General features: G+C 48.2%; 3 protein-coding genes across 10 annotated transcripts; 2 read left to right on the plus strand and 1 right to left on the minus strand.

Moving 5' to 3' along the window:
• Positions 1-18,903: 18,903 nt before the first annotated feature.
• ADCY3 (adenylate cyclase 3) lies at positions 18,904-91,009 on the plus strand. 2 transcript variants are annotated; one of them, XM_081068991.1, is made up of 21 exons: positions 18,904-19,743; positions 49,358-49,507; positions 71,036-71,166; positions 71,688-71,799; positions 71,971-72,098; positions 73,213-73,371; positions 74,255-74,432; positions 77,027-77,155; positions 78,764-78,906; positions 79,048-79,209; positions 80,551-80,638; positions 81,463-81,579; positions 83,341-83,597; positions 83,871-83,939; positions 85,226-85,307; positions 86,090-86,248; positions 86,711-86,857; positions 87,428-87,547; positions 88,489-88,612; positions 89,260-89,384; positions 90,012-91,009. In XM_081068991.1, exons 1-21 carry the CDS (start codon positions 19,069-19,071, stop codon positions 90,192-90,194), a joined length of 3,438 nt encoding a protein of 1,145 aa, XP_080925117.1. In that variant the 5' UTR covers positions 18,904-19,068; the 3' UTR covers positions 90,195-91,009. The 2 variants fall into 2 exon arrangements, with proteins under 2 accessions (XP_080925117.1, XP_080925118.1); XM_081068992.1 differs by having other exon boundaries at positions 83,874-83,939.
• Positions 74,393-103,659, minus strand: CENPO (centromere protein O). 7 transcript variants are annotated; one of them, XM_081068996.1, is made up of 8 exons: positions 103,297-103,427; positions 102,864-102,972; positions 101,103-101,272; positions 95,086-95,203; positions 94,064-94,323; positions 93,024-93,195; positions 92,108-92,264; positions 79,025-80,950 (listed from the first exon to the last, which is right to left on the minus strand). In XM_081068996.1, the coding sequence occupies exons 2-7, from the start codon at positions 102,904-102,906 to the stop codon at positions 92,131-92,133; spliced, it is 897 nt and encodes a 298-aa protein (XP_080925122.1). In that variant the 5' UTR covers positions 102,907-102,972; positions 103,297-103,427; the 3' UTR covers positions 79,025-80,950; positions 92,108-92,130. The 7 variants fall into 7 exon arrangements, with proteins under 7 accessions (XP_080925123.1, XP_080925122.1, XP_080925125.1 ...); XM_081068994.1 differs by lacking the exon at positions 79,025-80,950 and adding an exon at positions 84,684-86,224 and having other exon boundaries at positions 103,297-103,430; XM_081068993.1 differs by lacking the exon at positions 79,025-80,950 and adding an exon at positions 90,965-91,085 and having other exon boundaries at positions 103,297-103,659.
• Positions 103,431-106,431, plus strand: PTRHD1 (peptidyl-tRNA hydrolase domain containing 1; the record flags this gene model as incomplete). The annotated part of the gene is made up of 2 exons (XM_081069000.1): positions 103,431-103,682; positions 105,527-106,431. 2 exons carry the CDS (start codon positions 103,431-103,433, stop codon positions 105,695-105,697), a joined length of 423 nt encoding a protein of 140 aa, XP_080925126.1. The 3' UTR covers positions 105,698-106,431.
• Positions 106,432-107,317: the final 886 nt, after the last annotated feature.

Consider the following 107,317-nt stretch of genomic DNA (forward strand, 5'->3'; position numbering starts at 1 on the left):
AGAAATGAAAGACATCCAAATAGGAAAGGAAGAAGTAAAACTCACTATTTGCAGATGATGTGTTTAGGGGATTTTTTTTTTTTTTTTTTTTTTTTTAGAAAACCCTAAAGACCACCAAGCAATTGTTAGTACTAATAAATGAATTCAGTAAAGCCATTATTTATATACATATATATGTATGTATGTATATATATATATGTGTGTGTGTGTATCTGTGGCATTTCTATACACTAATAATGAACTCTCACAGAAATTAATAAAATTAAGAAAATCCCATTTACAATTGCATCAAAAATAATACGATACCGAGGAATAAATTTAACCAAGAAGGTAAAAGACCTGTGCACTGAAAACTGTAAGACACTGATGAAAAAAATTGAGGAAGACACAAATAAATGGAAAGATATTCCAAGCTCATGGATTGGAAGAATATTGTTAAAATGTGAATACTCCCAAAGCAATCTACAGATTCAATTTAATCCCTGTCGAAATTCCAATGGCTTATTTCACAGAGCTAGAACAAATAATTCTCAAATCGGCAGGGAACTACAAAAGATCCTGAATAGCCAAAGCAATCTTGAGAAAGAACAAAAGTGGAGGTTCATACTCCGTGATTTCAAACTACACGGTAAAGCTACAGTAATCAAAACAATATGGTATTGGCACAAAAACAGACACCCAGACAAATGGAATAGAATTGAGAGCCCAGAAATAAATCCACACATATATGAGCAATTAATTTACAACAAAGGAGCCAAGAAAGTACAATCTTGGAGAAAGAACAGTCTCTTCAGTAAATGGTAGGAACTTGTACTTTAGTTCCTATGAATGGTGAGATCATTTTGCATTAGGGTACGCCCTAACTTCAATGACAAGTCCTTAGAAGGACTTTCTTTGTGTCCTCAGTGCCTAATACAAGCATAGTAAGTATTTGATAAATGAATGAATGAATGAATAACCTCTGTGGCTGACCTGTGAAATAGATTGTAGATCCTTTCCAGCAGATTATGAAAAATGTCACAGAATACAACTGAATGTTGATAAAAGGGTCCTGAGAGTAAGAAAATAAGAAAAGTGTGGGTGTCCTTAGCACCTAAATATGTTGTTCATTAACCAATTAAATCTCGGTGTAATTTTCTCAATGAAATTTGTCAAAGTTTTTCCCTGATTAATAGAAATTCCTTGGAAAAATTACAAGAGTTGGTTTTGCTGGGAATCAGGCCTGGCCCTTGGGGGCACCAGAGAGCCAACACTATTGATGGCCTAGCCAGTAGCCATTCCTCCCTTCTTCCTCGCTGGCAGAGTCCCAATGTTGTCCAGGTGTCTGTCCCTCCGCTATATGGCTCAGTGGGAAATGGTGAGCAATGTAAAAGCCATTCACGGTGGTACCATTCTATTGCCAGTGATTGTTTTGGAAGTTGGCATGTGATCCTGTTCTATCCCAAAATACGTAACGGGTATTCTTCTAGGGAGCTTCTGGGAAAGAGTTTTGTACTCTGGAAAGTGAGGCATGGACGGAAACGCTTCCTCTTCTTCTGTGGGACAATGTCATATCTGCGTATGATGCTGGATTGTGGCATGATCTTGCAGCATGGGGGAGAGGTGGCCTGTGATGGCAAAGCTGATACCCTAAGGGTGGCAGGGCAGAAGATGGAAAGTAACGTGGACCTTAAAGATAGTTTTTAGCCACTAAATAACTAACCTTAGACCTGTTCTATCCAAAGACTGGGTAGAGGTCCTATCCAAAGGTTTGTTGTAGAGGTAATACATTTTCTATACTGTTTAAGCCATTTTGAGTTGAGTTTGGAGTTACTTAAGACAGAAGTCATCCCAACTGCTAAAAACATCTCTGGCCCCACCCCAGGAGAGATGCCCGAGAACTCTATCATTTGCAATTTATTAAAGTTGTGTGCGTTAAATGACAAGTTTTACCCTTGAGAGGGATAAATCACTGAGCTTTTAACACCTTAGAATTTATTCCTATCCATTCCTTCCTTCATCAAGCATTTATTAAGTGCCTTTTCTATGCCAATCACTCTGCTATACTCTGGGATTGCAAATGAACAATGAGTATCAATTTATAACTAACATTTAAACCCTCGTTTATATCATTCACTCTGAAGTTATTTAAATGTTTTCATTTAAAGGCATATTTGAACTTAGACTTAATTAAAAAAATAAATCTCCCCTTATAGCTATATTAATGCTAACTTGTGAATAAGATGAAAAGCCGCCAGCTCCATCCAGGTTAATGTACGTGACTTGTGGGGGAGGCTTTTATAAAGAGAAGCAAAGAAATACAGACCCTTAACCTGCCCCTGCCCGATGAAAGGGTTGAAGAGGGAGACGCAGGTGAAAGTTGAGTGGGCAAGGGAGACAAGGGACGTGCTCACTGCCTTTGAGATGTAAGACTATGACAACATGAGAAAGAAGGAGCAGAGGGCTCCAAGCCAGCAGAAAGCCTGACTCAATGCCAGCAGTTGTTAAAAATAGCAGAGCAGGGTTCTAAGCTTTCCTGTCCAAACGTATTTAAAGCTGGCAGGTAGTGTGGGCTCTGTGGGGCTATTCATGAATGGAAGGGTCAGAGCCATCTTGACCAGAGAATCTTACATTGAGGGTCTGGGTCCTTGTTCAGCTATGAGTCAAGCCGTCACTTGCTTCCCACTTGGCAGGGCTGGTGCATGTAAAGTCTCCCATCTTGAAGTAAACATTACGAAAGCTGTTTAGGAAACTTTTGCGAGAAGCTTGACTTGGAAGGAGGAGGACATAGCTGACAGCTGGAGGGCATGAAGGGCCTAAAAGGGTTGTCGTTTGTGATTCAAGATGGAAGAAGCTTTATTTGTTGAGAGGAAAGTGCCAGGAGAGAAAGGGAAAGACCAGAGGGGGAAACAGAGGGTGGGCTCCAGCGCTGGGGGAGGGGTCAGCCCTGCCCAGGAGGCAGGGACCTCTTCTCTATTTTCTCTGCTGTACTTTTGGGATCATATACGCTCTCATATAAGGGACGGTACATGGTAGGCCGCCCTGCCTACAAAATACCTTCTTCCTTTACCTACTTAGCGAAATCTGAAATGCTACCATTCTGACTCATTCCTTGGACCCGTGGCTTTGACTGTTCATCAAGGGAGTGTGCATGTGTGTGCAGTGTGTGTGCAAGCACATGTGTGCATGCATGTGCATGTGTGTATATGTGCAGAGATTACTATTAGTGGAGACCCTCTCTCCCCCTTGGTCCTCTGTTTCTACAGAGCCCCCCTCAAATGCTTCCCTGGCCTCACTAACTTTTCTGTTAGTGAAATGGGGAGCAGGAACTGAACCCCATCTGCTTGGCCCTCTCATTTACATTTGTTGACTGGGAGAGGAGATAGGGTGCATTTTGTCCTCTCACGTCTATATTCTCCAGGGCAGGCTTCACCCGTCCAGGGGGGCTACAATTACCCCACATGCCTGGCATTGAGGGAAGAAAGGGTCCAAATTCCAGTGAAGTGTTATCCCAGACTGTGACCATACTTCCGACTCCACTGACATCCCTAATGAAGCTGATCTGAGTACTCCATTTGCCTGATTCCTGGGTCCACTTTCTAAGTGGTTCAGAAGCAGGAGCAGGCAGAGGCAGAATTGATGATTGTCCCAAGACCTTAGCTTAGAAGTAACATTCAAATCACTCCATCCCCAGTGGATCTGGTCCTGACACCACGTTTTGAGGAGGGAAAGATGGAAAAAAGAGAGAAAGGGAGAGGGCTGGACACTGGAGAGGGGGATGGGAGGGCACCCTAAAAGACCAAGGTGAGCAGATAAACCTCAGCTTCACAAACCTGGACTCACTCGGCTCTGACTTGATAAATATAATTGCCAGAGCTTATCATCAGTGTCTCTTATTTTAAGATATGAAAATGGGTCAGCAGAATGCAAATCAGGCTGGCCTGAGTCCTTCCTGGCCAGGCTACAGGCCTCCCCTTGGGTGTTGCCCTATTGTGGATCTGCTGTCTTGTTCTCCACCCCTCAACCCTTTCCACTTCCCAGGCTGGAGAGGATGACTCTGGATTAAACAGACATACCCTTAAGACAGGCCCAGCCTCCCTCTGTTACTGCTCACTCCTGCTTTGCGTTCCTCTGACCCACCGACACCTGTGGTCCAGTGCTAACTAGACACCTATGTAAGCAGAGGGGCAAGCTATCCAGTCTGTCATTCCTCCAGCAATGAGACTGGGCAGGTCGAGTCGCACAGTGTCTAGGTATCAAGCCCTGGGGTCAGGTGTATGGGTATACACTTGGGCAGTGCTCTTCACTGCAGCTCTAAAACCTTGGGCAAGTTATGAACCTAGTCTCAGTTTTCTCATCTGCGAAATGGACATAAAGATTGTATTTACACCATAGGACTATTGTGAAAGATTATCTAAGATAAGTAAGTTGGCTAACCAAGGAATATTCTGGACACTAAGAATTTTAGAATTGAATCTGAAGGAGGTAGAAAACCATAGACATTTTTGAGGAAGTAAAACAGTTTGAATTATGCTTCTCAGAGGTAATGCCAATGGCAGCAAAAAAGGGGGTTTGGAGGAGAGTCTTGGAATGAACCCTGTGAACCTCAGGCAAACATTCTTGTGCTAACTCCACGTGTCCTCTTGTTCCCAACCAGCCTTGCTGGAACAATGGGCCTCTCCCGTTAATGAGGATTAGGTAACATGGAAGGGGGAGGGAAAGTGCCGGAGGGAATGATCCTTCTACAGCTTTCTCGCATATGAGATTTCAAGAGCCTCTTTCCTCTCAGAAAAGCACCTTTTCACAGACTTTTAAGAAGCTTACAATCTCTGGGTTTAACCTGCTAGTGCCATTTAGTGCAGCATTGAGATTTAGAAACATCTAGGAAAGATGTGTATGGGAGGAGTTAACTAACATGTGTCCTGGCTCTAATCAGCTCTGCCTGGATATCATATCAGGAACCCACTGTGTTAGGCAGAACAATGCACCTCCAAATTGTCCTCATCCTATTCTCCAGAAACTGTGAATTTGTTGCCTTACATGGCAAAAGGGATTTTGCAAATGTGATTAAGGACCTTGAGTTGGGGAGATTATCCATGTGGGTCCAATCTAATCACATGGGTCTTTAAAATTAGAAAACCTTTCCTGGCTGTGGTCAGAGGGAGACATGGTTATGGATGAATGGCCAGAAATATAACATTGCTGTTTTGAAGATGGAGGCAGTGGGCCCTGAACCAAGGGATGAGGGTGGCCTCTAAAAGCTGGAGAAGGTAAGGAAATAGATTCTCCCCAAGAATCTTCAAAAAAGAACGAGCCCTACCAATGCTGTGGTTTTTTAGCCCAGTGAGACCTATTTTGGATTTCTGATCTCCAGAACTGTAAGATGATGAATTTGTAGTTTAGACACTATGTCTGTGGTAATTTGTTATGCCAGCTATAGAAAGGAATACACTTATTGTAGGCCAACTTGGTGCTAATAACAGGGGAATCAGCAGTTGAAAAAACAAAGACAGGGTCCTTTCTCCAAAGAAACTCACATTCTGTGGGGGAAGAAACAAGATTTATAAAACAAATAAGTATGCACTATCATTTCAGGCAGAACACACTATGAAGAAATATAAAGCAGGGTGAGGGGATGGACTAGAAGACAATGTCCATCTTGGAGGGTCTCATCCAGGTGGGAGACAGATAGGCTGTCCTCACAGCAAGTTCCCAAGAGGCCGCCCCTGCCTGGGGATCAGAGAGGATCTCAGAGAGCAGGTGACATGGGAAGGGGGACTCTGAGGATCAGTAGTAGGTTGTCAGGTCGACGAAGGAGGGATAGGCAGAGGAAATAGCATAGCAAAGTGACCAGGGCAGAGAGATCCAAAATGGCGGAGTAAATAAACACTGTGCCTGCATCCTTCTGTGAACACATTAAAATTACAACTAAATTTCCCCTTTTCCTGCCTCCACCCCCCCACTCCAGTTCAAGCTGTTGTTTCTCAGTCTAGTTGTGTAGGACACAGCTCCCTGGCCCATGCTGGTATTATGAGCCTTGCACACACACCTCCCCCCAAGGCAGTCTGTCGCCGGTCGAGTGTCAGCTGCTCACAGCAGCTCACGGCAGCTCTCACTGGCTGCTGGCCACTCGCGCTGCCCGCTGGCCACTCACACTGGCCGCCGGCCACTCACGGCAGCACAGGGTAGCCCACAGCAGCACTCAGCAGCCCATGGCTGCTCACACTGGCTGCCAGCCACTGGTCGCTTCTGGTAGCACATGGCAGCACACAGCAGCCCGCAGCAGCACACAGCAGCACACGGCAGCTGTCGTGCAGGGTGTCTGGCAGGGCGGCCTGCGGGGGTCTCTGGTCCCGCTCCCCACATAAGAACGCAGGACACGGTAAGGCCAAAAAGGAACACCCATGGAGCCATAACTAGGGGAGTCAAACCAATATATTCTCGCTGGAGGCTGGGCTGGAGACACAGGAAGCAGGATCTACATAATCTGCCTAACAGCAGTCCGCGCTTGCCAGCCACCATCTTCTTGCTAGCCCCCATTCCTTTCTGCTAGCATAGCCACAGCTGTTATATTAGTGGCCAATGGCTTACGGGTTACAGCTGACAGCCAACTAGCAACAGCTGCTGGCCATCTGATCACAGTTGATGGCCATTTACTACCCGAGCCAGCACCTTTCTATGTGAGGTCGAGAGCCTGGAAACTGTTTTTTTGGGGCTTTGTCCCCACAGCAGCCCACGGCAGCCCAGCGCCAGGGAGAGCTGTTGTTCACAGTCTTAGCTGTAGAGGATGCAGCTCACTGGCCTATGTGGGAATCTAACCTCAGTGTTAGGAGCACAGCATTCCAACCACCTGAGCCACCGGGCCAGCCCTGAATTACAACTAAATTATAGAACAATCAACCTGGAGATTAGCTGAACAGAGGTCCTCTGACTGAAAATATAAAGAAGCCATGTCGAGACTGGTAGGAGGGGTGGAGACACGGAACAGGCCCCAAATCTCTATGCAGCAGTTCAGAATTAGGAGAGCGATCTCAGCTGTGGAAATTCCTCCCCCCCAACCCAGCCTCCCACTCCAGGCTCCCCAGCCTGGAGTATTGGTGCTGGGAAGAGGAGTTCCTACAACATCTGGCTGTGAAAAACAGTGGGGATTCCAACCTTCCAAGTGGGATGAAAGTCTACGGGAAACCCAGACGTCCTTTTAAATGGCCTGTGCACAGACTCACTCGCATGCACTCACCTTGGGCTCTGGCAGAAGGATGATGACTCAGGAGGTGTTGGAGACAAGCGGGGGTGCAGACTGAGGTGTGTGACTTGGTAGGGAGGAAGGCTGAAGGACAGTCGGCATTTTCCCTGTGTGAGGAGGTCCTGCTCCCGTGCAGCCAGCAGGCAGGCACGATATTTCCTGTGTTAAGCCCACCCCCACTACAGCCAAATCTTAATCTGATTGGCCTGGTGAGCTCAGGGGCTCTGCCCTGCTGACTTATTGGGACCCTGCTCCACCCAGCTCCCTCCATGTGCCCCCCCCCCCATGCCAGAGGCACTTTCTCTGTGAGCACATAAGTTTTCTTGGAAAACTATCGAAGTCCGACAAATCCCAGGTGGCCTCAGTGTGCTCTGAGACTTTTGTTAAGTAGCTCCAGGCTCAGAACTGGCAGCAAACCAGAATTTACATTAACCTGGTGACCACAACTCTTCTACTCTAGTGACTCCCTGCCTCACCCAACTCGCATACCCATGGAGACTATATTAGCAGCTGAACCTTAAGGGAGCCAGCAGGTGGCAGCAGGGCTTGGGGTGTCCTGGCTTTTTGCAGAGCTACACCAGGCCTGTTATTGGTGGCAGACATGCTTGATGAGTAGTGTAGCCTCTCCCATGGGCCTCCAGGTTTAGCACAGGCAGTGAACAACCACAGATCGTTTTGCAGCTCCTAGCCGGTAGTCCCTGAACAGTCACAGGCAGTGAGTCTGCACCAGAGCCCCTCCCAAGAGACCCCAGAATCAACATACTTGGAGGTTGGCTTCAGACCACATCAGTAACACCACCCAATTAGCCTCACAAGTGGCACACAAAAGGGTGGTCTCATTAGGCACCAAGCCTACTGGGGCAAATCCCACTCAGAGGGGTAATTCCCCCGCACAGCAACCTGTAAGCTATGGATGTGGCCAAACCCCACAACCAGTCAGCCTAAGGGTAATCTCACCTACTGACATGCCAACAGCAATCAAGGCTCAACTATAACAGGAGGGCACACACAACCCACACAAAGAACACTCCTGGAGCACTGAGAGCAGAGGACAAGGGAGACTCTGCCACTGGGCCCCACAGGGCACGTACTACATAAGGCCACCCAACTAAGACTGGGATACATAGCAGATCTACCTAATACATAGAAACAAACACAGAGAGGCAGTCAAAATGAGGAAACAAAGAAATGTGTCCCAAATGAAAGAACAGGAGAAAAATCCAGTAAAAGAACTAAACAAAATGGAGGTAAGCAACATGCCAGAGACAGAGTTCAAAACAATGGTTATAAGGATGCTCAAAGAACTTAGTGAAAACTTCAACAAAGCGATAGCAAGCATAAAAAGGACATAGAAACCATAAAAAAAGAACCAGTCAGAAGTGAAGAAGACAGTAACTGAAATGAAAAACATACTAGAAGGAATCATCAGCAGACTAGATGAAACAGAGGATTGAATCAGCGATTTTGAAGACAGCAATTTTGGAAGACAAGCAGAAAACACCCAATTGAAACAGGAAAACAAACAAACAATCCAAAAAAATGAGGAGAGTTTAAGAGACCGCTGGAACAACATCAAGTGTAATAACATTTGCATCATAGGGATCCCAGAAGGAGAAGAGAGAAAGCAAGAGATTGAGATTGTATTCGAAGAAATAATGACTGAAAACGTTCCTAACCTGGCAAAGGAAATAGACGTACAAGTCCAGGAAGAGCAAAGAGCCCCAAACAAGATGAACCCAAACAGGCCCATACCTAGACACATTATAATTAAAATGGCAAAGGTTAAAGATAATGAGAGAATCCTAAAAGCAGAAAGAGAAAGGCAACTTGTAACTTATAAGGGAGCTCTCAAAAAACTGTCAGCTGATTTCTCCACAGAAACTTTGCAGGCCAGGAGGGATTGGCACAAAATATTTGACATGATGAAAAGGAAGGACATACAACCTTGACTACTCTACCCAGCAAGGCTGTCATTTAAAATTGAAGGACAAATAGAGAGTTTCCCAGATGAAAAAAAGCTAAAGGAATTCATCACCACCAAACCAACATTACAAGGAATGTTAGGGGGACTTCTTTGAGATGAAAAAAGAAAATAAAAATTATGAATAATAAAATGGTAATAGCTACATATCTATATACAATTACTTTCAATGTAAATGAATTAAATGCTACAATCAAAAGACATAGGCGAGCTGAATGGATAAGAAAACAAAGCCCTTACATATGCTGCCTGCAAGAGACTCACTTCAGATTGAAAGTAAAAGGATGGAAAAAGATATTTCATGAAAATGGAAGCAAAAAAAAAAAAAAAAAAAAGCTGGGGTAGCAAAACTTATACCAGACAACATAGACTTTAAAACAAAGGCTATAAGAAGAGACAATGAAGGACCCAGTATTCCCACTTCAGGATACTTAGCCAAAGAAATCCAAAATACTACTTTGTGGGTATATGTGCATTCATATGTTCATTGCAGCACTGTTTACAATGGCCAAGATGTGGAGGCAGCCTGGGTGTCCTTCGATGGATGAATGGATAAAGAGGAGGCGGTACATATATACAATAGAATATTGCTCAGCCATCTGTAGCAGCATGGATGGACCTGGAGGGAACTGTGCTGAGTGGAGTGTCAGACAGAGAAAGACAGATGCAATGAGATTTCACTTATATGTGGAATCTAAAGAACAAAATACATAAACAAAACAGAAACAAACTCATAGATACAGAGAATATTTTGATGGTTGTCAGATGGGAGGGGGTTTGGGGATGAGTGAAAAAGCTGAAGGGATTAAGGAGTACAAATTGGTTGTTACAAAGCAGTCATGGGGATGTCTGGTATGGCATAAAGAGTATCGTCAGTAATATTGCAATAACTATGTATGGTGTCAGATGGATATTAGATTTGTTGGGGTGAGAGATGGGAGGGTGTTGGGGGCAGGGTGAAAAAGGTGAAGGGATTAAGAAGTACAAATTGGTAGTTACAAAATAGTCATGGGGATGTATAGCATCGGGAATATAGTCAATGATGTGGTAATAACTATGTATAGTGCCAGGTGGGTAGTAGTCAGGGGGATCACTTCCTAAATTATATAAATGTCTAACCACTGTGCTGTACACCTAAAATTAATATAAAACAATATTGAATGTCAACTGTAATTGAAAAATTTTAAAAGAGGGAAAAGGTGAAGGGAAATAAGAGGTCCAAATTTCCAGATATAAAACAAATAACACAGGAGGATGTAATGCACAGCATGGGGAATATAGTCAATAACATTGTGATAGCGTGGCACGGTGTCAGATGGTTGCTGGACTTATCACTGTGGTCACTTCTTTAGGTGTATAAATGTTGAAGAACTATGGTGTACCCCTGACGCTAATATAATATTGCATGTTAGCTATATTTTTAATAAAAATCTTTTAAAAAATAAAAATAAATGCCTATTTTGACAAAAAAAAAAGTAACCAGGGCATGAAAAGTGTGCCAGAACTGTGTGGAGTTTGGCATGGCTTGGGGAGAAGGGGGCAGGGGCAGCAGCAAGGCAGATCGGAGTGTGGGCGTGGAACTGGGGCATCTCCAGCATCCTGCAGATGTGGAGAAGGAGCCCTTCAGGAGACCTGGAGGTATGATCCACAGAGATCACCACTGTGTCGTATTCTTGCAGTCTTGTCTTGTACCTTAAAACAGACAGAAATTTGTGCTTTCACACCACGATCAATCCTCTATGGTTTCACAATAAAAACAGCGGTTGGTGACTTACCACTTAAATCAGTCAACTTGATTCCAAGGGTGGGGGAATCACTTCAAGTGAAATTGAAGTCTGTGAATAACTAGAAGGTGCGTTCTGTGGTTTTTGCCTTCTGCTGCCATATCTTGGGGTACCCTGGGGGTATGTGATCCTAACTGAAGAAGATCCATGGTTGGAGAAGAGGGCCCCATAGATTTGTATTTTAATTCAATGAAGTTTATTGAGAATGTATCGGGGACTGGCATTTCAGGTATGTAGGTGAATAAAGGTCTTGACTCTGGGCTCAAAGTCTAGCAGGTGGGACAGCCATGTAAAATTACAACAAATCCTAGCAAGTGTTAAATATAAGTATAGAAAAAGTGCATTTGGATCCTGTCTCAGGTTCCTACGGCTAGCATAACAAATTACCACAAACTGCGTGGCTGAAAGCAACAGAAATGTATTCTCTCACAGTTCTGGAGACCTAAAGTTCAGAATCAAGATGGTCAGCAGGGCCATTCCCCCTCTGGAGGTTCAAGAGGAGAATCTCTCCTCGCTTCTTCCAGCTTTTGGTGGCTCCAGGTGTTCCCTGGCTTGTGGCCACATCCTTCCAACCTTTGCCTGCATCTTCACATCACATTCTCCTCTGTGTCTGTTTCTCCTAAGGATGCTTGTCATTGGATTGAGGGCCACCCAGGTTTTCCAGGATGATCTCATCTCAAGATCCATAACTTTATTACATCTGCAAAGACTCTTTTTCCAAATAAAATCAACTTACAGGTTCCAGGGGATTTAGACATGGATCTATTTTTTTGGGGGGGCCACCATTCAACCCACTACATACCTCTAAGTAAAAAATGACTAACGTTCCTTGAGGACTCCTTCGGAGGGAAGGTGACATCTGAGCACTTTACAAGTATTATCTTATTTAATCCCTTAGCACATGGGGAGGTAGGCAGTCCTCTTACTCTGGGGCAGGGACAGCTAGTGACCAGATTTTTAAAGAAGCTCTTGTTGGGGGGGGGGCGTAGATAATGGGCTGGGGGAGGTGAGAGGAAGGGCAGGTTCCAGGGTGATTCCTGATTCCTGAGATGGAGGGAGGTGGAGAGGAGCAGCTACTGGGATCGTAGCTTGTTCTTCGGCATTGAGGGCTTTGCTCTGCCCTTTTCTAAGCTCCTCCAGCCTGACACCCCCAGGGGTCTCTTAGCCTCGCTCTTCTGGGTATTGGTGACTTTCCACCAGCGAGAGGGACTGTGGAGGTGGAGGCTCCCATCTCTTCCTGGCCTGGGCCTTCTCTAGCCATCTCTTGTTGTTCTAAAATCTTTTCCTGCTCCTTCTCATCCCCAGCAGGCTGGGGAGAGGCTTGTTTGCACATATTTCTATGGTGCCTCTTCCCGGAGGGGCCCTGGCTTGAGTGCTTTTGGAAATGTGACATTTCCATAGAGGCCTCAGGATTACTCAGCATTCACAAGTTGCTTCATGCTCATGGGTATGTGTCTTTCCCTCCCCAACTGTGATCTGTCTGGGCCACAACTTCCCCATCTGGGCGGCAGCAGAATAAGGTTTAGAGTCTCTTTCAGCTCTGAAATCCCGGGAGCCACTGTTCTCCAGGCTTCCTCTGGCTACAGATTAGGCCTCGAGCCTGAGACTGCAGTGTCCGCTTGGTTTGAGAAAGAGTAACTGACCAGAGGAAGTTTCCTGAGGATTCCTGCTCGAGCTGGACTTGTGTGTGGTCAGAGCCCTCCTTCTGGAAGAGTCCTAGCCATGGGGTCGGGAGCCCATTTTTTCCCTTACCTGTAAAACTGGGACATTAATAGTACTTACCGCATAGAACTAAAGGAGAGAACACAACCCACGGTGCCTGGAAGGCAGGATCCCACAGGAAGTGAGCGCTGCTGGCACTGTCTTTACCATCCCTCAGGAGGCTCAGACCCAGTGCATGAAAACTGACATGTGGTTAGCTTTAATTGACATTAGTCCAATGGCAGGTTGTGGAATAGTTCGTCTGTTTTAAACGCTGGGCTGCAGGGACCAGGAGACCTGCTCCTGCTCTGCAGGAGATTGGCTGGAGAAGGGGACAGATGGAGAAACCCACCCAGCCCAGGTCTTCCCTGTGCTGTCTTAGCTCCACCTGCTGGAGGCACTGAAAGTGCCTGAGGGCAGTGGGCAGGGCACGTGGCTGTGCAGACGGGCGGAACAGCTGGAGATGGGGAGGCGGAGGGGAGGCAGGAGCCAGGGAGGGCCCTGAGGCTGTGCTGTGTGTGTGCACAGGCTCACTAACACTCATCACACATGCTCACACACTGCACACATGATTACTCACAAGCACTCTGATCATACGCATTGCACAAATGCTCAGTCACACACAGATCACACACTCACATGTACTCTCACACATACACACACATGCCCCTCCTCACACTCACATGCTTACACACACACAAACGCACAGTGGTCCAACAAATGACAGAGGCAGAGGCAGTATCAGGAAGACCCTAACATGAAGGCAGAAACACCAAGAGGCACAGAGATGGACAGAGATAGACAAAGAAGTCACAGGCTGATGCCATCAGACAGGAAAGTGGCAGGGGAATTGAGAGGTTCCCAGATGTGACCACAGAGAGGGCCCGAGGGAGATGGCACCCCAGCCTGGCCCTGTGCAGGTCACACTAGAACAGAAGTGGCCAGAGCTGCTCAGGGATCCAGCTGTGAGATGGACAGTAACTCCCACTTGAATTATTGTGTGGAGACTTGCCAACCATTTGGGTTCCCATTAATCCGTTCTTCTTCCCAATGAACCCTATCTGAGGGCTAGTGCCACATCACACCGCAAGGACACTGAGTTTTGGAGAGGTTGAATAATTTGTCTGAGGTCCCATGGTACATCAAGGTCAGGGCACAAAACTGAGCCTTTGACTAGTGAGACCCAGCTCCTTCTCTGGTACCACATGCCTCCCTCCTCCAGGTGACATGAGCTGGCTGGAGTTGATGAAGGCTCTGGGCCTTGTATAGGACATGTGCCACATCCTTTTGGCCTACCTGTCTACTCTATCATCGCTGCAGGCACACCTGGGAAGCAGCTTGCCTCTCTGCACTGTGTCTCTTGTTTCCTGCCCAGGCACCCACCGCTCCGCCTCCCTGAGGCTTGCATAGCCCTGGAAGTACTTGGGAGTGAAATTCCCAACAGCTAAACCTTAACCAATGGGGGAGGGAAACAGGTGGAGGAATGCTCCCTTCTATCCCCTAGTGGGACATTCTGAGGTGCCTTCTGCACAGCTCCTCAGACCGTCTCAGAGAAATGGAACCCCACTGCCCACGGCAGTGACTGCTTCCTCACGCACTCATATCTATCCTCTTTCCGGCCTTCCCCCAGGAACCAGTTGCCCAATTAAACCACCTGCACTCGGGTCCCTGTCTCAGGTTCTGCTTTCAGCCAAGGCCCCAAAGTGGGCTCTTCTGGCCCTCCCCACCCCTGCACCAGGGGAGATAATGATCTTCCTTCTCTCCTCCCACTTCTCTTTCCCTAGGACACCGGGGTTCAGCTCTGGTCTATTGTTTGCTGGATTCATGAGCCACCACATTTCCCCAGGGGGCCAAACCACTCTTGTTTATCCAATTACAGTTCATGCTCAGCGATCATCTCTAGTCTCAAACCACACAAACAAAAGATGCCTTCAGCGAAGAAGTATCCTATCCAGGTGGGTCCTGGGATAGGGTGGGCTTCGTACACCCTTCCAGCTTCTAACCAAGCCTGTGATTCTGTCCTCACCATGGGACACATGTCACAGGCAAGTCACCCACGAAGCACCTTCATGCTCTTGGGTTGCACGGGTGTGTGCATGTGTTTTAAACACAGGTTGACTGTATCTTTTGATAACAAAAACAATGTATGGCAGTGATGCACAATACAATACAAACTCTACAGCTTGGAAGCTGAAGGCACCTCCCACCCTTTTCACTTGAGTGTGGTCCTTTTTAATTGTCCCCAGACCAGGACATTTTCAGCATCAATTAGTAAGGCCTCTTGGTTCCATTAGGGACAGACAATGAGCTTACAGAGTGCCATTTCTTCTAAGGGAAGTCATCCATTCATTCAATGGCGGTGTGGAGTACCCAGTAAGTGGCAGGTACTAGGGAAGCAGCTGTGAGGGAGACCTGTGAGGCTTTCAAGCTTAGCTGCCTGTCTCTGACTAGTTGTGTTTTCCCTGATCTCCTCCGTGGGCAGGCCCTTGAGCAGCTCTCTTGCTCTGGAATATTCACTCTGCAGCCTCTGGTTCCCAGGGAGGTTTGCAACTGTCCCTTGAGGTTTCTCACATCCACGGGGAAGTGCTGTGCCCACAACCCAGAACGCAGAGTAGGGATGGGCATGTGCTGTGGGTGCTTTCCTGCTGTTGAGATGTTGTGAGGTGTCACGTCCTGCATGACAAAAGTGGTGGGAAGCGAGGAAGGCAGCACAGGGTTAAGAAATACAGTAGCCAAGAATAGAGTGCAATCGGGGCCAAGGGCCTCCAGCTTCAAGGACTGAGCCCTGAATCGGGCAAGCACATAGCTTTTATTAGTTAGGTGAGGAAGTTTGTTAATCTCAAGATCTGTGAATCTCACACATTATACTAGGAAACTGATTCAAACCAATCACTCTTGCCTGCAGGTAGCCAGAACCATAAGTCTCAGGATATATGTACCTCCCCACGGGACAAAACCTTTGTGCATATGAATAGATGGAGAGCACATCACTGAGTCACTTCCCCTGCAGGCTGTGGGAAGGAATGCAGCCACAGAGGCAGAGGCTCTCAGACAGGGGAAGATGGGTTCCTCCTCTATTAGGGCTGTGCCCACCTCTATTGACCCCTCGAGTTCTCCAGATGGTCCCCACGTGATTGTGTCTGGCTTAGGTCATTCCCCCCATGGAGAATCTTACCCGTCATTCACTAACCAGCCATCCTTTGGGGCTAAACAGGGAGACATAAGGTGTAAGCACAAAGGTGAAGCAAAGTCCCTGAAAAGTCCCGTCTCACAGACTCTCCTTTCTTTAGGGGCAGGTACGAAGGGACAGACGGGTAGGCTGCTGCGTGGCCACAGTGAGGAGGATCCAGGAGGATCAGATCTTTCCCTCCAGTTCTGAAAGGCCCTATTTCAGGTACCCTCTTACTGCCACCTGTGCACAGCTGAGGGTCTGTCTTGTTGGTGGCCCTGGTGCCCTGGCAGAGCTGGCAGGTGTGCTGAGGGCAGACATTGGGTGGTCTTCCCTGATGCCTGGCCAGGCTGGGTATCCACTGTGTGCTCTCAGTGCATGTTTGCTGCACGGGTGCCCATAGCAGAGAGGAGGATTGGGGAAGGGCAGAGAGTGAAGTAGTGACGCCAGCCGTCAGGGCAGGAAGGGCAGGGAATTGGCATTTTTACCAGGGGTATCTTTGTGTGGGACCCTTTCCTTCACAGGGTGGGTAGGGAGGAGAGACTAGGGCATGGGTGGTGGCAGAAGACCCAGCAGGGAACCCACAGAGCCCAGGAGCTGGGCAGGCCTGACCAAGTGGGGAGCCCCACAGAACTCTAAGGGTTGACGTGTGTGCCAAGACAGGGAGGATGGCTCACAACATAGGGTACAAAGTGGATGTCCCTTGTGCCAAAGCAGGCCCAAACATATTTATCCGCTTTTGTCCTTTCATTAACAAATGCCCCTTTGTTAAGCATAAAAGTCATGTCTCCTTTAACATCATGGAACAATTCAAAATAAACGTTTGGACCAAACAAATTATAACAATGGGGAAAAGTGCTGTTTAATTCAAATTACCCTCCTTCTAGGCCTGACATTTAGATCCCCACCTTTGGAATCAAAGCCATGACAGTTTGGGCTGAGGTTGGCAGCTTTTCAAAATCAGTATGAGGGACTGAAAGAAACATCTGCGATAGGATCAATTCTCCAATGAATCTATTCATTCCCTGTGGGATGTGAGTTGACACCTGAGGTTCTGGAAAGGATTGTCATGGATGACACTCAGGAGCTCCAGGAGGCATCTCCACCCAGGACTTGGGTGGTGGAATTTCTCTCTTCTCTTGACCCATTTCTTCTGCTCTCCCCAGGGAAGCCCATCCCCTATTGTGGCTAGCTGTCCTCAGCAATCCCGTACCCCTCCTACATGCTTTTGTTCCAAAACAACCCATCTATTTCCTCCCCCTTTATGTAAATTCCTAAAACCAGTGGTTGATCTGGTGTTCTGTCAAATCCAGAGAAAGTAATTTATACTAAGGGGTAAGAGACTGATAGGCTTATCCATGCAATGGAGCATTTGCGTTTTTAAGGAGAGTTTGTAACTGCAAACACATCTCAGGCAGTTGGATTGTGCACCGGAGATCTTTTTAAAGTCACTTTCAGTTACACGTGCCTACGGGGCCACTCCTACCTGGTGCTTCAGGAACAGGGTTCAACTGCTGGCTCCTCTGCGGAAACCTCAGGCCCCGCGCTCGGGCGTTAGGGCTGCCAGGGTGGGCGGGGACACAGGTCCCGCGCGCCCCGCCCGGGAGAGGTCCCGAAACCTCTGCCCGGGCCTCTACGCGCCCGGAAGGAAGCCGCAGCGGAGGAGGGGACGACAGGGTGGCCCCAAGTGCGCCTCACCTGCGGGAGGGCGCGCACCCGGCTTTTCTCCTCCCAGAGCGGGCCTGCCGGGAGAAGGCGCTGATTTGCCCATCCTCTGCGCCCGCCGCCCACCACGCAGCAGTCGCCTCCAACCAGCCGCGGGGTGCCGGAGCGCAGGCCCACCGGGGCCCCTCCAACTCTCGCCCTGCGCGGCTCCTCGCCCTTCTCCCCCTTCCGCGCGCGGGTCCGGGGCCTGGAGCGGGGTGCCTCGCCCCCAACCCTCCCCAACTCCGGGACGCGCTCGCCGAGAGGGCGGCGACTGCGGGGAGGGAGGGAGGGAGGGGGGGAGGGAGGGGAGGAGGGGCGCCGCCCGCCTCCCGGGGCCTGGAGCGCGCGTGGCCCCCGAGCCGCCGGCGCCGCGAAGGGACTCACAGTGCGGCGCGCCGCGCACGGACTCGGTCGGCTCCGCTCGGCGCGCGGGCATCGGAGGATGCTGGCGGGCTTCCCCGGTCTCGGCCCGCGCCCCCGCCGGGGAGGGCCCCGGGTGCGCCTGTAGCCCGGACGCCGCCCCGGAGACCACTGCGGGGGCGAGAGGGAGGGGTCGGCCGCGCCGCGCACACCGGCCGGCGAGCCGCGCTCCCCAGGGGCGGGCACCCCGAATTTTCCGGTCCCTGTCGCCTCCTCCTTCCTCCTGCGGCCGGGCGCTGTGGCTACGGAGAGGCAGCCCTGCGCCTCCCCCGGCCGCATCCCGGCCTGACGGCGGGGGAGTCGCTGCGGCCGGGGGCCCTGGCGCTGGCGGGGCGGCGCGGCTTCGCGGGGAGCAGCCGCCGGGCGCGCTGAGCCTCCTGCCCCGCAGCCGAGCGGGGACCGGCCCGCACCACGAGGCTCCCGAGTTCCCTCCCAGGTAAGCGCGGGGGCCGGCCTTCCGGAGGGCGCACAATGCCCCGAGGTGGGGGGCCCGAGTCTCCACGGGCTGGGTGGGAGGAGGAAGTAAACAGAAGGAAGATTCAGGAATCCCCGGGAGGACTCCGGCTTCTCTCGGGCACGTTGTGTCCTCAGCTTCTCAGGCGTCGGCCTGGAGGAGGGTTGGGTGAGGGTCAGGGACTGGGAGAGAAGAGACGGTGCCGGGCGAGGCCGGGGTGCGAAGGATGGAAAGCGGCCAGGCCCTTCGGCGAGCCAGAGACAGGACACAGCGTTTGGGTGGACAAGACCAAGTGTGTGTGGTCAGTGTGTGTGGTCAGTGGCGGCGGGAGCACGCACACGGCCGGGGAAGGCCCTGGTTCGCGAGCCTCTGGCCGCAGTGGCTCTTCTGTGAGGGGTAGGTGGAGGTGATGGGGAAAGCACAGGCCGGCAGGGAGGGGTGCTTCTACTCACCGTGCCCTTTAAGTTCCAGATGGCCTGCCTGCGCCCCGGAGACCCGCGCTGCGTTGCTGCCCGCGGCGGCCGGCCCCCCGCCCGCCCCCGGCCCCAGAGAGCCCGGTAGGTGGTCCGTTCCAGAGCCCCTCCTGTTCCGGGTTCACTGGGCCAGGAGTAGAAGCAGACGCCCGTCAGAATGCGGAGGAACCAGGGCTTCTCCGACCCCGAGTACTCCGCCGAGTACTCCGCCGAGTACTCCGTCAGCCTGCCCTCGGACCCCGACCGCGGGGTGGGCCGGACCCATGAAATCTCCGTGCGGAACTCGGGGTCCTGCCTCTGCCTGCCTCGCTTCATGCGGCTGACCTTTGTGCCCGAGTCCTTGGAGAACCTGTACCAGACCTACTTCAAGAGGCAGCGCCACGAGACCCTGCTGGTGCTGGTGATATTCGCGGCCCTCTTCGACTGCTATGGGGTGGTCATGTGCGCCGTGGTCTTCTCCAGCGACAAGCTGGCTGCCCTCGTGGTGGCCGGCGTCGGGCTGCTGTTGGATGTCCTCCTCTTCCTGCTCTGCAAAAAGGGGCTGCTCCCGAACCGGGTCACCCGGAAAGTGGTGCCCTACCTGCTGTGGCTGCTGATAACGGCCCAGGTCTTCTCCTACTTGGGACTGAACTTTGCCCACGCCCACGCGGCCAGCGACACAGTGGGTTGGCAGACCTTCTTTGTCTTCTCCTTCTTCATCACGCTGCCCCTCGGCCTCAGTCCCATTGTCGTCATCTCTGTGGTCTCCTGTGTTGTGCACACGCTGGTCTTGGGGGTCACCGTGGCCCAGCAGCAGCAGGACGGGCCGAAAGGGGTGCAGTTGCTGAGAGAGGTGAGTCCGCCTTGGGTTTCACCCTGTGGCTTCCCCTCCCACCAGCTCACAGACAAAGGTGGTTTGGCACCTGTTTTGAAAGTGGGGGCCTTGGCGTCATTTTCTCTGCCCTGGAATCAGAATGTGTCCCCGGGGGCCTCGTGGGCTGTCAGTTGCCTGTGCAGGAAGGACCAGCTCTCCCTCAACCCCTGGGTTTTCACTAGAGTTTGTCTGCTTGGTTCTAGTGACTGAAGGATGTCAGGACCTTGGGCCTCAGGGCCACCCTGTCACCTGTGCGCAGTCCAAGTGGGTGGCAGGAAGGCCCACGTAGGCCTGGCGTGGAGGTAGCATTGTCCTGGCCATTCCCTTTTGTTGACCTCTGCCTCTTGTGGGGAAAGAGGCTCCCTTGGCTTCTGGTCTCTACTCTGTCCTAGGCTGGCTTCGGCAAGTGGCTGACTTGTGTGGACTCAGTGCCCCTCTGTCAAATGGGGTCGTGTCTGCCTGCCTTCGTGGTGTGGTTGTTGTCAAGATGAAAGGAAATGTGAGGGAAAGTGCCCTGGGAAAACGTGAAGGGCTGTAGAAAGGGAAGGTGCTATTGCTGGGAGCTCAGGGTGCCCTGAGCCACAGGAGGGTGCTTCTCCCTGCAGAAGGCATGGTGTGGGGACACAGATGGAACCAGTGGTGCCGACCGTGGTGACAGAGGGTCCGCTAGTTCTGGAGGATGCCTTCTGCTGGAGGGGTGGAAATTTATCCTCACCTTAACCAAGGGACAGTATTGTGTTCCACTGGGTGCCAAGACCCCGCTAGGTGCTGAGAGGCCACAGATGCGGCAGATGTGATTCTCAGGCCTTCTGAGTTGCTTTGATAACCTATCTGGGAGACTCCGCAGTCTTAGAGTCAATGAACTCCAGTCATGCCTCCTGCCTGCTTCCTCCTTATTTGTGCATGAGATGGAAAGTGACCTGCTCAAGGCCACACAGCTAGTCATGGCAGTCATGTGGCTGGAGTGTCCATTTCTCAATTCCAGTTCTAGTACACGTTCTACTACGTCACACTGCTGCCTCCATCTCAGCCAAAGCCATTATTGTTGTCTCCGGGGATTGGGAGCTGAGTCTCTAGGTGCCCAGCGATGCCATTGGTGGTTGATGCAAGAACCCTGTGGGGCCAGATTTCCTATTGCCTCCTACTTGGTTAGAAGAAAACACAGGTGTTTTTTTTTCTCTCTTTCTCTCTCTTTTTTTTAAAAAAACTTTTTCCTGGTTCTTAGACCGGGATTCTTCCTATTTCTCATTATGGCTCATGCAGTGTCCTCTCATGGAAGCTCTGTGTCTCTCGATTCTGCAGATACATATGCGTTCATGCAGGCACAGCAACAGATCTCTTTATTTTTCGCCCAGTGCTCTGTTCATGTAAGGTGACAACCTGCCATTACTGTCATAACTTCCGGGGTGGTGACTTAAGCTTGTGCCTCTGCCTGTTGAGGCCCCTGCTGGAAGCTGTCTGGGGAAGAATGGAGAGAATCATTCCTATTAGGAATCAATAGGAAGCACAGCTTGGGGGCAAATAGGCAGGTGGGCCTGGCAGGATCTGGGGCCCGTGATCAAACTCTGAACAGTTACCTTCTACCAAAGTCTCTTCTGGTTCTTTCCTCTCCTCCGGAGCCCCTGGACTGCATGAGTTTCCCACATGCTTTGCTGTCCATCAGGGGAGCAAAACAGAAATTTTCCCCTTTGGAGCCCATAGGTTGAACCCATGATTGCTGCTGTCCTTTGGGCGTTGCTAAGAAACAAACACCCAAACAGATGAGGAAACAGAAAAAAGATCGAAAAATAAATAAATCAAGAAAAGAAAGGATAACAATGTTAGCATCCCAAGAGAGCACGGCCTTGACATGGAAGCATTGCCCTGGATGTGGCTTTGGGAGTGAAGGGGCTTTCGGTGGGCTGTGTTCTAGAAGTTTCTCAGTCACTAGTTTGGGACTAGTGTGACTTTTAAAGATGCCTGAGTTCCCAGGCCCACCCACCAAAGTCTTCCTTAAGTCACGATGTCCCCGCTTTGCTCTCTATGAGTACAGTGGAAAGTGGGGGTGGGTGGCATTGTTTTCTTTGCCCTTGAATCAAAATGTGTCCTGGGGACCTCTGGGGCCCTCAGACACTTGTGCAGGAAGGACCAGCTCTCCCTCAACCCCTGGCTTTTCACTAGAGTTTGTCTACTTGGCCCTAGGAACTGAAGGCTGTTGGACATCGGCTGTGTGGCCCTGCGTTGCTGTGGGGAGGACCCCGTGATACAGCTCCCGCAGCCATAGAGTGTCACTCACCTGCCCGCTGCTCTTCTGGGCCCATGTTACCCCATGGAATGGGGGCTCTATCAAAGACACGAGGGGGTAGGGGCTGCAGGACAGGGATGTGGGAACTGGGGAGCCAGGTCCTCCCCCAATCTGGGTAATACCAGGAACTTTCTCCAGACCACAGCTCCTCCTTTCTTTTCTTTCTCCTGCCTGTAGACTCCCCTTTTCCTTCTCTTCTAACAACACCTGTTAGCTCCAGTCAGGGCCTCCCTTCTGGCTCAGTAGGGGATGCAGTCAGTTCCACAGTTAGAAGCAGACGCTGGACTTAGGGGCTTGTGAGTGCTTTTGTTGGCACTGTCACCAGCAGCACTGAAGAAGCCCAACATTTCCAGTCCTGCTCTGTACCTTTCACCTCCTTGCACCCCCCGCAACCCATGCTTGGCTCCGTGTGGGAAAGGCAGAAGGGGTACAGGCCTCAGGACAGCCTGACATGTCAGAAAGCCGTACAGCCTTTCCCGGGCTTTTCTCATGGGAGGCAGGCAGGTGGGTGCCCACAGGTAGAGCAGCTGGAGTCAAGGGATGTAGGCTTGGGGTGTTGCTGGGGCTTCGTTTGTTAGTGAATGAGTAAATATTACTGAGCAACAGGTTTGGGCCTCGCGGCCTGCGGGGTCTGGGAATGAAGGGGTTAGACGATGCTAGTAGGAGGCTGGTGTGGAAGACAGCGTGGCATGGGGCTGGGGTACTGGGGAAATGGGGGGCAGGAGGAGCAAGCGGCAGCTTGCAGGGTTTTCTCACCTCCCTCGCCTTGCCTGAGCCCTGGCACCACCAGACCTGTTAGGGCACAACTTGTCCTTTACTACCCCAGATTGATGAAGCAGAGGGGATTGAGAGCAGGACGAAGCTACTGCTGGCTAAGGGTGAAGGGTAAGGTGGGGTGGGGAGAAAATGCAGCTGAGGTGGTGCGGGACGTTCCTGTGGCTCCCGGCTGTTCCTGAGACACTCACGGGTGCCCACATACACCTGTTAGCTTCTGACAGGGTCCTTAAGGAGTGAGTCTGTGGCAAGTTAGGGGTAAGGAACCCATGAAAAATATAGCTTCATTTCATAGCAGAAAGGCTACTTGGGAGCAAAATTCTCTCATGGAATTAATAGCCTGTTTAGACCTTTATTCACAAATTAGAATGTGCTAGAGCTGTGGCTATGTAACTCCTTTCCCACCTACAAATTACATAGCAGACCGTTCGCCCAGTGAATGGACATTCGACTCTGAGGGGCTGGTGGCAGCTGCAGTAGGGAGGGTGTGAGAGGGAGCCAATGCTGCAGACCCCCCATGTGCAGGCTGGAGTTAAGGGTTCTATACCCACTGTCCAAATTAAGCCTGGGTGTTACTGGTTCCATTGTGTAGATGGGAAACTGAGGAGGAGGTAGAGCGGCTAGATAACTGGGGAGGGTCACTGGTGAGTGAGAAGTGAGATGGTAGGAGGGGACACGGTGGGGCTTCCCCAAAAGCCTCCCTTTGTCTGGAACCCAGGCTGCTAGGCTCCCTCCTGCTTCTCTGGCGCCTACAAATGTCTTTGCTAAGCAGTGTCGAGACTGTGTCAAGAGGTGGGGGGGTGTGCCCAAAGTATCCTAGGACTCACCCCTCTCTCTCCTCCTGGGGATTGGACGCAAGGAGAGGGACGTCCGTGACAGAATGTTCCTTGTGGGAACATGGCCGGGAGTTCATGAGACACGAAGTGGGGTGAATTGGAATAGGAGCTGGAGGGGTGGGCAGGAAGACAGCAGCCAGGGGCTCTGAGCAGCAAGAGGCAGTTGAGGTGGGAGAGGTGTGCAGGCCTCAGGATGGGAGGAGGCATATCCAGCCCGGTCTTGGCTGAATGGTCTTGGGCTCTGCCATTGTCCCAGGGAGGGACAGAAGGGGTCATCCTTCCATGATCAGTGTGCAGAGGGGCTTGTTAAGGACGGGAATAATAAGGAAATGCATAGGAGGGCCTTTCAAATCCAGCTGCCCAGGAGGAAGAATAGTCGATTATCGAACATGTAAACAGCTTTGCAGAAAGTCACCCCCAGTCCTTACCCCTGTCGCATTTCTCTGTGGCCGTTTCTGATCCTTATCTATGTGTAAACAGGTTTCTCAGTTCGTCATCACTGTGCATATGCAGTTTAGGTCCCACCTTTCCACCCACATTATTTCACTGACATTTTGCTGTGAGCCTCAGTCTTCGTGTTTATTACGTTAAATCAGCACTTTATCATCAGCTGGGTTTTTCTGGAGAGGAAACCGAAGCCCAGGGCTGGGCCAGTGGGGCCAGGTCCAGACACCAGTCTCCATTGGGGGGGGGTGTCCCCTTGCCCCTTCAAGCCTGCCTCCTGAGCTCCAAGGTATGCTTTGTGGTTACATGTATGTACATACACACACACACACACACACAGCCTTGCATTGTCTGCCCAGAAGCCCTGGTAAATTCTCCATGAGACAAAATTGCTAGGACTGCAAGGTTATTCTTGTTCTGCCGTTTCTTCACAAACGTCCAGTGAATCCCACCTGCTCGGATGCTCCAATCCTGAATAAACATTCATGACCCCCCGTCCTCAGGTCTCCTCTCAGGAACATGCACACTTCTTTTTTTTTTAAAGAAATTTTCATTTTTTTAAAAGATTTTATTGGGGAAGGGAAACAGGACTTTATTGGGGAACAGTGTGTACTTCCAGGCCTTTTTTCCAAGTCAAGTTGTTGTCCTTTCAATCTTAGTTGTGGAGGGCACAGCTCAGCTCCAGGTCCAGTTGCCGTTCCTAGTTGCAGGGGGCACAGCCCACCATCCCCTGCAGGAGTCGAACCGGCAACCTTGTGGTAGAGAGGACGCGCTCCAACCAGCTGAGCCATCCGGGAGCTCCGCAGCAGCTCAGCTCAAGGTGCCCTGTTCAATCTTAGTTTCAGGGGGCGGAGCCCACCATCCCTTGCGGGAGTCAAGGAAGTGAACTGGCAGCCTTGTGGTGGAGAGCCCACTGGCCCATGTGGGAATCGAACCGGCAGCCTTCGGAGTTAGGAGCACGGAGCTCCATCCGCCTGAGCCACCGGGCCGGCCCAGGAACATGCACACTCTTGATGATAGACTTCCATGGGTACAATCCTCCCAGCATTCGGATGTGTGCTCAGAGGTAACACCCAACACACGTGGAGTGTAGACAGGGTGCCCGCATTTACTGAGCTCTTGCTGTGTTTCAGCCGAGTATCTCCCAGCCAGAGGTAGACATAATTTTTATTTTACAGGTGGGGGAAACTGAAATGTGTGATGAGTGCAGTGACGCGTCCAGAGCCATACATCTAAGAGCTGGTGGCGCGAGATTGGCACCTAGGTCACTGGGATCCCAGAGTTCCTTCTCTTCTGCAGTCATGAAAGAACACCTTCGATCTTCCCTCAGAGACCATTGAGATACAGTTCCAACCAGATTGGGTCTTTGGTCTCTGAGCGCATAACTATTAGAAAGAGCAGCTTGGGGGATGCGGTAGTGTCTCTAGGGGCAGACCTGTTGCCGTTGCTCAAGGAGCACAGCTGTGTAGGGGTTTAGTGTTGCAACCCACGGCCCCTATACATCTTCTGTGGCTATTGGAGGCATCATTACAGGACGCTGTAGGAACTGATGTCCGTAATGATGACCCACTCATCAAAAAAAGTGTTAGGTTACATTTGGTATAAAGTGGGACATAGTGTTGCATTCTAAAAGCGTTTTTATCTGAAAGGGATGAAAACAACTTTGGGCAGATAAGGACTGTATTTTGGCTCCTGAGGAAACTCACGCATGGGGACGGCTCGTTTCTCAATGGCCTTACTTGCATATGTATCCAGTCATTCACCGTGTGTTTCAGTTGTGCATTGTTGTGTAACAACCTAAAAACTTAGTGGCTTAAAACAATAACAAATATCTTGTGATTCTGTGGGCTGACTGTGCTCAGCTGGGCAGGTTTTCTGCTTCACGTGACCCTGGCTGGGGTCACTCACTTGGCTGCCTGGACTATTTCATTCAGCCTCCAGTGTTCAGCTGACAGCTGTGCTGGCAAGTTCTAAGAAGGCCTTACATGTCTGGAGCCTCGGCCTTACATGACTTTTCCAAGTGGCTAGCTTGGGCTCACAGCATGGTGGTGTCTGGGGACCCATCAGAGTTGGGCAAAGCAAGTCACAAGGCTAACCCAGGTGCACGAAAAGGGGACATTGCTTCTACCCTGATATGAGAGTGATGTGTACATACAGGGAGGGAGGGAATGGAAGGCAGCCATCTACTAAACCAGGGACACATAAGGGAGGCGCGGGAGAAGGGACTGAAGAAAGCCAAGAGTCTGGTGGGGTTCAAAATAACTCGATGACCACAGGATGCTTCAGAAGTTAGAAGTGTGGTCCAGAGCAGGTGTATATAACTTCCTGAGGGTACTGATTTTCTACGAGAACCAGTACATCATTTCTAAGATTTTTGGAATGTTTCAGAAACTGCGCTGCATAAAAAGGCGATGGCTTGCCGTTCATCTTTGGGGCCATTGCCTTGCGTTCATGAGAATTCCTTCTCAGCTTTTCAAACATGCATACCCCCTTGGTCCAGGGCACTGTACCAGGGTATGGGGAAGCTGTCCTGCTTCTGATTACAACCCCGGCACCCATCCTGGCCCTTTCTCTCCACACATCAGCTGGACAGACAGCTTGGCTCTGACATTTGTATTCCTTTCCCAGGTGGGTATTTACTCCTGTATGTCTTTCAAAGATGTTGAATTTGTCTTCCTTAGCAGGTTGTCATTTGCCTCGAGGAGAGATTGAGACCCATAGTGGAATTCCTTTGCAGCCCCTGGCAGTGCCTTGGTGGTGGCCATCGTTCTATAAATGTTTGTTGAATATTTACATCCCTGCTCTTCTTTTACCTTTGTTTCCTTCCTCATCAACACTCATTGAGAGCTTGATACATTTTGGCTAGACCCAGGCTATGGGAACTGTTCTGGTGTTAATCCAAGTAATTTAAGAATGATTTTTTAAAGCAAGATTTATATGACTCTTCAAGGATGCTAATCAATACTCCTTCACCACTTTCTGGTCTAGGTATAAATCAGCAACAGAAAGTGAGTCACTGATATCTTGTTGGCCAAATTCTAATCTCCTCCTTGGGCAAAAAATGATTTGCATAAGATTACACAGAAGAATGGCTGAGCAGAGCAGAGTTGGAGTTTTCACCGTCCCACCTGCCCACTTGTTCCTCTAGTCTAAGGAGACGACACTTCATTCCCTCCATTGCCTATCAGGCATTTCGTCAGGGCTGCCAGCATTGTTCTAGGCAAGGTATAAAAGGATGAGTAAAACTCAGCCCTTGCCTTCGAGGAACTCACAGATTGTGGTGCATGTCTTGCTAATGAGAGAGGGTCTGCCTTTGGAAACAGAGGAAGGCTTCCAAAGAGCTGGCCCTTGAGTTGGGCTTTGAAGGATGAGTAGGAGTTGGCCAGCAGTGAGAACGGGCCTTTCTGGTTAGAGTCATAGGAGGGTCTCACTTACTTGGGACTGGTGAGAATTACTGTGTAACAGGAGCATGAATGGGTGGCAGGAGCTGGAGAGTGAAGGTGTAGAGAAGCCAGATAGCAGAAGGGCTAAGAAATTTGGGCTTTATTCCTATGATGATGAAATTTGGGCTCCATTGAAAGAATATAAGCAGGGGACAGAGAAGATCTGATTTGCATTTAGAAGAATCATTCTAGGGGACTTGAGTGAGGCCAAGACTGATTGACAAGCTACTGAAGTTGTCCAAGCACGACCCCAGGAGAGCTGTCCACCAAGATGGAAACGGAGAATGGAGAAGATGAGTTCAGTCTGAGGTGCCCGTGGGACATCCAAGTGGAGCTATCAGATTATTCAGTGGATAATTATTGAACGCCTTCTCTATGCCAGGCCCTGTGCTCAAGATCCAGAGCTTAGAAGAGAAGTCTCAAGTTCAGATTTGGGAATCATTAGCGTTTAAGTGGCACCCAAACCATAGCAAGGATGAAGGGTTGCCCAGGGAGAATGCATAGAATCAAGAGGGAAGAGGGCTCAGGACCCAGCAGCAAAGAGTAGGCTGGTGGTGGTAGAGTCTCTAGCTTGGAGTGTCCATGCCCGATCCCTGTGTCTACTTCCTGCCCGGGCTCCTGCTTGTCCCAAGTGGCCTGTGATGGGTGGACAGAGCAAGAGAGAGCCCCTGTCTGATGGTGTTTGCACCACTGTTTGGTTCTCTTGCATTTGGGAAACTTGACAAGTGGAAGTGAGGTGGGGCCAGGGCGTTAGGCGGGAGGCTGGCTTCTCACTGTTGTACCAGGCAAACAAGGGTACAGACGTGTTACTTTGTTAGCTGGTGGGAGAGGGGTGGATAGAGAGGCACTTTACAAACTATAAAACACCGTGCAAATGCTAGTTATCTTTATTGCGCTTAATCTTGACAAACCATCTCTGATCTTTGATCTGTGAATGAATCAGACCGGCGTTATTATTCTTTCGTTCATTTCTTTTCTGTGTAACCAACTGGCTCTTTTCTTCTCACTGTGAAAGCATTATTTTAAAGAAAGTTTTTAATTATAAAGTGCTTTATAATACTGCAGAAACTTTGGAAACAAGATAAAAGAAATTTATTGTAATCCTATCTTAACAATTTTTTTTTGCTGTTCCTTTCTAGCTTTTCATATGGAAATTTTTACATAGCTATGCACATGTTACCCCTGCTTTTCTTAATTAGCTTTGTAGCACAGACTTTTTTGTATTTTAAATTAATTTTTACAAGAATCGATTTTAATGGCTGTATATTATGATGTTGGCTAAATGTACCATAATTAACTCAACTGTCCCTTTTCTGTAGGGCATTTGGTTACTCTTAATCTATCATTATATTTTATTTACTGATTTACATATAATACCAGCAGGCCCATTGCCTCTCTCCTTTCCCCTCCTGACCATTTTATGTCTGATGCTTCTTCTTTTTTCTGCTCATGTTTTCTTTCATCTGTTTCTTCCAGAGAAAATCCTTCTTGTGGTTCCTAAGAAATTTGCTTTGATTAGTAATGAAACCTTATCTTGCCTTTTCCCTTTTCTGTCTTTGAGAACATTTTCTTTGTTGTAAACAGAAAAGAAAATGACATGTTTCAAAACAAATCCCACCCCGTTATCCCTTTTACCCCCATTCAAAGCCCCAATGTAAGTAGACTGGATTTGAACTTGGCAAGAGTCCTGTGATTGTGGTTTGTTGTTCACATGTCATTTCAAGACGAGCCCCCATGAATGTAACTTGGTGCCAGCTGAGTCAAATCTGGCAACGTGAGCTCTTTGGTGGATTCCTCGGCTGCCCAGGGAAGGCTGAATTTTTCACCCAAGGGGACTGGGCTCTGGAGAATTGATCCCCATGAGTCAATTCTTAAGAGACTGACCCATAAACCCAAGGCTCGGTCTCCACCTAATGATGGTAGGTGGACCTTCGCCCTCCCAGGGAAGGGAATATTAGCTCTGTTATTGGGTATAAATTTGCTACAAATTCCTAAGAAATGAAATCAGTAATTTTCTGAAGGGGAGCCAAGCTCATTGCATGGTATTGAGGGTGGGTCATCACCCCAGGCTGGGGCTGGGAGCCACCCCCACGGCCCCACAGCCCACGTTCTCACTTCCTTGTGTTGGACGACTCTTGTCAGCTAGACACAGCCTCCCTCACATTGCTAGAAAAGTGGCACAAATTCTCACTCTCCAGCTCTCTTTTTTTTAAACGCCTACACTTGATTACAGTTTATCTTTCATTGGTGCAGGATTAAGCACTCTGGAAGACAGTATTAATCCCCCACCTCCACCAGTTGGCATTGTAGTTAATACTATGTTGCCATCTCTGGGGACAAATTTGGGACATTGCCTCTTAATTTTAGTAAAAGTCTCAATGTAGGGTGTTCAGGGAGAATTTCTTATCACTTCCATCATATCTTGGCTTAGACCCACTGACCTCTACAGTTATAAACTTAGGGTCCTCGGGAGCCTGACCCACAGGTGGGCTTTCTGCTTTGGGAATCTGTGATTTGATGTGGATTCTCTTGGTTCCTCATTTAGCAGCTGTGAGATCTTTGGGATGTTATTTAATCTCTCAGTCTAGTTTCCTCCTCTGTGAAATGACCAGTGATACATTCGTCACTGGGTTAATGCAGTGATGAAACGTACCAGCGGATATGCATGGCCTTGTCGTGCAGGGCCCGATATGCAGCTGGCACTAGAAATGCCTGTTGCTCTGGCGGGCATGGTCATTGTCATTCTTATTGGCTGTGATGCAGAGGAGTTTTAGGAAAGCCTGGGTCAACTCCTGGGAGGGAAGAGCAGCTCCAGGTTCCAGGTGGTCGGAGTGCACCTTGATTGGGTTGTCTCAGGCTCATCCCGCCACCCCTTTTTTTTGTTGGACCATCATTTTTTTGTTATTGTTGCCCGATAAATGTTAGAGAGATGAAGTTTTCCTTATGAGGACAAAGAATACTGTACTTTTGATGCAGGTTTCTTTTTGTTTGTTTGTTTTTGTTTTCATCATGGCATTGGCTTTTCACTTAATCTTTTTCTTTATTCCCTATTTTTGGGAGGAGTGAATTACGAGTAGATGGCAGGTGGAGTGACAGACACAGTGAGGGAATCTCGGGCATGACTGGACTGGAGGACTGCCAAATGTCTCTTCCCGTCCGTCAAAGCCCAGAGCTGTGTGGAACGTGTTTCTTTATTGCAAATCCAGAGGACCACGGGTTCGTGACGTACCCCTCCTGATTCATGACTGGTTTTAGGGGGGGAAAGACACGGAACTCACAGTCCACCTTGCAGGCAGGGCCAGAGCCCTTCGGTGGGACCCCGCACATCCTCTAGCCTTTGTCTCCATTTCCCTAGGGATGGGGAACTCACTTTCCTTCAGAACAACCTAACTGGTCTGAAGACTGTCCAAACTAGTTACAAATAACATTGACATAGGTCTTTACAGTACTTCTTATCTAGGTCACGTCATTTAGTCCCCATGCCTCTGCTGTGAATGGACATTTCTGTGTGGCATTTTATAGATGAGAAAGCAGAGGAGGGACACGGGGCAGGTAATAAAGTGGCGGGTTCACATAGTGAAAATGCAGGCGGGCGGGTCTCAAGTCCAGGTCTCCCAGAGCCACACGCAGTGAAAGTCCTTTTATCTGATGAGATTGCGACAGGTAGTTGGTCAGGGAATGCAAACAGTTGAATGATTGTGACAGTGGTCATGGGACAGTCTGTCAAAACATGCAGAACAATATACCAAAAAGAATGAATTTTACTGGATGTGAAAAGGAATTAAAAAAACAAATGCTGGATGATGGTCAACAGATGGCCTCAACAAGTGTGGCAAGAGCTATGATATCTTAGACACTCTGTGGCGCGGGGGTGTGTGGGGGAGTTAGGAGCATGGAGCTCTAATCCCCTGAGCCACCCTGCCAGCCCAGGAGTGCCTTTTCTGATTTACATACATTTCCCCCTTCTGCTCTAGGAACTCTTGCCATCCTACTTTGTCGCAGACACAAATACGTGAGGTATAAATTCTATAGCTCTAATTTAAGATTTGGTAGGGTTGGTGGCTTCCACTCCTGGAAAGTTGAGATATCCTTCATGAAAGAATTAGAGTCAGCATAAAAACTCAAGTTAATATGGAGAAACCCATTGCCACCTAGGTGGCAGGTGGAGACTGATGGAGTGTTCCCTGACCTGGCAGGATGTGCTATTTAAGGCAGTGGGGTGAAGCAGAAGAGCCTTTCTCGGGGACCGTTTAGCCAGAAACTGCTGCTCGTGGCTGGAGGTTGTGTTTGCCTCCCTGAGCTGTCTGCTGACCACGCTGTGTTCTCCCACAGCCTGCACACCCCATGTCGTCTCCCTTCCCCTTTGCTTCTCTGTTCGTGTCGCCCTGCCAGAGCAGCTGAGATCAACACGGTTATCAAGTTAACTGGAGTCTGACACATCCCCTTCTTTGTCTGTTATCTTCTTTACTTGCAGGGGTGCTGTATTTGTTGTTGATTACTTAAAATGTGTAGTTTCATTTGTATGCCTTTTGATGGACATCTATTTTCCATTCATTTATTAATGTATCTTTTCATTCAGTCAAACTCGAATGGCCCTGGACTCATGTTTGCACAAGTTGTTGGGTGCTGGGGATACAGAGATGAGTACCTGGGGTCCTGCCTACAAGGGAGGCCCAACTTGGTTTATGTCCTTTCTTAACAAACAAACAAACAAAAGAATTATTATCTAGATACGGGCCACACACAGATGATTTCCTCCATAAATATTTGTTGAATGTTGATGCATGAATTATCGTTAGGCTGAATCATTAAATCACCAGTATTCAACCACTTTCAATTTGCCAAAAATGGCCATTTCATTTTATGTGGTTCAATCTAATATAAAATAACAAATGTGTTTATTATTGAAAGACTTTAAAATACTAAATAATATGGAGATATATTATCCATAATATTAGCCCTTGAGGATACCTACTGTTAACATTGGGCCCCTTTCTGCAGATAGATAAGAAAGTTGGTTTTTCTTCATGCAATTGCTTGTTGTAAGATATTCAACCTAGGCAGGAGTATAAGGAATGAAAATGAAAGCCCCCCTCCCACCTTCCCTCTACTGCTTCCCTTCCCCCAAGTAACCCTTGCCAAGTGTTTGGTGTGTATACTTTTAGAGAACTTTCAATGAATTTGCATACATATGTGAATATGTGCACATTTAGGTTTGAAAGATGATTTATGTAACTTGACGCAAATCCGTGAAACAAACCTCTCAAGGCGAACGTCTGCACATTCCTTTGGTAACCAGTTTCCCTCTCGGTGGTGAAGTGCACCTGCAGCCCTTTCCTCCTTCAGCTAGGAGGTCCCACTCGAGGTCTGTGTGGTGGCCTCTCATGTGCGGCTGAGCAAGAGCCAGATGGAGGCCAGCTGCTCCTGCCAGCCTCCAAAAGGACTCTTTCACGTACCATTGAGCAGGAAGCACAGGCACAGCCCCACCCAGCAGTCTGATGGTAGAGGCAGCAGCGTGGACAGCAGCATTCGACCCAGAGTGGAGTGCTGCCATTAGATCTGGTCCCAAGTGAGTGGTTTATTCACCGGGAGTCTCAAAGGCATCCGAATCACACACGTCAGCTCGCAGGGCAGAAGAGAGAGGGTGGTAGTTGTGGAGAAGGAGGCCGAGAGTCAGGAGATGGAGGGAAGCCAGGCCAGGGGCTGGATGCCCAGGGCTCTGGGTGGTGCAGTGAACCCCACTGGGCCTCTGTTGGAGGGCTGGGGCTTCATTTATTCACATCCCTGTCAAGTGCTGACATTCTTTGCGTTTCTGATTTTACTTGTTTTGTCGGTTTTTTTGGTCAGTGAATAGGACCAAAGTTGACTCCCTGAGTTGAGTTCAAACTCAGCCCTTCTGTGGGTGCTGGGCAAACCATTTGATCTCGCCGAATTTGGTTTCGTCCTCCATAGGCGCGGAGGATAGAGGGCATGTCACCCAGAGAGTAAGAGTCAGATGCAGGAACAGGTGCTGGGTTCCGAGGCTGGATCTGCCATTCGCCAGCTCTGTAATCTTGGTCCAGGTGCTTAGCCCTCTCTGTCCTTCTTAACTAAGCTTCTAAATAGAATAGTGCTTGCCACCTAGGTTTGCTATGATGATGATGGTGCCAGCTCTTACAGGGTTGTGGTAATGAATGAGACAATGAGTGAAAACACCTTTGTAAACCTCAAAGCCCCATTTATGTGCAAGTGTTACTATTATTATATATTTATCTTTAACTACGTAACCCCCCAAAATGTAACTATTTGCTGGTGCTATGGTGTTTCCCCAAAAATAAGACCTAACCGGAAAATAACAAAAAGCATGATTTTTCAGGATGACATTCCCTGAACATAAGCTCTAATGCATCTTTTGGAGCAAAAATTAATATAAGACCTGGTGTTATTTCGGGGAAACACAGTAAACTGCATTTTGCTTGAGTGGGATTTACAAATTGGGATGAGTTGGAGTTTGTACCTGAGAGGATCTTGCTCCTGCTGCCTACTGTCCCCTACTGCCCATATCTCTTCTGCCAAGAGGGACGCCTTGTAGATCTTACTGAGTGTTTCCATAGAGGACACTGAGGCCAAGAGGGGAAGTGCCTTACCCAAGGTCACAGAGTGAGGCAGTTCAGAGCCTTCGTCTCCTGGCCCCCAGGCCAGTGCTCTTCCAACCCCTTAGAGAGCTGATGAACTGTGATGAATGCTGCGTGTGTGGTGGGGCAGGGGTCTGCCACAGGTACAGGAAATGGAAAGGAGACAGAGGGTCTGTTCACAAGTATACTGGGTGTTTCTGCTTTGGGAACTTATGTGAAGATGAGGGAGCTTCAGAAGGATGTGGGAGGGGCTGGTGGGCATTGGAGGCAATTGACATTGGGATATGGGATCACAAGTGTGAGTGAGGGGCCAGTGGGGTGTTAGGAGGAATTTGCTCAAGCAGGAGGCTATTGAGTATGTGGTTGTGTAGAAAGAATGACAAGACGGAGAGGGAGACGTAAAGGGAGGGCAGGTGACCTGGTGTGGAAGTGTTTGAAGGGGATGGTCTGGAGTTCCGTGCTATTGAAAGAGTTTCCAGTGTAAAATTGAGATGGCCTCAGGCTTTGCATCTTCTGCTGGTGAGCTGCTCTTGGTTGCATGGTTAATTTTGCTTTTTTTCTCCCCACATTGGGAATTCTGTTTGCTTCCCTGAGGCCTCTCAGGCCTTAACAGGCCAGGATTCTCTGCCCCAAGATCTGGAACCGGGAGCTTTGTGGTTTCTTGGAACAGGATTGCCTGCTGCTGCTCCCTGGCTTTAGAAGAAGGAAGTCAGAGGCTGGAATGGATTTTTCCCCAAACTATTGAGAGGCTACATTGATAGACTGGTCTGAAAGTGCAGATACTTAGAGGGTAGTTCCTCTGGCCCAGAATAATTGACTTAATCTCTTATGTGGCTCATTTTTCCCTTTGGAAAAAAGGAGAAATGCTGTCTGATTCACTCCTTCATAAAATACTGTTTGCTCAGCTTCTCCCTCAGGGAAGTGTTGCAAAGACACATTTTGATATAATCATTACTGTTATTCCCATCACAGAGACAGCAGGGTCCAATACCTAGCTTCTGGGTCTGAAGGTGGGGTTTATGCCAACATGATGGAAAGGACATCCTCAAGCCCTCAAGGGGTCACTATAATACACAAGACCTGTGAGAGTACAGAGAAGAAAACATCATTCTGCCTTGGTTAGGAAAGGTCTCGTGGAGGAGGCAGCGCTGAGCTGGGCCATGAAGGGCAAATTGGATTTTGAGCCCTAGATAGGTAGGGAAGGGGCAGAGGTGATTGCTGGTGAGCAGTGGTTTGGTGGATGAACATACATGTATTAACAGAGAACCTTTGTCTGGAGAATTGAGTGTGTGAGATAGTAACAGAGAAGGCTGGAAGATAATTTAGGATCTGAAATGGCCCTAGGAAGCTATTTGAGATAGCTTTGACTACATTCTGTAGGCAGTGGGGAGCAGTGGAGTCCCAGAAGAACAGAACACAGAAAAATATTTGGAGTAATAATGGTGGAAAAATTTCCAAATTTGATGAAAACCGTAAGTCCATAGTTTAAGAAGTTCAGTGTAAGTCAAATAAAAATAGAAAGAATCACACCAAGGCACATTATAATTAGCTTGCTTACTACTAGTAATAAGGAGAAATTCATAAAAACAACAAGAAAGGAAGAGAAAAAGACATTACATAGAGAGGAGCAAAGATAAGAATTATAGCAGATGTTTGGGCAAACATTATTCAAGGCAGAACACAATAGAACTGAAAAATAAAAATGGTCAGTCTAGAATTCTATACCCAACAAAAATATCCTTCAAAAAAACATGAAGATGAAATGAAGAATTTTTATAGACAAACTCAATTTGGGAGTATTTATCATCAGCAAATCTTCACTATAAAAAGTATTAATGAAAGTTTTTCAGGCAGAAGAAAATGATACTAGACAGAAATTTGGACTGCAGAAAGGAATGAAGAGACCTTAAAATGGTAAACATGTGGGAAAACATGAAAATTATTTTTTCTAATTTTTTATCTCTTTAAAAGACTGTCTAAAGCAAATATATAAAAAATTACTGTGGAGTTTATAACACATAGAAGCAAAATGTATGACAACAATAGCATAAGTACAGAAGGGGAGAAATGAAAGTATACTGTTACAATTTTCTTGTTGCATGTAAAGTAATATTTGAAGCAGACTATATTAAGTTGAAGTTGTATATTGCAAATCTCAGAGCAACCATTAAAAAAGCATAACAAAGAAGTATGGCACATAGCCAATAATGGAGATAAAGCAGAATGAGAAATCAAAAGATGGCAGGAAAAGAGGGGGGAAGTAACAAAGAACAAACAAGTCAAAAATCAAGATGATAGCTTTAAATTCAGCCATATTGATAATAATATTAAATATACGTGATATGACTAAATTTAATATGCAGATATTGTCAGACATACAACAAAGCAAGAATCAACTATTAGCTATTATAAATAAACTCATTTTAAATATAAAAACAGAAGTAGATTAAAAGTAAAAGGATGGAAAAAGATATTCCATGCCAACACTAATCAAAAGAAAGCTGGGGTGGCTGGCTATATTAGTATCAGATAGTATAGGTGTTGGAATAAGAACTATTACCAGGGATTCAGGAGAATACTTCATAATAATAAAGTAGTCAATGCATCAAAAAGACATCACTCTAAGTATATTTGCATCTAATAACAAAGATTAAAATACATGAAGCAAAAACTAATAGAACTAAAATAAAAGGAAGAATAGACAAGTCCCTAATTATATTTAAAGATTGCAATACTCCTGTTTCAATTATTGGTAAAATAGACAAATTAGTAAGTATATAGAATGCTTGAATAACCTGAACAACCAGCTGGACCAAAGTATTATTTATAGAACCCTCCACCCAATAACTACAGAGTACATATTCTTTCCAAGTGCACTGAAATGTTCATGAAGATACACAATCTGCTGGGCCATAACACAAGATTCAATGCATTAAAAAATGATTGAAATCATGCAAAGTATGATTTCGGACAAAAATGGATTGAAGTAAAAACAAATATATCTTGAAAATCCCAAAATGTTTGGAAATTGAAGAAAACATACCTAAAGAACCCATGGATCAAGACAGGAATCACAAGAGACATTAGAAAATGTGTTGAATTACATGAAAATTAAAACACAGCATACCAAAATTTGTGGGATGCAGGCAAAGCAGTACTAAGAAGGAAATTTGTAGCATTCAATTTTTATATTAATAAAGAAAGGTCTAAAATCAATGATCCACCTTAAGTACAGCAGAAAAATTAAATCCAGAGTAAGAAGTAGGAAGTAATAAAAAATAAAGACAGAAAATAGTAGACAAACAATTAGAGAAAAATTAGTGAATCCAAAGCTGGTTCTTTGAAAAGGTCAATAAAATTGATTAACTCTAGCTAGATGATCAGGGAAATGAGAGAAAATACAAATTACAAATGCCAGGAATGGAAATGGGAACACGACTACAAGTCCTACAGATAGCAACAGAATAGTAAGATGTTACAAACTACTGTATGCCAACAAATTTGCCAACTTAGACAAATGGGACAAATTACTTGAGACATAGCTACCAAAGTCAAATCGCCCTGTATACAATTAAAGAAATAGAGTTTGTAGTTAAAAATCTTCCCCAAAGAAAACTCCAGTCTTAGGTGGCTTCAATGTTGAATTCCACCAAACACTTAAGAGTGAAATAATACCAATTCTACACAAACTCTACCAAAAAAGGGAAGAGGGGGGAACATTTCTCAACTCAGTTTATGAAATCAGCATTGACCTGTTAGCAAAACCAGAAAAATACATAAGAAAAAACCCCCACTACAAACGAAGAGCCCTCATTGTGTATGCAAAAACATACAGTAAGAAGGTCAGACAAATAGGAAAGAACAATGAAACTGTCTTTATTCTCAGATGATATGATTAATGTAAACCATCCTAAAGAATCCACCAAACTGCTACAAGTGAGTTTAACAAGTTTGAAAGTTACATGGTTAATATTAAAAGCTCTGCTCTATTTTTATATACTAGCGACAAACAATTGGAAATTGAAAGAAATCCATTAAAGTAGCATCTAAACCCATGAAGTACTTAAAGCTAAATTTAACAAGATGTTTGCAAGACCTTTATAGTAAAAGCTATAAAACATTGCTGAAATCAAAGATCTAAATTAATGGAGAGATGGCAGATAACAATATTGTTAAGATGTTGGTTCTCCCTAAATTGCTATAGATTCAATTCAATCCAAAATCAAAATCCCATCAGTCTTTTTTTAGTAGAAATTGATAAGATGATTTTAAAATTTATATGAATACACAAACTAGAAAAGCTAAATCAATTTTTAAAATATTAGTTGACTTATGCTATCTGATTATGAGACGTAATATAAATTGTAATCAAGACAGTATAGTATTAGTCCGAAGATAGACACTTAGATCAATGAATCTGAATAAAGTTCAGAAATTGACACACACACACAATCAATTGATGTTCATATAATCAATAAATGTTCAAAAAAAGTGCCAAGGTAATTCAATGGAAAAAGGATAATTTTTTGACAAATGATGCTGGAATAATCAGATATCCATATCAAAAAATTGTAGCCTGGATCACGGGGCAGATGTGGGATCTTCTCCCCTCACTCCTGGTGGCTGTGACCCGTGGTTCCGAATTCCTGCATTTCAAGCAAACAGGAAGGCAGAGGGCGATGCCGTTGGGTTCTGTGCCCAGGTCTTGATGGCAGACCTTAGGGAGGTTAATCTCCTCAGCTGGTCCTTTGAAAGATCTGGGGGGAGGCGAGGCGTGTTCTGTAGAAACAGGTGCCCAGAGAGTTTTTCAGTGGATTCATGGACAAAACATAGAGGCTCCATGGTGGGGCTGTCCTCTGGGGTGGGGCTCCCTGCTGTGGAAGGAGGTAGTTTCTGTTAAGGGGAGGCTCTGCATTTGAGTCTCCAGGTCTGCTGGCAGTCAGGGTGGTCGAAGTGACTGGAACAATAGGAAATTTCAAATTTCTCCATGAAGAGATTCACTACAGAAAGATTGTAAGGCAAAAAGAAGAAAACAGAAATTGTCCTAAATCCCCCTCCCTCAGAATATAACCACTGTTGGCATTTTGGTTTGTGGCTACATACTGAAACCTTCTTTTCTCTTGATGATTTATCTTGCCCATATTTCCTCTTCAAGAAATGGAGAAAGTACGACAGCTCAGGGATGGGGCCGCCAAGGAAGGCTCCGTGGAGGAGACAGGGTTTAGCTGGGTTTTGAGGAAAGGGTGGAAGGTGGCAGAGGTGGGGACGCAAGGAGGGTATTTCAGGTGTGGGGTGCTTCTCACACTGGGGGATGCAGGGGTGTGTTTGCCTGGTGTAGTTGAAGGCTCTAATACCCATGGAGTTGGCATTTCCATCCTCCCTCCATTCCTTAAGTCTCTCCTTCCTCCATTTATTCATTCCTTCACTCAATAGTCATTGAGCGCCTCTTGTGTGCAGGGCATTTGTCGAATGCTGGGGACACAGCAATGACTGGAACAGATTTTGTCCCTGCCCTAGTGGAGTATATAACACAATGGACAGACACATCTCTTTTTCTCAAAGGCAAACGTTTTTAAGTGTTTAAAAACCGTAATACAAACATGGATTTTTATGGAATAAAGTGCAAAATCCACATGCACTAGCAAGGTACGCGTAAAAGGTGAGGCCTCTTCCTCCTCAGGTGCTTTAGTGGAAAAGATTGAGAGCTCTCGAAGTGTGTGCTGAAGTTAGGAGTGCCTCGGTGACACACTGGGTGACAGTGTGTCACTCGGTGACAGACATCAGCTTGCCTAAAGGAATTGGTTTACTTTAGGGAATTATGGGAGATATTTAGAAAAGTTCACAGGCGCCAGAGTATGTAGGACCTTGAGTGCCAGAATGAGGATTTTGAGCTTTACCTTTGGGATAATCAGCAGCTAGTGAGGGGTTTTGAGCAGGGGGCACTTGCAAAAAGATAATTTTGGAAGGTTAGTATGGTCCGAGGGAGAGGATTGGCAGGACCAGAGAGGGACCAGGGACACAAGTCTATGTCCAGCCTGGGGGAGATGGGCGTTTGCGCCAGGAAGTGGCAGGAAGAGACGAGGAAGCAGACCTGGGGCCATTTATGCGGGTGGACCAGATGGAATGAGCGACCCACTGAGGAGCAGAAAGAAGCACCACAGAGACAGGGAGAACGGTGGTGTTGGTTCGAGCATTCAGCAAAGGTTTGAGGATGTGCACGGTGGTGGGTGCCGAGTTTGGCTTGTCTGGGGTGCACGGTTGGTGAGCTGTGGTTTCATCACTCGGCTGGCAGAAATGTATCTTTCGATCAGGGCCGACTGGTGGAGACCATGACAAGCTTGGGTATTCCCACTGACTCCTGGCTGCACCGGAGAGTTACCTGGGAGTTTTTTTTAACAATGCCAACGTCTGGCCTCTGGTTCCTCTGTGTTGGGGTGCTGCCCGGGCATAGCTCCCAGGTGATTCTTAAGGTACAGCCAGGGTTGGGAACCCCTGAACGAGGGTGAGGGGAACACACCGAGGTGGTACTAATTCAAGAGAGTTGAGGCTGAAGGACTGAAATTTAGGAGAGGTAGGAGTTTGCCAGGACTTTGGATTCAAATTTTGGAATTTGAAGGTCTTTTTGTATCCTGTGACTAACACAGTGCCTTGAGAGGACTGGTTCCTGGCTCAGCGAGGTCCTCCCAGACCCATGTCTCTGATTGTAATTATGTGCTGGCGTTGCCGAGAGCCGGGGATGGGGGCCAGTAGGAGAAAGGGTTGGGACAATGAGAAGGAGACTTGGAAAATGACTTAAAATCTGAATGGAAAAGCAGGGAATTGAATTGAATGCAGGACACATGAAATAGCAGTGACTGATGGCAAACATCTCAGTGGATGTGGCTTTGAATGTGTGTAAGAGATAGTGGCCAGACAGGAAAATAGTGATAAGGAGGTGATGTAACTTAGGGTAAGGGTGGACCAAGGATCAGAAGGTCATTTTAAAAAGGAAAGAGAATAAATGCACAGAAGGAAAACAGGCTGTGGGCCCAGGGAGACGACCTAAAGTGATCACACACGTTGAGAGTTTGGTTTAAAGAACCAGGAGGATCTCGGCTTTGTCTTCACATTTATTGCACCAGCTAGAACGGTGATTCCATTGAAGAGAATCACCTGTAGGAGTGGGAAATGCAGATTCCTGGGTGTCCACAGGAGGGGGAGACCCAGAAATCCCCATGCTTAGCCTGTTCCCGCCGATGTCCTGATGAGCATCTGGCCCAGAAACACTGAAGTAGGAAACAGCTGCGAAGGACTAAACACTGAAGGGTCGAGTCAGAGCCCATGATGGAAAAAACCATCCCATGTCAGGGCAGGTTCTGAGAGGCTGCAGGGAGGAAGGACAGATGAGTCATCCTCAGAAGCAACAAAGGAGAGAAGAAAGGGGATCAAATCCCTGCGAAGACAGCTGAGATTCAGGAGAGGAGGGATACTGATGCCTGCAGCTCAGAGTGCAAAGAGTTTTACTCTCAGGACCCTAGTGGTTTTGAATTGAGAGGTGGGGAGCCTGGGATCCCACGAGTGTGCCCTGTCCTGCGGGTATATGTGCAAGGGTTTTGGTGGTTTTGTGTCAGCAGTGATCTTCTTCACGTTTTCGCCTGCTAAGTTTGTGTGATGATAGCATTTCAGGAATTCTAAATCTCTACTTCTGTCTCCAGATGATATGTTCCTCTTTCTCTGGGCTGTTAACGTTTGTTCTCAAGCTCATTTCAAAGATAATTCAAGTCAGGATCTATGCACTTAACCTAACTAGGATTGCTTAGAGGCGAGAAGCCCTGAGCAGGCAGTGTGGGAACTGTTGTCACCCTGTGTATATGTTTATACCCACAAGCAGATAGTTTATTATTTTTTTTCCTTGCCTTCATTTAACATTGGACATCAGTTAGAAATTGGTTTACATGTACTGTCCAAAATCCATCTATTAAAATGTATGTAAAAGCTCTGTGTTGCCAGTGTGTGTGTAAACCCACAACTGAGTGTGTCCAGCCCAAGTTTCACTCCCTCTTAGGGGCTTTTACCACCCTCCCCTCCCCTGTCCCTCAGAATCAGTTCTAAGCATCATCTATCTCTGGTAGCTTCTTTATCTTCAGTAGATTTGAGTTCCTTGAAGTCCTTTTTCACTCTTCCAGGACCCAGTGTGGGCCCCCGCCCCTCACTGAGAACTCAGTAGGGTTGAGTCTTACAAAAAGGATCTGAAGTCAAACATGATTAACACAGAGTCCTTTAAGTAGAATTAGAATTATTTGGACTAGGGAAAAGACCCAGGTGACTGCCTAATGGGGTCACATCAATAAGAGGACACGCGGTGCTGTGACCCGAGGTTTTCTCTTTCTGTAGTGGAGCCACAGGAGGCGAGGGGAGCTTTTGATGAGTTTTTGTGGTTCTTAATCATCTGGGCTAACAGGCCCTTTTGGGAATCTGGTGAAAGCAATGGACTTGCTCCCCAGAAAAGGGTAAAACATAAATTTGCCCTTAATATCAGGGGTTTACTGACTCCCCCTCACCTAGTCCACAGACTTGAAGTGAATAATCCCTTGGTCAGAATAAAACGCTAAATGTGAGATGGTCATTCCTGCATCTCCTCCTACAGGGAGATGGGCCAGATGGCCTTCTGTGGTTTTAATCATCTCTACCCTGTGATTTTTGGGCTCTTTCCATCGTGGGTGCATTTATCAAGCTATTGTGCCCTTACCTTCGGCAAATGTCAGTAGCATTCTCCGCTTAGCCCACAAGCCCCATGATTGACATCAAAATAAATCTGCTTATTCACATCTTTGTCCTCACAGTTCATTATTCTTCATTGAAAATGCATAGTAAATTTCATGTGAATACTCAGTAATGAAAAAGGAAGAAGGCATTGCAGCCAGGGTTTCTCGACCTCAAGTTTGTTGACATTTGGGGCAGATAATTCTTTTTTGTGGGGACTGTCCTGTGCCAGGCCCTGGGGCTGCAAATGTGAGAACGAGACACATCCTGAATTCAGGTGCTTATTGCTTCCCAGTGGGGGGGATATATGTAGGTGGGCATTGTGTCTCATGGAAAAGAGGCATGTGTCCTAGGGCCTCTGCACTAGTGTATTCTCCATCCAGCGCACTCTTTTTTCTGATTTTTCCCATGGATGAGTCTTTTTGGTCATTCATACTTCAGTTTAAATGACATTGTTGCTTCAGTGAGACGTTTCCTAACCACCTGTAGTAGTCAGCTGTTTTCACCTAGTGCTGTGTAACAAGCAGCCCCAAACTTTATGGCTCACAAGCACACATTTCTCACTCACACATCTGAGGGTTGGCCGGAGTGTGGTGATCTAGGCTGGGCTCTAGCTGGGTTTGGCTGCAGCTTGGGTTTAGTTTGGCTCCATAGGCCTCTCATTCTCATGTACCAGTGAGCTTATTGGTGCATATTGTTCTCATCCAATCATGTCATAGGCACTAATATCCATTTGGCCAAAGCAAAGCACATGGTCAAAGTCAGCAGCATGGAAGAACACTTTGTTCTCTGGGAGGCTACGTCGTGGCTATATAATACTCTTACAGGGGACTGAAGAACTGGGCCAGCAGTCTCCCTCACTCCCCAACCTAAAGCAGCTACTCACTGTATCATTGTTACTTTCTGCTGAGCTCTGATACCCTTAATGATGACTTAATTTGTTTCTTACTCATTTACTCTTACCCTAATATCAGCTTTATGATAGCAGGGACTTTTTCTGCCTATTCACTGCTAAATGCCAAGCACCTACCTGGTTAACGTTCACTAAATCTTTGAATGAATGAATGATTTTGTTTGGGCAATCAGGGAGGGGTATTGCATTTGGGTCTTGAAATAGTAATAACAACTAGCCTTTCCTGGGAGATGACTAAGGCCAGGCAGGTGCTGCATGCTTGACCTGACTTAAGTCAGGGGACCGTCACAACGTGTGGCCCTCTGTAGGCAGAGGAAGGGCAAGATGTTCCAGTTGGCGCTGTAGAGCCCTGAATAGCACATCTTGTTAGAGGACTGGAGAGAGGCCCAGTGGGGCTGGAGTGAAGGGAGCCTGGTGGGCAGCAGCCAGATACAAAAACAAGAGTGACACTGGAGCCCGATTGTCAGGGCTGGCGTGTTCCATGTCTCTAGGGGAGCCATCACGTCAGAGTCTGCAGAGTGGTGCCCCTGGGGTTGTGCAGTACGCAGGCTGAGAGCTGTTCTGGCAACTGAGCAGATGGTGAGGGACTTCGGGTAACACGTCAGGTTGGCTGGATGCCTATCCTGGAAGTGGTCTTTGTTTTGCAAGACAGTGGACATTGAATGTCTTTTAGCAGAGGCATGCCAAAGCCATAAAACAAGTAGGAAGTTTCTGGAAGTCCTTTTGTACCAGAGGCACATGGTAAAAACTGGACCAATGGCCAGCCTCGTAGGGCATGTCAATGGTGCCCTGAGGCTCAGACCTTGCATGGTGTTGAGTAGGGCTGTATTGGAGACCACACACATTTCTTGGTGCAGTGATGCTAGAGTTTCCTCTAGGGAAGTGTGAGAGTGGCCATGTTGTGTGCAGACTTCTCCACCTGCATAGATGCTCCAGGTCCTTACTTGGTTCTGTGTGTCGGCTGCCCTCCCTCACGCCTTGGCCTCTGCCTCGCCTCTGCTAACCCTCATCACAGCTCAGCGAAGGAGACAGGAATGTGGGGAAAGGACCCTGGACTCGCACGCTTGGGTGCTGTGCTTCCTAACTGGGTAAGAAAGCAGCACTGGACCTGCCCCCAAGACCTCACATGCCTTCTGATGTTCAGTCTCCTGTGCTGGAATGGATTTGTTTTTAATGCCTTGAAATTTAAACTCTGCTCTTGTAGGGGGAAAAGAAATAAACAGAGGAAGGAGACCTGGGTTCTGGTCTCAGCATTACTAGGGGACCATGGGCCCATAACCTCATTTTTCTGGGCTTCAAGTCTCTTCTTCTGCAAGATGAGAATAAGAAAACGTTGCTTGTTGTGACAGATGAAAGGATGCATGTGGCGGCTCTTATAAAACTTCATTAAAGTATTATTGGCGCTAATTCGCCTTCCCCCCTCAGAGGAAAAAATAAAATCACGAGAACATATTTTGTCCAAGCCCCATGCTAGGGGGTGTGGCGTATAATCTCTCTTTTAATCTTACGGGACACCCTTCAGAGTTACTGTGAGGATGAGGAAGCCAAGCAAGTCTTAGGGAGGTGAAGTGGCTTGTTCTAGACCACACAGCCTGCTGGGGGCGTGCGGGGGATACGTGACCGCATAGCCTGACCCCTCCACCAGGAGGCCCCTCCAAGGTCTGCAGCGAACATGGCGCGAAGGTGGGGACCCCATGGGCACTGTGTGGTGTCCGCTGCAGGCTCTGGCCAGGCTTCCTTGGGCTGAGGAGGCTGGTTGCCTGCAGAGGCGCCTTCTCCCCTGCTGCTTCTTACACTACAGCTCCTTGGAGATTTTTTTTCCAAAACATCTAAGTTTGTTCTAATGAACAGAGGCTTCAGTGTGGCCTTCCCCAGTAGCACAGCATCACAAGGTCTCTGAGGGTGGCCATCACGGACATCGACACCCCAGGGCAGCTTTCTCTCCCTCAGTTCGTTCTTCCCAATTCTGGAATGTTCCGGAATCTGCAGGCTGCAGTGAGCCTAGAGGGAGATGTCAACCTAGGCAGTGGAGCCACCAGCCTGCCTCCGAGGGGGTGACTTCCATTTTAAAGCCCTGCTTAGGGCAGCTTGTGTCCCCGGGGCTGTTAGAAAATGTGCAGGATATGGTGATTCATCACATTCGAAGAGAAAGGATTTTGTGGAGGAATTTTCTCACGGTTGCGTTTCTGAGCCTGGGATATTATAAATTACTTTTTCTGGCTGTCGTGGGTTAGATGAAGCTTTAGTCTCAATGTTTACCCACTTGGGAGATTTGTTCATTTTCAGTCATTATTTTTAAAATCTTGTGTTTAAAATATTTCTTTAAAAGAAGGCTGCTGCCCAGTCTCAGGGAGGCCACTGGCGCGAGAAGAGGATCCTTGATGGAGCCCCAGAGCAGGGCGTCTCAGCCTTGTAGGTACGGGGGATCACCCAGACACTGCAGTCTGGTGTGGCAACCAGAACTCCTTCTTCCGGCCTCTCCTGCTCATTCCAGAACCTTCCTCACCGTAGCCAACCCCTGCTTGCTGGCGGGAGGTTTCCTTAGCTTGGCAGCGTCATCCTGTCCGATTCGTGCCCTGGACTTGGAGGCTGAGAATGGCTCGTAGGGCGCTCGCTGGCTGGGCCTCCCGCACTGGGGGATTGCCGATCTCGTTTCGGGCCCTGGAGCAGTGGCTGTGTGGGAGAAGGGTCGGGGAAGATCCGAGCAACAACGCCCCGGGGGCCCTTTCTTCAGTTGAAGCAAGTTTCGAGAGTTGGGGGAGCTCTAAGAAACCCAGGCAAAGCGTGCAGTTTCTGGGATAATTGTCTAGAAACAGATGAACTCACTGGCAGGTGGGGAGGGAGTTCTCTGGCATGGATGGGACCTGCAAGACCCACGTCACTCTTCAGGGTGGCTCAGATGCAGCCTTTTGCCTCATATGCCTGCAGCCGACAGTGCCGGTTGGGAAGGAGGGGAGGCCTCTGTGACTCACAGTGCTCAGGGGACCGGAGGCGGCATGGCTCTCTGGCCAACCTGGAAACTGACCCACCTTCCTTTTCCTCCAGCCTTATTCCCCGTCCTCTCTGCACCAGGTCATCCCCAATCCCAGCCTTTGCCCAGATCTGATGAGGAGCCGACAGTGTCGGGAGTGCAGGGACCTTTGAGATGAGGCCGTCCACCCCTCAGCTCATGGCTGATGAAACCGGAGCTCAGAGAGATGATCTGAGTTGGCAGATTCCCCCGCTCGTGAGGGCCAGTCTCACAGTCCAGGGCTTCTCCTGAATTTATTTTCTGCACCGCATGTACCTGCAAGTGGAGTGCAAAAGTGGGTTTTGTTTTTAAATAGGCACAGTTCAATGAAAGGAATGCTGCCCTGCATGGATGGTCCCCAGGCACGAACCACACCTGAATCTTATTACACTCTTTGGAGTATAATCTTTGGTGGTGTTCGGTTTGAAATTTTTCCGCTATAATTGCTCTCTGACGGTCTGCACAGCGGGTTTGGTTTTCTTAGATGGACGCCCAATGGATAATGATAATAGTAATTCCTGACACTGGCTCAGCACTGTACGCTTCACAGAGCCTGTCCCATTTGTCCCCATGAGGTGATCAGCCAGGGCCTCTCTGTGGAAGGCAGAAAGGCCTCTGAGCTGAGAACTCTGTCCCCAGCTCAGTGTGACAGCCCAGGCTGTTTGTGGTCAGGGCCAGAGATAGGCCGGGGGCCCTAGGGCAGCCTGCCTTGTCCAGCACCTTGTTCAGTGTCACTGACACTGGTAGGTGTGGGGTTGAGACCTGTGGTCCCTCTAGGTGCAGCTTCTCACTTGCCCTCCAGGACCCACAGCCCTGGAAGGCTGGAGACCCTCGCCCTGGTGGCTGCTGCATTTGGACATCACGTGGGCTTCGGCAGAGTGCTGCTGCTCAGTGAGGGTGTGAAGGATGCAGCCTAACATCGTCCACCAGCCTCTTGTACCATGACCTTGGGGGCAGGCAGATTGCCAAGGCCACACAGCCCCCGCAGGAGGGTGGCCTGTGGGCTGGTTGAGGTTCCCGGACCCCAGACCAGACGGGCTTTGAGACTCAACATAATCTGTGTGATTTGCTTTGACTCACTGAACGTAAGTTGGCAGCAGTTTGGATGATCAGGTCCTGAGGTCACACTGATACGCGTCACTCAGACAGAAGTGGGCGATCACACCCCAGCAGAAGGCGCAGGAGATGTTCCAGGGGACACTGCAATCACCCGCTTGCCCCACGAATGGTGTAGGTGATGAAGGCTGCCCAGGCCCAAGAATATAACGGGTTGTTAGTTCCTGGAACCAGCCACCTAATACGCTTGTGAAATCTGCGTCTGGTGACTTGATGACCCGTCTACCTCACCTACTCATTAATTCATCACTCAGTGGGCCCCTCGCCTCAGCACCGGTGACCAAGGACAGACCCTGCAGGAACTTGGTGATGGGGGTGGTGGGGCCTCAGGGTTAGTGTTGATGAGCCCTGAGGAAACAGTCAGAGGGGATATCATGAGTACCCAGAAAATTAATGTCAGAAATAGCCACCCTTTCACGGCCAGGGTTCTTGGAGAAGTGGAACTAGAACCTGGTCCAGTCCCAAAGGGAGCCCCGTCAGCGTCAGAGATCAGCGCCTGCAGTAGCCGGCGCCAGGAAATCGGGGGTGGTGAGGCCGTGCAGGTCCGTGTCCAAGGTGACCTCCAGCCGCAGGGATCAGGTCTGCAGTTCTAGCAGCCTGTGGGAATGCGCTGGGGACCACAGATACCTAGAGGAGCCTGCAGGGGCCAGGGACAGAGGGACAGGCTCTCAATGTCCAATGAAGTCCTTTGTGACAATGCACTGAACTCACGGGACAGACGTCAGGTCCCATGATCGCCTCTTCCCCTTCCTGTAGCTTCAGTTCCTCATGAGACCTGGACACTGGTACTGGCCACCCCCCCACCTGCTGGCAGGGCGGTTGGCGAAGAGGATGCTTGTGAATCCTAGAAACCTGTGCCACATGTGTAGGGTAGCACTGTGACTCCTGAATCAGCCCAGGACATCTTCAGGTCTCCTGTGACCTTCCACACGCCTTCGGCTTTTAGGATTATATACCCCCAGCCAGTGGATCTGGGCCTTGTTCACTCTCCTCCCCAACTAAACAGCACACACCTCAGTGTACCTAGTAAGTAAGTGCTCAGTAAGGGGTGGTTGAACAAATGAGTGAGTGAATGAATGGGTAGTGGAGGGACTGTTTAGGCCTCACAGGTAGATGGGATTGGCCAGTTTAGCTATGGTGTGAAGCAGGAGGGGATAACAGTAACCCCTCAACCAGCCTTTCAGGCCTGGGGCCGCGCCCTGGGCTGGGGCTGGGCCTCACCCACCCATGGCAGGTGGGGCAGGGTCTGTTCCAAGGACCTAAATATCCCATCGAGATCAGAGGCTCTGCTGGGGCCCGCCCTGGACACTGGGCAACGTGGGGTTTTGATTTTGGTCACCACCTGCCCCAGCTGTCCATGCCCTCTCCTGAAGACGTGCCTTCACCATTGTCCTTTCCTCTCCTCCTCGGGGCACAGATCCTGGCCAACGTCTTCCTCTACCTGTGCGCCATCATCGTGGGCATCATGTCCTACTACATGGCGGACCGCAAGCACCGCAAGGCCTTCCTGGAGGCCCGCCAGTCGCTGGAGGTGAAGATGAACCTGGAAGAGCAGAGCCAGCAGCAGGTAAGGCTGTGAGGAGGCCTTGGGGCAGGCTGGGCAGGGGGCCTGGGCTCAGGGACGGTGGCCTGTCGGGAGGGAGTGAGCCGTGGATGTCGGTGTTTGTCCAGCAGGGTCCGTGTTCGCTGCCTAATGTCCCTCATGGGCCCCTGGCCGTCAGAGGGCCGCTCCGGGCTTCAGGGAGCGTTTCTTACTGGAAAACTCACTCCTGAATCTCCTCAGTGCTTGACCGAGACCTCCCTCTTCCCTTCTTTCTGCTTTTTTCTGGGTCCTATAATTAAAAAATTTTTTTTAAAGCAATACATTGCCCCAGCAGCCAGTAATGACGCCGTGTTTCTTTCTCAGGTGAAAAAGTTTTGTGTTTATTTTGAATGCTTTTTCTCCATGGACACGTCCGTGTTACTCCTCTGCCTTGCTCTGGTGACCCCTCTCTTTCCAGGTCACGTGCAGATTCACACTGCGCACCTACTGTGCGTGCACAGCTGCTCTCCCTGCGGCGGGGACCCATCCCCTGGCTTTGGGGCCCTTCTGGGTGAAGTCCTGTAGTGCGGGGGCGCTGTTTCCTTCATGCTCCCCACTTCCTTCTCCCTCTCAGTCACTTATGACGAAGTAAAACCAGCCCAGCCCAGTCCTTTGGGGACCCCACCGTTTACATTTTTCCATTGAGAGAAGTGCCAGCTGTCCCTGCTGTTTGTTTACCGGCTTTACTCCAGCCCCATCCACCGCAGAACCTCCCCAGTTCTCATGTGATTCAGTCTTTTGCATAGTTTTTGGTTTGGATTCATCTCAGATGCTTTTTGAAGGTCTCTAGAAATTACATCCACCAATTTCCTGTTTTCCATAGGTTTATTTCCCCTTCACACACAAACTCAATACGTAGAAAACACGTGATTCTCTGTTCTGGGAACCATGTCATTTTGCGTTCACTTGGTGCTGAGTGCTCTGGGTTCACTAAAATTGCAGTTTTTTTAGACTCTGCCACTCAAATGGACGGGGTTGTAATTTCGGGGGTCACTCTGGATGGAACCTTTGTTCGGGGGGCCCCTTCAGTGGGCCCCATGTTCTCTAGACAGTGCTATTTGAAGGCACACACTGAGTTATTTAGCTAATGGGTCCCAGCTTCCTTTGTCCTGGGGATATATTTTCTTTCTCTGTTTACCAATAAGATCTAGAAGCTTCTGAGCTAGGCCTCGGAATCATTTCTTCCAGTATGTAGCTGATCTCCCTGGCCTCCGTTGTGACAAAGGGCCAGGCTTCACTCACTGTATTTGTCCCCTTCTCGTTGGCCCTGCGTCCTGTGGTTATTGAGGAGCTGCTGAGGCTTGAGTACATTTAAAGAACCCTGCTTTATAGAGTCCCTCAAAAGGCATTTTTGGTTTCTGTTTTTTATACTGTCATGTCTCTTGTTTGCTTCTGGTCTCTCTGACTGTGGACGCATCCCTCTGGGTTCTCTACGTTAAAAAAAAAAAAAAAAAAGCATGTGTCACCACTTACTAGGCTGGGAGTTCTTTTTTATACAGCGTTTGTGCAGTTTTAATCACACTTGTCTATGCTGGTCTTGTCTGTCTCAGTGTGTAATGGGGGACATCTTCCATCACACCGAACAGTGCTGGGTGGTGACTTCCAGTGTGGGAGGAAGGCCCTCTGGATCTCACCCTGGATCTGTTATTCTCTGGGTAGGCAAGTTAGACAAGTTATCCAGGAAGTTAGACAAGGCCCCAGGAATGAGAGGTCCAGGGAGGCAGAAGGGAGGTGCAGGGTGGGGGGAAGGAAAGATACAAAGGTACATCCCCACAGACCTCGCTGGGACACAGCAGATGTCTGTAACTGTCTCCAAGTGGAATGACTCGGCCTAGCCCAGCTCTAGCCTGAGTGTGACCTTGGGCTAGTTTCTTCACCTCTGGGCCTCAGTTTCTCTGTGTAAAGTGTAGATGATAAGAAAAACCTTTGGGCAAAATGGGACAATATGTGTGAAATCCTTTGGGAATGAGAAAAGCACTGTTACCAGTGGGAGGGTTGGGATTCTGCCCCCACCCTGTGAGTTTTAATTTGTTCATATTTTTCTTAGGACTTTTGTGACTATGTGCATGAGGGATTTACTTGCCATTTTAATTTTCTTTCCGAGTTCTTGACAGGTTTGGGTATCATGATTATGCCACACTTAAATAATTTGAGATATGTTCCCTCTTTTAATCCCTGAAAAGGTCTGAGGAAGATTTGGATTATTCCTTAAATGTTTAGAAGAATTCACTGGGGAAGCCCTGTGGGTCTGGAGTTTTCTTTATGAGAAGATTCAATTTCCTTCATAAATATAAGGTTTTATCTTTCTCTTCGTATAATTTTTGAAAAGTTTTTAATTTTTCAGGTACTTGTCCATTTCATCTAAATTTTCATATTTTTGTCATGATATTCTTGTTTAGTTTTTTATCTTTCATTGTCTACGGGATTTGTAGTGATGTTCCCTTTGTCGTTACTGATATAGGTAATTTGTGCCTTATATGTTTTATTTTTTTATCTGTCTTGCTCAGGTTTATTAATGTTTTAGCCTTTTGGCTTTGTTCATTTCTATAATTCATTAATTTATACTTTTTGTCATTTTCTTCTACTTTCTTTGGGGTTAATTTATATTCTTTTTTATCTTCTTGAGATGGAAATTAGATAACTAATTTTCAGCATTTCTTTTGTAAAAATATGCACTTAATGCTGTAGATTTCCTTCATTGCATCATTTTAGCTTTATTCCATAAGTTTTGATATGTCGTGTTTCCACTGTCATTTAGTTAGTTAAAAATGTTTTCTAATTTCCACAGAGATATCTTTGATCCATGAGCTATGTGGGAGTACATTAATTAATTTCCAAACATTTGGGGAATGTTTAAAAGTGATCTTTTTATTAATGATTTTTAGCTTAATTCTACTGTGATTGGAGAATATAATCTGCCTGTATGATTTCAATCCTTTGAAATTTGTTGGAACTTGATTTTTGACCTAGCAGTTGGTTGATTTTGATGCACTTAAGAATAATGTGTATTCTACACAATATATCAAAATATCTTTCAAAAAACAATGTAAATAAATTCAGTTGTGACATTTGCATTTGCCCCAAATTAGTACTTTTACCTCTTTGGTCACAATGCAAGGACTTCGCAACACTTAATTCCCCCTCCCCCCGACTTTCTGGCTATTGTGATGTGTTTTAATTAAACACATATTTTAAGCCCCACAAGACATTATTACTATAGTCTTTTACAGTTAATATTCATTACTTACATTTGCCCACATTTTTCCCTCTCAGTTGTGATCCATTCCTTCTTCATTTCTGTGCTTCCATCTCCTTGAAGAATTCCCTTTCATGTTACTTTTCATGCAGGTCTCTTGACAGTAAATTATCTCCATTTCTAATTGCCTGGAAATGTGTTTATTTTGCTTTTGATTTTGAAAGTCACTTTTTGTCCGATACAGAATTTCAGGTTGCTGGGTTTTTACTTTCAGCCCTTTGAAGGTGTCATTCCATTATCCTCTGGCTTCCACTGTTGTTGGTGAAGTGCCAGCTGTCAGACACATCGTTGCTCCTTTTAAAGTAATCGGTGTTTGTTTCCTCTGGTTGCTTTCACAATGTTCTCTTTGTCTTTGGTTTTTAGCGGTTTTACAATGATGGACCTAGGAGTTTTCTTCATAGTTGCCCTGCTCGGTATTTGTAAAGCTTCTTGAATTGATGGCTTGATGACTTTCATCAGTTTTGAAAAATTTCAGCCAGTATCTTTTTTTGGCTTCTGCCCAAGTCTCTCCTTTCCTCTAGGACTCTAGATATCCATACTAGGCACTTCTACCGTGTTCCATAAATCTTGTGGGTTTTTTCCTTAATTTTCCTTTTTTTTTCTTTCTGTGTTTCAAATAGAATATTTTTACTGACTTAAATTGCAGTTTACTAATCCTCTCTTCCGCTTTGTCAAATCAATGGTTGAGCTCAAATTCAAATGAATGATTGAGTCTTCAATTTCAGTTATTGTATTTTTTTGTTCTAAAATTTCCATTTGATTAAAAAAATAGATTCTAGTTCTCTGGTTATCAATTTTGTCATCTATATTTTGCATATTGAACATTTATTTTAAAGTCTTTGACAACCATAATATCTGGAATACTGATGGGTCTGCTTTTCGCTATTGATTTTTGGCCTCCTGGACTTTCAAAAATTAAATGATGGATATTGTGTATGGGAAATAGTAATGGCTCTGAATGATCTGTCTTTCCAGAGAAGATTTACTTTTCTTGAAGCAGATGATGAGAGTAGAGGCAGCTCATGTTGATCCAAATTGGGGTTGAGAAGCTTTTTGGCTGGGATGTAGTCTGAGAGCTGCTCTGTGTGTGTTCTGTGCCTACTCTTAGGAAATAGCCCTTCAGGGGTCATAACTGAAAGGACCTCTTGAGGGACCGTGAACTCCCCAGTATTATGAGACTGCCAAAACCATCCTTTGATTTTAGCCTCTTTGTTGTTTTGTGCTCGGATTCTTGGTTTCCTGCCCAATTCAGCTTAGGGATCAGCAAATGCCTCAAGGGGATTCATGTAGAGAAAGTCAGGTTCACTTTTCTGTAGTTCTCTTCTCTCTAAGAGCTTACCCCTCTACTCTCTCTTGGGATCCTTGCTCACCAATCCTTGTTTCTCCAGCTCCTTAAAAGCTTGAGCCATAGTATTCTGTTTAGCCTCTCAACCTTGGTGTCAAGGGGAAAAGCGCAGCGTGTATTGGGTTCACTTAAATGTGGTTCCCTTCCCTTGGCAATCTTGTCCTGTCAAGTCCTAGGTGCTTTGGTTGTTTCCCATTACCTCCAAATAGCTGTTCTTTTATATTTTATCCAGATTTTATAGTTGTTCTTGGCTAAAGGGTTGGTCTGATATAAGCTCCTCTATAATAGCAAGAAGCAAAAGTTAGAGATTACTTAAATTTTTTCAGTTTAATTTTGAGTAGCTAGAAGTGTACATGGTATAAAATTATAAAGGTATGAAAGTGGATATACCATGGAAAGTAAGTTTCTCCCTCCACAGCCATCCACTTCCCCATCCCTCAGACAACCACGATCACATTTCTTGTATATCCTTTTAGAGATAGTCTCTTTATTTCCAAATCCGTGTATATAGATTTTTCACACACCCACACAAATGGAAGTCGGTTCACTCTTCTGCACTCTTACTATCTACTATGTACATGTTTTCACCTACTACCTTAGAGCGGGTTCTAAGTCCAGATTGCATTGCCTCATCCTTTTTAATGACTGTATTGTATTCTATTGTATAGAGGTAACAATTTATCTAACTGGGCTCCTATAGGTAGACATTTAGATTATTTCCCACCTTTGGCTACAGCAAACATTGCTGTTAATAGATTTTGTTATAGGGATGCCGTGTCCTACACATGCAAATATATCCGAAGACTAAAACCTAGAAGTAGAAGTGTTGGATCAAAGGGCATATGCATTTAAAAATGTATATATATACACTGTGGTAAAATGTAACGTAAAATTTACCATTTTAACCATTTTAAGTATATACATTAAGTACATTCACAGTGTTGTGCAACCATCACCAGTGTCCATCAACAGAACTTTTTCATCTTCCCAAACAGACTCTGTCCCATTAAATAATAACTCCCCATCTTCTTTTCCGCCAGCCCTCGGCAACCACCATTCTACTTCTCCTTATGGATTTGCCTATTCTAGATCCTTCATATATGTGGAATCACACAGTATTTGCCCTTTTGTGACTGGCTTATTTCACTTAGTATAATGTCTTCAGGGTTCATATATGTTGTACTATGTGTCAGAATTTCATTCCTTTTCAAGATTGAATATTCTGTTGTGTGTATACGCCACATTTTGTTTATCTGTTCATTTGTTGATGGAGGCTTGGGTTGTTTCCACCTTTTAGCTATTGTGAATAATGATGCTATGAACATTGGAATACAAGTATCTGTTTGAGTTCTAGCTTTTAATTCTTTGAAATAGAATTGCTGAGTTATATGGTACTTCTGTATTTAACTTTTTGAGGAACCAGGTACGTGCATTTTTAATGTTGATAAATATTACCAAATTGTTTCAGATAGAGGTTTGAACAATTTACACTCCTCCTAGCAATGAATGAGAGGACTTAAATTTTCACTTAGTCACTTAAATTTTCCTTGTTTATGTAGAAAAGACTACTTTGCATTTGGAATCCCTGTAGCTCCCCCAAGGATGTCTATTTGAAAACCCCAGTTGTAGGGAACGGGCCCCAAGGCAGTAGTAACATCCTGTGGTCTGTTTCCTGCTGTTTACTTATTTGGCTCAAGTCACAGCTAGGTAAACTGAGGGTTGGAAGAGTTTCTTTTCTTTTTTTAGCATACGGTGTACAATATTGGTAATAATAGACTAATGGAAAGAACAATAATACTGATAGAGGATATTCCTTCAAGTCTATTTTTGTCTTCTGTGTTTTGAATGAGAGTTAACTGTGTTAATGCTGATTATAAAAGTAGTACCATTTTCTCATACAGTATAGCCATTAAGGATGGCAGTTAAGAACCAGACATTTGAGTCTTATACCTGTCGCATATGGTTATTATGGCAGCTAAATGTGAACTAGTTACTTAGCATCATGCCTGGACATATTAGGCATTTAAACTGTTTACCATCATCATATTACTGTTGTTGGATAAAACTTTGAAAATACAAAGAAGTATAGAAGAGGTCACAACACATCCCATCATCTGGGGGTATCTTTTAAAAATATTTTTTTAAAAAATACAGTGTGATAAATTGGGTTCTTGGCTGGGAAAAGCTTTCTGGCTTGCTTTGATTTTTTTTCTTTTTCCATTTTATTGAAGTAAAATTCAAATAATATAAAATTAGCTACATGAAACTATACAATTTAGTACATTCACAGTGTTGTGCAGCCGTGACCTCTGTCTAGTTCCAGAACATTTCATCACTCCAGAAGAAAACCCCACCCCCAGACAGACAGGCAGCTGGTGAGCCTTGGGACAAGACGGCCCAGAGCAGCATTTTCCTGGCCCACCTCTAAGGACAGGACGCCCAGCTCCTGGCACATACACATTGTCATGTGCGTTCCCCTCTCCCTGTGACCAAGCAGAGCCTAAAGCTTGAACCAGAGGGGCAGCCCCCCCCACTGGCAAGCTGAGTACTCCATGCTTCTGCCCACGTTTTCTGGGGGACAGTGAGACGTGACTTTCTCACCTTCTCACTGTGTGACGTTGGTACTTTGCCTCTCTGGTCTTCAGTTTAGTCTTCTGAAAAACTGGGATTGAAAATAATACCATTGATTGGGAATCACATGAAGTAAGAATGCTGAGTCTGAAAACATGAAGCCCTTTAGTGCTGTTACTTGTGGTCTTACTGGCCCCAGCCCCTGCGGACACTAGCTGAAGGGAGGGGCCCAGAGGGAGGCCAGGAGCTGGTTGGAGCCGCTGCACCTTTGTCCATGGTGCCAGTCGGGCAGAGATTCCTCCCTCTCAGGGCATCCAGGCTGACGTTGTGAGTGGCGTGGGATCTGGGCTGATTTTACAGCCCCGAAATGTCAGCTGATGTGTCTTTGGAGCTGACTGCAGGCTGGTAATAGAGGCCACACAATCCCATCTCACTTTCCTCCTGTGAATGCCCCTCGTGAGGATAAGAATGAGATAATAGATGTGGCAACACTTGGAAAGGGCCACAGCAGGTCCTCGTGGGCAAGGGGGTAGAAGCTGTTTGGACGTGGCTCCCGTTGAAGGAGCCATTTTGAGTTCGGTGCCACACCACACCACTCGTGTACTCACAGTGCTTTGTTTGAAAATTCCCAATTAAAAAAGTTCTCAGTATAAGCTTTGCAGAGGAGGGCTCCGAACAGAATTTAGTTTTCAGGGTCCGTGTCTCACTTTTTGTTTTGTCGGCATGTATTACATTTATCTTGTTTCCTAAACTGCCTTGGGAGGAAGCCCAGTTGAGCAGAGGGGAAGGCCTACCATGGTGGTGGGGTGACCTCCAGCAGGACAGTCTCCTGCCTGGGCCTCATGCCCTTCAGCTAGACGACAAGGCTGGGGGTGAGCTGGCTTTGGGGATCCCATCCCGGATCCTCTGATTCTGTTCTCTTTGCTGCTGTCACCTGCCTCGGAGGTTGTACTGTCCTTTGTGAAGATGACCAACCTCTGCTAATGGCAGGCAACTCCCTGATGGGTGGGCCACTAGCTACCAGCCCCTGGAAGGTGCAAAGCAGCGCTGGGCCTTCGTGCACAGGCTTCCCTTTCTGCTTTGTCACCAGGGCGGGCATGTCCAGCTTGTCAAAGGGTGCTTCGCGATGAGGGAGCGTGTGGGTAATGAAAAGACGACGGTGTCAGCTTGGCTGCGTAAACCTACCCGCTCTCGGCTCCTCCCCTGCAGGCAGTGGGCCTGACCACTCTGAGTCCTTGTGGCTTTAAAGCTCTGTGCGGGGAGCCGGGCACGCAGGGGCTCTCTTTGCATCTGCCGAGCACATCTCTAACCCTAGGCAGTCCGATGGCATTTACCCATGACGCAGGGCCGCCAAGGTAGACTCCGTCCAGCTCCCCTCTGCTCCACCGGGTGTGAGGGTGGAGCAGGAGGCCCAGAGGAAGGAACTGGAGTTGTTTTTCTTTATTCCCATGTGACCATCCTCCAGGGTTTAGTTGGGGACCTAGAGGGTTGCTAAGCGCCCCACCTGCCACCTGGCAACAGCAGGCATCCAGGAAATCCACTCAGTGCACACCTGTCACCAGGTACAAACTACAGAATTATGAGCCTTTCTGAACCACATACTCACAACTACTTCCCGGGGAGTGGGATGTGGTCGGAGGAGGATGTGGGAGAGGATGGGGGGACGACAGGGGACTCGGCGAGGCCTGCACTTCCCTCCAGATGACATTGGGTTAGGTCAGTCATCCTCCTCCTTCAGGGAAGAGAGGCTCCAGAGGGGAGGACGCTGTGGCCGCCACCTGGGGGAGAGCCCAGGGCTGACGTGCGGGGTTCTCGGTCAGCAGACCATTCACTGTTACCGGGCCCCAGTGAGGGCCCGTGGGCCAGGTCATCACCACCCATGGGGCCCTGCAGTGCATGGTGCAGGGGACTCTGGGTGGTTGTCGGTTCAGTTTCTGGGGGGAGGGATGCATGGATGTTACAGCTGCTTTACTCGGCCTCTCCTGCTCAAACCCAACACCCAGGATCACCTTTGACCAGGGATGGCATTTCTTCTTCGTGCTGGAGTCTTTCCCTAGTGGGTGACCTATGCCCTTCAGCAGGTCTCAGAGGGAAGAACCGCCCATTTACCATGAAAGTCAGACTTCTCTCTTGGGAGCCCCAGAGCTTGGGACTCTGGAATGCTGCCATCACATGAGCTCAGCTTCAGTTCTTGTCTTTCTGAATGTCCGTCCTCTCTGACCTCTGCCCCAGCCTGCTTCACTGTTCCCTCCAAGACCTTTTACTGTGAGGATAAGACAGAATAATTTTGACCTTGAACCCTGTTCTTATGGGAGCTTGGTAGGGGAGAGGGGAGTCAGGTGGGTGCGGGGATGGAGAGAGAGGTGAGGAGAGAGAGAAGTCAGCTCCCTATCTGGCCTGAGGTTGGACTTCTAGTGTCAACCCTCAAAATGCCCGCTGTTGTCTTTGCAATAGTGAGGGTGGGGCAGGCGCCCTGTCTCCTGGGGAACCCGTGAGAGAGGAGAGGAGGCTGGGGTGGGAGGAGTGTGTGCTCCCACCTCCCCACAGCAGTTCTGTCTCTTAGCTCCTTGTGTGCTGGCCACACACATCTTCGTGGTATCAGTACCTGGGGTAGAGGGCAAACCCACTGTCCACTTGACAGGACCCACAGAGGAACCCCGCCTGACATGGGCCTCAAAAGACACTTGCTGTCCTGACTTCTTCACAGAACCAATCACGAATATATCCAATATTTTTCAGTTTTGTTTTAGCCTTGAATGCCTCTTGATTGGAGAAAAGCCAGAAGGTGAGTCTCCCATGGTGTGAAGTAGGAATTAGTGCTTCTGTTGGTTCCAGCTCCCACCTCTTGGATTTCACAGGATGTTCTTCATTCTACCATTCCAGGATTTAGCAAAACAGATCCACATTTTAGATAATGCAAGTGACTCAAAAGACACTTGCTGTCCTGACTTCTTCACAGAACCAATCACGAATACATCCAATATTTTTCAGTTTTGTTTTAGCCTTGAATGCCTCTTGATTGGAGAAAAGCCAGAAGGTGAGTCTCCCATGGTGTGAAGTAGGAATTAGTGCTTCTGTTGGTTCCAGCTCCCACCTCTTGGATTTCACAGGATGTTCTTCATTCTACCATTCCAGGATTTAGCAAAACAGATCCACATTTTAGATAATGCAAGTGATGAGCCCACAGAGGTCAGGTTGTTCTGATGCCATGGAGGCTCCTGGCAGGGAGAGCACGTTTGCTGTGTCAGGACACTGGCACTGGTGGCCATGACAGTCCTGCTGACGGGCCCATGTGTGGGCTGTGTGACCTTGAGCTGACTCCTTGAGGGCTCCAGAGAGTTGTAAGCCCTTGCCCTGTCCTCCAGCATTTTTCTCTCCAAGCAATTGCAGAGTCTACTGTCCATGGCTGGGTCACCAGGGCTGTGATGCCCCCGCCTTTATCTGGCTCTGAGCATGAAGTTTAGTTTTTGGGGTAGTTTATTGAACACTTACTTTGTGCCAAGCCCGAGGCTGCGATTTTACTGAATTATCTCATGTAATCGTCACAACAAACCTAGAAGGGGAGTTGACAACCCTCGCTGCTGGTGAGGGCTTCCATTCTCCCATTAACTAGGAGAAGCAGGTGAGCTGTCCTCGGACCACATCTGGTCTGTGGGTATGTTTTGTTGGACCTGCCTAGAGTTTTAAAAATTTCTAATACTTAAAAGTATGGACATTCTGTATAAAAACTTGTATTTCAGACTGCCTTGGAAAATGGGAAGATCTGACAACAGGGCGCAGACCACTTGCATTCACGTCCTAGCTAGGCCACTTACCTGCCACGTGACCTTGAATCAATCACGTATGCCCTTTGAGCCCCAGTTTCTTTGTCAGAAGAAGACTGTCAAAATGTCTAAAAGAAAGCACTCAATGCCACAGATATTTCTGGCACTCCTGGCACTGGGGATACAGTTGTAAGCAGGACAGATTTTAGTGGGGTAGATGGATATTAAACAAAGGAGTATGTGCTGTGTTAGGAGGTAGGGATGGCAAAGCAGGGGAAAGAGCCCGGGGAATGCCCGGGGCGGAGGGAGCTTGCTGTTCATATCATGTGGCCAGAACAGGCCTTCTGATAAGATGAGATTTGAGCAGTGAGGCAGTGAGGGTGTGAGGCATGCAGTGTTCAGAGAGATGAGCAGTAAGTGCAAAGGCCCGGAAGTATGTTCACAGGCTATCAAGGTGGCAAGTGCAGATGCAACAGAAGTAAGCAGATGAGAGGTAGGAGGTGAAGCAGGGAGGTGATGGGGGGCAGATCCTACAGCATCTTGGAAGGACCTTGGCTTTTCCCCTGAGCGAGTTGGGAGACATTGGAGGGTTGTAGGTTTTACACGGATCAGTCTGGCTGCTGGTGGAGACAGCAGTGGAAGTAGGGAGACCAGTTAGAAGCTATGCAGTCATTTCAGTGAGAGAAGGTAGTGAGGCAGACCAGGATGGAGGTGATGAGGGGGAAGGAGGAGTCTGGATATATTTTGAAGGCAGAGCCAACAGGGTTTAGTGCTGGGTGGAATGGAAGGAGGGAGTGTGGAAAGTCAACGGTGGCTCTTAGGGTTTTATCCTGGAAGCAACAGGAAGGGCGTGGTTGCTACAGAGATGGGGAAGATAGTGGTTTGGGGGGGTTGTCAGAACAAGTTTGAGATGTCTCGTAGACTTTCAGAAGCGTTAGATGGGACACACTCAGGCGGTCTCAATTTCGTGCTTTTTTTGTGCATACGTCTGATGGGTTGGAGGGCCTGTGCCTCCATTTGCAGACCCCCCACCCTCATGTGCCCTGCCTGGGTGAGGCTCTGTCCCTAGAGAACCCTGCCTCATAGCATGCCAGAGAGCTCAGCAAAAGTTGGCACCGAACAGCCCTGGGGAACCTCAGGTTCACATTTATGGCTTCTACCCAAGAATAAGAGGTGATGTTTTACCAAGTGCCATGCATGAGTCCAAAACCTGCCCCCACCCGCTCTTCTGTCCCAGAGGCACTCAGGGCCTTCCCAGAAGCCAGCCAGCAGGCTCAGAGAGGGAAGCACTGGGTAGAAATTCCAGTCTCTGCAGCAACAGCCACAGCATATCAGCCAGTCCCCTCTGTGCCCTGGTCTGCATGGTTGGGAATATGGTGTGATGGACCCAGATTGGCTAAAGCATCATGGGACAGTAGAACCCAGAGGATCTGGCCGGGCCACACCTGGAATAAGTTACAATCATGTGACTGTTAAATACACAGCGAGAAAGAAGTCTGTGAGTGCAGTGAATGTGAATGGGCCGGGGGAAGACAACGAAGGAGGGGGCGGTCAGCATTCGGGCTGCAGAGACTCTTAGAAGTATGTTCAGAGTTGGATGTAGAAAATGTGATGGAGGTGGATTCTCGGGTGGCTTTTCAAGACAGGGAGGGGAACTGGCAAATGTGTGGTGGGGAGACTGAAGTCTTGATCCGAGTGGAAGGCAGAGGTGGGGTTAGTGAGAAGTGAGGTGGGGGCAGAAGGACAGGGGTGATGAAGTGTGAGGCATGGTGACAAAATCCCCATTCGAGGACTGTTCTTGGTCCCTCGTGTGGAAAACACTGGAGTCAGGGGACCCGCCAGAAACTGGTTTGGGGCTGGGCTGGAGTGGTGGCTGGGGGAGTGTGTAGTGGGTAAGGGAAGGTGGGAGCGGCATTTGGAAGAAACTGGCAAGATTTACTGCTCCATTGGGAGGAGCAAAGGGAGTGAGGCCAAAGCACCATAAACCCTTCAGGGTGGAGATTTCGTGTGTTTAACTTGCTGGGGCCTTCGTGCCTGGGGTTCATTGAGCTGCTGCTTTCGTGTCAAGGACGGAAGCAGGTGGTGTGTGCCTCCCACACGGACACTGCAGCTCCTACCCCACCCCGCTGATCACAGATGTGACCTCAGTGCTCCAGCAGCTGCTCACTGTCCCTCAGTGTTGCCACGCACGCTATACTTAACTGCTACAGTGTTCTAGAGCTGCTCTGTCCGAGATGGTAGCCAGTAGCTATGTGAGGCTATTAAGTTAATGGAAGTTTAAAAATTAAAAATCAGTTCCTCCGTTGCAGTAGCCACATTTCCTGTGTTCAGTAGCTACGTGTGGGTAGTAGCTACCATACTGGACAGCACAGATTCTAGAATATTAAATGTGGCTGCAGAAAGTTCTGTTAGTTCTTTTCTAGAGGGTGATGCTTGTCCCTCGGGCCATATCTCCTAGTTGACAGCTCATTAACTCACCAAACCTCTAAGGAGCACCTGCTTTGTGCCAAGCACGCTTGGTGAGGGGCCCAGATACAATGCACATGGCCTTTGGGCCCAAAGGGCTGTCTCCTGAGATTGCAGTCAACTTGGCTCTCGTCTCTGGAGACTGACTGCACGGGCTTCCAGGTAAGTGACCAGAAGTACCACACACTTAGTGTCCCCTCTCCCTCTCTAGTGGGGTGAGAGTTCTGGGCTGACCTTGGGTCTGTGTGATTTCTGTACTGTTCAAGGTGACATGGCCTGGTGGTGGTTTGTGAGTCTGGCTCCCCTACCACTGAGATTAAGCGTGGCTCTGCTTCCCTCTGGAAGCCCATCCACCTTGGAGACTCCGGGCATGCTGGCTTGGAGCCTGTTCTCACACTGGAGGGTCTTATTTAAAGATTGCTTGTTTTATTGAGTTACACAGGCTCTCCCTCCGTGAACTCCCACAGCCTTTGGCTGAAGAAGCAAAGCACTCCTGCCCCTGAGACCAGTCACTGAGTGTGACTTTGACTGCCCTGCCCATCTGAGCTCCTGAGAGTGCTGTTTACCGTTGACCTTCCCAGCATTTAGCTTGGAGATGTGCATAGATGACCAGTGACTGTTCTTTGAGTGACTGAGGTTGTGACCATGTCTTCTGGATGAGGGTAGCATGTGTGGACCCCTAGTCTAAATGGCAACTGCCTGCCACATGCACAGAGTTGCCAGATGTCACCTGTTGTGGCTGCTGGGGCTCTGGCCTCCCGGGGCTAGTAGGCCAGCTCCTCCTCCTCTTCATTTCCTTCCTCCTGTGCCTTCTCTGCTCGGGTGGTCAGGCCAGGTTGGACACCTAGTGTGGTCCAGTGACCTTATAACTTCCAAGTGGTCTGGAAGCTCCAAGAGTCTGGATAAATCAGGACAAGAGCAGACATGTTTGTGGACAGCTGTGAGTCTGCTAGCAGCCTGTGATGGGTTGTAGTGACATGTAATTTGTGTGTGTGTGTGTGGGGGGGGTACACAGCACATATGTAGGGCACACAGGGCCTACACAAGGACGCACACATCCTCAGACAAGCTGACTTCACACACACACACGGCCACCTGGGCACTGCCTGTGTCTCTCTCCACTTAAGCCTCCCTCCGTCTGCCCCTTGTACAAGGATGGTGTAGAAACTTAGCTTCTCATCAGCCAAGCTCATTTCTCCGAGTCCCTGCCGGCCATCTTGCTGTAATTAACTCCTGAACGCCTCATCAGAGTGTCAGCTGTAACAACTCAGGGCCCCTGGGAGCCGAGCTGGCCTCCTTCCTCTGCCCCGTCCTGAGCCAGGGAGAAGGCGAGGCTCTGCATGAGTCATGGCTGAGAAGGGGCTTGACTGGTTCCTTCCCAGTGCTGGGCTGAGTCCATGCTGACAGCCGCCCCAGCCACAGACAGCTCACCTGAGAGCCCAGCAAATAACTTTCTACAGATGAGAGCGCACCCCAGGTCAGAGGCCGAGCACCCTGCCCCTGGATGCTGTGGTCTCTTCTCCCGGGGCTCAGGACACCAGCCAGTCCCCTGCCCCACCCCAGGTCTGCTCACCGCCTGGGCAGGCCTGGGGTGCTTCTTCCCAGGATCTGGGCGGTTTTTCCTCTACCCAGAAAGCAGACTAAAGACTTTCAGCATTTTTTCTTTTTCTTTCTGGACTTTGTTTGGTTCTTTGCCCAGAGAGGGTCAGGGCCTTGACTTTCATTACTGTGTGTTTGTAGGATAACCATCAAAGCATTGGGGGGCTGGGGAGAGGCTATGTGAAGCAGTTCCCTGCCTTCTTCCTCTGTGTGGAGCCACGTCTCAGGGCCTCAGGCCTCGACTTCCAGAATTTGGCAGGGTCCCCTTTGCTCTGGGCCTGCCTTCCGGCCTGTGGTGACTCCCTCCTGTGGCCTTCTCACGCAGTGTCAGGAAGGGGTTCACCACCTCTCAGGGCAGCGCATTCTTTATTTGAACTGTTTTGACTTTTAGAAAATTCTTCCTCCTCTGGAGGCGACGATCTGTTCCCTGGCAGGCTTCCCTCATTAGCTCTCTCTCTCGTGGGGCCCCCAGAGCAAGGCTCACCCCGTTTCCATACAACAGCTTCCCTCGGACTTGAAGAATTTTCTGGGGTGCCTCCGAGCCCTCCCTTCTCCGGGCTGATTCCCAGGCCCTCAGATCCCCGCCCTCATGCTCCCCTCACCTCGTGGTCCACCCATGAAGGCCTAGGTGATCTGTTTCCTTGTGGGGAAGGGCCCAGCAGGTCCACCCCCTCCTCTTTCAGGACCCTTAACTTCTGTTAAGGGCCAAAGGGCTTATTTAGGCTCCCTTTATGCTCTGAATTTATTTAGAATCGAGTACCATCTCAGATGGTTAAACTTTTATCCCCAGTCTTGATACATTATGCCTCTCCCATTCTGTTTTCTTGTACTTGGTTTTGGGGACTCAAATAGAAGTTATTACATTTACGCTTTTAAATTTCATCCTGTGTACTTTCCCAGATCACTCAGTAGTGAAATCCAAATTAACTGATGATCCTAGTGACATGCCCTACATTTTATAAACACAACCTCTGTATCTTCTGAAGTTTTCCGTCTGGAAGAATTTGAGCATTTTGAACAGAGAAAGGAGGCCTAAGAGATCACCCGTTTGACACATGAGGAACCATGTACAAAGGGACAAAGCGCACGCCCAAGGTCACTGGGCCTTAGCAGCCTAACCCCAGCTCAGTGACCTCTGCTCTACTTCCTAAAGCCTCGGATGATGAGGTCACACCTCTTCTCTTTGACAAGCTTTTTAATATTTTTAAAATACTTTGTCACTTCAGCGAAGCCACCTTAGGAATTAGTCATTATTATCTTCCTATCTGTCTCTTCAACCTCCAACGGATATTCCTTCTTTTGGCCCAGACCAGACCATCAGATTTTAAAAGTAGCTTTAAGGTAAGGAAATGTCATTTGCGTACATCCAGTTTTCTGGAAAACTTCCACCCATCACTGAAAGTCATAGTCCAAAAGTGAAGGAGCCACATGCCAGAACTTCAGGGCACTGCACGCCTAAAAAGGCACAGTCCTGAGAAAGGTGGCGTCGGTGACCCCTGTCATTTTTAGAAAGGAGAGATGACACGAAGGGGTCATACATGAAGTTGATCACAAAAATTCATGTGGTCATGAATAATAAGCATTAGAATTCAAAATACCAGTTTTAAAGAGATGGGGTACCAGTTGTAATTCAGTTTTGAAAACGGCATTACAAAAAAACTAATTGTAAAACTAAAAAAGGGTTCAAGGAAAATAAAAATAAAATGTTATCTAAATTGTAGAACGCCCTCCCGCCACGTCCTGCCGCCTTCTGTTAGTTTGTGACAAACTTTGATCACAGCTTCCTCTACTTCCAGTTCTTTTGGGTTTTGATCGTCAGCAGTTCCTAGTTTTCCAAGAGGAACCTGGGTGAACACTGGACCTCTGCTTCTGACGGTGTGAGTCCAAGTTTCTGGAGGTGTGTAGCCCTTTCCACCTTCCTCACTGCTCTCCAGTCCACTGGCTTTGAGTTTCAAGAATTTTGCTTTTTTCTGGTCCTCAGCTGAAGGACGGTTTTGCCTCCGGCTCAGACATAGCGTTGAAGGCAGGGGTCTCTAGCAGTGAGCTTGGCAGGCAGGATCTTGGTCTGGGAGTAATAGTCAGCCTCTCCCTTCACACAGCCATGACTGCGTCCTTCCCCTCAGTTTTCCATCCTTCAAATCCTTCTCTTCAAGTGCTCCTACAGTGGGGCTTCCAGACTTAGTGCGACATGAACCGCATCAGCCTGTGAGGAGGAGAGGGGGAACTGAGGCTCAGGGAAGAGGCGTGGCCCGCCAGGGTCTGTCAGGTATAGAGCCAGCTTGAACCCAGGCCTCAGCCACAAGTCCACCTCCCTCTCTCCCTCAGCAGCTGCCTCCACTCAGCCTGCTCTCCCTGGTACCCAGAGGTGGTCTGGGTTGCCGCCTGGGCCACCATGCTGAAGCCCCCCCCTGAGGTCTCAGCCAGGTCCTCTTCGGCAAGCAGGACCCACCTCAGGAGTAGCTGACCAGATCTCCCCACACAACACCATGGGGGTTCCAGTGAGTGGGCTCGCCCCCAGAAGAGCCCTGATAGGAATTTCTCGAGCAGTATTGCCAGGTCCTAACTAGATAAGGTTTGGGTACCTCTGTGCCTTCACTCTATAGCAGAACAACATCCAGTGCAGTCTGTTTGCCTGGTGAGTTGCTATTTTCATGAGAACTGCCGAAAGCAGCCAGCCAGGGCGATTGTTCTGTCACCTGGTTTCCTAAGAGGGTCACTGCCTCCCCCCGTTTTGCTGTGGCACTGGGGTCTCCTCCTTGCTTTGTAACTGGCCATTGGCTGCCCTGCTCAGGTTCTATCCAAAAGGAGTCTGGAGCCAGCCTAATAGCCTTGTAAGGATCTTCTTTCTAAGAAAACTGGTTGTTATGGACAAGCTGGGGTCAGGGTCACCGCTGGAGGCAACAGGAAGTTTTATGTTTATTTCCAGTCTAAAAAGTATTTTTAAAAAGAAGCAGCAGCTGTATACCAACCATAGAGCATTTTGAAAAAACATTTAAAGCTTTCTCTTAATTCCATCCCCCAAATTAAATTGTGCTTTTCTCATTTGCACCCACCTGTCCTTCTGCCTTTAGATGTGCAGATACCCAGCATCACCTTCATAGAATACAATTCTGTGTCCTGCTTTTCTCTCACATTCTTGTTGCAACAGTTTTCATCAAGATCATTTTTAAGGTCGCATAATCTTCCATCCAAAGGACGTCACAATTTAATTAATCACTTGCCGGGCATTTGGACTGTTTAGTTTTTTCTGCAAGTGTAAGTGATGCTGCAATGAAGTTCTTTATGCACATGTATCTTTTTACTTCTTTTGGATTATTTCCATTGGATAAATTCCCAGGAGAGCCATTAAAGGGTCAGAGGCTTGGAACATTCTTATGACTCCCGAAACGTATAGCAACTACTATTTTTGGACGAGTGGGCTCTGCCTCTGTGCTGGGGAGACCATGCCACATCGCTCGTGCTGGGCCCCTGCGAGGCTGAGACTGCTCTGGTGGCCCCTCTCCCCTCCAGCCCTATGACTCCTGTGCCCCCTGGTGGGACCCGCCAGACAAGTGTACCTCGATCCCACCCTCCTTCCTTCCTTCTCCAAGAATACATTTGAGGTATTGGGGTCTTTAACCGGGACGCAGAATGGATGTCAGGGACCCACTGTGTATATGAGCATTTGTTTAGAAGATCCGTCGTTAACATCACACACTTCTAAAAGGGATCCAGGAAAAGGCTTGGAATCTCTGAAATATAAGGGCAGATACGGTCAGCATCAGTCAAGTTGGTGAGGGTGAAAAGGAGGACGAGCAGCCCTGGGTAGGGCCGGGGTGGCATGTGAGGTGGGAGTTGAAGGGTGTGGGTGGAGGTGGCGAGAAGGAACTTGTCTACAGCAGCCGGGCCATGGAGGAGAGCAGGGGAGACGGGACCAGAAAGGCAGGTGTGCGCCGTAGTGAGGACGGCCTTGGGTGCTGTGGAGCCACGCGAGGTGGATTGGAGAGGAGGAGCCTGGTCGTGACACAAATCCTGGGGTTGTGATGTGGGCCTGGAGGGCAGCTGGCAGGGGAGGGTGGCCCCTCCTTCACTGCCCACTCGGCCACTTTCCTCCCTTTGACCTCCGCCTACTAGAATGTTCTTTCCTGGCCAGTCCCTTGGCAGCTGCCTATTGCGATCCATTCTCATCTGTCAAATTGTCCTTTCTTCTCTGTACGCCTACTTCTTACTTAAAACTCGCTTTATCAGAATGAGGTAAGGGGCCTTCTGCCTGCTTAACCTCTTGAGGTTGACTATAAAGTTTCCGTAAACCACACGAGTAGATTGGTAGCCTTCATTGATGACCACGGCCTCTTTCTTGTTATTTTAAAAATTGACACTTACTGATTTTCTGCTTTCGGAATTCACTTATGCTCTTCGAAAAAAGTTACAGAAAGATATAATGCAAAAAGCGACAATTCCCCACATCCTACCCCCGAGCTGAGCTCATGGCCTCGTCACTGCTGTCAGTTCCGAGGCTGCCATCTTCGTCAGGGCTGAACCGACTGCGTCTGCTGCTGCCTTTATCCTGCCTTAGCTGACAGCCTTGGAGCCGGGCTGTGCCAGAAGGAGGCCGGGCTTGTTTTCAGGGACGTTGGGACTGCGGTTGGGGCATGGAGCACCTCACAGGACTGGACTGGGTTCTGTCCCTGAGGTTCCCCAGGAGCCCAGAGAAGCTTTTCTGAGGAGGAGACTGAGAGGGGGGCAAGGCCTGGCCGGGTGGGCTCTGGCTGCCCGGCTGCAGCAGGGAGGCCAGCACAGCACTGCCTTTCCTAATCCTCGAGGTCCCACGGCCCCTCCTTGCCACACACAAGAGGCTGAGTGGCCTCTTCCCCAGCCTGGCAGGCCTTCCCACACTCCTCACATCTGCCTCTGCCTCCCCTTAGCACACCTGGGGACGGGGAGGCAGAGTGAGGCTGAGACTTGAATGGAAGCCCTGGCCGAGTGACCAAAGGGGTTTTCCGTTGACCCTGGGTGTCCCACTGGAACTCTTAATCTGTAAATCTGTGGTGAGCTTCAAAGCCTAGAGGAAGTTTAGGCCTTGTCTTTCTGATACACCTGCTGTCTTGAGGCCCTCAGTAACATGTCAGGTGACACAAGAATAGCTAATATACTGAGCACTTGTGTGCAGGCGCTGTTCTAAGTGCTTTACGGTAATGAGTCACTTAGGCCTCCTGTTCTACCAACGAGGACACCAAGGCACAGGGAAGTCTAGTCATTGCCTGGTATCATGTGGTCACTGAGTGGCAGGGCAGAGAGCCCAGGCTCTTAACCACCGGCCCTCCTATCCTGCCCCGTGGCACCGACAAGGGCTGCCCACAGGGTGGGTTGGGAGCCCCGGGTTCCTGCCCCAGCCCCCGTGCTCACTGCTGCCTCCCACCAACCCTTCTACCCTCGGGACTCTGGCAGCTCTGTTCCGAGGCTGCCTCTGAGAGTGGCAGTGCCTCGGATCTCTGGCCTGAAAATCGTCCCGGAGGCTCATCTTCCCAAGCCGAAAGTTTCTTTTCTCCATGTGCCTGGTTTAATTGGGTTCCAGGGGAAGTCCTGAGATCCTCTGTGGTGGGCTCCCCTCCCCACACAGTGGGGGCCCCTGTGTCCCTCACACTCCCTCTGCTCTGCCAGCAGGGTCCTGGGAGACCTGGCTGCTGCTTCCTGGGCTCAGGTGAAACCAGGGAGGGCACACGGAGATTATTGTGGCTTGTCATTCCTGAGCTGTAATGATGCCATTCGAGAGGTTTCTAACAGTGGCCATTGCTGGAAACGGGAGAACAATAGTAAGAACCACTGTCAGTGCTTCAGGGTGGATCCTGTGCCAGCCACGCTGGGCAGAGGCAGGATGTGCCTCATTATCACCGTGCGATTCACTGCAAGAAAGAGGAGTGATTTTCCCCATGAAAACAGAGATGGGTGACGGGGCCTCCCTGCGGTGCAGTGGTGAGCAGGCGGGGGCCCTGGTCTGCAGACTGTCCTGGTGGAGAGTGGAGGGCTGCCCTACAGCAAACCACCAGGGGAGCTGAGGCCCTGCCCTCTGGCTGGTCGGGGAGATCGGGGTTGAGAGGGCCTGGTACGACACCAGATTGTTGGGGGCTCTTGGCTGCCCACCCACAGGAGAGGTCCTGCTCTCCAGGACACACAGTGCAAGCGCAGAGGAGAGTGGGTCCACGCAGGAACGCTCACACTTCTGTGGCATGGGGGACGCCTTGGAGGCACCAAGCCACGCCTGGATTTCTTCCCAAGTTCCTGATTCCCGTCGGTGCGCTGAAGATGCTCTGGCCACAACCCTGAGCCTTCTCAGTGTGAGGAGCTGCCTTTCCTGGGCCTCCGGCTGCTTCCCAAGGCAGGGTCTGCGCTCAGGCCTCGGCCAGGCATCAGCTGGTTCCTGGCTGACATCTGTCACCAGACTCAGTGTTTCTTCCCGGCAGTATTTGAACTTGCCCCTGGAAGAGGACAGGCAGACCCAGCATTCCTCACTAACCCTCTCCTTCCTCCCACAGGAGAACCTGATGCTTTCCATCCTGCCCAAGCACGTGGCTGATGAGATGCTGAAGGACATGAAGAAGGACGAGAGCCAGAAAGACCAGCAGCAGTTCAACACCATGTACATGTACCGCCATGAGAACGTCAGGTGTGCCAGCGGAGGGCACAGGAGCCCAGAGCAGGACGGGGTGGGGCTCTGTGGGGTCGAGAGTTTTCCCGGGGACTAGAAGCACAGCCCTCCCACAGTGTGAGCCCCCACTGCGGGAGCCGCCTTGCTGATGGACGGGCTGAGATGTCCTGTAGGCCACGTGGTCCAGCCCCATCGTGGCACAGACGTCACCCAGAGCAGGGAAGGGACATCCAGGAGGCCGCCCAGCCATTCAGGGCCAGCACTGGGCTCAAACCATGTCCTTCCAGGAAGGATGCCTTCATCCTGGAGCAGGAGAGTGAGGCAGCGTGGGGAAGGCGGGCCCGTAGAGGGAAGTCTGCGGGGTTAGCGCTGTCAGAGCCCTGAATTCAGTCTGGAAGTGCCAGGGTCTCACTGCGTTGGGGCTTGAGCAAGGACCTGTCCTGCCCTGATCCTGGCTGCCATGGGTGGGGGTCAGGAGCTGGCAGTGGTGTCACACGTGTGGCTGGAGCCTCACTGCCGGTGGCCTCCCTGCTCTGCAGCATCCTCTTCGCGGACATTGTGGGCTTCACCCAGCTGTCCTCTGCCTGCAGTGCCCAGGAGCTCGTGAAGCTGCTCAATGAGCTCTTTGCCCGTTTTGACAAGCTGGCGGCCGTGAGTACCCCAACCCTCACCCAGCTCTCCAGCTGGGGTCCGCCCTCGTGGCCTGCGCCTGGCCCTCCCAGGCCCCACGGATCCCTCCCATCTGTCCTTCCTGTGCTTTCTTTGCCACTCCTCCCTGCTGAAGAGGGACAGGGGATCACAGCCCCTGCCCTGCCGTTTCAGAAATACCACCAGCTGCGGATTAAGATCCTGGGCGACTGTTACTACTGCATCTGTGGCCTGCCTGACTACCGGGAGGACCACGCTGTCTGCTCCATCCTCATGGGGCTCGCGATGGTGGAGGCCATCTCGTAAGTGGGTGCCTCTGAGGGAGGGGGCGCCTGAGCCCGTGGGAGAAGCAGGCCTCTCCTGCAGGTCTCATGGTGGGCCCAGAACCCCCGGGCCCCTTTGGAGGGATCTGTTCAGGCGTGCAGCACGGGATGTAGTGATGTGATGTGGGTTGTGGCATTGGTTAGCAGGTCGCTTAGTCCCCAGCTCTGGGAAGGAGGGTCCTGGCTTACTTTCCTTATAGCTGAGGGAAACTGCAACACTTCCACAGCCTCTGAGGGGTGCTTTTCCAGCCTTAGTCCACACTATTGTTTTCTTCTGGAAGTTGCAGTCATCATGGAATTCATCATGCCACCTCACATTTGCATTTTCCTCCAGGTGTTCCCTCTTCTTTTCTCAGGGTTCTCTCACGTGACCCTCCAAGGCAGATAGGCTCCAGGGTCACCATGCCCATCTGCCATATTAGAAAGCCAAGGTACAGCAGGGAAGTGACTCTGCTGAGGTCACCAGACATCTGGGGTGGCAGGACGGGACTAGAACCCTGGCCTCTGAGCGCCTGCCTCCACCCCCATGAGCTCCCCACACTCTTGCCCATTTTTGTTACCACTGCAGGTGGGCTTAGAGACCCTAACCCACTGTGGACCCTCCTGTCCTCTCAGGGTCTCTGGTGGGCGCTCCCTCTGGTATTGGCCTGGAGACAAATGCTGCCTCTCCTCCAGAGGGCGGTAGCTCAGGATTAGAGACTTTCACCTCCACTCCCCTCACCATCAGGCACAGTTCTGAATTTCCTGTTTGTCTCTTCCTGGAGTTCTCAAGTGAGGAGCTGTGCCCCTCGGCACATGCAGCACCCAGCATAGTGCTGGGCACATGCTAGACACTCAGTGAAAAAGCACCTGCACGAGTAAACAAACGGGTACTTGGAAGAGAGCAATTGGAGGTTCCTCGGGGGGGCGAGTGCCGGGGGCAGAGTCACTGCGTACTCAGCTCAAAGGCAGGCAGAAAGCTGTGGGGCATCTAGTCAGCCCCTGGGTCCGGAAGGGAAGAAAGTTTGTGCAGGATTCCTTGTGCAGGGGGAGGGGCCTGGCACCTGCTGAGGGCGCGCCCCGAGCCCTCCTCCTCTGTGTGTGTGCCTGGCAGGTACGTGCGGGAGAAGACGAAGACCGGGGTGGACATGCGTGTGGGGGTGCACACGGGCACTGTGCTGGGGGGCGTCCTGGGCCAGAAGCGCTGGCAGTACGACGTGTGGTCGACCGACGTCACGGTGGCCAACAAAATGGAGGCTGGTGGCATCCCTGGGTGAGCGAGTGTTACTTCCCAGTGGGCAGGTGTGGGCAGCCCATCCTTCCTTCAGGACTGTGGCCTGGACAGGGGACAGGGGACAGAGGGACCCCTTCCAACCAGCAGAATTCCTCTTCGGGGTGCCTGCGTCCTGGGCCTGACGTTGGCTGTGGCCTCTCCTGCCTGCCCTCTGCAGCAGTCTGTCCTCTCGTCCCCTTTACCCACGTGTGCGGCTGCCTGGGCTCTTCACCGGTGTGGCTACGCCAGTCGGTATGCCCCGTCTCCCCCAAGGGCGTTATTACTAGTGACAGGCGCCGAGGCAGCGATCCGCAGTTCTTCCAATGCACCTGTGCGTCTCCCCCGAGTTGTCACAGAGTCAGCACGTCGGGTGGGGCAGGCCCCGTCCTCAGGGTGCACAGGCTGAGGACACACTGCAGTCTTCCCTGCTGGGTGAGGGACCCTCCCGCAAAGACAGTCACAGTTCTCTCCCTCAGTGGGGACTCCCCAGAAGTGGGTTCATTTCCCCCCAACAGTAGGTGTTGCAACCAAGGATCCTGCAAGGTGGGCAATAACTGGACCGTATCACTTCAGAGTGCAGAGCAGACGTCTAAGTTCCTTTTCTCACTCGATACTCTGAGCAGCCTGTGAGGACATTTATTGTCTTACGTGTGTTTAACACTGAGGCTCAGAGAGGGGCAGGTGCCGTGCTGCCCTCCAGGACTGCCGTCGCTGCTCGTGGTGGCAGCACCTCTCACTGCCCCCACCTGGCCTCTGCTTCACCTGCCCAGACACACAGGCCTGAGCAGCAGCCTGGTCCAGCCGCTGTCCGCTGACTGTCTCCAGGGGTTGGGTGAGGGCTGCCCTCTGGCCTGTGCTCACGGCCTCTCTGGCTGCAATGCAGGCGCGTTCACATCTCCCAGAGCACCTTGGACTGCCTGAAAGGAGAGTTTGATGTGGAACCAGGCGATGGGGGCAGCCGCTGCGATTATCTTGATGAAAAGGGCATCGAAACCTACCTCGTCATTGCATCCAAGCCAGAGGTGAAGAAAACGGCCACTCAAAATGGCCTCAACAGCTCGGTGAGTCCTCCACCTGGATTAGGGGGATGGAAAGGGAGGGATTAAAGGAGAGATTGCAGAAGAGCTGACAGGACTTGACAGTGGCTGAATCTGAGAGGTGAGGCGCAGGTTGGAATAAAAGTGATTCCAAGTCCTGTTGAGCAGGCGGCTAGCGGTAGCCTCCTTTCAGAGGGCAAGCTGGTCTCTGGGGGAGATAGTGCATCTAATTCAAGGCAAGTGAAAAACAAGGGGACTGCAGTTTATCCTGACAACGTCCGGAAGGGGAGGCCACTGAAAATGTGTAAGTGGAGCTCAGAAGAGTGGCTGGCTTGGGGATTAAGGTCCCCTGCATGGAGGAAGCAGGTGAAGCACAGGAGTGCCATGAACACGTAGGGACAGAGAGCACAGCAGAGGGAGGGTGCCGAGGAGGCAGTCATGGAGGAGAGGAGAACCGTGTCCCCTCCTTCTCACCTCTGCCACCCTCCCCGTGCCCTGGCGAGGCTCTTCACTCATTTTTAGCCTCATTCACTTAAAAGATGGAACCATGATATCTCACTGTGTTAATCTCAGTTCTTTAATGATGGGTAAGGCTGAACACGTCTAATGTGGCTTTTAGCCAGGGGGTTTTCTTCTGAGAATTGCATATGTGTATCTAAATGTTGAGGGTGCCCGCCCACCTCTGATTTGTAGGAGCTCTTACAAGAGAAATGAGCCCTTTGTCATATGACATTCATCAAATATTTATTAGGCATCCCTACCTGCCAACACTGGTACATCTCTCTCAGGGAACGTAAAAGTTCAGCTGCTGTAGGTGATTCTGGCTGTCTTCCCTACAAGGCTGTGTAGCAACTGTGAGCCCCCAGTATGCGTGGGGAAGGACACTGCTTGTCACAACTCTCATGAGCTCACATGATTAGCTTCACAATTGTTTAGGAAGTCTCCAGCTCAAGATGGACTTGGAGAGGGCAGTATTCACAGAGCACCTAACCTGCTCTACAGTCCCTGAGTCCCAAGTGCTAATGCATGAAAATGTTAAGTGAGACAGGGAGGATCATGGGAAGAAATAGGGAAAGTGATGAGTTGCTTGTCTGGAAGTCATAGGAGCAAATACAATTGCATTTGCAGAAATCTCTCCCCTGGTTTAGTTGAATAAACTGATAAGGAGAATGTGAGGAGAATTATCACCATGAATCATTTCCAATGTGTTTAAAAGCTTCCATACCTCTCCTATCTATACTAACCTTGTTGTCAGTCTCATTGCCTTAAGTGCCACCTCTGACAACTCCCACATTTAGACTTTAGCCCCAGCCAGCTTCCCTGCACTCATTGGACAGCCACTTGTAAATCTCTCTTTGTGTATGTAATAGGCAGCTGAGTTAATAGGCCCACAGCCGAGCTCCTGACCCTCTTCACCATAAAACCTGCCCTTGCCTCAGTCTCTCCATCTCAGTCAGTGGCAACTGCATTCTTAACTGCTCAGCCAAAAGCTTTGAAGACATCCTTGACCCCTCTTACTATCCACAAGCAAGTTCTGTTGACCCTTCCTGCAAGATAAGAGCTCTATTCTCCCTCCTTTTCACACCCCCACAATTCCCATTCACATCCAAGCCACAGTCATCTTGTGTAGGATTACTGCAGTAATGCCCCAGTCAGTCACCCTCTTCTGTCCTTGCTCTGCTGTCTTTTCAACACAGCAGTCAAAGTGATCTTGCTAATATGTTAAGTGAAATCATGTCACTCCCATCTCCGTGACAGCCGAAGTCCTACAGAGGTCAAGAAGACCCATTAACAGCGAGACCCTCACCAACCGTGCCCATTCCACTCACTCTGCTCCAGCAGCACTGGCCTCTGGGCTGTTGCTCAGGCAGTCCAGGCATACACCTGTTCCAGGACCTTTGCACTGGCTGCTCCCTCTTCCTGGAACCCCCATCCCCAGAGAGCTGTATGATTTGCTCCTTCTGGTCTTTACTTGAATGTCACCTTCATGGTGACACGTCTCCTGACCACCCCTTCATAGTCACACTCTGCAACGATCCCTGTGCCCCCTTTCCACTTTGTCTTTCTCCAGAGCATTTTCTCCGTATGTACTGTAATAACTTATTTTGCTGTTGTCTGCCTTTCCTCACTAGAATGTGAGCTTTCAAGGTCAGGACATTTTGTCTGTATCCCCGGGAGTTAGAACAGTTCCTGTCACATAGTAGGTACTCAGTGCTTATTAAATGAATGAATGAACTGTTTCCCTGTTATAGTGTTCAACTTATTGTCAAGGAAAAATATGAATCATTGAGGAAATTGGTTTATGAAATGTATTCAGACGTTTGGGAGGCATTTGACAGGGCTCTACACCAAAAAGACTTCTGTGAATCACTGTGTCATTGAGTTACCCTTTTAGAAATAAGGGGAATAATAGGACAAGTTTTAATAGTAGAAATTAATACTAGAAAATTAGAGCATTTAAAAATTAACGTTCTGAAGGAGGAATTGAGTGGTGAAATTTCTAAGTCTACAAGGCTTCTAAACTCTGGTGAGTATCCGGACTGACAGAGACCACCCACAGGCGGGGTGAGCAGCTGGCAGCGTCTGGGGTCCCTGACAGCCTCTCCTTTCCACTGCAGGCCCTGCCCAATGGAGCACCAACTTCCTCAAAGCCCAGCTCCCCTGCCCTCATTGGGACCAAGGAGCCCAATGGGAGTGTCCATACCAACGGCTCCACATCAGAGGAGCCCGAGGACCAAGATGGCCAGGTATGTGCGGGGCTGGGGGCCAGGATGTGGGTAGAGGGGTGGGGAGGCAGAAGTTGCCACAGGAAGAGTCCCGTGCTCCGCTCCTTTTTGGCAGAAACGCTGGGCAGGTCACCTCCCCCCAAAGCCCGGCCCCACTGTTCCCTCATCAATTACATGGGATGGGGGTGGGTAAGGTCAAAAGAGGGGTCACTTCTGAGGCCTTGCCTAGGCCTGATGTCCCAGAATCCTGTAGATATGTGGGCAGTGAGGTCATCCATGGAAAATTCTACAGGATCCGAGACTGTTTTGAAAGTGAAAATTCAGGGTTGAGCTCCCCTCTCTGGTTAGATTCCACATGTCCCATGCACAGATGCGGGATTTCTAAAGGAATTAGCATGCTCCCCACCCCCACTGCCCAGAAAAGGGTCCCTCTCGGGAGAGCACCCAGGGTCTGTCCATTACTAAAGAGCTTCCTGAGTGGGGTCACTGACAGCAGCAACTGCTCCGAGACAGGAATGCCTTGCTGGGGTTGCTGTGAGCTGGTGGGCAGGGCTGCCCGTCTCACTGCGAGGGGCAGAGTTGCCCCTGATGCCTTGAGATCTGGGCCTGGAGCATAAGACAGACAGGGCTGGAAGACAGGGCTTTTCTTAAGTGCCACAACATTCAGTCCCTTTCCCGTGTCACTGATTTTCCTGAAAGTGGAAATACAGACTCGATGTAACTCTAACAGAAAGGACACAGAGTTTCAGCAGCCTGTGATATTTTTGTATCTTCACAATTAGCCAGTGTCACACTGCTTCAGGATATGCTCCCTGGTATTGGAAGAGACCATCCACATCATTTTATGGAGAAGGAAATGGGTGGGGCTGGTGGAACATGAATTAGATGGGGTCAAACTGTCACCCAGTGGCCCACCTAACCTTAAGACCAGGGTATCTTGATTCTGGTTTCCAGGTACTCTTGGGCCCATACAGATGGTTCTGACATGCCCAGTCTTGATTCTTAATTGGACTTACGGCTGCATAATCAGAGTCTGGACTCCTATTTTTGGAGTTGATGCTTTGCCTTTGTAATTGGGAATAAAAATGGTAGCGCCACCTAGCCCCACCACCCCACTAGTGACAAGGACATTACTTTCTGTCCCATCACTTTCCCTCTCAGGTCTTCCTCCCCAAGATGAACCAGATGTGAGCTCCTTTAAGAACTCTCTGAAGCCCTAGGGTTGGGGGTCATTCCCATCCCTGAGGGTGCTGATGTACATGTGTGTGCCACCCCCATCCTCGTAGCCGGATGTGCCAGGCCTGAGCTGACCCAGCAGTCGTCTCAAACTCCCAGGTCTCCCACTTGGGAGCCAGGTGGCTGTTCTCTCACAACGCTGCCATTAGTGGGTGACCACTGCAGAGCTCATTAGGGGCCACAGCCCCTAGGACCCAGAGTCCCAGGGAAATCAGGAGGGATTGTGGCTCTGGGTCTAGACTGACAGCACCAGGGAGACTTTTCCTGGAAAATGGTTTCTAGAGCCAAGGGGTCAGTCCTGGAGAGTGTGATGCACCCCACCCCCCATCCTTCCCCAACTCCTCCCTGCACTTCATCCCACCTGCCCCCCAACTCTGCCGCACTGCCTTGTAGGCTGACAACCCCTCATTCCCCAACCCTCGCCGGAGGCTGCGCCTTCAGGACCTGGCTGATCGCGTGGTGGACGCCTCTGAGGATGAGTATGAGCTCAACCAGCTGCTCAACGAGGCCTTGCTCGAGCGCGAGTCGGCCCAGGTGTAAGTGGTCCTCACACCCTGGCCCGAGGCCCCTCAGCACGTGCCTTGTCAGGCCGACTCAAGCTCAGGAATTAGTCACCTTAAATATGAGGCCGAGGCAGAGGTGGCGTTTGTGTTTCACAGGGCTTGTTTCCACCACAGAGTGAAGAAGAGAAACACCTTCCTCTTATCCATGAGGTTCATGGACCCCGAGATGGAAACCCGCTACTCGGTGGAGAAGGAAAAGCAGAGTGGGGCGGCCTTCAGCTGTTCCTGCGTGGTCCTGCTCTGCACGGCTCTGGTCGAGATCCTCATTGACCCCTGGTGAGTGGGGCATTGCAGGAGCCCCCAGGCCTGAGGATGGGGGCGCCTCAGCTGGAGCCTGACGTAGGGTGGCTCTGGGACAAGGGGACACTCAACTTCAGTCAGCAAGGCTGATCTGGCTCCTCTTCTTGGCTCTTCTTAGTAAAGATAGATTTTAGGCTCTGGGCACAGACGGATAGCTCTAACTCAGCAGCAGGCCGTCTGGTGCAAGGGCGTGTTCTGGAGTCCTTGCCCCACCTGCTGAAGCCCAGCTGAGGCGCCCTAGCCAATCAGCAGCTCCCTCCTGCTCAGGGGCGGCCCATCCGAAAGGAGCAGGTGTGGAGCCAGGCTCCTGTTACAGCTGGGGAATGCCAGACAGCCTTGGCCTCAGCCCAGTGGTCCTGGGTTCTGGACGTGGTTTCCACGCCTAGTTGTATGACCTCGGACACTCACTGTGGGTTCCTGGAGCACCAGTTTACTCATCCGTAAGGCCAAAGCTGCTGCTGATAAACATCTGAGGATAACAATACCTGTCCTGCCTAACTCTTAGTGTTGTCAGGATCAAATTTCACTCCTTCACTTCACAAATGTTTACTGTCTACTTCATGCCTGGGGCTGAGGTCTCGGGATGTAGCAATGGACACAACATACAAAAATCCTCACTCTAGTGGGACTTACATTCTAGAAGGGGAAGACAGACATAGGCAATTAAGTAATCAAAATACGTATGCAGACGGGGTGAGCGCCGTGGATCAACGTCAAGTGAGGGAGATGGGGACGCTGGTGGTGAGCTGAGCTTTGTTTTGCTTGCATTTTTATATAGAATGCTCAGAGCAGGCTTCACTGCCAGGGTGACAGTTCAGGAAAGACCTGAAGGAGGAGTAAGAGGCCACGGAGAATCAGCCACTGGATCAGCAACACTTAGGTTTCAGGGGCTCTTGGCAAGAGCATTGAGTGGAGTGAAACCAAATGGGAATGGGTGTGAGACAGCAAGTTTCTCAGAGTTCACGAGACAGATGTGGAAGGACCTCGTCAAGTGTAAGGCTGTGCAGATGTCAAAGGGTAATTAGCAGCACTTGGAAGTGAGGGAGCGCTGCTCCGTATGCTCTCCCTCCATCATCGCTACGTGGCAGCATGCTTATTTCTAAGGATCTCTTCCCGGATTTTTGCTGGGCCCTTCTCTGGGAAATGTCCTGGCCAACAGTTACGGCTGGGAGGGTCAGATGGGACTTTGTAGGTACAGGCTTGTGCCTTTCTTACATCAAGGGCCTGCCTTCGGCCTCCTTTCCTTTACTCTCCTAACCCCTCACCCAATCTCACTGTTCCCTCTGGTCCCCTCACTGTCATCTGTCTCCGTGACAGGCTAATGACAAACTATGTGACCTTCGTGGTTGGCGAGGTTCTGCTTCTGATCCTGACGATCTGCTCACTGGCTGCCATCTTTCCCCGGGTAAGAAGCACTTTTCCTTCTGGCCCAGAAGCCCCCTGGAAGTGAGTGTCATTTCCCGTGAAAGTGGATACTGATGGAGTTATGCTGCCTATCAGATCCTTACAAATAGATTACAAATCTTCTGTTAGGATGGTTCAGGCCTTTATCCATTCAGTCATTCATTGACGTCAGCAGAGCGCGCACTTTGGGTTGGACTGGGGTGAGCTCTGATGCTGGCACATGCATGGGCGCACAACCAGAGTCTAGATGTGCGAACGTGTGAAGAGCAGTGCGGGTCCAGCTGGAAGGTGGGTTGGCTCTGACTGAAGGACACTGAAATCCAGACAAAAGTATTAAGACTTACTTCTGTAAGCACTGGGATGCCTTGTGGTTTTTGATTAGAACAACAGGGAAAAGTACTGTTTTAGGAAAATTAATCTGGCACATGTCTTGCCAGGTAACTTGGAGGAGTTAGGTATACTGACCTGGGAAAGGCAGGAGTAGCCAAAGAGCCCTGAAAGCTCTTCCCTGACTTGGCCTTGTCACATGGAGACAGGGAGAGAGCTATTGCTGGCTGGCGCTGCCGACAGCCTCCAGGGCTGGTCCTGTGTCTTCTAGGCAAAGGGTTCTGCTATCTGGAAGCCGTGGTATTAACTTAGTATGTCAAGTAGGCATGGTACAGAGCACTGGGATTCCTGCGCTCCTTTCTCAGCCCCTGTCCGTTTTGGTTGACTCACACACAAAGCACGACTTTTAGGTTCCTGAGAAGTATGGGAGCACCCAGGGTCGTTAGCATGTGTGTTCACAGGAGAAAAGGCTCTGGCCTGACATTCCATTCCTTCCAGGCCTTTCCCAAGAAGCTCGTGGCCTTCTCGACTTGGATTGACCGGACCCGCTGGGCCAGGAACACCTGGGCCATGTTAGCCATCTTCATTCTGGTTATGGCAAACACCGTGGACATGGTGAGTTCCCGCTGTCCTTGAAGGGCCACTCCCTGCTCTCAGTGGAAAAGGCTTCCGTATTGGCCAGCACAGGCAGCTTGTCAACCCTGTTCCTCCACCCTGAGACACAGGATTGCAGTGGCATTAGGCTCCTAAACACGTCCTCCTGGCCAAATGGGGGGGGTCTTCTCCCCAGGAAAACTCCGAGGCTGACTGGTTTCCCCAGCTCCTCGTTCTCCCAGAGTCCAAGAGCCCAGCACCACGCACCCCATCCTGTGCTAGATTCTTTACATACATTGACTCACTGAATCTTTATTACAACCCCAAGAGGTCGGTACTGTTAGCTGTACTTTGATATGAAGAACTCATGCTCTGAGAGGTTAATTCACTTGTTTTAAGTCACACAGCCAATAAGAAACAGAGTCAAGAACCGAATCTGGTCTAAATTCCAATCCTGTTTTCTCCCTCCGTATCTCACTGCTCAAGGAGCACAGTACTCGTAAGCGTTCTGTGTATCCTAAGCATTTCCGATAGTGTGGCTAAGAGCCAGGTATCCCTTAGGACCAGGGAGATAAACCTCTTCCACTAAAGGAGCTCTCCTGTTCGGCCTCATCCATTTGAACATGGCCAGACCTTCCTACAGCTGGGTCACTGGGGACAACAGCTTCAGAGCCCGAATGGCTATGGGCAGACAAAATCCTCTTCTCTGCTGTCCTCAGTTCATGAAGAAGCTGCATGTCCCACGAGGGGGTGGCCAGATGCTCTCTTGGGGAGAAGGGAAAGCAGTTGGAAGGCAGAGATCGACTGATTCAGAGCCACCATTGATTGAGCATTGGGGGCTGGGAGCTGTCACTGATGTCAGTCATCACGGCTCTAATTTTGTGGTATTATAGACACCCTTAAACAGCCCTACTTTTTTTCAAATATAATGTTGTTATATCATTTGATTCATTTTCTTTAATAATCTCAGCACAGGAAAGAACTCGGTGTGGAGACTTATTCAGGCAGCAGTATAGGTGACACAGCCTAGGGCCAACTGACCAAAAATGCACCTGGATGGAATGAGGAGCTCGAGAGTCTAATAGGTCCTGGGTGGCACAGTGCCCACAGTGCAGGGACAAGAAGCCCCAGGCCCCTGGCATGTCACAGCACACCACTAACAGGGTCACAGACACTACAGTATACCTGGAGATCTTGTCACCAGTGGAGGGTGGAAATCCAGGGAGGCAGGAAAACTTCACATGCTGGAATCCCATGCTGAGAACGTCCCCAAAGCCACACAAGCTCCAGTGGGTGAAAGTTACAAAAAGTAGGTTTGATTTTTGGATGCCCTTTCTACTGACTACATCTGCCCAGCAGCGGAACCGGGGACCAGACTCCAGAAGTGGACGCGTTTGTACAGACCGGCTATTGTCACTGGGCTGTGAGGCTGGTTGACTGGCCCTACAGCCCCTTTGTAATTGTGACGTGGGCTAGAAACCTGGTGACTGCACTCCTAGCCCTGGTTTTACAACTTGCTAATTGTGCTACTTTGGACAAGTCCAGCCTGAGTTTTCTATACAATGGTGACAATACTAAAAATACTCAAGTGAGATGATGGTAAAGCTCTTAGCAGGAATTACTAGCATTTGTCTTATTCCTTGGTAAATTTTCTCATCTTTTTCGGTGTTTCTGAGGGAGCTGTGGAAGTGGCAGCTGAACGTCCTCTGCCACAACAGAGCCTCCTCTGACCATGTCTGCTGTCCCCTTGCTCCCCGTGTGCCTCGTGGTCCTGGCCTTCAGCTTAGCTGCCTCCAGTACTCCACGGGACCCAACGGCACTGCAGGGATGGAGATGGAGGATGGCTGCATGGAGAACCCCAAGTATTACAACTACGTGGCCGTGCTGTCCCTCATCGCCACCATCATGCTGGTGCAGGTCAGCCACATGGTGAAGCTCACGCTCATGCTGCTCATCACGGGCGCGGTGGCCATCATCAACATCTATGCCTGGCACCCCATCTTTGATGAATACGACCGCATACGCTTTCAGGAACACAAGTAAGAGGGGATCTGGATTTTCTCCCTCCCACCCCCCAAGTCCCCATTTCAAAGTCATGGACTTGCACTGAGGTAGCTTTTGGTCTCTAGGGTTCATCAAAGGTTTGTATGGGGATTGGGGCTCATGGCTTCTCGGACATGTCACTGGTTGGCTGTGAACCTAGGAGAGACTCTCCTTTCCTGATGAGTGGAAGATCTGGGTTACCTCAGTGTTTGGCTGGGCATTAGCCTCTCATACCCAGATGGGGCCTGAGTGTTCTATTCTCTGTCCAGCAGCTTTCCTATGGTTGCTGTAGAGAAGATGCAGATATTCTCCACCCCTGGGCTCAATGGCACTGACAGGTAAGAGTGACTGCTTTCCCACCTGCCCTGCGTTTTCGGCTCCTTTCTTCTAGATAGATAGGGAACAAATACCACAGGCCAGAGTCCCATGGCCTCACCCTTCCAAAGGTACATAATATGGGATGTTCAAGTTAGAGTATTTCTATAGGAGGGCCGGAGCACGGGTGGAATGATTTTAGTCTAGACGTGGCCATCCTGGCCTGTCCAGAGTCAGAGAGTGAACCGAGAAGCCAAGTGGATGGTATCTGCATACACACGTAACTGGCAGGCAGGACAGACAGCAGAAGAGAGGGGGAAAGAACATTGCATTCAGACTAGAGGATCTGGATTCTTGACCTGCCCCAGGAATTCTCTGCGGGGCTGCAGGCAGCCCAGTTTTCCTGAGTCTGTTTCATCTCTCGAAAAGCACAGTGGACTAGTCCAATGTCCCGTTAGCTCTCAAGTTTGAGAATTTTATGATTCAGTGACTTGACTAGACCTTCAAGTAAGTTAAAAAAAATTACTTTGGCCACTAATAAATGAAAGGCATCCCAGTAATCAGGAAATGCAAATTAAGACCACAACAAAAGACCATTACACACCTACCGGCTGGGCAAGAATTAAGTATGATGATACCAAGTACAAGTGTACTCCTGATTAGAGTATATATTAGTACAAGACTTTAGAAAACTATTTGGAGTTATTTGAGGTAAAGTTGAAGATAGACCCATGACCCAGCAATTCCACTGCTACACATACACCTTAGAGAAATCCATGTGCGTCTATTTCCAGCATGTGTGTCCTTAGTCACACTGTTTATAACCACATATATACACAAACATCCAAAACTAAGAAAAACAACCCAAATTACAACAGTAAATAGGTATGTAAATTGTAGTACATTCATATAATACGATACAGTAATGAAAATGACCTATAGCTCCACATAAATATGGGCCGTTATAAGAAAGCATGTAAAACGGTGCCCTGGTCCCTTCACTGTGATGTTAGTTTCTCCCAATTCCCGCGCGGTTGCAGCTACGCCTGGGGTGAGTCAGGTGGTGCAGTGGTTATTAAATACAGGGGAGCAGCCCGAGGTGGGTTCCCAGTGCAGCCAGGAGGGGCCAGGATGGGCTGGCTGTCGGAGCCCTGTGATTTAGGAAAGCTTTACTGCCCAGTGGGGACCTGGACTTGACGTGAAGGCCCGTAAGGAGCTGGGATGAGTTTCTGGGGCCTGGGTGACAGGGAAGCGCACAACCCAGTCAGAGGGAATGAAGTCTGTGCAGCTGGATTCCTCTGCCCTGCAGGCTGTCGCTGGTGCCTTCTAAGTACTCGATGACTGCGATGCTCTTCGTCATGATGCTGAGCTTCTACTGTTTCTCCCGCCATGTGAGTGCCTGCATGCCCTCCTCTCCTCTCCTCTCCTCGTGACCTGTCAGGGCCTCCTGAGAAGAGGCCCGGATCTAAGAACCCGCCTCCTGAGGAATGCTGGTTTCCTTTACCCCACATGGCACATGACACTTCTCCACGTTCTGGTTTCCTCCTCAGTGATACAAGCAAAACAGTTTTTACCTCTTCCTCCTGATCTCCAGACACTGAAGGAAGTGTGGGGAGGGGCATCAAAGCCTGGATAAAATCTCCATTCCCTGGGCCAGGGGCTCACGGATCTTCACTCACCCTGACTCTGGGGGTCAGCAACACACTGGCCACAGAGCCAGAAGAGAAAGGGGGAGCTGCTGAAGTTTTGTTGGGTTAAAAGGCAAAACTGAGAGGGGAAGAGGGGACCAGGGAAGTATGTACACAAGGGACTTACTGCTCCATGTTAGCACAGGTGCCACCCAGTGGTTGGCAGGGGAAGTACAGCCTTCCGGTGCTGCTTGGCCAAACGGGGCCTGCTGGACATGGGGGCTCCGCCCTGGGCTAGGAGATCCCCACTGCTGCCACCACCCACAAGTCAGACCTGTAGTTACAGTAGGCCCCACACATTCATAAAGGTGCTTAGATGTGTGCTGTAACCGCAGCTGGAGGGCGGCCTTTGTGATGAAACGGATCCCAACTTCTGGGTCTTCTTTCCCTTGCCGTGTGGAACCCCTCCACTTAAGTTCCTGCTCTTCAGCTTTCCATCAATGACCAGCGTAGAGCATACACCTTGCCTATGCCTTTGTCTGTAGGTGGAAACACTGGCACGGACACTGTTCTTATGGAAGATTGAGGTCCACGAGCAGAAGGAACGTGTCTATGAGATGCGACGCTGGAATGAGGCCTTAGTCACCAACATGCTGCCTGAGCACGTGGCACGCCATTTCCTGGGGTCCAAGAAAAGAGATGAGGTGAGTGGCCTCCTGCTGTGTGCAGCCTGGAGCCGTGAGGCTGTCTTCATCCAGCTTCCTGCCGGGGCACGCCTGTGAACGCAGGCCTGCTCATGACATGGCACCGGGGCATGCTACAAATATTGTTTCTGGGCCACACATCTCCACGAGGCCCTGTTTCAGCAGATGAAACCTTGGCTAGAGCCCGCCTGTCTGTGTGACCTTTGCAAATAGAACGGTTCTTACGCCTTACTTCCCAACTCCGCTCTACCCTTTCTCAAAGCTGAGGCTGTTATAGGGGCTAGAGAAGCTAGTTTTTATTTATTCAAAGTTGTGATGAGAACTACTCTCTAATGCTTCCAAGTTGGGATAATCTGGGAGATGTGTCCAAAAAGCTGAGTGCAACTCTCATGGATGAAGGGTAGTCATTTGTGGAACACATCATTCGGTTTATTTCTGCACTTTGGCCCTGCCTCTTTTCAGGAGCTGTACAGCCAGTCTTATGATGAGATTGGAGTCATGTTTGCCTCGCTGCCCAACTTTGCCGACTTCTACACAGAGGAAAGTATCAATAATGGTGGCATTGAGTGTCTGCGCTTCCTCAACGAGATCATCTCAGATTTTGACTCCGTGAGTGCCCACCTTGTTCCCATTCCCCATCTGCCACAAGGCCGCTCATTCCAAATTATATCTTGGAACAGGCAGCAGAAGTCACATAGAAGCTGTAGAGTTACTCTAACTGGTTACCATTTTCCCCTGTAAACTCCTCCCTGTAATGTATGGGCTTCTGCAGCCATCTGGAAATGTTGGGGGAGTATGGGGGTGTGTGGTGGGGGAGATGGAGCCTGGGAAATCACCTAAAAACTCACAGGATAAGGACTGGCCAAAACAAGATCCTGAGGCCCCTCTGATTCCTCCTACCCTCAAGTTCCGATTCATTAAACCTTGATTGGGTAACTTACACATTGTGGGAAATGCTTTTACATACATGCTCAGCCACCCTAGGAGATTGACAACTTTATCCCAGTGTTAAGGTTGTAGAACTGAGGCTCAGAAAATCAGGAAGTTGCTTAGGATCATGTGGCAGGTAAGTGGCAGGAGCTTTTGTGCGGTCACTATCGACAGGGCAGTCTGGCGTTTGGTTGGCTCATTCATCTCCATGACTGCTGACACGCTTCTCTTCCTTGATACTGGCCTTAGCTCCTGGACAATCCCAAATTCCGGATCATCACCAAGATCAAAACTATTGGCAGCACCTATATGGCAGCTTCAGGAGTCACCCCAGATGTCAACACGAATGGCTTTACCAGCTCCAACAAGGTACCTAAACCACCCCGACGGCCAGTGATGGGGCTCTGCCTCCGGAGGCAAGAGACAGGCAGCCCACACCCAGCATGTGGTAAAGAGCGGTTACCCGAGTAGCTAACATTAAGTACGGTGGTACTTTGCAGGAGTCCAGACTCCCTGAGGACCACGCGATACAAAGTTAAAGCCGCGTCTACTGAAAGTGTAATGAGCAGACAGAGAATAGAACAGAATGCACACAGCCACTCACTACTGTGTACAGCTTAGGCCAGGCACAGGGTGCTGTGTGTAACTGTGGCCACGGCCCCTTCTGTACTTGCCTAAGCAGTTATGGAACAGTGAAAACATCCAGGCTGGGGAAGTGGTTTTGTTAGAAAAGGGACATCTTCACACCCCTCTGGCTGATGTCAGCCTGTTAAGTTAAAAGAGATCTGTGGAGCCAGCTCCACTTAGCTACCAGAAGAAGAAATGAGCTGTGGGGGCCCTGGTCCCGAGGGCTGTTTTTAAAACATTACCATTCTATTTCATCTTACAACTGCCATCTCCATTTTATGGATGAGGTTAAAGAAATATGCCTAAGATGGGTGATCACCCTCAAGTGCTTATAATCTAGTTAAGGAATCAAAATGAAGACAATCATCCCTAAATCTGAAGACCAGGTTCAGGCAAGGCAGTGATGAGACGTGACTCCTGCGTGGGTACATGGCAGACAGGAAGCAAACGGGCTGGGAAGATGTGTCCCCACCCCCCAGTCTTTCCTCTAGAGGGACCCTGTGAACTCTGTCACAGTGGACGTTGGAGCTAAGAGGGTGCTGATTCCCTTGTGGGAAAAAATGAAGACTAGGCCTTTGAAACCAGACGAAGGGACTGAGCTCCCGAGTATTAAGGAAAGAAGGTGACCGAGGGCTGCCATGGCCGCGGGCCCTTCATGCCTTCACTGCTGCTCTCTGGCACAGGAGGAAAAGTCAGACAAGGAGCGCTGGCAGCACCTGGCTGACTTGGCAGACTTTGCACTCGCCATGAAGGACACGCTTACAAACATCAACAACCAGTCCTTCAACAACTTCATGCTGCGTATAGGTGAGGTTCTAGGCTCGCCTGCCCCGTGGCAGGCTCCCTGGACACAGGGAACTCAGGAGGGTGAGAAGCTGAGAGAGACCTGAGGCATGTAGGCTGGGGAGGGCCTCAGAGCTGGAAGGGACCCTAATCCAGTCTCTTCTAGATGATCAAACCGAAAATCTGACAAAGTGGTCAGCTGTCCCTGCCCCCGTGTTTACAATGATAGCTCCCGTCTGAATCTGGCTAGGAAGTCAGTTTGTTGTCTACCTTTCCAAGGAATCTTCTATGCCTCAGTCCAACCTGTTAGGAGTTACCCACTATTGGGAATGAGGGGGTGGGAGGTGGTCTCACTCCTTCTGATGAGGTCACACAACAGTTAAAATATCAGGTATGTGTCGGAGAGAAACCGGGCAACTTCTGTACTGAGTAAATTAATCAGCATATTGTGAGTAGCTGACAATTTGCCAAGCACATGGTGAGGGCAGGATAAAGAGACATTTCTGCCCTCCAGTAACTTAGAGAAGCAAACTTAATGGGGAATATGTTAGATAATGAGGAGTTTTGTGCTAGGGATCGGGCAGGTGGCAAGTGCTGAGAGGAGTTGGTAGTTTCACAGGGTAATATAAGGTTTGGCATGTGGCCGTGCTACTGTTTCTGCCTCTACCCAGGCATGAACAAAGGAGGGGTACTGGCTGGCGTCATTGGAGCCCGGAAACCACACTATGACATCTGGGGCAATACAGTCAACGTAGCCAGCAGAATGGAGTCCACAGGGGTCATGGGCAACATTCAGGTACGTCTAGCAACAGAGCCGGGAATGTGCTCAGATCCAGGCACCGGCAAAACTGGAATAATGCTGTTTTGCCATGCACTGCTGTCTCCTTTCTGTTGGCCCCAAATATTAAGTCGGCAGTGCTCTCCATGAGAGAAATGACAAGACTGGGAAAAGATGCCTCTATCCTTAGCCTCAGTAGAAAGGAGAAAATACTTCAACCCCACCTGTAAAATGTATGTTTAAATTCTAGATAATAACATCCTGCCTCTTGGTATGAACTTTCTGACATCTTGTGCCTCTAGCAGCTCCCCCTGATCTCTATCCGCTGGGTCTGGCAGGAAATCTCCACAAAAAGGGGCAGAGGGGACAGAAGAGCAGGGAGGAAAAGCCCCAAACAGTCATGCAGCCACACAGGCGACCTGCGGCTGTGTGAGGAGAGCGAGCAGACTAGCTTCGGGAAAGGGGAGGGAACACCCCATGCTCTAGTGCTCGCCCGCAGGGAGTGAAGGGGGCTTGACCCCTGGGGAAGGAGCTACATACAGGTCGGCTGCACTGGGACCTGGGGATCATGTGGGGGTACCACTTGGGGAGCCTCGGTCTAGCTCACTCTCTAACCCCAATCTCTGCACTGTTCTCCCTCTGCAGGTGGTAGAAGAAACGCAAGCCATCCTTCGAGAGTACGGCTTCCGCTTTGTAAGGCGAGGGCCCATCTTTGTGAAAGGGAAAGGGGAGCTGCTAACCTTCTTTTTGAAGGGGCGCGAGAAGCCCGCCACCTTCCCCAATGGCTCCTCAGTTACACTGCCCCACCAGGTACTAGACAGCTCCTGAACGGCCTCTGTCCCACAGTAGTCCAGAGGGGAAGGGAGAATGGATGGTTTGGAATAATCAAAGAAAGGCCTTGGGAAAGGACCAATGATCAAGTCCCAACATTCCCAAATTGTTGACGTGCACTCTCACATAGACTTTAGATTAAAAATCTCCTCAAGCCTTCATTTGTTCGTGGACGTGTGAGCTCTGAGGGTGGCCATACTATGCCTCAGTGTGCCTGTAGCTTCCCCAGAGCGTAAGGGTCTTAGGTGTGGTCCTGGAGCAATCCTTCCAGAGCCCGATTCCCCCAGAGAGGCCATGGCCACTGTGAGCAGGAAGATATCAGGGGGCACAGATTTGCCTTGGCCGCTGGTAGCACAGGTGGGGAAGTCAGCTCAAGGTGAAGCGTGGCAGGGCGGGACCACCACTGGCAGATGGCGTGCTCCCAGCTGTAACGTGAAAGCAGTGCTTTTCATGCTGAAGAGAGCTCAAGCTGGAGACCTGCTTGTCTCCAGGTGGTCCGAGTTAAGGGAGACAGCCCTTGTCCTGATAATCTTGAAAGGTTCTTTTGGAACCCCTGTCACCTTAGTTACAAGAGCAGAAAGTGCAATATTTCCTTTACCTGGTGGGAGGGAAAGGGAATTTATTTCTGAAAGAAAAATATATAAACAGATCTTCTACATTTATATTTTTAACTTTCTGTTAAAAAACACTTTTCGATATTGCCTTGCCTTTTGAGCTCTTGCTACAGTCGCCTTTGCTACTGCTTTAAAAGAGAATTTACAGGTATTGATAAAGAACAAGACTGTTTTATTAAAAGCTTTCTTCAACTTGAATGTGATCATTGTGAAAATCCTGTTAATGCCGCTCCTCCGCGAAGTGCTCAGTGTTTTGCAAACTCACACGACATGCCTGGAAAGCCCAAGAGCTGGAGCTAAAATCTTTTATTTTGAAGCCGCTTTCCTCTAAACGTCTCCTAAATGGTGGTCCAAGCTGACCTGACCATTCCCTGTGCTCCTCCCAGAGTTCCCACATTCATAGTTTACTTCCTAGTCGTCAGGTCTAGAAATGAGGATGCCTGACCACAGCTCTGGGCCTTGGGCAGGAATGGCTGGGCAAACGGGGACAGGAATTGAGATGGCAGCACCTGTGAACTGGCCCCATGCGTGCTCCCTTCCCTTAAGCCAAGGGAAAGTGCCAGCAGATCCAAAGCCACAGTTCTAAGCAGAAATGGTACACTAGCTGGACCAGGAGTCAGGAAGGGCCTGCACAGCCATGGCCTGGAGCATGCAGGAGAGGAGATGGAGAGAGGCTCTCCTTCCCTTTACAGCAACTCAGGAGCAGACTTCTGACTATGCCTTTTTACAGTGGACTTAAGATAGTCAACTTTCTACTGAGATGGCTTAGGAAACAAAATATCAGATACACAGAACCCTGATTATTTTATCCATAGTATTTTCTCACACTGTATTCTTCAAAAGCGGTAGTCTAGAATACAATGCTCCAAGCTAAAGAGCAAACACACTTCCCTCCTGAACTGTAATGATTCATCTCATATGAACCTAGAGTGTTCTAAAAACTTTCTTTTCAAATGTCTCACATAGAAAACCGAGGTGGAATTAAAGCTTTCATAAAATGCCTCCTACTGCCCCACAAACCATTCCGATTTTCCGCTAAAACGTGTGGTCAAATCAGTGTCTCCAAGAAGAGGTGACCTTGAACATTCTAACAAGTGACCAAGCAGTCATGGAGAACTGTCCCCAAATGCTAAAGCCTCTGGACTCAAACTTGCCCTTTTACATCAAACTTGTCACTGATTAGGTGGCGGTCTGTCCTCATGGTGAGGACGTTTCCCTAGGCAGGGAGTCTGAGCCTTTCAACAGTTTTCAGTTCCCAGGACCTTGCTTGGGACTGTACAGGACTTGTTTACTCACTTTTTCCCAATGAAAATAGTATTCTAGTGGACCAGGCTCGTATCCAACTTTTCTCTTTGTGTAAATGTAGCAAACACTTGGTGCAGGGCCTTTGTACAAAATAGGTTCTCGTGGGATGCTCGCTGTTCTTCCCACGAGGTGGGTAGTGTGTCCATCCCTAAAAGAGACAGATTCTGTCAATCTCATCTTGTGCAATTGGGGGAATCAGACCCTGATCACTCACATTCTGGACCCAGGTAACTTTATTTTTTTGGTCTGAAGCTGAGAGAGGCTGGCCCTTATTGGACCAATGTAATTTTGAGACTGGAAACTTACAAAAGACTATGCCCAGAGAAATTGAAAACCTACGGTATGAAACCTGTGGCAGCTTCAAAATTTCCTAAAAACATTTTATCCTATTTTTTATTATTGCTCATGTCACATCACTGTGGTACATTTAACTGCAGAAAAGTCACATACAAAAAAATCTCTCAGCCAGCCACGAAAAATTCCCATTTAGAGAACAGTCTCTAGAGAGCTAACTGTATACTGACTTGTCATGTCTATTTGGCTTCACAGTGAAATGAGTCCGTCGGCTCTCTTCACCACAGTGACCCTATGACTCAGTCTCATTAGCTGTCTGTGTAAGAGGGGTCTCTAATGAAAACAAATTATAAGCTGAAGGAACATTGGCTAAGTTGGAAAGAACCAGGGAGGATGGAAAACTATGATTATGTTTACTACTTACAAAGAGGAAAAACTGACAGAAACAAAACATTCTTTGTACTTTACTGTCATTGTATTTTTCTGCTTATGGTACATAAACAGAAGAAAGTGTCTTAAGAGTTCCAACTGATGTGTTCCACCCTGTGTCATTCTATCTGACTAACCTGGCGCACGTTATACAATTGCTCCACTGAGGCATCCTTCCTCTTACCTTGATGAGTAACGGTGACGTCAGTCGGAAGGGTTACTGTGAGGTCCTTATACAGCAATCTGGCACAAAATGGGAAGGACTGGCCCCTCAGCTCCACTTTGTAAGTAAATGACAGCACGTTGCACAGTGAGTTTCTCTGCAAGGGCCCATCCAGAAAGGCTGCAAACTCACTCTAATGGAGGTGGGGATCAAAACAGACACACACAACAATTATAGCTCCAAAGGCAGTGACAAACTTACAAACACTGTCGACCAAAAAGTTTAGAGAAATAAAGGACAGAGAAAGGCCTGGAAAAAGGACTAACGATAAAAATTTAAGAGATAACCAAGAGTCAGTGACAGCCCAGGAAGGTCTGCAGGAAGCACTAAGTAAATGGCCAGGGGTTGGGGAAACAGGGGAGATACTATTTCTGCTAAGAATTTCATCGGCGTCATGTATGTGGCTAAGATGCTTTGTGTCTACATACATATACCAATTTATCTGACAAACAAGAGCTTCAACGTCATTCCAAATGCACAGAGCGGGAAATGCTAAGCTTCTAACAGTCACTTATTCCCTATTTGCATTCATTTCCTGTGTATTTATTCTTTTACCCAATCCTAAGAAAGTAGGGCAGAGTTTAAGCAAAGATGGACAGTATTCCTCTATTTCAGAAAACATAATTCTGCTTTGCATCTATACCCAATGTTCAACAAGGCACTTGGCACATAGTAGGTACTCTATCAATTCCTGTTGAATTAAAAATACGGCAACTGTACTCTACTACTTTGTGAGAGGAAAGGGTCAAGTATAAAACCTTGAGGACCACCGTTCAGGAGTGAATAATCCTGTAACCAGCATACATGCTTCAATATCATCTAGAGTTTTAATGGGAAGAGAAGAGGGTGGAAAACAGCTTATTTAGAAGTATTAGAAGGATAATAGTTAAGCTTCCGGCTCAGTAATGAAACATTTTAAAATACAACAGAAAACTTGTCCTTTTTTCCTTTTAAGCCTATCCTGGGCTCATAAAATGCTATGTGAAATTCCACACAGATACCTGAAGTTGATCTGCCTGGTACTTCCTCCCAGCGTAAGCATTTAGGTATTCGCAGAGACTGAACAGGAAGTGCTGAATATTAGTCTGTAAGTATTTTGCAGATATCTCCTCGAGGGGAATGAAGGCTGGAATCGAATGGTGATGTATCCGAAGTGGTTTCTGTATGACAAGGTCCACGAAATAGGAATCCAGCAGGGTCCCCTCAAAAGCAGTGTGGATACAAACACAGACCCCTCGGCTGGTCAGCTTCCCACTCAGCCCTGAGGCAAACAAGACAATACCTCTCAACAGCTGTTGGGCAAAGTCAGTATCTTACTCTTCTGCATCCCAGATGCTTCAGCACAACCTAGCACATACAGTAGGTGCTCAAATGTTCGCTGGATGAATGAAGAGCACAGACTCCTTCCTGTCACTGACTCGGGCTCACTCTGAGTTGTTAAAACCATGGAAGAATGGTGGAAAGGAAAAAACACCCTAAATATCAAATTACTGAGGAAGAGATTTTGAAATTTTCAATTTACCTACCATGTTTCCCCCAAAATAAGACCTAGCCAACAATCAGCTTTAATGTGTCTTTTGGAGCAAAAAATAATATAAGACCTGGTATCATATAAGACTCGGAACACTGGGTCTTATATTAACTTTTGCTCCAAAAGACGCCTTAGAGCTGATTGTCCGGCTAGGTCTCATTTTGGGGGAAACACAGTATTCTTTTTTTCTGAGTGTCAAGTAATTTAGGATAGTCCCCAGTTCTTTCCGCAATCCTCTTGCAACATAGATAATGGGGAGAATAAATCCCCACTTTAATGGTAAAACAGAAACAAGGGTTTCAAATTATTTGACCAGCGACACAATGCAAACCAGCAGTACAGGGTGACAAACATCATGAGCATGCCAGCTTTGTGTGGATGTGAGGGGGCAAAACCAATGCTCAAGAAATAAGTCCAGGACTAATAATATATCTAGCAAACTAACTCACTAGAGACAAGAGAACCAGACTGAAATGTCAGAAAAAAGCATACCTGTAAAACGATATGCCTGCAGAATGGCTTTCACATTTTCCCTTTTTCTTTCCCAAACTTTTTGCTCACTGATCTCCAAAGTTTGGTCAGGTTCAACACTGGTAGCACGTACTGCAACCTGCAAGATATGCAGCAAATAAAACTGGATAGAAAGAGGCACAACACAGTCTCTGCTCTCACTTAACGGGAATGAAGCTGAATGCAGACTACTATGTAATGAATGAAGAAATGCTACAGTGGTCTGCCAGTTAGTGCTGTGAATCCACAGGCAAGGAAGAGTCTTGTGGGTCACAGTGCTAGGACAGAAGCAGAAATTATGCTGCATTGAAAAACAATTAGGAACTTAGTGGGAATAAAGAATATTGTGAGAGGCGAAAGAAAAGGGTGTGAAGGAAGTCTAGGCTGAGCACAGGGTGAGCAAAACAACTGTAAGGAGGCAAGGCGAGGAAAGCTGGTTTGGGTCAGACCGCAGGCTTTCAAGTGTCAGGATAAGAACTACTGACTCTGAGATGGACACTTAGAGCTATGGCTCCATAGATGGTCTCAGACTAACCTTCCGAGAACTACACAAGCTGGATGCAATTCCAAAAGTAAGCACACAAACAGAAAATGGTCTGAAGACATTTGAGAATAACCAGAATAGCCAGATTGGTGATTAAAGCTAACTGCTCTGAGCTCAGCGAGGCTTTCCCTACAGCTTTTCCCCTCAGAGCATTTGATTTCTATCAAGACATATGGGCCAAATAGAAAGCTGCAGGCTACACTTTGCAGCAGTCTCACGGAAACAAAAATTGGAGACCAAGGTTACCAAAGCAGCCTTCCTATGGGCCAAGATCCCACAGAAAAGGGAACCCAACATTCTGCAGGCAATTTGCACCCCAGGCATTTGCCAATTCCTACGCTGCATGTGTGTGACTGGGTACTGAGAAACCAAACAGAAAGAACCTGCTAAAACTTCAAAAGCTAAGCAGATTTTGGCACAACAAAATTTGGAGTTGAAGGCCTGCCGAGGAGAGACCTGTCCCCAACACATTCAGACTTTCAACTGAGGGCCCTAGGGCCACACCCTAGGAGTGAGGGCAAACCAAAAATAGGCCACCTCAACTGAATGAAGGTGATTTGCCCATATACTACTTGCCTGTCAGGAAAAAATACCCTGAAATTCCCTCTGAAGGAAGAGAACACAGTATAGAATCCCTATATTTTTTTCGTATACAACACTTATCATTGAAAAGAAAACAAATCCTAGGCCCATTATGATATAAAATTGCTAAAACCCAAAGACAGAATCTTAAGAACAGGAAAAAGACATTATGTTCAAAAATTATGACTAACACCTGATAGAAACTATAGAACCAGAAGGCAATAGAAGGATATATTTAAAGTGTAAAAGAAAATAACTTCCAATTTATATCGCTATACCTTGCAAAAATATCCTTAAAAAAACATGGTGATAGTAAAATAAGGATGTTTTTTAACAAACAACAACAGAGAATTTATTGCCAGCATGCTTAACAATAAAGGAAGTACCAAAAGAAGCTACTTATGCTGAGGGAAAATAATCCCAGATGGAAATTTGGAAATGCAGGGTGTAATAAAAAGCATGGGAAGGGTAAATATGTATAACTCTAAAGGAAAAGTGACTGTATAAACAACAAAAATGTTTCAGAGTTTAAGCATGTGTGGAGTTAAATATACAACAACAGCATGAAAGGTGTGTGTGGGGGAGAAAAGATGTTAGAAGGTTCTACATGATCCAGAAAATCATAAAAGTACTAATTGGAAATATACACAAACAAACAAATGCATACTTTCTCTAGGATAACCACTAAACGAATGCTGAAAGAATGGATAATTAACAAGCTAATGGAGAAGTGGAATAATAAAAAATATACGATCATCATCTAAAATGTGGCAAGCCAGGATGAGAGTCAGACAAAGAACAAATAAGACAATAAAAGAATAATATGGTAGACTGAGATACAGATGTATCGGTAGTCACATTAAAAGTTCATGGACTAAATATTCCAACTGAAAGACAGAGATTGTCAGGCTGGATTAAAAACATCTAACTATATGCTATTTACAAGAGGAAGTAAACCTTAAATATAAAGGCACTGAAAGTTTATAAAGATAGACAAAGTTTACCATGCAAACTCTAAACAGCTGTAGTCTACAAGAGACTCACTTCAGATCGAAAGGGCACACACAGACTAAAAGTAAAGCGGTGGAAAAAGATATTTCATGAAAACGGAAACAAAAAGGCTGGGGTAGCAATACTCACACCACACAAAATTAGACTTTAAAACGAAGGCTGTAACAAGAGACAAAGACCCAGTAATCCCACTTCTGGGTATTTATCCAAAAACCCCCAAATGTTACCTAGAGGGGATGTGTGCACCCACGTTCACTGCAGCACTGTTTACAATGGACAAAATGTAGAGGCGGCCTGGGTGTCCATCAATGGATGATGGATTATACAGTGCTGAAGGTGGCTCGGCCATGGAAGGGAACGGGTTTTTGCCACCTGCAGCGGCATGGACGGACCTGGAGGGTATTTTGCTGAGTGGAGTATGTCAGACAGAGAAAGACAGATGTGATGTGATTTAACTTATACGTAGAATCTAAAGAACAAAATAAACAAAACAGAACAAACTCGTCGAGAACATTTTGATGACTGCCAGGTGGGAGGAGGTTTTGAGGGGTGGGTGAAAAAAGGGGAAGGCATTAAAAAAATGCAAATTGGTAGTTAGAAAATAGTCATGGGAATGTAAAGTAGAGCATAGGGAATACAGCCAATAATATTGTAATAACTATGTATGGTGTCAGATGGGTACTAGACTTATCGGGGTGATCACTTTGTAAGATGCATAAATGTCTAATCGCTATGTTGACCTGATACTAATACAATATTGTATGTCAACTATAATTGAAAGATAAAAAAATTATTTTTAAAAAGAGTTGTAGTTATACTAATATTTGATGAACTTGACTTTAAGGGGAAAAGTTTAACTCAACTGAAAAAGGAACATTTCATAATTATGAAAGATTAATTCAACCAGGAAGATATAATAATCCTGAATTTGTTTACACTTAATATACAGCAAAAATAGAATGAAAGGGAAACAACGTATAAATCCACAACCACGGTGGGAGATTTCAACACATGCATCCCAGTAACGGATGAAACAAATACAGACATGCGTTGCATAATGATGTTTCGGTCAATGATGGACCACATATACGACCGATGACCCCATAAGACCACAATAGAGCTGAAAAATTCCTATCACCTAGTGACATCACAGCTGTCATAGCGTCATAGTGCAATACATTACTCATGTGTTTGTGGTGATGTTGGTACAAATAAACCTACTCTGCTGCCAGTCATATAAAAATACAGTCCATGCAATTATATACAGTACATAATACTTGATAATGATAATAAACGATGTTACTGGTTTGTGTAGTAACGATTTATTTTGTATTGTTATTTTAGAATATACTCTTTCTACTTATAAAAAACGTTTGCTGTAAAACAGTATGCTATTACGCTGGCAGCAGCATCATACATCTCATGTTTATGTCTCCTGCTTACATCATTTTCTCTTGTGTTTCATTTAATCTCGTGCTGTTTTGTAAATTTAACATAGGTTAAGTGTAGTTTATGAAGTCTGCAGTAGTGCACAGTCACGTCCTAGACTTTCACATTCACTCACCACTTACTGACTCACCCAGAACAACTTCCAGTCCTATGAACTCCATTCATGGTTTAAGTGCCCAACAGGTGTACCATTTTTTATCTTTCATACTGTATTTTTACTGTATCTTTTCATGTTTAGATACACAAATCGTTACCATTGTGTTACAGCTGCATACAGTATTCAGTACAGTAACACGTACAGTTTTGTGGCCTAGAAGCAATAGGCTGGACCATACAGCCTAGGTGTGCAGTAGGCTACACCACTGAGGTTTGCGTTAAGTGCACTCTGTGATGTTCACACAATGATGAAATCGCCTAACGATGCATTTCTCAGAATTTATCCCCATTGTTAAGCGATGCCATGCCTGTAGAAAAGTCAGTCAGTGAAGCTATAAAACATTTGAACCCCATTTGGTCTATCTGACATAGGTACCACACAGTATCCAACAAATGCAAAATCCTCTATTTCACACCATACATAAAAATCAATTCCAGATGGACTACAATTCTGAATGTAAAAAGTGAAACAATAAAGCTTTTAGAAAGTAACAAAACACCCTTTATGAATTTAAATTAGGCAGATTAAAAGGAAATAGGAGCGGAAAGCATAAAATTCGGTTCCTAAATCAAACTTCATTAAAACGAAACTTTCTTTTCATCATGAGACACCAGTAGAGAATGAAAAGGCAAGCAACACTGTAAGAGATTTGTAATACATATACCCAACAAAGAACTCATATCCAAAATGTGTAAAGAATTCTACAATTTAATAAGATAGACAACCCAATAAAATTTTTGCAAAAGCCTTGAAAAGCATACTTCACAAGAGAAGATTTTGAAGTGTCCCATACAGGTACTTACCATTAGTTATTAGACAAATGCACATTAATCCACAATGAGATACTACTACAGTTCCACCAGCATGTCAAAATTTTAAAACTGACAGTAACAAGTATTGATTAAGATTCAAAACAATGGAAATCTTATACACGGTGTCCGGGAACGTGAAATTGGTACAATCACTTTCAAAAATGGTTTGGCAGTGTTTACTGAAGCTAATATGCATACCCTGTATCCCAGTAACTCTGCCAGATCTATACCTAATAGAAAAGTGTATATTTTTACAACAAAAGACAGGAACAAGAATGTTCTTCACGGCATTATTCTCAATAGCCCAAAGTGAAACAGCCCAAACAACCCAAATGCCACCAACAGTACAACAGGTAAATGAACTGTGGACTATTCATAAAATGGGATTACTATGCAGCAATAAAAAAGAATGATCACTACACAGATGAATCTCACATCAATAACATTCTGCTCAAGAAGCCACAGTATATACTTTTAACATTTGAAGTTCAAAAACAGGTAAAACCAATGTGTGACAGAAATCAGAACAGTGGGTACTTGGAGGGAAATGAGGAGCATACAAAAGGGAGACTTCTGGGACACTGATCATCTCTACTTTGATCTGTATGGAACCGCGTGTTTACTTTGTAAAAGGTTCTTCAGATTTCTGCACTTTATATATATTTTTACATATATTTTTTACTTTAATGAAAAACAGTGAAGGGAGAGAAGGAGGGAGGAAAACGGAAGGAAATGAAGGGGGAAGGCAAGAAAAAGAAGGCTGACCATATCCCATGGGCAATGAATGGTTATTGAAGGTCCTGGAGCAAGGAAACCAGGCAATGTTTTATGAAACATTTTCTTGGCTGTGCAGGACTCATTGGGGAAGTATAAATACCAGAAGAGAACCAACTAGCAGACTACTGTAACAATCCTGGCATCCAAATCACCTGATAAATATTTAGAACACACGTGGATAATATGTGAGCTATTGCAGTGGAGTCGGGAAGAAAGAACAAAGACAATCTAAAGAAAAATTTGACAGTTCTTGCTGGCTGGACCTGGCCTAGGCCGAAAACTGAAAAGAGGGAATAGAGAGAAAACTGGAAAGAGGGAAGGGTCAAAGTTTACCGTGAGGCTTCAAGTCTGGGTAACAGAAAAATGGCACTAATAACAGAAGTACCAACGACCCAAGTCAGGCTGAGACTGAGGTAGCAGGTTCATATCTATGAGGGCAGGTGAAGAGCCTATTAGGAAGAACTCGCCTGGGCCATCAGTAATGCCTGACAATTGTTAGCTGATATTGATATTAGCTGAGTCTCCACAGGTTTCATCATTTGAGGGATCAAGGACTGAAATCGATCCAGTAAGATCACAAGTAAAACGCAGTAAACAAATTTGCTCATTCCCAGATCATGTTCTTTACACCCTAGGAACGCCTGCCAACAATCACACTTCTACTCACTCTGGCTTGACGTTGTTTCACTTCAGACCTCAGTTTATCTCGCCGATTTCTCAATTTACGAATCTTGGTCCCAAGAGAGCTTTCTACTGCTTGAGCTCCCTGAGGCTCTTCCAATTTTTTACGGGATCTGTTCAGTTGAGTTTCTAGTTTTTCCAAGTGAGCTAAAACACCTGAGGGAAGTAAAAAGGGAGTTTCACAAGAAGCCAAGGATTTCTAACTCTGGCAATAGGGAGCATTTTAAGAAAGAACAGAAAGTGACGCTTTTTTCAGAACTTTGTGGCCAGCTAAATTGTTAGACATTGGCCACAATTTATAAAAGCTGAACTGACAACAGAAATCAAAGACTGGCATCGTTTTAGCCTGAATAGTGATGTACAAGAAGTCTGTAACCAGCACAAACGTCCAAAGAGATCATTACCTGAATATAGCGAATCTCAGTTATCCACGATAATGACCCAGAGGAAAGCAAGGTCACCAAATCCACCGCCTCTCAGAAACTCTTTTTTAAAACATAGAATTGTTTTTCAAATCGGGTTTTAGGCATGTTTTCTCAAAGTGCTAATGCATAACTCTTTGAAGCTCTGAAAAATTTTTGTAGCACAGGACTATAATGACACAAACTGAAGGGAACGGTCCACAAATATTACTGCGTATTAGAGAAGAAAACAAGCTCACCGCTGGACGGAAATTCAGAGGCAAATTTCGGTTCCCAAGAGACTGACTAAGCACCAATACAGGCATACCTATTTTTATTGTGCTTCCCTGTACTGTGCTTCACAGATGTTGCAGTTTTTACAAATTGAAGGCAAGACTCCCCCACCCCCGGCGTGTGCACACCACACCAGTAAAAAGATTCAACTCGCTTTACTGCAGAGGTCTGAAACTGAACCCGAAACACCTGTGAGGTCTGCCTGGATAGTGAAGGTCACGTTCTCATGATGCTCATCAACTCCAACAACAAAGTATTTGCTGAACACTCTCTACATATGAAGACGCTGCGCTTGGTGCTTTACTTGCAAAGCGTGTAAAGAATCAAATAAAACATGTACTGAATATTTCCCATATATTCGGCACGTGCTAAAATGCTTTGAGATGCATGAGAAGGATGATCTAATTTCCACAACCACCACCACAACAATACTATTATTCGTCTCTATTTTCCAGGTGAGAACACTGACGCCGAGAAAGGTAAGACAACTAGCCCGAGGCCACAACGTTAAGCGAAGAGCCTGGACTCAGACCCAGGTCTAAGCGACGCCGAAGTCACCGGCTGGCACTGCCTCTGCCGCAGGAGAATGGCCCCTGCATAAATGGCCCCCGGGAAGCCTGGGACGAGAGGAAAACCACCTTGCTGGCCCAAACTAGCTCTGGATAGAAACACAGCATCTAGCGAACGCCACCTCTCTGTTTACAAAGGGGCAGGGGCCTAGAAACATTCGAAGGAATTTCTCCTTGCCCCACGGTCTTCGTGGCCGACCCCCCTAAGTCTTCGGCACAGGAGTATATGGCGACACTGCAGGTTTGGTTCCAGACCACCACACAACGAGCCTTCACCTTTTTGCAGGCAGACGGCCTCGCCTCCAATGTGTAAAAACCGCCACGGCTGGAGCACAATACACGAGGGATGCTGTATTCCTGTTCGCTTCACCATCCTGCTCCCGAACAGGCCCGGTCACACACCACGAGAGGAAGGGGCTCGTTCGCAACCTGGGGGCCACCTGTGCACAGCAGTAGCTGGGGGGGGGGCAGCTCCGTGCATACCTCCTGTGGACTCGTCCAGACTGAAAGCCTTCTCAACTTCCATCTCCTCGGATTTCCAAGCGCCTTGCCAGGCGTCTGTCCAGGCACCGGTAATAAGGACCTCGATTTCCTCGCGGACAAAGGGAAAACGGCAAGAAAATCACTTCTGTTTACAAACCCAGAGGGTAGGGCGCACACACCTCAGGCACGCACCGGTCGGCCCCCGGACGCTCCAAGTGCCCCTGCCAGGACGCTCCTTCTCCCGACCGTCTCACCCGTTCACCGGGTGCGAGTCGGCGGTGCCACGTCCACCTCCCCACCCGTGCGCGCTCCCGAGGGCACGGACCCTCCGGTTCGGCCAGGTTTGCGTGCACACGGAAGGAGCTGTAAGAGGCCGTTCAGCCTTCCACCCTGGTCACGGACCCGTCCCTCACGGCATCTTATCCCCCGTTACCTCCTCTCCTCTGGCTCACCCAGTCCAGGGACAAGAGTTCGCGCCGTTCTCTCCTTCAAAACCGAGCCCAGCATGCTTTGCGTACCCACCGTACAAAAACATGGCAGCGCTCAGCGCCCCTCCCTGATCCCGGCATGCACCGCGGAGTATGCCAGGCCTTTCTGCTGGGCAGGAAGATGGCGGCACCTGGCGCAGAGCCGCAGGTCTTGGTACAATACTTGGTGTTACGAAAAGATCTATCGCAGGCTCCGTTTTCCTGGCCAGCAGGCGCACTGGTAGCGCAGGCTTGTCACGCAGCCACGGCGGCCTTGCACAAGCACCGGGACCACCCGCATACGGTTGCTTATCTCCAGGAGCTGGGGCGCATGCGCAAGGTGGTCCTCGAGGTGAGGCACCGGGCGGGGGTGGGCCGTGAGGACTTGGAGACCGGAAGTGGGTGTGGTCTTGGGTCTCAGGGCCCAACTTCGTGGCGTGGGAGCGGTGTTAGTAAGGAAAAGCCTTTAACGCCTGAGTTTGGGAAAGCGTTTTGTGGGGACTTAAGCTACTTCTTTGGCTGGGGAGGGCATCACTGTGAAGAGTGGACATAGGGTCCGTTATTAATGCTTCCCGGTGCATTCCTCCGATCTCACTGGCATCGCTCTTAGTAGATACCTGTGAGGGCGGGGCTGGCGGAACGGGACCTGTGCCCTGGGCCGGCCCTTCAATGCGCTGAAAATTATTGCCTTCCAGCCTCTCCACCCCCACACCCCTGGCAAAACCAATCCAGAAGGGATAATGACGTGGATTCCTAGTGCTAGTGAAGTCAAACTGAAGCAGTCACCTGGGTATGACGCCAAATTATTTGAAAATAAATGTGAACCCCAGTGTAAGTTGAACCTAGCATCAGAAATACCAGACACCAGGGGTGTAAAATAGCGTTGAAGTCCTTTTTGCAGATGGCCAGAGCTTACCCTTACCCTTTGTCAATTCTGTTGCCAGAATTGTATCTTAAGAAAATAATCAGATGCACCCAAAGAACATTGTACAAAGATATTCATAGGAGCACTTTGTAATAGTAAAAGATGTGGAAATTACTAAATTTCCAATACTAGGGATTGGGTAATTTATGCCCTTATAATGGATGATGAAACGCATAAGTCATTTTTTTGGAGAATATTTGGTTGGCATAGAAGGGTGCCCGTGATGTGAGGCTTGTAACTATATTCTACATAAAAAAAGATCCAAATTTTGAAAGGAAATTTCAGACCTATCCGGCACAGGTTTGACCCTAATTTCATTGAATCCTCACTACTACTAGGAAGTGTCATGTATCATCCTTGTTTTATAAAGGGGAAACAAAAGCCCAGCTAAGTCACATAACTTATCAAAGATCACACAATCAGTAAGGGGTAGAGTAAGTTTGGACTCACTGACCTACTGTGCTGCTGCCTGGTGCTGCAGGAGGGAGGGGAGTTCTCCAGGATGGCTCTGCCTGAAGTGCTCAGTAGATTGCTCAATTCCTGCATCCTCTAATTTGATAAAAACAAACCTCGAGTTATCTTAGCGGCTTCTGCCTTCATAGGCAAAAAAAGTACCTTGTGCCACATAACACAATAATTGTCTTTATTTTCTGAGTGATAGCTTTAATACTTCCTGTAACGGGATTCAGCATCTGATAAAGATGGTCAGAAAAAATTTCAGAAGGATGTCAGAGAATAGTATACCCTCCTCTGAGTTAACAAGTGGAACTATTGCAGCAGAAGGAAAATCCTAGGTTTGGATGGGGTAAGGTGGGAGGGGAGGAGGGAAGTGGAGACCACGTGATTTTAGAAATCCTTCCAGGAGTCAGCTCTTCAAGTCAGAGCTGGCTGAAGGATTAGGGATAGCTGTTTGGGCACCAGCCATAAGATAACTAGAAAATGTATAAAGCATAATTACTGACAATGCATACACCATCTCAAGAATGAAGAGAAAAATCTTCATTTTATAAACAGGAATATTAAACCCCTCCTCTTCTCCCTATGTCCCCACCCTCCACCTCCAGGCTGCTTTCTAAGTTCCTACCGAGATTGAATGGCAAATGGAGCGAGGAAGAAGGTGTTGCTTCTGGAAACATGCTCTATAGCTCCTTCTTTGGTAGACCTGTAACTCCACCTTCAGTTATGAGGAACCCCTCACCATACTTTTCCCGTTGCCTTTTGGCACTTCCTAAATGGGCTGTTATATGTATTCTGTGTTCTGCTCCTTGTAGGCACCAGATGAGACCACCCTAAAGGAGCTGGCTGAGACGCTGCAACAGAAGAACATTGACCACATGCTGTGGCTGGAGCAGCCAGAAAATATGGCCACTTGCATTGCCCTCCGCCCCTACCCCAAGGAAGAAGTGAACCAGTATTTGAAGAAGTTCCGATTGTTCAAATGACTGATGTTATCAGTTGCTTTGATGTATTTGAGTATCAGCTGGATCCAGAAACTACATGCTATCTATCCCTGAGCATCATGTACTCCTTTCAATGGTAACTCACTCTTCCCTTTAAATTGTAACAGTTCCTTGAGGGTCAAACACATATTAAAGTGGTCATTAATAAGTACTTCCTCTTGGGCAGCTGGCTGGCTTGGTTGGAGTGCAGTGCTTATGGCACCAGGGTCATGGGTTCAATTTTCCACGTGGGTGGGGGGGGAGGAGGGTTGTGCCCTCCACAACTAAATTGAAAACGACTTGACTTGGAGCTGATGGGTCCTGAAAAAACACAGTTCCCCAATATTCCCCAATAAAAAAAAATTTTTTTAAAGTACTTATTTTTAATTATTAGGTAGCTCAGATAGGGAGAGTAGGTGAACAACAATATCATCTATTGGTCATTGCTCAAATAGAAGATGGTTAGACTCCTATACAGGGGTCAAGGAAACACCCTTTCATTTTTGTTTGGAATAATAGTGTTCTTTGTCACCCGGATTTAAAACTTTGCCTTTGAATTCCTTACTTCTTATTCATATCCAATTATCAGATTCACTGAATCTAAGACATGGTGAATTTAAGATACACCATGATTTTATGTGCTAAGAAATGCTGCCAATCAAATTAAGACAAGCAATTAACTGTAAGATGTATTTTAATTTCAAAGATGTTGAAATATACATATTCATTTCTTAGATTTGATGAAGTTTATCAAGTACTACGTCTGTTTTCTTGTAGTTGCTGGTGCTGCCATCCTGATACAGGTATCAGGCTCTCTGCTCATCAGTGTCCAACTGGTCTCACCCCCAGCATATTCTGGTTACGATCTAGCAGTCGTTCTGCCATCAGGTTTATATAGCATCACTGAGCACTCTGGTCAGTATAGGCTCCAACTTGCCCGCGGAATAAAATCAGAACTCCTTAGCTTAGCCTTCAGGCCCTCACATTTATATTCCTATCTTTTTAGGGGAATCTTCTAGGCTCTTATCCAAACTTAATGTTTTGACAAAGACACTCTGGTGGTTGCCCCCCAGCCTCTGGCCTGGGAGTTGAATGTTAGTATTCTCTTCCCTTTCTTGCCTCCGGACTTTATTTCTGACTCAAGTGCTATAACTTCGCAAGTCTTACCCAGTCAAAAATGATAGTTACCTTCTCTGAACATCTATAACACCGTACAATTTTAAAAATATTTCTATAAACAGTTGGAGACATCTACTGAAATTGCTTGTATATCTCTGAAGCCATGTTTATAAAGGGTAATTTGTTCAACTGATATGTTACATGTCTCCTGCAGCAGGCTGTACTAAGAGTTGAGGATATAAAGTAAAACAGTTTTTGCCCTCAGCTGGCTAAGAATCTAGTGAGAAGACAGATATAAAGATAATACAGAGAGAAGTATACAAGGTAATAGGGGTACACTTTCCTCCCTACATCCCCTAGATACCAAGACTACCAAGACACTAGATACGACTTTATAAGAGATGGTCACTTGGAATTAGAGTGAATAGGGTCTCCCAGGGAGAACTAACAGTGTTGGTTCTGAGGGCAGAACCAACCTCGGGAAGCCAAGTAAACAGAGTTTCA

The sequence above is a fragment of the Rhinolophus hipposideros genome (genome assembly GCF_964194185.1).
Source record: "Rhinolophus hipposideros genome assembly, chromosome: 12".
NCBI lineage: Eukaryota > Metazoa > Chordata > Mammalia > Chiroptera > Rhinolophidae > Rhinolophus > Rhinolophus hipposideros.

What these genes read in the sequence shown, in the direction of transcription:
- ADCY3 (XM_081068991.1), top strand. Translation starts at nt 19,069, where the DNA reads ATGCGGAGGAACCAGGGCTTCTCCGACCCCGAGTACTCCGCCGAGTAC. An exon ending in GAGCGCGAGTCGGCCCAGGT is followed by an intron (nt 78,907 to 79,047) that starts GTAAGTGGTCCT and finishes TTTCCACCACAG; the next exon opens with AGTGAAGAAGAGAAACACCT. An exon ending in GGGTCATGGGCAACATTCAG is followed by an intron (nt 89,385 to 90,011) that starts GTACGTCTAGCA and finishes CTCCCTCTGCAG; the next exon opens with GTGGTAGAAGAAACGCAAGC.
- CENPO (XM_081068997.1), bottom strand. Translation starts at nt 102,906, where the DNA reads ATGGAAGTTGAGAAGGCTTTCAGTCTGGACGAGTCCACAGGAG. An exon ending in TCTGGACGAGTCCACAGGAG is followed by an intron (nt 101,273 to 102,863) that starts GTATGCACGGAG and finishes TACTTCCCTCAG; the next exon opens with GTGTTTTAGCTCACTTGGAA. An exon ending in CGTCACCGTTACTCATCAAG is followed by an intron (nt 92,265 to 93,023) that starts GTAAGAGGAAGG and finishes TGTCTCTTTTAG; the next exon opens with GGATGGACACACTACCCACC.